Source organism: Hippocampus zosterae, chromosome 17 (assembly GCF_025434085.1).
Source record: "Hippocampus zosterae strain Florida chromosome 17, ASM2543408v3, whole genome shotgun sequence".
In the NCBI taxonomy this organism is placed as follows: Eukaryota; Metazoa; Chordata; class Actinopteri; order Syngnathiformes; family Syngnathidae; genus Hippocampus; species Hippocampus zosterae.
In genome coordinates this window covers 13,910,511-14,032,406 of record NC_067467.1, presented here as the reverse complement: position 1 = coordinate 14,032,406, position 121,896 = coordinate 13,910,511, and the positions used below count along the sequence as shown (strand labels likewise).

Here is a 121,896-nt window from a genome sequence, read left to right as displayed (position 1 = left end):
CATACGTAGGCGCAGACATTCGCTTGGACGCACACACGCAGAGAAATTTAAGAGCACCGTCAACATGTATTTTGCTTTTTTTTTTTTGTTGCAAATTTTAATATTGTGATTTGTATCTTGAATATTAACAATACCACCAACATGTTCCAATACATTAGATTTGCTTTTACAACCTTTATATTTGTTTGAATGTAGACAAATGGCTCATTTCAGGTTAGTACTTTGGCACAGATTAAAATTCCAATTCTCAACCAAAAAAAAAGCATACTCACACGTTAGAAGCTCATCTTGCAGGCATTGTGGTCAGCAAAGTAATTAACGAGTCTATTTCCGTGGGGGGGCTGGGGGGGTTTCCCTCTGGAGAATGGTCCCGTAGGCCTACAGTACACAGTACACAAGCAAGTTGCAATTTTGAATTGGCGTCTGGATGCATGATAAAATCGCAGAGTCCTTGATGTATAGAGAGAATAGTTCCTGCAACCAGTTCAAAGGTGGGCACAGACTAATGAGTCAAATTATTCTTCTGTGGCGGCAGTGGTGGGGATGTCTCCTTTTGACCGCCTGGAGTAGCAAGATATGGCAGTAGGGTCAATGCCGCTTCAGTGATGTAACTAGATGGAAAGTTACTTGACTCGGGCGGGATGCTAGCTTCTGCCTGGATTTGATACAAAAAACAAGTCTATTGTACTCATTTTAGCATTCACTTCTTCTTGCCTCTTTTTTGCCCTTCCTTTTTTGCACACTCCATGTATGTGACATTACTTAGTTGGTGAGAAACGTAATGTTTCTGTAAATTGTCATGTTACTCCTAAGACTGCCGGCAAAACACAAATGGCCTGAATAAAAGTGTTGTTATGGCCACATAATGTGAGAGAAGTGATTTGAAGGCAGCACAACACTTAGGGAATTATATCGCCAATGTGACATGCCATAATATATTTTAACACCAACACAACGTGGAAACATTTCTCAATTTATAAGTGACAGTGACTAGAAAGTTATTTTGTCGGGCTGATCCCATGTTCTGTTGTTGCATTAGTTCCTCTGTACACTAGTTAGCTTATTGCAATTCTGTCTGTTCCCTCTATTTCAAGATATTGACAAAATAAATGTGTTCAAGAATGGTACAATTTTAGTCCAACCTTTATATCCATCTGTATCTTTTTATCAAAAAAATCGTGAAGAGTTGAACAGAGGTTTACAACCGCATTTACTCCTTCCATGTTTGAAAGTGAACTTGTTAGCGCTTTCAAGTGCCCCCACACACACAACGTTCAAGCCTCGAAATTCCATTCGAGCTGTTCAACAAGTCACAAAGTGCACCTGTCGTTTTGTCACTAAAGGCTGAAAGCATTTGAAACAATGCCTGGAAGCTTTAAGGTGTACAGTTAGGCATACACCTTTGTACTAGCATTGACAACTTTAACTCCCGTTCATTTGGTAGCATTTTTTTATACTCGAGTCTCACGCATGAGCAAGTCCCTCCCCCTTCCCATTTGGGTTAGAGTAGGGAGGGGGAGGTTCACTCGCCTCAGCATCCACTGCTGATGTCACATTCAAGTCATGTCGACCCTTCCTCAGCACAATCAGCGCCACCACCTCCATTGCTTTTGGCACCATACGTAAGTAAACAAGCTCGAATGCGTGTACGTCCTTGCTCGAATTTTCACAAGTGTCTGTGTCCACATTCATAATTTAATGGATGTATCAATCGAAACACCGCTGTGATGAAGTGGGCATGGTTGAGAGAATTTTGTTGCGCAGCGGTCCATGGCGTGAAATCCAGCTCTGTCGGAGGCGAGACAAGTAGCATCGAGGGGGGAAGAAAAAAAAGCAAAGCAAAAATTGGGATATTTAGAAACCATCGACGGATTAAATGAGAAACTTGGATTACAACGATAATAATTGTGATGATGTTGTTCGTTATTCATTTACAACCCTGACTCAGTCGGTCGTGTTGCGTTCACGTGTTGTCGGCCATCTGACCAAATGCGAGGCAACTCAGAATCTGGTGATGTTTTTGCAAGGACTGCAACAAACTCGCCTCTACTTGATGCATGAGAGCACATGCTTCAAATATTCAATTTGTTAGTTGTTTTCCCCTCTTAAATCTTAACACCACACATGTGAAATACACTGAAATCTAGAATAACCATTATAGCACATTGGAAGAACTGCGCAAATAATAAAGTTCAAATGAAGCTTCTATTTAAAAAGATTCTTCAAGCCTAACACGAAGAAGGACAATTGTTTTTGTTTTGTTTTGTTTTGGACGAAGTGCAATCGTATTGTAGCTTGAAATTAATGTATCTCAAAATCCAAATTGTATGTAAATGCGAATGGATGTGTTACTTTAGCTAGAACAGCATTACAGTTGAATCTTGGAATTTATGATTGAAGTGGAAGTTTTCAAGCCTGATCACCTTTAATCCAAAACAACCTTCAACAAGCAATTGGCATGCTGTGAATGTACAGTCAGTATCAATTTTGAAATCACATTGCCCTGCATGTGCATATAAAAGTCAAGTGTCAAAAAGAAAAAATAATAAATATGCATAGAAAAAGGCGAGCCCAACAGGTAACAACAGGAGGTCATGAGAGAGATTTGGTTATCAAGTCCCAGGTGCAGATCTAAAGGGCCATTGCAACCTGCTCTGTCTATTTCTGACAGGTTGAACTGCATCCTACTATACGTGATTACAGTATATGCATCTAACGTTGACTTCCACGGGCAGATGATGTAATGTTTGCAATAGTTGAGATCACTGATCTGTGAAGTTGGCACTTGGAGACGGCATTCCGACCTGATCTTACGTGTCTGTGTGTGCCCTCTGTGCTCCCCACTCCGCCCTTTAGACCTGTGCCACGGCCCATGGAATTATTTCAAAATAGGTAATTATAATACTACTACTACTACGAATAATAATACATCTTTCTTTAGATTGCGCTTTCACAACAGCTGCAGCTGTAACAAGCTGCAGCTGTTGTGACAGTGCTATATAAATAATAATGATAATTATAATAATTATTATTATTATTATTGTTATAATCGGCGGCCTGGCGGTGGTTAGCCAGGGGTTAGCACGTCGACCTCACAGTGCAGAGATCGTGGTTTCAATGCCCGCATGTTCTCCCCGGGCCTGCATGGGTTTCCTCCGGGTACTACGGTTTCCTCCCACATTAAAAAAAACATGCATGGCAGGCTGATTGAATCCTCTAAATTGTCCCCAGGTGTGAATGTGAACGCGGATGGTTGTTCGTGTCTGTGTGGCCTGCGATTGGTTGGCAACCGGTTCAGGGTATCCCCCGCCAAGACGGCTGGGATAGGCTGCAGCAGCCCCCGCGACCCTTATGATGATAAAGCAGTTCGTAAAATTAATGAATTAAGATATCCTTTATTTGTCCCGCAATGGGGAAATTACAAAAGAATGAATGAATAATAAGAATAATCCATCCATCAATTTTCTAATCCGTTTATCCTCACCCTTGCTATGCTGGACGCACAGCAGATCACAGAAATAAGATAAGCAAACCTTTATTTGTCTCACAATGGATAAATTCCCAATTTACATCAGCAAAAATTATGAAAGGGAGAACTAGAAGAACAAAAAGTATAGAAGTAAATATAAATTATAAAATTTAAATATAAGCATATTCAGAATGGATGAGTGGGGGTGAGTCCGAAGATGAACCAAATTGCCAAAGAAGCGTATTGAGGCTTGAGAATGAAGATATGCCGGTGTTAATGCTGTCTATGAATATGAAGCCCATAGTGTTGCTGAGCTAAAAATGGCCCTCGAAATAGCAGTAATACAGAAGGTTAAGAATTTTGTACTTAGCAGGCTTGTATTTTTATTTGCCAGAAATTGATACAACTGTCCTCATCGGGGTCACAAACTGAAACTGAGTATTTCATCATTCAAATCCTGGCTCAACCCTTTCTGCGTGGAGTGAAGTGCTGTGGATTTTAGCCAGGCACTCGTATATGGCAGTTCCAAAAAAGACTGTTAATTGACAATGAGTGCGACTCACCATTTTTCTGTGCCCTGTGATTTACTCCTGACCGATTGGGGCATACCCTTCGTCTCACCCAAAGTCAGCATGAATTGGCGGCAGCTCACCCATGTCAGTGCACAGGATCTGATTAACTGCTGGTAATTCAGACCAAAGTCTGACAGGGACCGAACAGCCTGTATTAGGGATTCCGGTAACCATACTCCTGGAGCACCCTTCACACGACTGAATCCTTGAGGGACGGGCCTCTTCTCCAAGTCCAGAAGCATATGTAGACTGCTTGGGCGAACACCTGTGCATCCTCGAGGACCTTTTTGAGGGTGTAGAACTGGTCCATTGTTCAATGCGCAGAATGAAAACCAAACTGCTTCTCCTGAATCTGAGGTTCAATTTTAATCAGTTTCATTGTACCCCAAAAAATATCAGCTGCTGTGTCTTGTTATTGACAAGAGACCTAAGATTCTATTTGATTTGTCTCACTAAATAATTAGCAATGATAAATGGAGACTTTTATTTTCAAATCCAACATCTCTGCCCTGCTCACAAATAAAACCACCAAACTTGAGGTGGGTGGTTTACTCCATCTTCTGTAGGTTACACAAGTTGGATGACATCCAAGATTATTGAAGAATAACACAGCGCTTGGCTTTCTTGTGGGTGTTTTATTTTTTGGCTCTGTGTTGTGTTTGGAGAATATCAAAGGACGGATGTTTTAAATGTTTTTTGGTTTTACAGGTGTGGGAGGACAAGAATGAGGGTGATGGGGAAAAAAGAGTGCATGGCCACAAATCCACGCATGAAAGACATAAAAAAAAACCATGGCTGTGCTAAATTTCTTTGAGTGATGAAATTTTGGTCTGGCCAGACAGAGGTGGGGAAAAAAGCCTAACGCAAGCTTCCACATCACTGATTAATAGCGCCACATCTAACCTGAATAATTCATAAAAATCTTGCATATACTTCCACCCTGGGTGAAAATGCAATTTCATTATGAACAAAATAATCATGAGCCAGTGCTGTTCAGAAATACAATTGCCCCTGCTAATGGCTTCTGTTGTTTGAGTAATTATCAGGCAATCATACCTTTGTCAGTCGTGTTATTTTTGCAGTGTGTCGCAATCTCAGTCCTGACTACAAATCGGTTTGTGTACAGTCTGTAGAGAGAAGTAAATGGCACTCTCATTTTATCAGGAAGGAGATCTTTTTCCAATTGAATGAGCTCATCTTATTAAATGTATCAAGGGCTGGATTCACATGATATTGTTTCAGACAAGTGACCCAGTTTTATTTTCTCCCATAGAGACATATTTGAATTTTCATTACGGTAGTGTAAGAAGGACAGACAAATGAAAGAAAATACAAAAGCTGTCAAGACTTGGACAAAAATAAGCAGACACAGCGTTGTTCGATGGTGCAGCTCTTAACAGTGTTAGCTTAGGCCTATTTGGTAGAAATAATTAGATCGGTGACTTGAGCTAGGCTGTTCTGTTGCTGTGATTTAAGATTTAAGATTTAAGATATCCTTTATTTGTCCCGCAATGGGGAAATTACAATCAGAATTCAGAAAGGAAAAACGCTGGGTAGGCAGAGGGAAAAAAAAAACACGCTCGAACTATCCTCTTCCGAGGATAATTTAAGTCCAAGATAAAAAAAGACCCTAGCACATGAATAAGCATATGACAGTTACAACAAGTCACAAGACAGAAAATGACCAGCTGCACGGTCACCGTTGCACTCCGCATTATCGAACCACGTCACGGGGGATCTTTTCTCCCATCGTCTTGTCTATCTGCGCTCTGGCACACAAATATCGACTTGGAGCCGGTGAAGACCGTAGAGTCACACACAGTCACATGGGCTAGGCAGTTGCAGAGGAAGCATTTGGGATGGCTTAAACCACAGGTGTCAAACTCAAGGCACGGGGGCCAGATCTGGCTCGCCATATCATTTTATGTGGCCCGCGAAAGCCAATTGAACATGTCAACTCCACCATGATTGCGAAAATCTGCACCAAAATTTCAACTTCTCCAATGTAATATATAAGAGAGATATTGTAAACATTTTTTTTGTTACCAAACCTGTCATTACAGTAACTTAAACAATCGTTGAATCACCCATTATTCTTGACGTCTTTAAATGCTTTTACATCCATAACAGCCCTCCAAGGAAAAGGGTCACATCAATGTGGTCCGCAACAAAAATGAGTTTGACACCCCTGTCTTAAACCTTCAGCAATCTAGCAGAAAAAGGCTGCATGGCTGTGTCTCGATCTGTCTGGCATCCATTAAATCAGGGGTGTCAAACTTGTCGAGGGTCACTTTTGAGTTTCATATTCTCTCGGAGGAACGTTATGACAGTGAAACCACAAAAATGTAATTAAAGTTAGAATAGCAAGCATTGAAGATCAACAAACCGACAAAGGTTTCTTCCAAACCTTTTTCACACCTCAAAACTAAACAAATGCTACGTAAAATTAAGGTTTTAATGCAGAAACCGTGAACACCATACACAATTTAATCTGGCGTCAAGTCACTGACAAGCCCATTCGCATTTACGTCATCACAAACTTGACCATGGTCTATCAGTTATCCATTTATTCGTCAAATTTTCAAAATATAAGAGATGACTAAATTTTAAAAAAAGTCTTCAAGATTATTGCTTTAGAAGAAACATTGATAAATGCAGAGAGAGTGGATCAGAATCAGAATCATCTTTATTGGCCAAGTATGTAGAACACACAAGGAATTTGTCTCCGGTATAACACGCTGCATTAGTACTATCGTAAACAACGACATGACAAATAGGTATGCAAGGACATTTCGTAATGTAAGTGAACCGTAGTGCGGTGGTACCACCCAGTGACAACTGTGAGACAATGTGCAAATTTTCAACCAGAGCTAAAGTGATCAGTGGTAGAATACAATACGATGACAGTTTGTACAGTTGGTGCAGAAAATCATTGAACCGTTTTAGAGTGACCAGTAGCAGTATTTGTAGTACAAGAAGAGTGACTACGTCAGTGACTGTTTAGGGAGTTAATGGCTAGAGGGAAGAAGCTATTTAAGTGTCTACTGGATTTGGTGCGCATGGATCTGTAGCGCCTGTCTGAGGGGAGTAGCTGGAAAAGGTGGTGGGCAGGGTGCGGGGGATCCAGGAGGATTTTCCGTGCCCTTGTCTTCATTCTTGCAGTGTGCAAGTCCTCAAGAGTGGGTAGGGCCGTGCCAATGATTTTTTTTCCGCCGTCCCAACTGTCCGTTGAAGTCGGATTTTGTCCTCTTCTGTGACGGCCCAAAACCAAACCGTGATGGAAGAACACAGGATTGATTCGATGACTGCCGTGTAGAACTGTCATAGCGCCTCCTGTGGCAGGCCATGCTTCCTCAGCAAGTACATCCTCTGCTGGGCCTTTTCAGGATGGAGATGGTGTTGACTTCCCACTTCATGTCCTGGGAGACTGTGATTCCCAGGAACTTGAATGTCTCGACGGTTGACACAGGGCAGTTGGATAGTGTGAGGGGCAACTGTGGAGAAGGATGTCTCCTGAAGTCCACGATCATCTCTACAGTCTTGAGCGTGTTCAGCCCGAGGTTGTGTCGGCTGCACCAGAGCTCCAGCTGCTCCACTTGTTGGCGGTACGAGGACTCATCGCCGTCTTTGATTAGACCGATGACCGTGGTGGATCTGATTAGATTTATTTTGTATTACTTACATATCGTTGTCCACATGCCACGGTGGGCTTTCTCCAGGTACTCCAGTTTCCTCCCACATTCCAAAAACATGCATGTCAGGTTAATTCTGTACCCGGTGATAGGACGGCCATGGTGCCGATCTTCGACTGCCACCCTGTTCACTATGCACCTGATTCCTTTAGCCCTGACCACAGGCGGTGAGCCCCTGAAATTGAGGATCCACATTACCACTTCAGGGTAAGCCATGGGTGCAGCGTAAGCCACCAGGCGATTGCCATCGAGCCCCAATCTCGAGGCCCGGTGACCCATGTCTCGGCAAGGGGAAAAGCCTTTTTAAAAAAATGTTCATCCTATGGGGTTCTTATTTGCCCTGAGTGACCCTAGTCAGAGCCAAAAGCACTGGGCAAATAAACAAATGCAAAGCTTTAATTGACACTGTCATTAAGCATTAATTTAACACCATATTTAATACTGTCTTTAGAGATTGCTGCAGAACTGCACTGCATCACACTGAGAGCTGAGCCTAAAACGTTCACTCTTCCCCGGTAACTAAATGAGGTCATACGGATTAAGTTTTAATTATTCTCCCATCCATTCATTTTGTGTACAGCTTGTCCTCATCGGGGTCACAAGTTGGCAATTTAGAATCTTCATTGAACCTAACATGCATGTTTTGGGAATGTGGGAGGGGAGGGGAGGAGAGTACCTGAATAAAACCCACACAAGCAGGGAATGGACTTCACCCTGGAATCCTGGATTTTTGTGCAAGACTGAAGGGGATTATTATGTGCAATATAATATGTCGCCCCATTAATAAATGAAAAAAAAAACATGTGCGAAAAACATATGGTCATGTTCTAATCTGCCCTTGGCATGCATCAAGTATGTGTAGTGCAATAATGCTGACTGAAAGTGGAGCAGGAAATTTAAAAAGGAAGGAAGGAGGCAATGCACGTTTGCAGTGTGTGGGCTGGAAGTGGATATGTGAGAGAAAGACAGTGTGGGCTGCGGGAGTGGGAGTTCTGCACAAGCCACAAGCGTAGTTTGACCTCTTTCGCTCAATGGCTATTGTTGTTTTCGGCAGTGTGTACGCACACACGTGCTGTTGAATGGGTATCTTTTGGAAAAGTGGATATAGTTGTTCAAAGTCTAATCTGAAAATTATTTCATCCATCCATTTATTTTCTGATCTGCTTTTTCCTTACTCGGGTTGCGGGGGCTGCTGGAGCCTCTCCCAGCTGTCTTCGGGCATTAGGCGGGAGACACCCTGAACCGATTGCCAGCTAATCGCAGGGCACACATAGATGAACAACCATTTGCACTCACAATCACACCAAAGGACAATTTAGAGTGTCCCATTAACCTGCCATGCATGTTTTTGGAATGTGGGAGGAAACTGGAGTACTCGGAGAAAACCCACGCAGGCACGGAGAGAACATGCAAGCTCCACACATGAAGGCAGGAACCAGGATCGAACGCACGACCTCCGCACTGTGAGGTCAACACATCAACCACTGGACCATCAGCCCCCCCCCCCCTTTTGAAAGTTATTGAAGAATGGAATCGATCCATTCTTAAAAATAAGTGGTTCAAAACCAAAAACTGATTCTCAGATCGGATTAGATGATGCAATGTGATGTTGGTTTTGATCTGGCTCAAAACCTCAGTTTGTGTTGTTCAAAATTTTTTTGCCAGCAGTTAAGTGGATTGCATAACAAAACACAATTTAAATTCAATTCTTTCTAGTCAAATCAATAACCTTTATCATGCCCTAGATATACAATAACAGTATTTATATACATTTTATTCAAGTGATTTTCAAACCATACATTTCAAAATTATAATTTTTATACATTTATATAATAGACTATAAACGTTAAAGTTGAAATAAAATACTCCTTCAAAATCCTCTTAATTCTTCGTGCACCCTGTAACCTGATAACATGATAAGCTGTCCACTATAGTAACCGCTGCCCCTGAAAGGACTAATTACCTCCAATTGAAAACTTAATATATACAGACTGAAGATGAAAAATGGGGTGCTGAGCGGGAACTGAAAACATGTTACCTTCATGGAAGCCAGGCAGGTGAACCAGCACACACCCGTTTAAAATGTAACTGCATCTTTCGAATAGATTTTTAGCTTAATAGCCACAAAATGAAAATTCACTTTTCACTTAACAATTCACTGGGGTATGAGTAATTTTGGCCTTAACCGTATATCCTGGTTTTGTTTTTAAACTAAGGCGGGTGAACCATTTCATGCATCCTGTAACCTGATAATATGATAAGCTGTCCACTGTCGTGACCGCTGTCCCTGAAAGGGTTGAACATCAAAAGACTGACTTTATTGCCTGCCTATACATTGAGGCTCCACTGTGCGGTGAAGAATACAAAGATACAGCTACATGGCTTCTTCCCAGTTGTGTTACTATGAGTGAAACTGTGTGTGTGTTTTTATTTCCTTCTCTTACAGATAATTGTTGATGGAGGTATTTGGCACAGCAGAGCTCGGGCTTTTGGGAGGTGGCGAAGGGCTGCGAGATGATTTAGACATGTCAGCGATTAGCTGGTCAGCGGATCATCTCCAAGATGATATGTACCCAGCGTCGGGATTGGCCGTGGCCGCCGCATATCATGACATTAAGATCCGTCTTGCCAGTTTGGAGAGGGAGAACAGCAGCATCAAGAGAAAACTCAAACACTACGAAGTCAAGGTGTAGAACTTAATACAGTGGTACCTCTACCTATGAACATCTCTTTATATGACATTTTCAAGCTACGAAACGCCTCAAGAGGAAAATAGTGTCTCTTGTTAAGAAAGGAATTTCGTAACAAGAATATTATTTTCGTAATAATATTACGTAAAAAATATTACTGAGCATCATCCTAGCATCCCATTGGCTGAGAGGAACCTCTACCGTATATGTCCAATTGTGTAGATAGATAAATAGATTGATACGTGTCTATGCTGCGTCCTCGTTATTCACCCCTCGGGCCATGTGGTGTTCCAATAGTTTTACGTAAATGTGAATCACCCAGAAAAAGCATTCACCAGTCGGGCGATCGCTCACTATGCTGATGTTTGCCTGAGACATTTTCAAAGGATTGTTAAAGGCAGAAAAAGCAAACGTCGTCGGATCAGTTCTTTCCAAAACCCAGAAAAAAACACTTCTGAGCAAGAACATGGACTAAAGAGAGCAAAAAAAAAAAAAAATGATGGGGACGCAATTAAAAGTTAAATGACCATTTTTATTCTTTGTTTTTTTTTACATTATGCACAACTCTCATTTATTGTGCAACAATCTAATTGGAACATGTATTTGTTACATATTTTGATGCATTTTTATGCTTTAGAAAACATTTATGTCTCTCTGAATTTTTTGGAAGGAGGGGAGCTGGGGGGTCTTGGAACGGATTAGGGCATTTACATGGAAAATGCGTCCCTACTTACAAAAATTTCTAGTTCCGAAATTTCTTCCAGAACCAATTAATTTTGTAAGGGTACCACTGTTCACATACTGTACACGGAAACACACTGATATATTGAATGTATTACCTTTATGCCAATTCATTCAATCTTCTTGTTTTGTCTTCCCTCTTTCAATATGCTCTAATTGCATATAGTTTCCGATGATCAATACATTTGGAGAGGAGAGAGTGTACTTTTCCTGTCAACCCATCATTAAGGATAACAACATTGTCCAATCGGAGACATCCAACCTGCAGCACAGGATCAATTCTCTCACCCAAGAGGTACAGTTGGCTTACAATGTTATGACTGCCAACAAATACGATTTGAAATTCAATCTGAATTACACTGAGAATGTTTCACCGGGGGTAGTTGATACAAAATTCTTCCCATTACCCTCATTTCCCCACTGTGTTTTTTGCGTTGCTCTACATGTGTTAAATCTAAAAGAGAAATGATGATGTCAGCATTTCAGTAATATTTTTAAAAATCTGAATGCAGATGAGCAAGTGACAGTGTTGTGCTTCATCATAAGGACCCCTTTGCATTGGATCACTTCACACTCAGTTCTTCCTTTTCAAGTTTCTCTTTACACTGTGATTGATTAGTGAGCAGTCCAGACGTTGACGGCTGCCTGTTTTGCTTACGACTCACGGAAACACACCCTGCCTGTCTCATGTGTTTGTTCGCGGAGCTCAATACAAGCAGGGTTGCTTCTATTGACTATATATGGAAACCCTTTGCGCATCCTGAAGAGCAGATGACGATATACACCAAAGTGCTGTAATCCACCAATGAACCAAGAAGTTAGAAGATGGAGGACAAGTAGAAGATGACGACTAGCATTGAGTGACAGGAGTAGGAGTACAAGCGACTTGGATTGGATTTTACCCTTGGCTACAATGCGGAGTGGGATTCTGGTTGAGGCAAATCATTTTAAACTTTAAACAACAACTTTTTTTGCATTTTAGAAATTAAAAGAGCTGGAGGCAGCAACCAGCCTGTCCCCACTGTCCCGCAAAGAAGTGTATGTTAAATGTATGTGAGTGTATGTGTGTGTATAAAACTCTTTGGTCACAAACCGCATGATGTATAGACACTGATAGACTGCGCACTCCATTCATCGTTTTAAACGTATTCAATTTTTCATCTGTTGGACTATGTCATGTTTTGTTTTTGTTTTTTTGGTGGTAGGCGGGGTGGGGACTGACAATGGATAGACTGACAGACCGGTGAAATTCACTGACAGAAGTGACAGAGAGAAGTGACCCTGACAGTTATTATATTATTTTTTAAAAAATATTTAAAAAATAATATGGTTGGCCGCCAAGTTCATTAAACACATTACTAGATAAAATTCACATGTGTCAACTTTGGAATAGACTGCACAATGATATACCCGCACAGCTTCGTCGAATGGATAGAAGCCATATGGTTTTCAGCCAATGTCATAAAATAAGTCTACCGAGTGAGACTCTACTTTTAAAGTGAACGATGCAGTGCCGGATGGTTTTCTTGACGTCACAAAATACATTTTGGAGAACAAGTAGACCAGGAAGTACAGCAGACATGGTGCTTATTTGCCACGCATGGACAATGCTAGAATTAACACGTCTTACTACCTTACGATGAGCAGAGTGCTTCTTTGGTTGGGTATCTCAGCTGTGTAATTTACTTGTGTGGCTCTGCTCGCATTATGGGCATAACACCCCACAAGCTAGCGCTTTGAGGGTGTTGCAAAGGTTCGAGGCTGATTCACCCTTGTGCAGGTCAGCCTGCCTCTGGCTTGTTAAAAATACTCAGCACGGCTTTGGTTTTTAATGTCACTTGCGTGGCGTCTCTCGAACTTCTAAATGATTTCTCTTCGCCAATAAAACGTGCATAAATACACTTTGTAAGAATTGTGGAATAACGTGCCGATGTGCACCTGGATTGCTGTTTCTGATCGCCCCTTTGTATATTTATGCAATACATTATGGCATTGTTTTTCTTTGTGTCCTGCTCGTTGTTCGATTGTATGGATGTAACCGTATTTTGAAAATGTTCCCATAAAAGTGATATCAACATATAGTTTCATTTTTGAGCGAATAAATCACTACCAACCAGGCCACATGTAAAATTAATGAAGCCTTCCGTTAAGTGTTGACATTCATTTCATAAGTTGTTTCTTGTATCATTTTTTGAGGTATCAATGTTCATTTGATGTTTATTGTAGTATGATCACAGTGACTTTTTTTTTTCATCACTCCACCAAATGTTATGACGGAGCAAGATTTTTTGACTTGACTTATGACCAGTTTGAACCAAGTGATGACGTGACTTCCCTGAAATTTGTTGGCGACTCAACTCGACTTGCTTGATTTGTTTCCACAATGACTTAGGACTTGCTTGAGACGTCACGTTTACAACTTGAGGCAACTTGTGCAACTTCCACCTATGCGACTTACGCCCACTTCAAATATTTGCATCTAGGAAATTCCCACTTCGAGTTAAAACCTTCCAAGAGGTTGAAAAAAAAATCAAGTTTTGTAATGTTCTGAAGGGCCACACTGCCTTTGGTAATGTTCAGAGTGATGAAATCTGTGATTGCCTTCTACATTCTTGTCACACACAATACAATGTGAAAATATTCCTTGTCCCTTAAAAGAAAAAAAATGATGAGTTGGAAAATGTTTTAAATATAATCTCTTCATTTGAATTGGTCTACTTTACTTTTTCCTAAACAGCTCATGAATACTTTGGCAAAAATGTATTCCAAAAATAAATCATTCCGATGGCATTTAAGAGTACACTTGTTATCGGGATTATGACTGAGTACTTGAAAAAAAACACCCTCCTCCGTGTGGATCCTATTTCATTTTATTTATAAGCTAAAAGCTATGATGGACAGTCCCTCCCACCCCCTCCAGCCCGCCCTGACAGCACTAAGTAGCTCCTTCAGCCAGAGACTGTTACACACGTGCTGCAAGAAGGAGAGACCCCGCCGCTCGTTCCTACCAATTGCTGTCAGGCTGCTGAATTTAAAAAATATATAATTAAATGATGTGAAAAACAATTGTAAATAGCACTGCGACCATATCCATCTTTGTATTTATATTGCACTTAATTAAACGGTATTATTATTTCTTCTTTCTACCCACAATCTTTCTGCTGTAGACTGTAAATTTCCCCAGTGTGGGACAAATAAAGTATACCGGTATCTTATTTTGACAACCCCCCCCCCCTGTTTTTTTTTTAAGCGCTCAAATCTCTTTCTCTTGCTTTCTGTCTGTCGCCCTCAGCTCCAGAAGAGCAAAGACAGGGAGGAGGAGTTGGAGGATGTCATTCAAGCCTACGAGAAGATTCACCTCGAGAAAAGCAATGTTCAGAGAGATCTTGACAAGATGGTTAAACAAATACGCGCACAATGCAAACTCTGCCTTTTATTGTGGCTCTTATCAGTTGAAATACCATTTCAACCTATTTAACATTTTAGACCACTCTCGCTGAGCAGCATATGGAGCGAATCTGCAGTCTGGAGGCCGCGCTGAGACAACGAGAGACTTCCCTGCAAAAACTCAATGCTCAACTCCATAGCAAAGATGCACATCAAGGCCAACCGCCCGCAGGCCTGGTCGTACCTCGAGGTGAGTTTGGAGCAACTTCAATGGGCTCCCAACGTCCCATGCGGCATTGATGAAAAACTGTTCTGGTCTTTCAATCTATTGAATCAGTGACTTATTGATGCATCGATAAATGGACCAATTGTACCGCCGGTAATGTGGTTTGGATTGGAGGCCATTTTTTGAGCAATCTCAAGAGGCCCTTTACCTTTGCCGTAGCACAAACGACAATCTGGAATTCTGATTGAAGTAGGTAGATTCCATCCTCAGCGTTTTGTCTTTGTGCTGTTAAAAGAGGGCCGCTCGCCAACGCTGCAGAGCTCCCGCAGTCTGGATGCGCTCTCGGACCTCAAGCTGCAGCGTCTGGAGGCCGAGTTGGAGGGAGCGCTGCATCAGGCTGAGGGGGCGTGTCACAGAGAGAAGGAGTTGAGAACTGAACTTCAGAGACTGCAGAAGGAAGTAGTCCAACTACAAGAATCACACAGACACAAAGAGGTAGGCCATTTAGCACTTTTAAAACTGATCAGGTTGGTTTTTTTAAGAGACACAATGGGGTGTGACCTTAGCGGGGATGTGAATAAAAAGGAGCATGGAATGCTGTGAATGAATGTGAATGCTACAAATGAATTAAACATTTGCAGGAAGATGTACTGTATAAGTAAAAAATATATATAACCATACTCAACAGTACTCAGTCTGGGTTTTTTTTTCCTGTGTTCCATGTGTTCAAAAATCTTAAGAATAAGAATAATAAAAACTTTATTCGTCTCAAAATTGAGAAATTCCCAATTTACAGCAGTAAAGTTATGAAAGGAAGATAGAAGAACAAAAAAGTACAGGAGCTGCCATTGTTGCGGCACCATCCTGAAGTCATAAGAATATAATGACAAAATAATATAATACAACAAATAAAATAAAACAGTCATGCAATCCTAGCCACTTTTCGCTGCAGACGCTTTGTTGATTGAAGCAGTTATAAGTGAAAGAGGAGCGAATCAAAGTATCCTTTCACCAGTGGATCAGAGACGTCATGCTCAAAATGTGCACATGTCTGCTACAAGCTAAGTTTTGAAAGCAAACGAGAAGCTGTAGCGTCCATTGACAAAAAAAGAGATTGGATCACATCTCCTGTCCCATGTAAATCCGTTTCAATTCCAAGCCGCGGTTCCCAGTTCCACATACGCATCGGAAAAGTACGACCGTAGATTCTGCAACTTTTGAATGTCTTTGATTGGGCTTTGCTTTCCATGTTCTGGGTGCTAGCTTCATCTGAGGTTATGCCGCGCAGCGGTTGTTGATTGGCGGCCCATTGTTCCACTGGTGAAAATTCATCCATGTGATCTTAGCCCAGTCCATCGGCAAACACTGGGACCCAAAACGGATGGGGCTTATGTATGGATCTGAGAATAGGGGATGTGTCTCGAAATCATTCTGTTGCACCAGAGGTTTGCCTTTCAGTTTCTGCCCGTCTTTGTCTTGCCTGACTTCACACCCTTGTTTGACATAAATTAAACGGAAGGGAATGAAGAAAAGCCCCCCCAAAAAAGTGACTGCCACCAACTGCCTCTGTAGAATAGAATCTGTGGAGATAGTCAAGAGTGATCAAAGGTTGAAGTAAGAGGAAACTTCTCGGGTCAAGATTTTTAATATTTAGTCAAGTTGAAATTAGTTTGCTCCAAAACTGTGAACTACACCACCCATCAGATTGTGGATTATTTTTTTTAGAAAAAAAATGTTAAATCCAGAGTTCGCCCTGCCAAATGTCAGGTGAGATTGTGTATCTCAAGTGATGACTAACTCAAAAATCCTCTTGCTCACATCTCTCTGGAACAGGAGTTGGCTCCACACTGTGAGCACTGCGATGTAGAATGGATCAAGAAAGCTGGGGATGAACAGTAAGCTGTGTATTTTGAACCTCAACGTCGCGGTGCCTGAATATCGGGGCCATCGTCGTGCTGTGTTTCAGAGTTAACCTTGCATTGGCCTACACTGAGCTGACAGAGGAGTTGAGTCAAGTCCGAAAATTGACAGCGAAACAAAGCGACCTTCTGCGTCAGATCCCACAGGAACCTAGTAGGTGTCTACCACTGCTTACCGCACAAAAAGTATAGCTGATTTTCCAAAGTATTTTACAGGAAACATTTTGCATTATGGATGGAAATAATATAGGAATGGTGGGACAAACTCTAAAAAGTAGTCTTTTTTTTTTCTTTTTTTTTTTACAAGTGTCAGGAGGGTGTAAAGTCAGCGTTTCGCAACTCAAGAAGAGCAAGTTTTCCAGATTTGAATGAACCAAATGAGCATTCAAGCTTGAATAAATACAAATAACAAAAAGGAACAAAAGGTATAAAGTAAAACCGTGGGTGGAACGCCACGGGAAGAAGATACTAAACTAAACTATAATATATATATATATATATATATATATATGATGCTTGGATGTTTCATCCTGGACAGTGGCTCTCACACTCACTAGTCCCCGGCCTCCTTCCTTTCGGCTTGCGTACAGTCTCAGGGTGCTGGATTTGGGATGGAACCCTCCATGCATGGTTAGGAGCTTTCGGGTCTTAACGTCCGTGGTCTGAATCTCTTCCTTTGGCCACCTTATTATTCCTGCAGGGTATCTGATCACTGGCAGGGCATAGCTGTTTATTGCCCGGCTCTTATTCTTGCCATTGAGCTGGCTTTTTAGGACTTGCCTCACTCGCTGGAGGTATTTGGCCGTAGCCGCTTTCCTTTTTGCCAGTTCGAGGTTGCCATTGGCTTGTGGTATACCAAGGTACTTGTAGCTGTCCTCAATGTCTGCTATTGTTCCTTCAGGGAGTGAGACCCCTTCAGTGCGGACTACCTTTCCTCTCTGAGTCACCATCCGACTACATTTCTCAAGCCCGAATGACATCCCGATGTCGCTGCTGTAGATCCTGGTTGTGTGGATCAGGGAATCTATGTCCCTTTCGCTCTTAGCATACAGCTTTATGTCATCCATGTAGAGGAGGTGACTGATTGTAGCTCCATTTCTGAGGCGGTATCCATAGCCTGTCTTGGTGATTACTTGGCTTAGGGGGTTCAGTCCTATGCAGAACAGCAGTGGGGAGAGTGCATCACCTTGGTATATGCCACATTTGATGGGTAAGTGTCCATCAAATGGCTTCAAGTGTGGTTTTCCACATCCTCATCGAGTTCGCAACGAAGGCTCTTAGGGTCCTGTTCACCTTATACAACTCCAAGCATTCAGTGATCCATGTATGTGGCATCGAGTCATAGGCTTTCTTGTAATCAATCCAAGCTGTGCACAGGTTGGTACGTCGGGACCTGCAGTCTTGTGCGACTGTTCTGTCAACCAGGAGCTGATGTTTGGCTCCTCTGGTATCTCTTCCAATGCCCTTCTGTGCTTCGTTCATGTATTGATCCATGTGTCCACTTATCTTAGCCGCAATGATGCCTGACATGAGCTTCCATGTTGTGGAGAGACAGGTTATTGGCCGATAGTTGGATGGGGCTGCACCCTTTGAGGGATCCTTCATGATCAGGATCGTTCGCCCTTCGGTTAGCCATTCTGGGTGAGTCCCATCCCTCAGCAGCTGGTTCATTTGTACTGCTAGGCGCTCATGGAGTGCTGTGAGTTTCTTTAGCCAGTAAGTGTGGACCATGTCCGGGCCTGATGCTGTCCAGTTCTTCATATCTGAGACTCTTTCCTGTATGTCTGCCACTGTTATGGTAACCGGGTTCTGTTCAGGGAGGTTGCTGTGTTCCTCTCTCACCAGCCATTGTGCACTGCGGTTATGTGCACAATGCACGTCAATTGACTCACATCTTTCCGGGCCGCCTTGATCTTAGCCTCCAACCGTCTTTTCCATGGTGGGTTACGTATCTCATGGCTTCCATGGTTGCTCTTATAGCCCAGAGTCTCCAGGATCACTGATGCTGAAGCGTATATCAGCTCATTGGTTTCTGTGATCGTTACGGTAGAGATCGCCCTCAGTGCTGCATTCACACTCTATGAGACTTTCAGATGGTACTTCACATAGCCGTTGTAATCGGTTTCTAGGTTGCCCATTCTCGCCATGATCTTAGCTTTTATCAAGGTGCTCTGGTTCCCCAGCACCTGACGCAGTCCTTGTTTGGCCGGGCGACGTCTGAGCCGGCATGTCATTCTTTTTATTGTCTCTCATCATTGTATGAGGTAGGCATTAGCGTGAAGGATCTTGCCCAAGGACCCACACCGGATGGTGTTATGTGCTCATTTTTGCTCCAAGCGGGATTCGAACCACCGTCTCCCGTATGCCAAACCGACGCCTTACCAACTGAGCTATCCAGCCGCTATTATATATATTATTATATATATTATATATATATTTATTTATTTATTTATTTGTGATGTGCCATATGAACTGAAGCTTTGGGGGCGTCTTGAGCAAAAATGGGGATGCCAAATGAAGCCCCGATTCCGAGTGTGTCGTTTCCAAGAAAGTCCTTTGACCCATGGCAAACTGGGCCTCAACTTGTGCCGATGACGTCAATGGTTGGCAAATTAGGGAGTCACGCTGATGCACGCAATGCTTGGAGTGTAGAAGTACTTGTGTAAAACTAGTATTTTGCTTTCAATTAGTGTCTTAATAAGTTTGACTCATACTTATTTCGGGTTATTAATAATCACTTGACTCATTATATTACGTTATGTTATTTATTCCATATTTACATTTACACACCTGCTGCTCAATTGAACTGAAATTCTGCTACTTATAATCAACTCGTCACTGTTTAGCCAACAATCTTCATTGTGCGAACACGTATCTTACTGCTTAGTCTTCATTTCGACATGACTGCCACGTCAAGACAAAGCCAAAATCAAAAACAGAAAATAACACTTGAGTAATGCTTGGGAAACGGAAGATGAAATGTACTACAACAAGGATAATACGGGAACAAGCACAAGGTTAAACAAACTGCTGTGGCAGCGAAAAGCAACAATATCCCAACAATCTACCCTGCTGATTATGATTGCCACTCGGTGAGACACACGAAACTCCTCTCACCGTAAACACTCGGAACTGAAACAGAATGGAAAATGACCAGCAGAGGGCGGTAGAACAAGTAGTTGTTCTTTGATGTGTTTTTTCTTACCACCACATAAACCAATTTTAGGTATATTCACGCTGTATATTTTCCCACTTTCCAGCTGGTCGTCCCCCCTCTGCTCCCCAGCGTCTCTCTCCCACATCCCCCCAGTGTACTTCCCTCACCCCTGAGAGACTGTTGCCCTCTTCCCCACCCACCCTGCACAATGGCCCCGCCTCCTACTCCCTTCAGCCAACGAGCAGCAATCTTCGAGCAAAGTTTCAGGGACGCCGTAGTTACTCAGAGGTAAATTATTAGCACCTAACATCTCTGAAGTGTGCTGCACAAACCGTAATGATACTTTTTCATTGTTGTATCTGTGCAAGGTGTCTGACCCGTCAGCGATACAGAGGCTCCCACCTCGGCTCATGAGAGATCCAGTATCCACCCTCCCCAAGCCCAGGTCCCTGTATGGGGAAACACATACTTATGGACAATCCAAATCCCATCTTCAAACTCCTCTGGTGGGCCTGGTCAGACCCGCATCGGCTCATGGAGCTGGCGGGGACCGAAGAGTCAGATCAGAGAGAAATGGGGGGAGCAGTCTGAGCGGCAGTCCTCATCATTGTGCACTGGATCTGGGCTTCCCTTTGCCTACTGAGGTGTAGCTGAGAGCCTTAATTGAAGCGCAGGGCAGTCGTCGATACTCAAATCATGGTGTCCATCATTTATCATGTTCTTCTCTGATGCCTGTTATGTATAGGTACATCATTTCTGTCACCTGGATGATCGACTGGAGCCCACCCCGCTGGTGACACCCCCGCACTCCTCAGATGACGAAGAGGTGATTACCACTCCAAGTGAATCTTGGTGGCTCCTTATTGCTTTGAAAGCATGCAAGAATTAATATATGTGGTCTTTTCACAGGATGTAGGCACCTACGTTTCAGCAGCCACCAGTCCTCCTCCAACACTTGGACCCTTATCACTTAGGGAAAAAACACTTCACCACCCCTTGTTCTTGTCTCAGAGGAAAGCTGGCCAAATTCCATCATTCTCAGCCCCCGAGGGCCCCACCACACTCTCCCGCCATCTGCCTGCCTACATGAACACTGAGCATGCTCAGTCATGGCCCTCTATCAATGTGAGTACAAACCAGTATGAAGGGTCGCATGAATTCAAGTCGAAGTCCAATTTATTTATGTAGCGCTTACACGTGAGAATCTCACAGGGCTTCACATGCCCACAGTTGACAAATATTATTGATATCCCCTGATCTTAACACCCATGAGGGCAAAGAAAAAGTTAAAAAAAATAAAAACCATCAGGGGAAAAATATGAAACCTTGAGAAGGGGTCGCAGGTGGGGTAACCCCCTTTCTAGCATGACCATGTTATAACGGTTGCAGAATGAGCAGCAATTAATGCATCATGTGGTGCCATCCAGTGTTAACTAAAAGAGTCCATTTAATGAGGATTTTTCCATTTCTAAATAAACCAGTTTGTGAGTGCAGATGTTGGAATAATGGGGTGATGAGTCCAGCGAGATGCTTGGTGGATGTGAGTGCGACATGGGATGTGACTAATGTACAAGTGGAAGTGTAGCACCTGTGGTAGAGTTTTAGCCAGGTGAAAGGTAGTCAGACAAGTTCTTGGGTGGCATATTTGGAAGAGTCCTGACACAGGTCGGTGGATGGTCGACAATGAGACATCAGACACTGGACTAGAATCTCCTTGGAGCAATTCGGAAATATCAAATCTGTTCCAAGCTATTAAAAATGATGTCATCATAAAACTACCGTTAACCGTGGTGGCAATGCAACGATTAGCATTTTATCATAGTTATATACAGTAACAAAAGTGTTCATTACTCAGTGTTAATATCCCATCCAATAAAAAATAGTCATCCCTGCTAACATGGTCATGAAATTTGGCTGGGCTCCAAAAAAACTTGGAGAGGAATTGAAAATACCTCAATCGTCATGCAAACATTTAAAGAAACTTTAATATGAGTCAGGTTGAAGTCAAATTAAGTTTAGAATTGAAATCTTTGTACCCAAGTTGGGTGGTCTGGTGGTTGACCGGTTAACGCATTGGACTCACAGTGTGTCTCTCTGTGTGGAGTTTGCATGTTGCCCCCGTGCCTGCGTGGGTTCTCCGGGTATTCCAGTTTCCTCACACATTCCAAAAACATGTGTGGCAGGTTACTGGAGAACTTTAAATTCAGAATCAGAATCAGAATCATCTTTATTGGCCAAGTATGTAGAACACACAAGGAATTTGTCTCCGGTATAACACGCTGCACTAGTATCATCGTAAACAACAAAATCATTGAACCATTTTAGAGTAACCACTAGTTTTGAAGTACCATTTTGTGGTGCAAGAAGAGTGACTGTCAGTGACTGTTTAAGGAGTTAATGGCTAGAGGGAAGAAGCTGTTTAAGTGTCTACTGGATTTGGTGCGCATGGATCTGTAGCGTCTGCCTGAGGGGAGTGGCTGAAAAAGGTGGTGGGCAGGGTGCGGGGGGATCCAGGAGGATTTTCCGTGCCCTTGTCTTGATTCTTGCAGTGTGCAAGTCCTCAAGAGTGGGTAGGGCGGTGCCAACGATTTTTTCTGCCGTCCTAACTGTCCGTTGAAGTCGGATTTTGTCCTTTTTTGTGGCGGCCCCAAACCAAACCGTGATGGAAGAACACAGGATTGATTCGATGACTGCCGTGTAGAACTGTCGTAGCACCTCCTGTGGCAGGCCATGCTTCCTCAGCAGCCTCAGGAAGTACATCCGCTGCCGGGCCCTTTTCAGGATGGAGATGGTGTTGACTTCCCACTTCATGTCCTGGGAGACTGTGATTCCCAGGAACTTGAAGGTCTCGACGGTTGACACAGGGCAGTTGGATAGTGTGAGGGGCAACTGAGGAGAAGAATGTTTCCTGAAGTCCACGATCATCTCTACAGTTTTGAGCGTGTTCAGCCCGAGGTTGTGTCGGCCGCACCAAAGCTCCAGCTGCTCCACTTGTTGGCGGTACGCAGACTCGTCGCCGTCTTTGATGAGACCGATGACCGTGGTGTCGTCTGCGAACTTTATGAGTTTGACAGCTGGATCTGTTGAGGTGCAATCGTTTGTGTAGAGAGAGTGAAGAGCAGTGGCGAGAGGACACATCCCTGTGGGGCACCAGTGCTGGTAGTGCGTATTGATGATGTTGTTGCTCCCAGTCTCACCTGTTGTGTCCGTCCCGTCAGGAAGCTGAGGATCCACTGGCAGATCGTAGGTCCCTAGGTGTGAGTGTGAGCACGGATGGTTGTTCGTCTCTGTGTGCCCTGTGACTGGCTGGCAACCAGTTCAGGGTCTACTGCCCGACGACAGCTTGGATAGGCTCTATAACCACACCTTGTGAGGATAAGTGGACCAGAAAATGGATGGATTGGTATACCCGAATTTTAACCCAACTTTCGTTTATTATTATTTGGGTTTGGGGCTCAATGTTTTTCAAGTCCACGTCTTCCTCTGCCTGCAGTTATGGATGGAGTCTGACGAGAGTGCTGTGCGAAGCTGCCCTCTGTGTCAACTGACCTTCCCAACCGGTTACCCGGACGATGCCCTCATCAGACACATCGACTCGCACTTGGAGAACAGCAAGATCTGACTCTCCCAATGAACACCCTTTTCAATTCGACTTTTTGTGTCTGATAAGTTTTCAGACTGACAGCAATAGTTCATAGTCTTTATTGAGTTTACATACTTTGAACAGGGCTTATATCTTATTATCCAGACTGTAAAAAAAAAAAAAAAATCAAACCAGCACCCTTTTTACAGCAAACTCTCCACAGGTTGTTATTTTCTGGTTGTCAATCTTTTTTTTCCATCTTCTCTTGTCTGTTTTATTTTTATTTTTTTTGTACGCCAAGGTCATGCATATACATCAGCGGTGCCCGATTCCAGTCCTCCAGAGCCCCTATCCGGCCTGTTTTAGGTGTCACCTTCCTCCAACACACCTTATTCTCACTATCAGCTCATCAGCAAGCTTTGCAGAAGCCTGACAGTGATCCTGATCTTTTGACCAAGGCATGTTGGTAAAGGAAGACATCTGAAATAGGCCGGATCAGGGCTTTCGAAGACCGGACGTGGACACCCCTGATTTCCATTATGTCACCAAAACCGCATTATAATCCACCCATAAAGATTTATTTTACGGTGTGGAAAAATTTATCTTCCTTGATACATGAAGAGATGTCGAAAAGACGCAATTGCTTCAGGATTTTGAAATGAAGCTCCACTAGTAGTGTTGCAAGAGTATGAAGAAAACATTTTTGTCTCTCTAATCAGATTGTATGGGTTAAGAAAAGTGTGAAATAATGAAGCATTGTAAATATAACCAATGAACAGGTCTGGGCAATATTAACTTGTACATGGGACCAGTATCCATATGGCACCAATGCAAACTAGCTAACTATGTGCAATGCTTCATCAGCAATATTTGTTTGAAAGCAGTGGGGTGTGGGGGGGGGGGGAACAAACAAAAACTATAGCAAAAAAAATACTTGTAACTTCCACTTCCTTGTGTTGTTAATGAAAGTGCCTTGGTTTAAACTAAATTCATGTTTAGTTGGGAGAAGTAGTTGATATCACAGTGGTATTTGTGCCCATACTGTATATCCACCTCTGACCAAATGGGTGGCAAATCCGGGTCCAGAAATTAAAAACCTTACCACATTGTGGCTTTAGCCACACTTGCTTCAACTCAAATGGCAGGTATACAAGCTCCTGTCAGGTGAGTAGAAGCACCTGTTAGCTAAACCCGGACTGTGGCAGGGTTTTTCATTTCTAGACCTGGAATTGCCACCTCTGCATGAACAGATATTACATCCAAACCAATTGTATAATTACAAAAGGAGTTGAATTTGAACATGACTAACTTGTCTTTGTGCTGTGTTCAGTAAAATATTGAGAAGATATAAATCATTCCCTTCATGTTTTTAAGATTACGATTTACTAAATTGTAGACAAACTCCGTCAGTGCTAGAGTAGAGGAAACCTAATTGATTTTTTTTGTGCCAAATTGACGGATGCAACAACAATTATTTAAAAATTACATGTAGAAAAATTTAGTATGTACTTTCTCACAACAATGGAGACATCTGTGCTGAAACAATTAAAGCTTTTTGTTTGATTTATTACTGCATTTTGTGTTTGTCCTGCCCTTTGTAAGTACAAAAGAAATAAATATTAATTAGGTGTCCTGGACACATACATCTGCAGTTCTCGATATATTGCTGATTGAAATAATTGTAATTCAAAAAGACTGTCGGGGGACTTGTAGCCCTGTAAAACAATCTCCAATCATTTTCAACTCTGTGATGGCCACACAATTAATCTTGATTCATCCATTTATCTATTTTCCGAACCGCTTTATCCTCACAAGGGTCGCTGGGGGTGTTGGATTCCATCTGTCTTCAGGCAGTCGGCGGGGGAAACCCTGAACCGGTTGCCAGCCAATCGCAGGGCACACGGAGACGAACAACTATCCGCGCTCACATTCACACTTAGGGGCAATTTGGAGTGTTCAATCAGCCTGCCATGCATGTTTTTGGAATGTGGGAGGAAACCGCAGCACCCGGAGAAAACCCACGCAGGCCCGGGGAGAACATGCAAACTCCGCACAGGGAGGCCGGAGCTGGAATTGAACCTCTGCACCTCTGCGCTGTGAAGTCAACGTGCTAACTACTGGACCACCGAGCCGCCCCAAATCTTGATTCTTCATTCTGATATTTTTACACTGATTTTCAGTACCATAGTGGACAACGAAAAATAGTTCACTGTGCGTTAGATTAGTTTGTGGGAATACATCATTACCTCGATTCGTGCCCGACACACAACCTTATTTAATCTTTATTCAACCAGTTGTGAGTCAGTCATGTAAATGGCACACTAGAGGTCTTCCATTAAGAATGATTTCAATCATAATGAGTCATGTCTATTTTATGCATACGGCCCTTTATCACAGAAAAGTCTCAAAGGCCTTCACATGGCAACAGTTATATGGACATTAACATTGCCTGACCTTGACACCCAGGAGGATGAGGATAAACTCAAAAATTACCCCAAAAAGTCCATGTCAACCCAATTGATGCAATATCCGAATAGATAGCACACGCATCTGAAAATATAATACATTTTATTTATAAGCGCCTTTCAAGACACCCAAGCACACTTTACAATCAGACAAAAACAATAAAATATGACATTTAAAGACCTGAATGGAGACAGAACGGGTACTTCCCTATAGCAGGGGTCTCAAACTCAGTTCCTGAAGTTGAATCAGGTGTGTTGCAACAGGAAGACTTGGAAAACATGCAGGACAGCGGCCCTCCAGGAACGGAGTTTGAGACCCCTGCCCTAAATAGCCGCCTCAGTTGTAGTGCACCATTTTTACCAATAGAGGGCGCCGTTGGATAGTCATTTCCGCGTTCAGTGAGGGAGTGTGGAAGAGGTCCTTCGCTGCTCCAGTTCCAATGTCACCAATGGATTTGAATAAGACACATGCACATTCTGATATTTTAAATAATTCCAACATGGACAATATTGGACTAATAGAAAAAAAAGCATAAACCAGAGAAGCAAAATGGACAAGACTTTCATGTAACCCATTTTTTTCTGGCTTTGTGTCTGTATGTGCCTGTGCGTCAAGGAAAGTGCACTCCCTTTATTTCACTAGTATTCTTTCCTAAATTAGCGAGCAGAAATTATCAAAGTTTCCAAAAATGGCCATTATGCATTTAGAGTATTTAACAGTTTTACTTGTAGTGAACAGGAGCCCTCTATTAGTTTTATCTTCTTAATGTAATTTTACTGGGATCTTTTGTACTTGTTACCCAATGAAAATAATTAGTGCAATTGTTTATAGCCACAAATTAAAATTATACAATATTTAACTTCAACTTCCCTTACTAATTTTTGGCAAAAATATTTATAGTCAACAACAACAAAAAAGCATTGTAATTTTGACGCATGCATGAATAAAATTGCCGATACTGTCAGAAAGTGAGGAGATAATATAAAACAAACCAACGTAACGATCAGAAGGCTGAATGAATCGAATACAGAGCTTGAAATGGAGTAGAGATTCGTTTAATTCATTAAAACCAGGAAGTAAAACACCTGATTATCAAACACTTTATTACAAAGCTAAACAGTCGGAGGAAAATGTGACTGGGGTTCAACAGTATTTTCCTTCAAGTGAAAGTCAAAAGAGATGATACAGTATATTCTCCAATATATTGGGACAATCTTTGAAGTGAGCAAGAACATCAAGGAATAGTGCTACATTTACAAAGGACCTTTGTGACCACGTTAAAATACAGTGTGCACCTTGTAGGTAAAAAGTCCAAAAACCGGAAATCCCCAGTCCACGTGTAAAACTTCCCATGCCCTAGCCCACCTAAAATGACAGGAAATATGATTTTTGGCTTGGCTTATAAAATTAAATACATATTTTCAGTAACATATGAACATTTAGACCAATATTTATTTATTTATTTATTTATTTTACCCACACCCCTAAATGGTATGCAAGGTAAACCTTTAAATCAAGAGAATTTCAGTGCTCATAGAATTATCTAAAGGAGGTAGGCAATAAGGGGAGGTTAAAACATCAGACAGCGTTAAAAATGTCTTCAAATGTTCCACAGATGGCACCTCATCCCTGTGGTCCAAAAAACAAAAACAACAACAGAGGTTCATGGATGCTTTTAAAGTTCCTCAGCCTCTCCCGGCAGTAGCAGCATTCTGTATTATATATTCAGGTACGCTCTAGATGTGTGTGAAACTATTTTGACAAAAAGGGTGGTGAATTTCATTCCTTTTACATTTCCAGAGGTGACAACTAAGCCAATGGCAGATATCCTACCACAGGTCTAGGTTCTCAGTATTAGCAAAGCCCGGTTCTTTACGGAGATTCCAGTACGTTCCGTTGTATAGCCACACTTCTCGGTCATCCGAATCAACTTCTTTCCTGAAAACGCAGAAAGGACTCTTTAGTTCGCAATCACATACTTTTAACAACAAGTGTGTTGAAAGGAAACTAAAAGCCATCAACTAAGAATGGCTTTTTTTTTAGGGGGAGGGGGCAAATTTAAAAAAAAAAAGCTTAAAGTAGGAGTTCGATACATCAAAAATGTTTCGTCTCACCTGAAGAACCTCGGGATGTGCTGCTTCCCTTGCTTGGCCATCTCCTTTCTCCTCTCCCTTTGTTTCTGCTCCACTTCATCCTTCTTTTTATCCGCCTCTGCTACTTTTCCCTCCTCTAAGAGCCTGATAGAAAGATTGGGTTGATATGATAAAATACTTACATTTCAATGCAAATCTGCACGTTGAAGTACGGTACTTTTTGTTGCTTAATTTAAACAAAAACTAAAGTGAATTGTTTTCCTGCAGCCCCTGTCACCTTCCGCCTGCCACTCATGTGCACAGTGATTGGGTGAAATGTTCCATTCACTGAATAGTTCGGGCAGCACATACAAATTAATTTAAGACACATTCCAGCTCTCAGGACAGATGTGCAACAACAGTGCATATAACTGTGCGCATTGACATTTTTAACTAAACGAATGAACGACACTGTCAAGCGCGCATGGCTGGGTTTTTTTTCTTCCACTTCTTAATTTTTCCAAATGACGAAATTCCATTGTGGTGACGGAGATCTTTAAGCCCTGCAATTAACTGAGTCATTGGTACACAAAAAAGGCAACCATTCTTTCCCCCGCCACTACAGTCTTGAATGCGACTTTCATACACAACATACAGAAACAGGTTTAAATGTTTAATTAAAAAAAAAATGCTTGTGAGCTTTAGTTGGACGTCTTAAATGCGTTGGGATTTTGGTCCTTGATTGCATCCAAATGTAAAGTGGGAATCCACTACTTACCTCTGGTCTGGTCTAAAACGTGTGTCTGTTGGTGGAAGGACAGCTTTCATTTCAGGTGTAAGTTCATTTAGCTCTCTGGCATAGTGGGAGAAGCCATAGTATTGGAAGTGGTCATGAGGCTGCACATCTGAAAAAGGACATTTAAAAATGGAGCCGTCAGAGCACAAGACAATAAAAGGAAACATTGTGCTGGATGTGGATTAGACATTACTTGGCTTCCAAATACACTTTGGCGTCGGCAGCGTGTCGCAGAAGATGCCCTCGTGCCAGAAGCCTCCGAAACGATGGACAACCTCTCCAGCCCGGTCCAGAACCACACCCTGAACCCCATTTTTACTGCTGTCCGAAGTCCAGTACCGAGACTGCGTACAGAGAGGACGTAATGAGAACAGGAACAGCGGATTTACAGGAAGAAAAAAAAAATTAAAAGAAATTCTGACCTTGACAAAAGTAATCTTGCAGGTGCAGACATCACTCTCTTTGTTTCTGATGACCACCTCACCATAGTGCTCCAACAAACGCTGCTGACTCAGCACATTGTGAATGCAAGTAACTGCCTTGTTCCATTCATAGTGATCACCAAACCTAAACACATTTGATTTGGTTCAGTCACACATTTGGAGATATAGTAAACGAGCTTTCAAAAACTTCTGCGCTTTTTACAGTACATTTTAAGTGTTCAGAAGTTTCAAATATTTAGATTGCTTTATCACAAAGAGCTACAAAAAGTAAATGTAAATACAAAGGGCCATGAAAAAAAGTCATTATTTTGTGTAATGAGCCATTTTAGGGGCAGCAACTGTTGCAGGAGACATTGTCACCAGGTACTCGTTACCCGTGTCTTTTCTCCTCTACTTGAAGTAGTTGCTTAATGCGTGTTGATATTGTCAGCCCATTGTGAAATAATTGTGCCTAGTCTATACCCAGCCATCGAACTATCCATAACCCTCAAAAGGTTTCCAAATTTAACTTGGTTTTTCGATTCTCATTTTTTTCCACCCTAGCTGCGAGGGGAGCCTTTCACTATATTGCTCTGTCACATGCACGTGTCTCCCTCGCTCCAATTTGTGAAGTCACTGTGCTGCCCGTTAGTAACCCTCTCCTTCCCCCTTCTACTTCTTGCGGACACACCGACCTGCCATGCGACGAACAGGAAACACAACAAAACAAAATCCTAATTGGCTGTGGCTCCTGTCCTTCACAACAAAGATACAGCTCAAAGAATGGGATAATTTATGGCAGGCGCGTCACTACACAGCAAAGAGCACATTGACATTGGGGAATCTTAAATTGACACCAACGCACAGTGCATTCGATTTTTTGGGTGGATATTGTCCAATTAGCCCATCGTAAGGAAATATGAATTCTTCATAACTTTCAGCATGCGGGTCCAAAATAAGCACCACCTGACCTGGGCAAAGTAACATTGACAGGTCCACTGGAGATGATCTCTACCGACTTCCCCCAAAATTTGTTCTTCCATCTTTGATCTTGAGAAAACAAAAGCAAACTGATGACACAGCGCTACGGACAAGACAGAAATGTACACCGGCCACACACGTCAATACCTTGCCAGAAAGTGAAGTTTGCCGACTCTGCATGGCAGGCAGAGATGGGAGGGTGATGGCTAACCTGTAGACAACAGAGCATTCGATAAGTTCCAAAACCAATGAGTGGCATTATTCTTGCCAATCAGCGATAAAATAGGAAAGTTACCTGCTCACTAACATAGCGGAAACCTCTGTCTTCTCTGTGACTCTCATATGTTTCTCCAAGAACAGGATTGAAAGGTTTGTAGCGATTCCTCCAGGATGCCCACGCATAGCCAGAAATGGAAAATGCTGCAACATATACCTGGGAGCCCAGGGTAAGAAACAGTTTTAAAACTGAGTTGAATTCGATTTGGGGATTTCTGACTTACCATACGCTCATATGGATCATCGGTATGATTAGCAATGTCAAGCAGCTCAGAGTATTCCAGCTCTTCTGACACTCTCTGTAGCAAAGACAGAGGTTCGTTGAGAGCCACGGGCATGGAAACCCTCGAAAGGTCCTTGCCAATGTTGTTGTACAGGATGCTCATGATGCCAATGTGGCTGTTGTCCGTTCCTGGGGCAGGGATACAAGTGCGGCGACCTGGATCACAGGAACACACAATTAAATGTTGCTCCCCACCCCACCAACACTTTCATGCACCCTGTAATCTGATAACATAACCTGTCCATTGTCGTTACCGCTGTCCCTGAAAGGGTTAAATAGAAGCATTTGCAAAACACGGAACTGTGTATAAACCTATCCCAGAACGGGACAGCCCTCATCTTTTGAAAGCAACATTTCAAACAATTTAATCAACATACAACTAACATTTAACTGTAATGACACCCTCCTTTGCTTTAACTGCATTAAAACAGCAATTTACAGTGACTCAGACCAATTGTGTGTCTTTCCATAGATTGCTGCTATAATATGAATATTGGGGGGAAAAAAACGAGCGACAATGATACCTGTGTCAGCCATGGGGGAGGGTTTGTCAGTCGCATTCCTGAGACTGGCTCTGTATTTGAGGTTTGCGTTGGCTGTAGAAGACAAAAATGAAAGCCGCAAGTCTTAATTCTGTTTATTCAAATGATCTGGATTCTCCCAACTGCTCTCTTGAACCAAATAAGATGGTTCTCTGTATCTGTTGATGTGATGAGCAATGGAGAGGAAACGCTCACACTCCAAATGATTTTTTTAAAAAAACTGAACAAAAATTTCAAACTAAAGAAGGAAGTCTTCAGTCATACAGTTATTCCCTTCGGAAGGCTTGGAAACACTCACCCTGTCCTTCGTCGGGCTCCGACGTGCTTGTGGTGGTGATGTCACTCAGACCGGATTCATCTGAAGCCTCCGCTTCAGAGGAGGTCTCACACAAAATCACTTCACTGGCATCAAAATACTCTGCCATGGAATCAGCCACAGACGGTGCACGTTGACTATGACTAAAAGATGGTGTCCTCTGCCCAGACAAGAAAAACAAATGTCGTTTGAGACCGGTGGTTACAAATATCCAAATACAGGTACAATGTACTGCGCAAGTCAAAGGAAAAGTGCAAGGGCATGATGGTAGTGAAGTGTGTCACTGCGCATTTGAATCCAAAATATTTTGCGGGGAGCGAGTAGTTTTGTGTCGTTCGCAAAACACACATTCAAATGAAGGAATCTGATTGAAGAGAATCACATCATTCCTTGCTCAGTTTAGTTGAGCTGTGCTGTCCCTCAGAGGACCGCAAACTGGTTCTTACAGAGCAGCTTCATGAGGGGGAAACTGTCTCTTGTTGGAGACGGGAGTGGCTGGAAAATAAAAGAAGCATACCTCTTCTCTCACTCCACTTTGCACCAAATTACAGTTGACAATTTTCTGATGTAAAATTTTATTCTGAGTGTGATCCCTCTTTTTGTTCTTCATTTACCATTTCGCCAACAGTTGATATTAACATTTGGGAGTAACACTCATGAAATGTGACAACGAGATGGCAAAAGAACTACCGTTTTAAAGTGGATGTGACATGAAAACTCGCAAGATGGGGTTTTCACCAAAATGACATCAGTTGCTCCATTTGGTTTCGCCTCTTGTGAAAGACGTTTCTCTGCACCAGAACAACAACACTGGGCAACCACTGAGTAGCTTACAATACTAAATACTGAGTATTGTCAATCAGCCAATCTGAAGACAATAGTCACACAATTTACCACTTGGCATGGAAGCTATAGACACATGCTATTGTAAGTCATGCAGGTCCTCTAAGATCTATAAATATGAACAAAACTGCAACAATACTTTGTACTATTCAGAAACGTGACACTGATAGACAGCCCAGCTCCCTTCGTTGCAGCAAAGATACCACTACTTTAAAAATGGCATTAATTCTATTTTAGTACTGTACAACAAAGCCTGCCTTTGGTAACATCAGGGTTTGGAATTAATAGTTGAGGCCCAACAACTCTCCAGCTTCTTTGGACAGACAAATAAAGCTCTTTCTATTTTTTATGCATGTGGTGAGGCATAACTTTCTCTTCTTTAAGATATGGATTCACGAGCAACTATTCACTGTTAAATGGAGCCAAATTATTTATTGCAAATCAATTTGGACACCAGGAGTTGCTTTTGAAAGTAGCAATTCGTGTACATTCGATTTTGTACAAGTACGGTCTGAGCAGAAACCTTTACCAGTTCATGTTTATTTTGTTCGATGTATTTAATTAGGAAAGGTCCAAATTAACTTATGCAATGTGAACACATGTAAAGAACACTAAGATATTGCTATAGGCAGCTGGCTGTATCGATTTATAACGCAGTATTGGCCGCCTCTAAAAAGAAATTTTAGAATCCGTGAGCTTGGTGGGTCAGGAATTAAAAAATGAACACCAAGTAACAACCACTGGCGCTCCTTTGAGGTCCATTCATTCATTCATTTTCCGAACCGCTTGATCCTCGCTAGGGTGCTGGAGCCTATCCCAGCTGTCTCCAGGCAGTAGGCGGGGGGCACCCTGAATCGGTTGCCAGCCAATCGCAGGGCACACAGAGACGAACAACCATCCACGCTCACATTCACACCTAGAGTGTAATTTAGAGTGTTCAATCAGCCTGCCATACACGTTTTTGGAATGTGGGAGGAAACCGGAGTATCCGGAGAAACCCCACGCAGCCCCGGGGAGAACATGCAAACTCCACGCAGGGAGGCCGGAGCTGGAATTGAACCCGGTACCTCCGCACTGTGAAGTCGTTGTGCTAACCACTGGACTACCGGGGCCGCACTCTTTGAGGTCCAGAACAATATAAAAAAAAAAAAAAAGTAAATACTGATGTCGCGATGAGGACAAATGGTCGAAAGTTTAGACTCTTGTACTTTGTATACAAAAAGTAAAATGTTTCAAAGTCTGCTAGGAATTTTGGGAGAGAACACAACACTGTATTATTGACATGAATAGAGCAAAATCAATTACAAACCATCCTTCAGACACACGAGCAAGCGTACACACCTGGTCTGCTTGGACAGTGCAGAAGGATTCCTCAGTAGATTCCGAGGACAAGGAAAGCGAATGGACTTTGGTCAGATGAGACTGTATGTCAAACTAACACATGAGAAAGAGAGGATGAGCAACGGGAAAAAAAGTTAGTCGAGAGATGAAGAGAAATGTCTTACTGCAACATCCCTATTGTATGTTCTGAATGTAATGTGTATTCATCACCAACACTCTTCCCCAATTCACTTTACGAGGGCATTCGAGACCCATCTACAAAGTGGTAAATATGAAGGAATATTTCTTATTTAAAAAATAAATCAATAAAACAATTGTATATATTATATACATCATGCAAGTGCCATGAAAAATATTTGGCTTCTTGTCACCTTCCTATTTTTTGGACATTAATGCAGTGTTTCTCAAATAGTGGGGCGCACCCCCCGGGGGGGGGGGGCACAAGGCTCCATCAAGCGGGGCGCGTTTACCCTCGGGGAACATGCTTCTTTAATTTTTTTTAGTCCTAAAATAACGTGCAGTTGCACCTCCACTACGTTAGGGGGCAGTGGCGCTCGCATTGGCAGAGTTTGCGCAGGGAGCATTCTCAGGGAGGAAATAAATATGCTGAGCCGTTTGTAGCGCTCGGCTTCAACGCGGTGGCAGACGAGGAAAGATCGATGTGCTTACTGTGTCTAAAAAATGTGGTCGCGGAACGCATGAAGCCAAATAAATTGAGGCGTCACTTAAAGACATTACAACCCAATCACGCTGATAAACTTGCTTGAGTTTTTTAAAGCGAAAACGTGCCGAATATTGCCAACAATCATGCCCCTTTGTGACTGCTACTTCAGTAAACCAAAATACAGGTCCGGGCTACACATTGAGCAAGGAGCCAAGAGTTGCCGTGTCCTGCTTCAAACCTCGCTTCGAAAAGCTGTGCATTGCAAGACGTGCTCATTGTAGCCATTAATCCAGATGATATCTTTGATTTAAAAAAAACACACACACACACATACTTTTATATATTTTTGTTTTGCTGGTTAAAGTTTTTTTTTAAATATTGTTCTCCCGAGATAATGTTGGTGATTAGTTTGAATGCATTAGTTATTGATTTTATGTAATTTTATTTTTCAGTATCGTATGGTGTGACATGATCAGTCAAAAAATATTTGTTAAATTAAGGATTTAATGTAATTTTTAAATTTAAGATGCACTTTAAATCTTTTCTGTTCTAGTTACTAAAGCTATTCTTTGTGGTACATTTGTCCATATTTCTTTTTTATTCTCTTATACGTTAATAAGGATACAGTGTTATGCAAAGGTGTACTGATAATTTTATAGACAAATAGTATTTATAGTCGTCGGGGGTGGGGGGGGGTGTTTTCCTCTTCCTTGGGGGGATTACAGAAAATAATTGAGAACCACTGCATTAATGTTACAGATCATTAAACGTCAATATGGGATTAAGATGACCCAACATAAAATGCAATTTTCAAATGGTGATTTTATTCATTAAGGGAAAAAAAACCCTCCAAAGTATTCAAAACTACACGCCCTTGTGTAAAAACAAATAAATAAAAGCATGTTTGCCCTCGTCTTATTAGGAATTAACTGTGGCTCATTTTTTAAAATCTAAATGGAATGAACTTGGACATATCAGTGTCCTTAACAATATGTATAAATAGTAACATTGCGCAAAATCTGGATTTTTGGGGGGGGGGGGGGGCATGAAAAGAGTTGTGGATGTGCAGCATGCAGCTCACACTGAGAATGCAGAGGGTGTAACCGTGACATTAAATGATGGTAGGTTAAACATGAGCAGAGGTTAGGCTTGACTTTTTTCCTTCCAGGTAATTGGGCTGGCAAGCTTCATGGCTGCTAGCCACATTTGCCTTGCTGCTGGTCATATGACAAGCAGCATCACAACAATACTAAAATCAAATGACAATCTTGGAAGGAATGCTGGGTCTGAAAACAGCTCCGCATAAACTCTGCAAGACCGCTAGCAAGCCCAGAAGAACCACTGAGGAAAAGAGGAGGGGCGAAGAACAAACAACTGAAGAAAACCAGTGTGGAACTTTGTCATTAAAGAATTGAGTGCTCGACCAGGTTGTGTGAAAAGCCAACAACAGTGATGACTAGTATCTCCCCGCCACCCCAAAAAAACAAGTAACAGGCCAAACAGGCTTAACAGTTTCACACCGCACCTCAATGAACAGCTCCGACCAAGTGAGGGAAGGGCCCTGTTTTTCTTTTTTATCATCAACTTCCGAATGATATAGGCTTTCTTTTTTTCACATTTTGCTAACTTTGCTACATCGTCAGCATAGTAGTGTATAGCTTGTACAACAGTGAATTTACGGTCCTCTCAAAATAACAACACACAAATACCACTGGCAACAAAAATGAGTACACTCCCTCAAGTGAAAATATCCAAAATTTGTGTGGCACATTTTCCAGCCATACCTTAACTCTCTTTGCCTTGGAGTTGATATACACACTTTACAATGCAGCCAAGTGTAATTTCCAAGCGTTGTCCCAAAATAAGACAAAATATTTGCAAAAATGTGAGGGGTGTACTGATTTTGTCTAACTCAATCACGCAACTCCTTTGTTCATACACTATTTTGCCAGAGCGTGATGCTTGATGGTTTTTGGGGTGGCAAAACTGTTTGGGGTAAAGGTTTTGTCTTGTAGAAATCTTGAGGATGCACTGCAGGTGTTCAGTGAGGTGATTCCAATGGGATATTCTCATCTCAGAAAAAATCTGCTTTGATAAAAATACTCTTTATGTGCAACTTACGAGACAGCATTTGAGAACGCATGTACAGTAGGTGGAATAACAATGATCCAGGTAGCCCATCATTGCATAACATTTTGCTGATGCTAAATCTGGCGGCACTGGTCTTACAACATTTAGTCCAACATATTTCTTTTTGAAATTTTAAAAAAGTTGTCAAAGACATCATATGACTAAGGCCTAAAAAAGTTAACTGTTGGGTGTGATTGCAAATTTGCTGGGTGTGGCCCGTGCAGCAGGAGTTTAACATAGATGCTGTTTATGGTTGATAAACCGTTTAAACAGTGGTCCCCAACCACCGTTCCAGGGACCGGTACCAGGTCACAGCCTATTTGGTACCGGGCTGCAAAGAGACAGACCTGCGAGCAAATTTACTCCAGCAGTACAGAGAAACTAATAGTCACCAACTAACCAAACGTACTAGAGGAAAACAGCAATCAAATTGTGTCCCATTTACAAGTAGCAATGATGCTAACGCCGCATCGTAACTTCAAAAAGGATGATATTGATGTTATACGGTTAATTTTTTGTTCCTAATTGGTCTATTTCTTAGTTGTTCATTGTGCCATTTTATTATAGTCTCCATTTGTTGTGCAGTAGAATAACATTGTTTGAAATGAATGAAGGTTCATAAAATGTATTTTTTTTAAATGGAAATGGCTGCTGGTCCACAAACAGCTTGCATTTATCTCAACCGGTCCGTGACACAAAAAAAACGTTGGGGACCACTGTGTTAAAGAACTGTCATTCGTGCAAACTTGTACCGAAACGTTAAAAAGTTGGACATGTGCATTCAAAAGTTTGGAAAAGATCAAATTATGTGACTTTGTGCGAGTTGTGTAGATATGTCCACGTATATATGTGCATACACGAGTGTACACATAATGTACGTGTAAGTGTGTGTGCATGGACTGTATGCATACTTGAAACAACATTCAACTGGCTTGTATGGGTCACTATTACCTCTGAGAGTGTACTGCATAGTGTGGCGAGCTGTTCTGAGGTGTCCCGCCTCAGATCTGGGCCAGTCCAGGCCTGTCTAAGTCTTTCTCTCTCCAAGGTCAACACTTCATGAACAGACTTGAGAGAGGTAAAAACTGCAACACACAGAGCCTCTTCATCAACAAAATTGCACGAGTTAATAGTTTAAAAATAGCAGATATTGACTAATATTTTAATTCTTGAACTGCTGATTTAGAATGACAAATCAAGTTGAGAAACTGGTGTCAACAATGAGTATTGTTTCATTTGTTGCATCAACACCCATATAATTATTCTTTGCTAAACCTTCATGATTCAGGTTTAGGAAACAGCGCACAAATTTGAAATATATAAAAGTGTTTCAACTAATGAACAACACAGTGATGTGTGATTATTTAGCTAGTAATAAAAAAAAATTACCATTTTAATCATGTTTGATATTTCAATACAATTAAACAACAACAGACATGCACCTCTTTGCGAAACTATGCAGATGTCCTGTTGGAGTTTCTTGGCCTCTGGTGAGGTGCCTTGAGGATTAGACAGCTGCGAGTACACATAGTCCGGTATAGATTGGACAGAACTGAAGTTGGTACTAAGGTGGCTGGAAGTGAACTAGAGGAAACAGAGGCCAAGCCGGCAAAAACATATTACAACTGCATGCATCGCTTTCAATGGCACCGATTGTTCATTCCTTTCCTCGACACTTTGTTAAATGTAGAATTTATGACACCTGATCCACAGATTTTTGTACAGCAAATACAGAAAGTAAACTTTGTTTGAAAACTCACTCCTCCCATAGCTTCCACACGAGACAAAGTCCTGGAATGGCCATACGATTTGCCAGTCTTCTTGGGTTTCTCCAAGGAAAGATTCTGGGTGAATTATAAAAATAGATAAATAAAATACTCTTGCTTAAAATTATGTGTGCTACAACTTTGTTTTCACTCAAAAGGTCTAATAACAGGTGGAATAAGTACAGCTATGGTGGAACCTCACTTTACAGAGTAATGGACTCCCGATTTAACAGTGGTCAGTCCACTCAAAATGCCATTTTGTGCAGTATTTGTTCAAGTCTGTAAGATCCATCATTATATATCTATAGATCAGTCTCTGTACATGTGTAGACAAGCCAGCTGTCAAAATTAGCAGTTTCCATCTTGTTTGGTCAAAGTATAAAAATGATAAAAATGATTAGGGGAACAAGTAAACCAAGTAATTCCATTCAGAGTGAGGGGAGGATTTTTTTTGTTTGTTTTGGGGGTTTTTTTGCAGAGGCCTTCCGTGGCACAATCCAACTGTACAATATGGCACTCAACAAGTGCAAAGCGTTATTTACATGTGTCGAAATGAATAAAGTACAATATGTGAGTAAGGGCAAAAAGAGGATTCACCTGCATGCTAATGCGCATCTCCAAGTCTGTGTCTGTGACTGGATAGCCTCCTTCGAGCCAATGGAGTCGCTGGATGAGAAGGGCCAGTTCGGTCAGGTCTGCCTGACAACGAGTCAAGTCTGGAAGAAAAGAATCAATTTTATGAGATGAACTTTACTCCCTTTGAAAATATGTGCTTGTTTGGGAGTCAGTTTGAAAGCTTTTGCAGCATCCATTGGGCTATATGGAATCGCTTGATGGCATCCCAAGTTCACTTGCATTCATTGTCACTTTTTCTCCAGGGCTTAATGAATTTATAACAATATGCAACTTCAATGACTTAGAAAAACAATGTCGAATGTTCACTGATAAAATTACACAGACTAAAATACTTCCACTGTCCCTTTCACCTCAACAAGACTTTTGTATCAATCAACAAGCGCTTGCCAACATCCTGTTTTGAAAAGTATTCAGCCCTTCGCTTGTTTTTGCGAAGGCAGACCCGGCACCTTTGCTGCGGTGTGGCTTTTGTGTGAGGCACACGATGTTTGTGTACCCTCTTGATGGCTGCTTCTTCCTTTCGTAGTTGGAAGATTTTCTTCCCCAACGCAATTAAAAAGGGGTAATAGTCTTTCATTTGTACATCGCTACCGTCTTTGAACGCACTCTCTCCTAGATCCGCGCGACTGCCTCAGCTTTTCCTGCATCCCTCGCCCTCTCCTTCTGCAGCATGAACCTGGCTCATCCCTCATACTTGCTGCTGGACAGATATTAAATGATTTACAATGACTGTTCCTGAGTCAGAGGCTGCGTCAGACAATTCTACACACTATGATCAAGAAAACGCAAAAAACAAAAATATGTTATGGGTAGCCTGCCACCGTGGTGCCACGTGCAGTGAAGTATAAGGGGAACCCTGATATTTGCAGGGGATAAGGACCTGGCTGACTCGCGAATCGCAAAAATCCATGTACGATTTAAATCTAATGGGGTGAAAAATTGGAAAAATGAAAATTAGAAATGGTTGTAAACCCAAAATCTACACAAAAAATAATCCAACAATGTATTTCCACAAAAAATAAAATGCTGCTTTGCTGCCCAACGCCCCCAAAAACAGAAAAAAATATGGGGGACTAATGAATCAGGGAATGAGCAATTCAGTGGGTGCTGAACTGTTGTATGTGCATCAAATTGTGTCAAGCGCTCAGCCGTGTCTCACCATTGGAAGTTGCATCAATGTCATTGGTCTGCTGCAGCCAGGCTGATACCTTGTGGGTCACGCCTGGATGGGAGGCAACCGTTTGGGAAGGGCTTTCCATGTCTGTCTGGAACATTGATGCCGAGCTGGCATAGATGGGCAACTAAAAAAAAAAAAAAAAACCCAAAAAAAACGCAATAACAGGTGTGACATACTTTGTGCATCATATTTATCAAAATAAGAAAGTGGAACATGACTAACAGACGTGACTTGTCTAAAAGAAGAAAAAAGCGATTTACACTAAGTTTAATAGATTATTTTAGAGATTCGAAGCACATCCGTTCCTCGCAGCAATTTCAGAGTTTGTCGCAGCATTTCATAGTGCCCTACAATAACATGTGAACCGTGTCGGGCCACCCGAAGTTCACTGGCTACGTTTACATTCCGTCAATAGTTGTGTTGAGGTCAAAATTCAGATTTTTGGAAACAATCATAACCCGTTTGTTTACAATAAAGAGCAGCCAGAGCTATTCACATACACATGGCAATTGAGGATCAACCAGGAATATCCCATCTCAACCGTGATGCAAGGAACACGTCACAACGCAAATTGACGTCTTTCACCACACTAATGAAGTCGTCTGTTTTTTTCCTCGCTCCATAAGTTCGGTTCTGCCATGTTTATTTCTACTTGCTTATTTCCAGTGGGTTGCACGCCAGACGCTGCACATACCAGTAACTGGAGCACTTTAGATACAAGATACCTTGCAGATTGACCACAAGCTGAACCCAAACCAATGTTCCTTTCAATGGAGGTATTTTGATATGAATTTATATGAGCAAATATTTATGTTAGAAAAGGAGTAGCCAAAGGGTCTTTTTCAGGGTTTTGGGAACCGGAATATGAACATATTCTGGCACCTTTTTACCCCTTGGTGTTGTATAAAGCAAAAGTGAGAGCCATAACTACCGTATTTTCCGGATTATAAATCACGCCAGAGTATAAATCGAACCATCCATAAAATGTATAATTAAGAACATGTGTCTATGTATGTATGCATGTATATATATATATATATATATATATATATATATATATATATATATTAGAGCTGTCAAACGATTAAAATATTTAATCTAATTACAAATACAACTGTCATAATTAACTCAAATGGACTAAAAAAATAATTGTGATTACTCACACATTTTTTATTGTTTCTGAATTTCCTGAATGCCGACTTTTACTGTGTTTTCAATCTTCATATCCTCAACCGGCTTGTGATTTTTTTTTTGTGTGCGTGTGCTCACGCGCTGCACTTGCTCACGACCTTGGACTATCCCCCGTTGTCCATAAAACCGAGTGACGTCAGCGGCTGAAACGATCACAATGCTCTGACTGATTGACTCAGTACCTATGAATTGGGTATTTTATCATGACGTGCAGGATTCAAACCTGAAACTGAATCGTTGGAAGATGCCGGCAAATGGCAGCAACACAAAATTATTTCCGCCCCAAACAGAAACAACAAACTACAGAGCAGGATCACGAATCTGGTGTGATGAGGGCGTTTTACTGTGCACACAAGCACACATGCATATGCACACAAACTTGGGATTCAAGATTTTTACTCACCGAGGGTCTTTTTTTCTGGGCCAGATTGTTTAGAGATGGCAGGGAACTATGGCCAAGAGAGAGTGCGTGAAGCACTCCACGTTGGACGCTCATCGCTTCGTTCTTTCGAAATACACGATGGGCACACAGCTTTGTCAACCAGATGTAAAAGAGGTCATGGCTCTTGGCCTGAAGGAAGAGACAACATACGATGTAAAAATAAATAAAGGAGAGAAAAGTAGTGTAACAGAACCTTAAAGACGTGGTTTAGTCTTATTATTCATATGCATCTATTTACTGCGAATGATAATTATGTTTAATAATAGATGAATTGGACTAAGAAAAAGTTTTAATTTCCGTCCCTTTACTCAAAAACAGGACACCATCTCATATTGACAAACTGATTATGATTCAGTAAGTGGCTTTGTCAGTAATGTCAAAAAATAAAAATGTTCAAGTGAAGCAAATGTTGGTAAATCATTTTTGAACTAAAATTTTGATCCAACAGATTATCAGACCGCTATCTGACCATCTACTGTTAAGAGGCACAAATAAAGTTGAAATTAAATTGGTCTCTAAAGAAATTACCATACTGGCCTGAATATAAGACGGCCCTGACTATAAGACGACCCCCTTTTTCAAGTCTCAGTTTTGAAAAAAATACTTTAACACCAAATTATTTTTTTATACAGAAAATAATTACAGTACATCTGAAACAAATGATTATAACAATATATTTGAGAGAAAAAGCATCTTGAAGTTTACACATAACTTCTCAGCTGCCGGTTAACCTGGCCGATCTTTGACCCTCTTTTCTCCAGATTGTCACGAAGTTTCTCCATTTTCTGTTGTCTCTTCTATTATTGTCTTACCGCTATTTTTTATTTTTCTTCTTCGTGCTACCACTATTTTTATTTTTATTCTTCGTGACGGGTTCGCTTTGGCCTGGGGAGTCAAGTTCAGTATTCGCTTCAATGACATCTGGCGCCATCTAGCGTCGTGAATGGGTATAATGCATAGACCCCGAATATAAGACAACCAGCACTTTTCCAGTCTTATTTCAATGCAAAAAACGTATATCTTATATTCGGGCCAATATGGTACTTTATTCTCAAAAACTATCGATTCATTTGAAAACCGATTAATCGTTGCACCTCTACAAATCGACACTGACCTGTGAACAACACATATGTCCATTTAGATTAGTTTTTAAATGTTTTCCATTAATGGGATGTCCAAAACTTGGACACCTGTTTAACGTACCAATTTCAAAAGTGACAAAAATGGCCATACATCTTTTTCGCAGGTTAGCAACGAATTATTAGAAAGTCAAGAAAACAACTTCCTCTGATCTAAAGTGATGGCGTTTCCTTTGAATTCATGCAACAATCAGCTGCTCTATGAAAATTACCATCAGGTGATAGAGATTGTCTCCAGCATCCAAGTCTATACGTTTTGACTTTTTATTAACGGACATGACAGCCACACTGACATCCATCGAGCCGTGAAGTTTTCCTCTTTGAATCTATAAAACAAAATGGGGAACAAAATTAAGCATTGCACAAGCCATTAAACCAGGGATCACCCATATGGTCGATATTTGGAGCAAATTTGTTGTTTCAGAAGTATGTACGAAACTGCTCACCCGTCACATTAATCAGTGTCCAAGAAGCAGCCCTTAAAATATTGGAGAACCCGACATGAATCAACCAAACTGTGATGCCATCAATCATGTTTTCTGGCTGGAATGGAGCTGCACATGGATCGTCTTGACTATTGCCAATAGTAGTCAATATTAGCTTTCATGGTAGCCCTTTAGTCTGAAATGTGGTGTGCTTCGATCTGGCAAGTATGAGCATGAAACACTTCAGGTCCTTTTTATCGGAGATGGACATTCCGTCAGAACTGATGCGAGGTCCATCAGACAGTCAGTGACGGAGACAGTTTGCTGGCGAAAAACTAATGACAGGAAACTTCAAATAACTGAAAGACTGAGCACTGATGGAAGCAGTTTTTCATCAGTCATCGGAAAGCTCACTGACTGGATCAGTAATGAGGGTGTTTTGATGACGGAAACATTCAGTTGAATGTCATGCATGCGAGTGAAAACACGGAGGTGATTTCTCGCGGAGCAGAGAAGGGAGGGGCTCCTCGTCCTCTGACACATTAAAAAAAAAAGGTTGAACACCGAGTCAATCTAGTGACTTCCACCAGTCACCATATTGTGTGTGTGTGTGTGTGTTCCTGTTTTTTTAACTTTATTTGGCTGTGTGTCAGCTTGTACCTGGCACTCGTGTTACCTTCGAATGGTTTCCATTACAACATAAATTACAATGGTTTGAGTTTAATATTTTTGGTCGGTGTATTCATTAGCATACAAACCTTTAGGGTGATGGTTTTCTGTTAAATCTGTCTGAATTGATTCATTTGGAGAAGATGTTGAGAATAACTTTTTCTCATTTGTGTAACGTACGCCGGACAGTGCAAGGCGCATGAATGCCTCCCGTCTACCTCCCCTCATCATTCGACATATGCGTATTGCACATTGCGCAATGCACTTCCTCACTTTACCCACAATAGCCACAAGTGCCATCGTTTATGTTGTTTATATTGTCTATACTGTATACTGTTCACATTACATTAGCTGCCATTTTGTCTTAGCTGTGTGTTTAATGCACAGCATGTTTGCACCTGAAGAGGACAGAGAGGAAGAAATTTCATCTATGCAGCATGTAATACATGAAGCATATTTGACAATAAAGATGACCTTGAGAGTGAGAGAGCAACAAGAGCGTACTATTGTGTGATAGACGATCTCCGATTTATCTACAACTGGTTTACATGGATTTTGTTCATTGATGAATTGTTTCCTCTACTTACCACGGTGTTCCACAATGGACGTGCAATAAAACGATTGCGGGCATCAGCGCAAGATGTGGTTCTTTTATAGAGGAGAATAAATGTTTGTGCTCTGAATGCATGCAACGTAATAAGTCACCTGCATCAACTGAATATCGCTGATGTGAATAAAAGCAGAAAAAGAAGACAAAGAAGAAAAAGAAAATAGGATGATCTGACAGTCCTAAAGTGGTGGTGACAAACTGCAATCAAGCAATGACTGAAGCGCGGTCAAAATGACAATGGCGGAGGGGCGAACTGACGATGACAGATTTAGACGGCTGGAAATAACGATGACAGATGGGTGATCTGCCCGCTGGCGAATGACGGACCAGCAAAACCTACCTCATGTTCTTCATACTCACTTGCTTTCAAATTAGTTGGCTAAAAAAACGTTCAGAGTTAAGTCGAAAACTAGATGAATGGACTGCCAATGCTCACTCCTGGTCAAGTTTTTGATGGCTATCAAACAAATGACACAGGTCACTGGATACATGTTTGGCTTTACGCGGTCAGTTTCAGAAAAAGGGAATGGATGGAGACTCTTGAATTGCATTTACTGGAGGACTCATTCATTTTGTACAACATTTACAAAGAAACATGTGGGCTGATAAAAATCATCCAGGCTGCTGGTTACCAGATGTAGCTCGTGCACTAGGCCTAAACCCACAACCTGTAACTTAATACCCGACTAATTTATCACAAATCACCCACAGCTTTAACAATAACAAATCAATATGATCAATATCATCTGCTAAAGTTGTCACCCGAATAAAAAAATAATAATCATGGTTGATGTCCCGTACTACAATACAATACAATACATGCTGATTTATATAGCGCTTTCACAACAGCGGCAGCTGTAACAAAGCGCTTTACAAAACAGTTAAAGCTTTTTTTTTAACCACTCACTAGTGTCATAAAACACGGGTCATTTGGAAAGCTTTGAAAAATGGAATCAAGCTCACAAATCAAATTTTCCTCACAGAGCAGTTATTTATCCAGCCATTTAATCCAACTTTCTCAGGGATGAGCAAATGGCTGCCCATGACCACACCGAGTGGCCCCTTGATTAATTGTCTGAGTGTGTCACACTACACAGGCTATGATGCGTCAAGACGGCTCCAAATTTGTTACGAGACGGTCTAGCCGACAGCCTCTGTCGGCTAAAAATTGGGCTACAATCATGAAGGCTGACGCTGGTATTAACCACAATCATTTGCAAACCAATGTAAAGGCCAAGTCTGGAACGGAGCAAGTATTAAAAGTCCAGCCCCCACGTAAAAGTATGTCCAAGCAAAAAACCGAGGTATACCATACCTAGTCCAACAACACACAAGTTCCATAGTCCTTGGTGAAAAAGAGTTTACTCTTCATACAGAAAGTAACAGTATTCATTGCTTACATCTTGCTGCGTCTTTGAATACTTCAGAATTCCCTTCTCCAACATGAAGTATCTCTGAAATATAAGAGAGACAGTCGTCAAAACAAATCCACTCATTTTCAGTCAATGTTTACTTGGGCAAGTTTTATCGAGCTGTACAGACCTTGTGCCAGCCCTTGAGTGGGTATTTCCTCCTCTTCATCAAAAAGCCCTCGCATATCCCAGGAATACTGAGATCCAGAGAGGAGCCAGGAACATTATTCTGTTCTAGTTGTTGCAAGTCCTCCATCACTTCCCAGTTACGAGACTGCATCGAGGACATATACATTTTCATCAACTTATTCGGACAGGCACACAGAGACAGAAAGACAGAGACACAGAGAGAGAGAGAGAGAGAGAGAGAGACAGAGAGAGACACAGAGAGAGAGAGAGAGAGAGAGAGAGAGAGACAGAGAGAGAGACAGAGACTTACCACACCTTGAAAGTGTGCAGTGTTTTACTTGAAGAGTAAAATAAACTCCAGCAAGTAATCTTTTCACACATGCTTAAAAAGGTATAGCTGTCTGTTGGAAGTGTTATGGGATGTGGGACGGGGGGGGGGGGACAAAAAATAAATAAAAACGACTCAAATCATTTGACTAATTTCAACTGTGACATTTGAGTTGGAGGATTTCACTTTTTCCTACGACACTAAAAGCTGTTTGGAAATAATGTAACATGCACCCGAATTGAGGGCACATTAAAATACTTGATGAAAAGTTCTTTAAAAAAAAAAAAAAGGCATCAAAAAGTAATTCTAGACATCAGGTGTGTTACATCTCGATAAAAAATGAGCAACCAGATTTTGCACTTTAGTTACCTGCTTTGAATGTTTGGAGGAGCCAGTGCTGCTGCTCCTGGAGTGGCCAGGTTTGTATACACTGGCTGGGGATTTGTCAAGGACCGATATCAATGACTGGTTGCTACTAAGCGGGAGCGGGCACACCTGAGGGTCCATGGCTGTTATGTCTAGCGTGACAGGACTGAGGACTTGCTGTGTGTCACGGCACAGTAAAGGGCACTGTGGATGGTCAACAAAAGGCAACAGATGAGAGTTACAACTAGTAGCAAAAATGTCAGTTTCATTTCATTTACTGGATGCACTCAACAAGTATTTGTTCTGAAATGTTGATATATTTCACCCTTTCAGGGACAGCGGTTACACTACAGTGGACAGCTTATCATGTTATCGTGTTACAGGGTGCATGAAAGAATTGAATACCATAAATACTACACATGGTGATTTAATAAATTATCATTTCCAAAGAAGGTAACCGCAGTAAAAAAACGGATTATTGGTATGCCCTGGCAAAACTGTGATTTGAAAATAAGAAATCTTTTGACTAAACAGTGTTAACTATGAGATTGTATCAACATTGAATAAAAGACCAGAATTTTCTTTTCCAATGTTTTTGAGGGCTGTAGGCACTTCGGCGAGTCTCCATTCATATAGGTAAGACTCAAGGCTTTTGAAAGCTGTAAAATTTGGGCTGTGGTGGCATCCTAAGTTAGGTTCCTAAGCTATAAATTTGGACAAAGCCCCTTTTCTCCAAGTGCAATTGTTCATCCTAGAGCATGGTGGACTTGTAGAAATTTAATTCTGAGAACTTCAAAGGCTACCACCACATTTTCTTATTAGACAATGTACAGCAGCTCTAAATGGGCAGAAAAAAATGTAGTGGCATGATATCAACAACTCTATGAATAGAAGAAAAAAAACCAGACATCGTAACACCAAAACTACATTATTTTGTTGATGTGTAACCATTGTATAATTCTGTTGAAATGTGATTTCCCCATTGCAGGACAAATAAAGGATATCTTAAAATCATGCTGAAATAAAGTTGCAACATTTGAGCAAGCATCAACTAAAAGAGTACCCATAAATGTTTCAAACCACGTCGAGTGACAAAGCGCCAAAACAAAATGTCATACGTGAAACTGATCACAGTAATTACAGTACAAATACAGGCTTGTGGACCTTTCAAATTGAATACTTTGAAAGCAAGAAGCAGCATTTGTTAAATTAGCCTGCCCCAACTGATCTTCACTTCTCACCCACATTCCATATAACTGGACAGACCTGGTATGAAGTTGACAGCATTTTCACAAAATGTGGGGCAGATTTGTGCAAAGACAACAACAAAAACAAGTCTGCATAAGATCTAGAGATCTACAAAATTAGCCCTGACAAATGTCCATGGATGAATGCCACCCATGCAAAGAGTTCTTGGAAATTACAAATTTGCCTATAGCCAACTGACCATTACAGTAAGCCTCCACTCTTCGGAGGGGATTGGAGTCAAAGTGCGTCACAAATAGAGGATTGGGGGAGCGGGGCATATCTATATAACCAATTTAACACTTTCCTGCACCCCGTAACCTGATAACATCGTAAGCTGTCCACTGCGGTGACCGTTGTCCCTGAAAGGGTTAAAATCTAAATAGCAAAACTATGACTTCAAACTTGTCTTACATTTCCCTTAAAAAGAAACTGCTTACAAATGAGCTTTTCAACCGCAACTCAGCAAAGCCAGAACAAATGCTGCAAAGACTGCATGACTTGCACTAACAATTCAAGCCAAACTTGGCTCCTCCCTAACATGGAAGGATTTTCAGCAATCGAGCTGTATCGCTCCAACATATACTTCCTTTATACCAATTATTAATTCTTTATTGGCCGGGGCTTTGCCCTAAGAGTATAAAAATATACCTCAAAGACACATATAGGGTTTTTTTTAATTTTAAAAAAAAAACGGAGGATCAGTTCCAAAGAAAAAAACGACACACAAGTAAGTGTAAATAGTGAACAGTGACTCATGACCAGGTGGGGAGTTCACTGCGAGATTCATTCCTTACATCATATTATTATATACTGTATATGAAAAAGTATCAACTTTGGCTTCTTTTATAATTGCTTTCCGGTTTAGGATAGATAAAGAATAGATCCACACAATTAGAAAGCTGCTGTTAAATATCACAGATATGCTCCCACGACATACTGCTGATATATTTGTCGTCAAAGTTCAGATTCCTTAATGGTCAAACGGAAGCTACTACTGTTACACATAAAGCACATTTGGATTGGATAAACTATTGTCAAATGTACTGTATGTGAAACATACAGCACAGAAATGAAATTTGACAGTGAAGTTGTACTTGATTTTAAAAAATAAATGAATAGAAAAAACGGTTACATTACATGAGCAAGTAGCCTGTAAAATGTAACCATACAATGATCAAATTGTATTATTAAATATTTCATTCAAACGCACCTTTTTCACTCTGTGTGATGACCGCTCCTCCAGACAGTCCAAACAAAATGCCTTCAGCTTTCCCCCAGGATAAACGAAGAGTGGAAAAACAGAAAAACAAATGCCTCCATTAAGCTTTCGACAGCCTAGTCCTTCGACAACTCTGCCGAATGCAGCATGAAGAGCAAAGCCACACCTGAGTGGGTATGTGCTTGCCAGACAGGTGCATGTCACTGAGGAGCAAGTATCTGGGTGGGGCTGAAAGTGGATGACTTCTTCACCTCACCCAACAGGCCTGCCAGCTCTGCCATCGGGGAAACAAAATAAGTTAGCACTACAAGGTACAAATGAATTACGAATTAGTTCTAATTGGAATCTTGCAAAATCGGGTCAAAGTAATATGACAGTGTTTTAAATTACCAATCACATTTCATTGTGACACAAACCTGCTGACACTACATTGCGGCTAAAAGCAAAGTCCATGCAAGTACATGAGATTGCTCTCATCTCTTAATGGTTGCAAAAATATCAATACAGTAATATTTGTGCCGACAGTTAAGTGATATGTACAAGGTTTCAGGGTACCAGCTGACAGCCGAGTTAATTTTAAGGGGGTATCTCACAAAAAAAAAAATGAAATGAGAAAAGGCTAGGGTAGCTCATCTGTAAACTATATTGTAGTAGGTGGCAGTTCCTTTGAAACTTACAGTATTTCTATTCCGGGACCTGATCAAGGATACATTATGCAATTCAACCAGTTGCACACTTGCGGCTTTTCCACACAGCAGGAACTTCACCCCTTACCTTGCAAAAATGCAAAATGGTTCATTCCACCTGAGAAGTCATTGAATGCTTCAGTGGGGAATGCGTGTGTGTGGTGAGAAGCAGATAATACTAGAATTTGCTTGGGTAGTCAACAGCACCCTTTGCGCCCACCCCAACTGACGACCAGTTCCCAACAGGCAGCATCCCCACGAAGCAACATTGCTTCGCAAGTCACTGCTTTGTGCTTCACTTTGCTCATAAGACAGCATCCGTCCAATGCGGGGCTACTACAAGTACGTGGGTGTGAGAGAGTAAATGGAGACGGAGCAGTGAATCAGATCAATAACATGTTGAACGAATAAGTCGCAGCAGTAAGATTCAACAACACAAAAACTTTCCCCACACACCGCTTAGTTTCCACATCAGCCCAATCTCCTCCCCATTTCCAACCAACATGTCAAAACACATTCAAGTTGCACTTGAACGCAACCTGAACAAGATTAATCTCACACAGCAGACAAGACAGACATGTTATTGATGTTCATAATAGCAACGTAAGATGAATAAAAGGCATGTTTTCAAATTTTCAAAGAATCACTTTTGTTTCATATTTTCTAAAATTGTGATGATGACCTGACATCAGTAGATCATTAAATTCATCTATGGAAAAAAAAAGACTCAGCGGTGGCCAACCGTACAGGCTCGTGGCACAAAGCAACATTGATTCAAAAACTCGATTATAACTCTTCATGCTCAAAGAATTCTCTTATTGTGGAAGCTCGCAGAGAAGAGTCTTGTTGCCACACCATGTAGACCAGTTGACGTTTTTGAAAAAGAATTCGTCAGCCTTTGGCAAAATTGTTTACTTTTAAATCTATCCTTATGCAGAACAATCACAGCAGTAGGTTTATTTAATGTGAAAATATACAAGTTTAGTACTTGTGTTATTTTTTTTCTTCCACAAAAAGATGTTGAACACAGCTCATTTATATAAAGCATTTAATTGTATTTTTAATTATGTTTTTAATTCAAAACCAGAACCATCTTAGTCTGTTTAATTAATGGATAAAAAGAGAATTACCGGTAGCATGTTTTAATTGACTTCGTTTCATGCAATAATATTAAGAGAACAAGCTTATGCCAAAAGTATTTTTTTTTACATTTTGGAATCAGTAAAGCCGAGTTGGTTTGAAAACACAATCCAATGAAACGGCTTTAAATTATTTACAGAAATGCCCTTTTTACCATATCGAAATCGCCTTCATCGTATTGAATTGTATCATTCCAAAAAAAGCGAAATATTTCTTCATGTCGAATTGTTAGGCCTGACATCGATATGTATTGTATCGGTCAAAAAACATCGTTACACCCCGATATTGTGATATTGCTAATTTGATCAAGTGGTCCCTAACCACTGGGGAGTGGCAGGCTGCATAGATGAAAGAATAATAATTTTTTTTAAAAACTAATCCGAGGCTGAAACCGGATTCTCTGCGTTACACCCGTCATTGATGGACTCTTGACCCATGCCAAAATACTCACTGTCACTATTGTGTAACATCAATATTAGTGCACAAGGTACTATATATATTTGGGTTTTTTGTGCAACGGTGAAAAGGCCCAGTGATGAGACAAGGTGCATTTCACAGACAATACTGGAGGACCCATTTGAAATATGGATTTACTGTGACAGTTGATTTCCCCGCAACAAGCCTACTCTGCACAATATGCAGCGAGCGGCTCTTCATCTGGCATTATGGCGAGATATTTTCATGCACTTTATTTTTGTTCGGTGTTGGTGTATTTCAGGAGCATGCTGCTAATCCCATACCATACCGTTTTCTACCGCTTATCAGGGACCAGGCCACAGAGGCAGCAGCTTTAGCAGGGAAGCCCACACTTGCTAATATAATTTGCTAATTTTTATAACCGACGAAATACCCCGGTTTTGTGATTTTTCTATCATTCAGACTCTTTTTTTAATTGTTCTGTTGTGTCATCTGCATGTTTGAGCATTACCATAGTAACGATATCAAAGTGCTTTAATTACCCTTGTTATGGTGTTGGCGCTGCTAGAAAAAATTAGAGTGGATTAACATTTGGTGTTGCAGTACATTATCAGACAGCAACCAAACTCCAACCCCATGTCGTTTGGCAGTCCCCAAAAGGTATGGACTTTTATGAACCGGTCCATGGAGGAAAAATAGTTGGAGACCACCGACACAAAATGTCTTAAATAGAAAAAAATAATTACATTAAAAAATAAGCAGCCCTGCACACCTTTTGCTTTGCAATCGTAAACAGCAGCAACCAAAAGTAATTTTCACACAAGCAAGGCCCCCCAAGAAAATTGGATTCTCCCACATGGAGTTTTTCTATTCAGCCCAAATCAGTAGATGGACTTGTAAGTAACAGCAGTATCCCAACGGGTTTGGTTTGTTCTGTAAAAATTCCACAAGCAGTACCAAGTGTCACAAGAAATAATGCGGCATCTTTCACCTCTAATGGGTCACAGGACCAACTGGGTGACAACATCAAGATTATGAAGGCAGAGTCTTCAGTGTGGTGTTCAAATCCTGTTTGACTACATTTTTAGCACAGCGATTGCATCGACAGTCTAAGCATACCTGTATGTTTACGCAACGCGCAAGTGTACATGGAACACGGCAAGGCTCAAACTGTAAATTAGTGTTGTCATGATAGAAGTTTTCTTTTTTAAACTTCAATACTATACTTGGCCTGCAATTGTGTCTTTTTAAAAAAGTCCCCTTTTAAGGGGTTAATCTCTAAAAATAGTACATTGATGCTATACTGTATTTAAGTGCAGATTCTGATAGACAGGGCTGGAATACAGATACAGACCTGGAAGTTCTGTACCTTCCACAATAAAAAGATGAGGGCCTCCAAATATGGTCCGAAATTTAGTGTGCAATTTCTGGATCCCAAAAGTGGGAAGTGCCACCCAAATTTAAGGGCCATAACATGTTTGAGTTCAACAAAATAATTGACCCGTTTTGTCAGCAACTGCTTTTTGCAGACAAAACAGTCATTGCAGTAAAACATATCTTCAGTCAGTGTCAATCTTTACATCATACAAAACCAGACACTTTTTTTTTCTTACCGAGCAATGAATTGATACAATTATTATGACAGGCCTAATCACGTCCTCAAACATGTCAGTCAGTCGGCCTATTTAAGGGTGATAAGTAGCCACTGCACTGTTTGGTGACATGGTGTGTACCACACTAAACATGGACTGGAGAAGTGACGTTGTCTGATGAGATTAGAAAGAAAATTATAGACAAACACAAAAAAGATAAAGACCGAGCAGCTTGACGTTCTTGTGACAACAGTTGCACAAAATCTGACACCTGTGCACTTCTGCGAGCGCGTTTTTGGAGAGAAAGAACGCACACCCCTCCCATTAATAAAATGTTCGAAATCAATTGCCTAGAATGCGAACCAGACACTCCATTTTGGTGCATTCTGAATAACCAAATAGCACATTTTAACAACACAGTTTCCAAATGGTCAAAGTGAAGCAGTGTGTCTTTTTAGCATATTTCCAAATGCGCCCTGAATACTACATAGTTCTCAGTGTTGTGCGTCTTCAGTGGTTATCGTCAAACATCCATATTGTATTTGGAAACAAATTTCTGAATTAACTTTACACAATCTGTAATGTCAAATGTTACAAAAATAATCACAGTAATCAATACTAATAATTTAATTCGCCACGTCCAACTCAAAGCGGGAATGTTTTTTTTTCTTTTAAAATGTTGCACTGCTTGGCATACAGATATGAACATAGGTAGATACTGTACAACTTCCCTTTTGAGCAGCATGCCTACAATGACGAAGTAGAGGCATTCCGTGTGGATTGAAACTGAAAGAACTAGGATGCTGGACGCTTTGTTTCTTGCTATACATGCAATACTAAAATTGGCACATTGTCTTCACATTTAAAACCACTCGTATATTGAAAGCATTTTGGTTATCAATCGTCTGTTTAAAATGAATGTACAAATACTGTATTTCAACAAACAGATTTTCCTGGCCTTGAATTTCACAACTAGTCATCAATTTGCTGAACTGGATAAACTGTGTAGAAAATAGATTCATACGTAAATGTATTTGGCTTTACAGTCACAAGGGCCCTCACAAGGAGTTTGAACACCTCGATGTTGTCAAACACACCCGATTTTGTAAACCTGAATTAAAGGAAATGGGACAAGAAAAATATCCTCTAATCTCTAATCACACAAAGCAGAGTTCGCACAGAAGTCATGCCTGACGTTACATAAGACAGTCGCACATTATAAAACTTTACTTTAGTGAGAACCATTAATGCAAACTACCGAAATACTGCTTATCTACACAATAGAGAGAGATTATTTATCAACTGGGTCAATACTTTAACAGACTGTCAATTTCCACTATGTTAACAAGGGTCAAAAAATGTCCTTATCATTTGTTTTCCCCAAACAGAAGACTTGAGGTTTTGTGCCAAAATTCATCAGCATTTGTCAATTTGTAATTCCCTCAACCTTGACTGAAGTCCCTGATCCAGCTGAGGAAACATCCTTAAAGCCGGGCACTGCCACCAAAATACTACTCTGCGAATTTGGTGGGGTGGATTTTATGTCCTCGAGTTGTTGTGCATATACTGTTTGGAGCTGACCAAGTCAAGTCAAGTCAACAGTATTTATAGAGCACTTTCAAACAGCCATCGCTGCATACAAAGTGCTGTACATGGAGCGATTTAACATACACAATAAACAGTAAGACGTAATGGTAATAAAGGCGGTAGAAAGCACCAAGCAGTAAAATCATGCCGAGTCGAACGCCAAAGAATACAAGTGGGTTTTGAGGAGGGCTTTAAAGATGGGCAGCGAAGAGGCTTGCCGAATGTTCAGTGGGAGGTCATTCCAGAGAGAGGGACCAGCAACAGAAAAGGCTCGATCCCCTCTGAGCCTCAGTTTACTTCTAACAAAGACTGGTCCACAGACCTGAGGCGCCGGGCAGGTGTGTAGGGGCGGATGAGCTCAGAGAGGTAAGGTGGCGCGAGATTATTTAGAGATTTGAAAAAAAAGGGGAGACAATTTCACCTTGTTTTCAACAGCCCATAAAATATTCACCGCCGCTTCATATAGTTGGTACGACAATACACAACTTTAAGACTGTAAGTCTTGAAGACAGTAATATTCTACGAGGTCAGGTCGAACTACTTAAGAGAAAGTAAAGCAGAAAACTGTTTTACAAATATCTCCAACATTGCCACAAACAACATCCCCAGTTTGCTGATAAATCTGGGGCAGTAAAGGAAACTTAAATATTAATGCCAAATAACACAAAAAAAGAGCTTGTCTTTGTTTCAAGTGAAGTGATAAGGCACCATCCAACCTCACTCACTACAGCCAGAGAAGATGGCGTCTATCCCAGTTTGGCCGGGCAGATAAACACCGAAATTATCCACAAGCTATCTATGATTAGTCAGGTAGCTAGCAAGCTAGCTAGCGACAAGCGAGCTAGCTAGCTTGATATTCAGATGCACACATTTTTAAATAAGTACAAATTAAAGTTCTCAACGCTACATCTTAAAATTCCTTTTGAGTGACAATTAAAAATATGCCACCGATGCAGGACGGGAAGTCTGGATGCCGCAACGTCAATTAAAAATGGCACATTCTTCACATCTTGTTTGGTGTGCACGTCACCTCAGAAATTCAATGAATGATTTTCAGAAACCGGTTCCCGAATAGGTGTCTGAAACTACCTCAACTTTTTTAGTCATTTATAGAACACAATAAAAAAAACTTTCAAGGAACATTTACATGAATCATTTAATGACAACTTTTAATTGGGCCTATTTAGGAGAACGTGCGGCCTATAGTTGCAATGACAACATGGATGGGGTAGCGGGGTTGGTTACAAACATACATTCATGGGTATAAAAATGCTATCCAGCAACTGTAATTGTTGTGCTATTAGATTGCTTACCGAAAAGGACGAATAAAACGCAGCTGATGAGACTCTCGATGGAGACGTTGACAAACACCTGAAACACAGCGCGTAAGAAAATACTCAGAATCACTTAAGTAATGGAACGTGCGCGCACACACACACACAAATGAATCGTGAAGACTAGGTAGGGTATGGCACTGGAAAGTTGGAATTGGCACTTTGAGTCACCAGTTCATGAATGCAGTAACGTGGTTGGATTCCTGACCAAAATTATCAATCCTATTTCAAATGGCTGAAAACTCCGTAACACTATTTACCTGAAAAGCGGCAGTCGGCTGAAGCAATTTCACCTCCAACAAGAGCGGAGCTGTTTGAGACTGTGCCGTGAAGGAATATTGGATTGGAGTTTACTCGCACGTGCAAAAGCAGGCAGGTGCAAAATGGGATCAAAAGAAAGGGGGGCGGGGGGGAGTGATTCTGGGACTAAGAATTTTGTCTTCAAAGACTAAGATACAAACGCATACAAATAAATATAATAAATAGAGAATTATTTATTTATATAGACAAATTACCACACGATCAGATGTCTCGACATTAATTGGTCATTTTGAATATTTCTTATAAGTCACGCACATACAGTATTTTAAATAAATGCATTAACATACATTGTGCAAATTCACTTTTTGTATGGTTTATGTAGTTTTGTCCACATTAAGCTTTTATGACCTACAGATATTTTGACATTTTTTGAAAGATTTTTGGAATTCTATTTTTTGTTTGGGTTGTTCTCATGAAGCTGCTATGACTTGTAGCCATTTTGATATAATGTGTGTGTGTGTGTGTGTGTGTATATATATATATATATATATATATATATATATATATATATATATATATATATATATATATATATATATAAAAAACGTTCTTACACAATATGTGAAAGAACAATATGTGTTACACAATATGTGTAAGAACCCTATATATATATATATATCTTCCGTACCGCTTGATCCTCACTAGGGTCGCGGGGGGTGCTGGAGCCCATCCCAGCCGTCTCCGGGCAGTAGGCGGGGGACACCCTGAATCGGTTGCCAGCCAATCGCAGGGCACACAGAAACAAACAACCATTCGCACTCACACTCACACCTAGGGACAATTTAGAGTGTTCAATCAGCCTGCCATATATATATATATATATATATATATATATATATATATATTTATAGACCAAGTCAAGTCAACAGTATTTATAGAGCACTTTCAAACAGCCATCGCTGCATACAAAGTGCTGTACATGGAGCGATTTAACATATATATATATATATATATATATATATATACACACACACACACATATTGTGTAAGAACGTTTTTTTTTTTTTTTTTTGACGTGAGACATTTTTTGGAGGAACACATGTCTCAGTTTAGTCGAGTTGCCAAATATATTAAGTAGTCCTGCAAGTGTATTGGGCTGCCTATTTTGCTCATGTTCCCTCCAAAGATAGATCCATCGATTTACGAATAAAAATAAGTACTTAAAACGAGGGCGGCCTGGTAGTCCAGTGGTTAGCACGTCGGCTTCACAGTGCAGAGGAACCGGGTTCGATTCCAGCTCCGGCCTCCCTTTGTGGAGTATGCATGTTCTCCCCGGGCCTGCGTGGGTTTTCTCCGGGTGCTCCGGTTTCTTCCCACATTCCAAAAACATGCATGGCAGGCTGATTGGACACACTAAATTGTCCCTCGGTGTGAGTGTGGGCGTGGATGGTTGTTCATCTCTGTGTGCCCTGCAATTGGCTGGCAACTGATTCAGGGTGTCCCCCGCCTACTGTCCAAAGACGGCTGAGATAGGCTCCAGCGACCCTAGTGAGGATCAAGCGGTTCAGAAAATGGATGGATGGATGGATACTTAAACCGAGCATTAAGTGGGATATGTAATTAGACTTGTAAATCAAGAGGCAATTACACCCAAAACTCCTTACATGTTGCCATCGTCAAGGTAGCAGCAACATTCCTGTTCATGTTTATAAATAGTGGAGTTAGGAGTAATTTTATCCAACAATCAGTAAGTTCGAGACAGATAAACCACAAACTACAACTGTGTTGCAAAAAACACTTTGATCCAAACCTGCAAGAGCGCAACACACGTGTATGCGTAGAAGAGCAATTCATTTGTATAAAAGTGCTGCTCTTGCTCATCTATGTGCCAGGGGCGAACAGCCATTTGACGCGGACTCATTTAATCGAAATCCACTTCAGAACACATCTGATGCCAAGGGTATTTTCAAACATGATTTAAAACACATATCCAAGACAATAAAGTTTATTCTATAATTTTACAGAACATGGTAACACAAACATCCCAAATGACTTGAAAATTATCGCTGATAGCTCGAGGGAATAGCTCTTCTTTAATCAGTGGGCCTTGTGTTGAGAAATCAGTTTTTGTTATTCATATTTGCTGTGCAATAAAGCCTTGGATAACAAAATTAAATGCCCCAAGTAAACATAGTAAGAGAGTGCACTGCACTGATACAAAGGTCCCTCTTAACCTAAACATGGCCATCAAATCCAAAGCAGGGATATACTGGAGGCCAATGGTTGGCATATAAGACTAAAATGTTCACAGGTAAAATGATTAGTTCCATTTCAAAACAATGCTGATCATTTGGAAAAATGTGGTGTGTGAGTGTGTGTGTGTGTGTGGGGGGGGGGGGGGTAATAGGGGTACTCAAATGGCCAAAAATATTACACCCTTTAATCATGCGGATCATTGCGTCATAAAGACATTTGAGCTCAACTGAAAGACACCAACAGAGGAAAACAATTTGGCATTCTCATGTGCTGTAACCGCCAGCTACAAAATACCTACAGACCTATGGAAGACGCAGGACAAGATATTAGCTGGACTTCAATTATTGAGGGTTGCAACTGGGGTGGGTGGGATGTGTGTGGGGTGGGATCTTGCTGGAGGTTTCACTTCAAGGACACAACACTCACCATTCGGACATTGCAATAATCCACATCATGTCTTATCTGGTCATGATGGGACTATCATTTGAAATATCTTTATATGCATTTTATTTATTCATCATCTTAGTTAAATATAACTATGCAGCAAACAGGAAGAGCATCAACATTTGCAGTGTGTTATGAAGTCTACAGAACTTCTTGGGAGGAACTCTCGAAGTTTGACAAATATTGGAAATGTTCGAGAGCCGATCATGAACTGTGCCACCTTTACCAATCCCTACTCACTATAAACTTATGTAATACCCAAATCTAATTACCGCAAAGTATCAAGTGCTCTCCATCTCCCTCAGCGGAGTTGAAAATAAAAACGTACATAGGAAGGATGTCATGAAATGACAGCCTGTTATTTATTTGACCAATTTCAAATGCTGTTTTTAAAAGTCATTTTCATTTCATGTTTTTTTTTTTTTTTTTTTACAAGTACAAGGGAATGTTTAATCTCAATGTACTACATATCTTCACAGCCTCTTCCAGTCCAAACATGAATTCAAACAGCTGGTTAGCTACATAGGTAGCCCAATTCCACAGCTACATTGTAAATCTGCCAGTGTTTGACTCCTGAATAGTGTTGAGTTCTCTTGCTGCAGCATAGTCACTTTCTGGAGAGCAACACCATCGCTTTTTTTTCCCCTCAAAATAAAATGTAAAAAAAACATGGGATATGAAATATTTCATTCAACATTTTTTTTGTTTCTTGAAGCAAAAAAAAAAACAACAACAACAAAAAGTCCTCTCTACTCGGCCTGTCGAACGGAGTCATGGCTGAATGCTACCCTGGCTGTCAGGGTCCGTTTCAGAGGAGCTGGTTTCAGAGTTAGAGTCGTCGTCATTGGGATCACTCATCACACGTTTCTCTCGTATTCGTCGGTGGATCGCGCTGAGTCGAGCCTGCAGGCGCTGATAGTCAAAACGACCACGCTTTTCTCCAAATGGGTCCTGGAAAAGGATTGTAGTCGACAGTCAATCTGGATGTTTCAGCCAGCCAGCAAATTCTTTCGCTGTAACCCCAGTTTAATGAAACAAATTCAAACTGTAGTATATTTTATTTTTTGCCTGTATCAAACCTGTATCAAAGTATAAGAGTGCACCGATCGTGTGTGAGCCTCTCCACCAAATTGAGGCATGTTATATTACTGAAAGACGAATTAAGTCTCTATGGAAAACGTGTTCACCTTAATTCTCGCGGCTGCTAGCTGCCTTTTTCATGAATACCGCAGCCGTGAAGAATGCTTTGGGAGTGTCAGCCGGCTTTCAGTGGCTTTGGTTCAGCCCAAGGCCATAGCTTGGGGCCCACAGACAACAGTTAGTTACCATGGTGCTAGTTTTGGTTGTAGTAATGTTTTGTGTTGAAAGAAAGAAAAAAACCAACAACAACAAAAAAAACCTTGTTGCCATCCCTGTTTGCTCCAGAGAAGAGCGGTTTGGGATGTCAAGAGCTTGAGGTAATTAATGGTCACTTACTTTTAATACTGCTAGCAATTCAGCAATGTTAACGTTATGTCCCTAGCTAGCTTGGTAGCTAGCTCACAAATGTTTGTACAAAAACATGAGGACCGTATTTCTTCAATTTTTGGGCTAAAGTTTTGGCAAACATTGTTTTCTGTGCACAAACACATGTGGAAAGCGTCAAGGAACAAAGGTTAGTCACCTTTGCAAACCTCAATCTTTTTGGTCAATGTCACGGGCCTATGTTGTTGAGTTCTCATTAGGGCTGACAAAAATGTTTACAGACCATTGCTTCATTTATTGTTTGCATTATTGTTGTAATGTGATTGTACAGACTTGTGTTGACACAACACTTGTTTGGTAGAATTTTGTGAAGTTGTAAAGCTTTAAAAGTCCAAGTGTTTAATGTGTTAAATAAATTTAATGTGTTAAATAAATTAATTGAAGGAGACAAATTAACAGTCTTTCACATTAATTTATGGTTCATCAGAATCTGAATCTTATATATTTACTAGCTGGTTCGCCGCCCTCTGGGCGGCTCATCAGCTAGTTCCTGCGGAAGGCTGGTAAGGTGGTGGTTCGCCGCCCTACGGGCGGCTCATCAGCTAGTTCCTGCGGAAGGCTGGTAAGGTGGGCCTTAGGCCCACAAGTGTTGTTGCTTGGTTCAACTTTTTGTTCATCTTCATTGCTTATCACGAAAATAAAGAGATGTTTAGCTCTACTAAATAACTAACAATTTCATTGCAATGCTTGTGGGTAGACAACATTTTTTCGCTAAGATGCCCGCGCGGTCGTAGTGAGCCACTGCCTGAGCGACGCAGTGGCGGCGCGCAGCGGCGCGGTGAAGTAGGTACGTTTTGAAAAGGGACAGACGGAAGGACAGACCGCGTGCGGGACAACGTGTAATATATATATATATAGATTGGCCAAGTTTGTAAAGAAACACACAAGAAATTTGTCTCCGGTAGTTCAAGCCACCTCAGTATTAAAGCACACAAGCAACTACACAAAATGAATGTTTTGTGTGTCCCACTAATCCTACGAACTAAGTCGCTGGGGGCTTTATGCACCTGGCAGTGTCACCCATGGCAAATAGATCCTGGGTGAGGGACCAGACAAAGCACGGCTCACAGTCCTCTTGTGATGAAAAGCACATATGGATCCAGTGTAACCTTGCCGAGACACGGGTCATAAGTGAGCACCTCTCTGGTGCCAGGCCTGGAAGTGGGGCTGGCTGTACCCAGTGGGACCCAGCGGGGCTCAGCCCGAAGCGGCAACTGTTCGGTGCTTTCTATCGTCTTTGTTACTGATTTGTTGCTTTGCTGTTGTACATGTTAGTTGCTCCATGTACAGCACTTTGTGTGCGGTGATGGCTGTTTGAAAGTGCTCCATAAATACAGTTGAGTTGAGTAGTCACCTTCATGTTTTGTCCCTGTAGATGCAGCCTCGCTTTACAAACTCCCTCATAGAAATCAAAGAAATCTAGGAATGACTTCTCCATTACGCTCCTGAAAATGCACACACAAATTAAATGATCTGCACGGGTCAGAGGAGAAGGTGAGTAAACGATAGAAAAGAGGCATTTAAGAGATGGAAATGTAAATAGTCTTGCCACAAAGCTTCAGGACAGTTAACTTTGCCCTCCAGCATGTCACACACAGCTACCCTCATTGTTTCATGGCGGATACACTCGTTATAGTTCTTACTATCCCCTGGATGTCGCTCCTGAAAGTCACACAGATACATCAAATTAAAATAAGGAACTTCAGGAACCCTGATCAAGAGACAATCAAAACACCAGTTTTAAATGGCTTGCAGAAGACAGGATTTTTGAGAGAAAAAAGCCTCAGAACGTCATCATTTTTGTAACCTGTAAAAATAACAAATACTACCTTTCAGATATGTTATTGTGTTGTTTCATATATCTTTATGCAAATACCATTAAATAAAAGCAATATTCTGAATTTTTCTCGTACTCATCTTTTGGTCTGAAATCTAAATGTCTTTCAATATAGAATAAAAAAATAAAATAAGGATTTGACTATGCCTCTCCAATACCTTTTGGAGGGGAATGTACGTATCACAAATGGCTCAATAATTTAACATGGCATTTTCTGTACCATACTCTCAGCAGCTAGCCATCTGATCAGCTAATATCCACTAACATTGTGCCATAAAAGAACATAGCATTTGTGCGGCATTCGAGCAGTTGCAGAAAGGACACAAAAACATGCCAATAGACGGTGTGTTTTAGTTTTTTAAATGCTTTTTAAGAAGATTTCACCAATATGTCAGTTTGCAAATGGCAATTCAGGAATCTGTGAGAAAAAAAAACAGCAGCAGAGTTTTTCACAAGAGATAGGGGTGTACCTGTTCAAATCCAGGTTCATTGTGATAAGGTTTCTCCGTCATCAGAGACTGAATTGAAAGGAGGACAGAGGAGATGCTCTGCGCCGGACTCCATGCTGGTCCTGTCCATGTTCTGTACAATAATCCACATGGATGTAAAGAGTAAGAGAGCGTCTTTATTGTCATTTTTACATGCACATTGTAATTGGAGGAACATTCTATGAAGATTCCATTATACAGTACAGTGATCCCTCATTTATCGGTTAATGGGGACCAGCACCCTGCCGCCCTAAGTGAAAAACTGCGAAGGAGGGTTTGCTACCCCCTAGGAATTTTTGTGAACGTGTATGTAGGTACCAGCATGTTTAAAATATGTAAACAGTATTTGGATTGGATTAAACTTTGTCAAATATACTGTATGTAAAATATACAGCACAGATGAAATTTCTTCCCTCTCAACACAAGAGGATTTATACTTGACATATTTGAGACGAGGCGGCCCGGTAGTCCAGTGGTTAGCGCGTCGACTTCACAGTGCAGAGGTACCGGATTCACTTCCAGCTGCGGCCTCCCTGTGTGGAGTTTGCATGTTCTCCCCAGGCCTGTGTGGGTTTTCTCCAGGTACTCCGGTTTCCTCCCACATTCCAAAATCATGCGTGGCAGGCTGATTGAACACCCTAAATTGTCCCTAGGTGTGAATGTTAGTGTGGATGGTTGTTCGCCTCTGTGTGCCCTGTGATTGGCTGGCAACTGATTCAGGGTGGATGGATATTTGAGACAAAGACTACAACAGTACATGTATTTTACATCCATTTTTCGAACCGCTCAATCCGCACTAGGGTCGAAGGGGGTGCTGGAGCCTATCCCAGCCGTCTGCGGGCAGAAGGGGGGGGACGGCCTGAACCAGTTGCCAGCCAATCGCAGGACACACAGAGACGAACAACCATGAACGCTCACACTCACACCTTTTAGTGTGTTCAATCAGCCTGCCATGCAAGTTTTCGGAATGTGGGAGGAAACCAGAGCACCCGGAGAAAACCCACGCAGGCCCGGGGGAGAACATGCAAACTCCACACAGGGAGGCCGGACCTGGAATTGAACCCGGCACCTCTGCGCTGTGAAGTCGACGTGCAAACCACTGGACTACCGGGCCGCCATTATAAAGTAATAAACATTCATCAGCACTGCCTTCTGAGAGGCGAAGAGACAAGTGTTTGTGGCATAGAAGGCTCTCACTTTACGCTGTCGGTGTAGCTGCCATTAGCCTCTGGCTAGCTCCTGGACAGCTATCCCCGCGAAGCTGACGTGTTTATGAGACAATTAATGGGTATTGATGAGGAGGAGACATAGAGAAACGTGCTGCTGCTGCTACAAGCCCAATCACCCCGCCCCCCCATATGTCTTCTGCCCTGCACGAGAATCAACAGACACAAGGCTTCCCGAGTGTCTCGTGATGGTGGGCGCAGCTGCGAAGATGCGCAGCCAATCAGCTAGTGTTATCATTGGTCGATGTCGCGCCAGGAACCAATCATGCGCCTTGAATGAGTGCCTGTTGCCTATACCAGGGGTCCCCAACCGCCGGTCCGCAGGGCATGTACTGATGCGTACTGATGTACTGAAGCGCCGATAAATGAAGTGCAATATAGCGAGGGATCACTGTACATCACTTATAATTAAAGCTAAAACGAGCTCTCAATTGCAATACCTTGGATCAAAATAATGCTTGAGGCATTTTTTTTCTACCTCGAGTAACGGCTTATTTACATATACATTGCCAGAAAGCACTGAAGTCACCTGCAGCCACTATTGTTAATGCTACACGGCGCTATGTGAAAAAAAAACTCAAAATAAATCATACCTCACCAAATAATTTATGGACATCAACACCTTGGTAGGTTTTCATTTCAGAGTTGTACCTGGCAGCGTGTTGCAGCATAACACGCGCACACGCACGCGCGCGCCTGCATGTGTGCGTACGTATGTGTGTGTGCAGTTATGCAGGGTTTACCCCAGAAAACTTGCAAAGCCTGTTGATGGAGAAGCTGACCGGCTTCAGAATAGACATTTTAATTTAGTCACTAGAATGTATTTACATTGTCATGGAAAAGTATTTGTCCCTTCCTGATGTCTGTGATCATTGCATATTTACCACATACAAAGGAATCAGTTCAAACCAATTTTAACAACAAACAGACAACCGTAGGAAATACAAAATGCAGCTTCTAAATGCAAATTTAATTTATTAAGACATAAAAAACTACCTGTCTCTATGGGAAAAAGTAATTGCTTAATAATGTGTTGTGCCTTCTTTGGTAGCAATTACTGAAATCAAGCATTTGCAAGAATTGATGAGTCTTTGACATCACGGTGGAGGAATTTTGGCCCACTCTTCTGTGCAGAATTAGTTCATCTCTGTCTTATTGGAAGGTTTTCTAGCATGAACTGCGCGTTTAAGGTCACACCACAGTATCACAATTGGATTCAAATCCAGACTTTGACTTGGCCACTCCAAAATTCCTGGTGTGTTTTATCTACTGCATGACCCAAGAGCGCTTGCGTTTGAGGGCACAAACTGATGATTGGACATTCTCCTTCAGGATTTTCTGTTATACAGCAGAATTCATTGTCCAATTAATCACGGCAAGTTATCTTGGTCCTGAGTTTGCAAAACAAAAATCAAAATGCCACCACGATGCTTCACTGTTGGCATCATGTTTTTGGTTTATTTTCTTTTAATCAAATGCTGTCCAATTTCTACACTGCATATAACCGGTTGCACATCTTCCAAAAAGTTCACTTTTTGACTCATTGACTCATCAATCCACAGAATGTTTCCAAATGTCTTGAGCATCATCAAGATGTCTTTTGGAAAATGTGAGACAAGCCATAGTTTTCTTTTTGGATAGCGGTGGTTTTCACCTGGATGCCATGTTTGGCCAGTGTCTTTCTCATGGTAGAGTCATCGAACACTGACCTTAACTGTGGCCAGGGAGCCCTGGAGTTCTTTAAATGCTGTTTGAGGTTCTTTTGACCTCCTGCATAAGTCATCATCACACTCTTGAAATAATTTTAGCTGGGTGACCACGCCTGGGAATGTTTGCTACTGGTCCCATTTTTCTGCATTTGTGGAGAATGGCTCTGACAGTGGTTCGCTGGAGCCCCAGAGTCTTGTATACTGCTTTGAAGCCTTTTTAAAATGATAGATTTCAAAATCCATTTTTTCCTATTTCTTCTTGAATTTCTTTGGATCATGGCATGACGTTTGTTTCTTGACATCTTGTAGCCTACTTCATTTTGTCTGACACATTCTATTCATGTGATTTATTGATTGACCAAATGTGGCAGCAATCGGGTTTGGGTGTGGCATGTGAAATTGAACTTAGCTTTCCTTAACTGTCGTTAGTCACAGTTACTTTGAAATTTGACAACTTAGTTTTTCACAAAGAGCCAGATAGGTTTGCTTTTTTTCCCCCTTGGTAAATGAAATCATCCTCTAGAAACTGCATTTTATATTTCCTTGGGTTGTCTGTGTGTGATATTAACATCTGTTTGATTAAATTAAACATTTTTGTGTTGTAAATATGCAAAGAACACAGAAATCAAGATGACAGTGAGACCTGCAATGGCCTATTTGGGAGGAACGACCCCACTTTCTTGATCTGAACTCAAGTTCTTCTGTGACTGGACTGCTGTGGTCATCACAGATTGTCCATAACGAACACCAGGTTCAAACATAAGGGTGTCCATATGTGCACTTGGGACCAGCCCCCCCAGCCCGCAGTTTGATGATTTACTTTGTAGTCATGTCACTGGATTAAGGGAAGCATGTTTTGGACTGACGAACTGAACTGATCACCGCCTGGTGTGTTGGCTCCGTGGTGAAGGAAGAAGGCGGTCCGACCCGGCAGACGCATACGTATTGTGAGTTTGTCAGTGCCTGCTGTAATGGCCGTTCCCTGAACCCGGTGGCAAGGGATGCCGTCAAGCTGAAGGAAGAGTCCTATTGGGCCTTTGTCTCATGTGGGACTGCGGAGGCAACTGTCAGATACCGGCTGGCTACGTGGAATGCAGCTTTGGCAGTCACTGAGGAGAAAACTCAAACGTAGCAGAAGTTCAGCGAGTCCATGTAAAACAACTTCCAGATGTCTTTGAGGTCATTTGGTCCACCATCCGGCGTCTCGGAAGGGGGAAGCAGTGCACAATGAACACTGAATAGTGGAGATGGGGTGCTGCTGACCTCGATTGAGGTCGTAAAAAAGCTCCTCAGTGGCAAAGCCTTGGGGATGGATGAGATCCACCTGGTGTTCCGGCTCTGGATGTTGTGGGGCTGTCCTGGTTGACACGCCTCAAAGACATCACGTGGACATCGGGGACAGTGACTCTGGATTGGCAGACCAGGGAGGTCGTCCGTAAACTGTGTTCCAACGACAGAGAAATCACACTCTACAACCTCCCTGGTAAGGGCCTATATTAAGGGGTGATGGAGTGGAGGGTATGCTGGAAGGTCAAATTTCGGCTTCTGGGGGCGCAATGTCGTTTTCATCGGAGCATTGGAACAGTGGACCAGCTCAACTCTCTCGGCGATGTCTGCGAGTGTGAGTCTTGGTGGACTTGGAGAAGGTATTTGACCATGTCCCTCAGGGTGTTCTGGAGGGAGGTGCTCCGGGAGTATGGGATACCGAGCCCCTAAATATGAGATGTTCGTCCCTTTATCACTGATGTCAGAGTTTGGGCCGCATTGGCAGCAGTGGGACGGATTCGTTTCCTGTGAGGTTTAGACTCTGCGACAGATGCCCTTTGTCACAGATTATGTTCAAAATATATGGACAGATTTTCTAGGTGCAACCCAGGCGTTGAGGGAGTCCAGTTTGGTGGACTCAGTAATCCATCTGTGCTTTTTGCAGATGTGGTGATGCTGTTGGCTTCTTCAAGCTGTGATTTCCAATTCTTGGAGCAGTTCGCAGCCGAGTATGAAGCAGTTGGAATGTAAATCACCACCTTCAAATCTGAAACAATGGTCCTCAGTCAGAAAAGGGTGGAGTTCCCTCTCCAGGTCGGGGGCGGGGTTGAGATCTTCCCCGACGTGGAGGAGTTAAAGTACTTGAGGCGGCTAAGTGCATCATCTGCGTATTTGGAACAGAGAGTCGCCGCTTGGAATTGAAATGGATTTCCATGGGACAGGAGAAGTGAACCAATCTCTTTTTCGTCAATGGATGCTACAACTTCTTGTTGACTTTGAAACTTAGCTTGTAGCTGACGTGTGCACATTTTGAGCATGGCGTCTCTGATCCACTGTTTAAAGGACACTTTGATTCTCTCCTCTTTCATCTCAAACTGCTTCAAACAACAAAGCGTGTGACGGAAAAGTGGTTAGGCCTGCACGACTGTCCGTGTTTTATGTTATGTGTTGTGTTTATTATTTTACTTTATGTTCACGGCTTTGTTATAGCTGCCGCTGTTGTGAAAGCGCTATATAAATCAGCATGTATTGTATTGTATACATGTAATGTATTGTATGACCAAAAGAATGAGATCCCAGATACAAGTAGTCGAAATGAGTTTCCTCCGCAGGGTGTCCGGGCGCCCCCTTAGAGATAAGGTGTGAAGCTCAGGCATCCAAGAGGGACTGCTCGTCCACGTTTAGAGGAGCCCAATGAGGTGGCTCGGCACACTGGACACATTCCCGGTGAGGTGTTCACCTATGTCGTACCGGCAGGAGGCCCCAGGGACGACACTGGACACATTGAAGAGACTATGTCTCCTGGATGGCCTCGGAACACCTTGACGTCCCTCCGGAAGAGTTGGAAGAAGTGGCTAGGGAGAGGGAAGTCTAGGATTCCCAGCTGAAGCTGCTGCCTCTGTGACCCAAACCTGGCTACGTGGTAGATGGAAGGAAAACTTCATAGTTTGAAGTGAAAGCTTCAAATCCAAATCGTTCATGCCTGCATGCAAGTCCAAGCTCCAAGTTGCAAATGTGTTTTATTCACAGAACCAGCCAAACAGTGAAAAAAAGTGTCATTTTGTACTCCGAAAAATAGTGTCAGCATTTCTCATTATCATCGAGTTATGAGTATGGTTAATTATAATGCATCAAATGATGAAAATTAGATGCATACTAAATATTTAAATCAGTAACTTGCAACTCACCCAAGGATGCTGAGGCAGACTTTGCCATTGCGGTAAAAATTGGGATTGAACCGGACACTGTTCTGACCAGTGGTGATGAGCTTGACCCGTGGCGGGTGGATCGGGTAGTCCGGAGGGCATCGAAACAGGAATAGGAAGAAACCGCCCTCATATGGTGTATCAAATGGCCCTATGATTAGAGCATGGATCTTACAAAGAAAAGAGAATACACTTAATACACTGCATTTCAAGTAAGTATACTGCACATATCATCACAAGTTAAAAATAAACATTTGAATTTTTGTTTTTCTGAGACAGCTTTTGCATTTGCATGTTATTTCTCATGTCTATTTAGATCATTGCAAACTGGTTCCCTCAGATAAAGCCAGGCTCCTGTCAAGCAAATGCACAAAAAAACCCCAAAGCAAAACAAACAACAAAATTACACGCACAAAAGAACACTGATGAGGGAACAAGCAGGTATTTCAAGCTGCTGGTATATTTAGAATCCAAAGCTACGCAGTCATACTATAGGTTGATTTGCCCTCTAACCAATGTTGACAAGGTCAAAAACTTGTGCGGCATTCTTAAAGAGAAATTCTATTGGGCAAGAAGGCTGGATATCTCCAAACAGCACTTCTGGGAGCTAATAATTGCATTCAACTTAACGAGTTTGCATGGAGCCTTGTATTCCAATTAGATTAAAACTGTATGACCAAACAAAATGAAAACACTCCAAAATAACACCTCAAGCTGAATAAACAGACAGAATCCCAATTTAATTTCGTTCTTATTCACAGGCGTGGTATATTCCTTTCGCTAATCCAAACAGATGTCATCAATGCGTTCATTTGGAATAGCAGTGCTGCGTGCGGTCTGCGCTTTCTGTCTTCACGTAAATCATGGGTTATGCATTTGAAAATGGCACCTTCCTACCAGAGGGTGTCTGAGGCAGGAGAAAATAAAAAAGCAGACAGAGTAAAAAATTAAAACTTACCGTGTTAAACTGACAAATGAACTCCTTGATAAATCACATGATGTTTACCCGCGAGTAATTTGTAAAATAGATGACTCAACGCCACCCTGATAAAACACGCAATGTTTACATCAAGCTGCATGTCACAGTCCAGCTCAAAGCCTGTGGCAAAAAATGAGGGGACACAAACAACCAACGAATACTTTACTGTAAATAATAAGTTCACTTTTAACAATAAAAAAGTTTAAGGGATGTGAGTGTGTAAATATCTGAAGAGTGTGCAAAGTATATGTATGAATGTAGGTACATGGGCGGTAACGTGTGAATAAAACAGTGGTGGGCAAACGACGGCCCGTGGGCCGAATCCGGCCCGTTGGTCTTTTTAATCCGGCCCGCCGAAGGTTGGTCCACAATTAAGTTTCGAAGTGAATGATTGCATTCATTTCAATTGGACTTGTAATGACAGGCATTTCACCGCCAGGTGGCGCATTGACTTGAAGTTGCAGAACACGGGGGTGGGGGGGCGGCAATCTTTTCGACTCTACTTCTACTGGTCTGATCATAACCCAACTGCAGCGATCCACAGGCTAAAATAGGTCATCAACAACACTTTTGTCATTTAAAAAAATTATATGAAGACCGTACTTTCATGTTTTTGTTCTGTTGATGTTTGATATGGACTGTCAACAAATGCCGTGTTTTTTATTTATTTTTTTTTTAAATGTACAACAGCTCGTGCTGACCTGGCCCTTTTGTCAAATTTTAAAAGTCAATGCGGCCCCCGAGCCAAAAGGTTTGCCCACACCTGGAATAAAACAACCAAATAACACAATAAACAAAAGGAGTGTTACCTAAGGGCAGAGAGCAAGCACGATTATGGAGCACACCTATATACAGTAATGGGTGAGCCAGGTGGCTCCAATCGAGAGGACTCGCCCCTGCCTGCCCAAGGAACCGCACCAGCTGGATAGGGGCGGTGCTGTGACACCCCCCTCCAACCATCCTCCACCTCAACAATCATATATCTAAGAAGTTATTTAAGAGGAGGAAGAACATCTCTCAATCAATCAATCAATCAAATTCACTTTATTCATCCGTTAGGAAATTCATGAGAGATATCAGAGAGGCCTACAAAACAAGTCATGACCAATCGCACATAATTCATCATAACAGAAAACATACATCCATTCATCCATTCTTTTTCTGATCCACCTTATACTCACAAGGGTCGCGGGGGGGTCCTGGAGCCAATTTCAGACGACTTCAGGCAGTAGGCGGGGACACCCTTAACTGATTGCCAGCCAATCGCAGAGCACACACAGACCAACAACCAGTTTTCTCCGGGTCCTTCGGTTTCCTCCCACATTCCAAAAACATGCATGGCAGGTTGATTGAACACTCCAAACTGTCCCTAGGCGTGAGTGTGAGTGTGGATGGTTGTTGGTCTGTGTGTGCCCTGCAATTGGCTGGCAACCAGTTTGGGGTGAAGTCGGCCGAGATAGGCTCCAGGACCCCCCACAACCCTAGTGAGGATTAAAGCGGTTCGGAAAATGGATGAATGAATGAATAAACAAATCCATGGAATTAAAAGCCGGCCCGGTGGTCCAGTGGTTAGCGTGTGTCTGAGCATGGATCATTGTTCGCCTCTGTGTACCCTGCAATTGGATGCCGACCGGTCCAGGGTGTTCAAGGTGCATTGAGATGGGGAGAAAGGTAGAGATGACCCTCTTAGTCCTGAGAGAGAGAGAGAGAGAAAGAGAGAGAGAGAGAGACAGAGAGAGAGAGAGACAGAGAGAGACAGAGAGAGAGACAGAGAGAGACAGAGAGAGAGAGAGAGAAACAGAGACCTAAGAGACCTAGACTTATGCGCTGATGGTAACAGGATGTACTGAGAGTGCTTTGTGGAAGAAAGAGAGAGAGAGAGAGAGTGGGAACTGTCGTTTGCTATCCAGGTGCCTTTTTAATGACAATTATTTTAATTTCTTTAATGTTATTGTAAATGCTTGCCTCTCTACTGTCTTCCATCACATCAAAGACCTTGGGGCACTGAAAAGCCTTTCCGTCCTGTCTCCCGCTGTTGGTCATTGTTTTTCATGTTTCATAAGACAAATGGTGCCTTTTGTTGCTTGGGCATGGGCAATGACAAAGACCCATTCCAGTCCTTATCTTAGCAAAAATAATCAAAACACCATTAAAAATCTCCCAAACGTATGGAGGTAAATTCGTATGCTGCTCATCACCAAAATAACAATGGCAGATCATGGTTGAGGGCCGTTTTTCTTCAGCTTGAACTTCGGCCTTACTCAAGGTGTAGGCAATTACAAACAGTCGTGTTAATTTTAATATGCCATTTCTAAATTTAGTCAACATTTTCATCACACTTGTTAGTTTTTAATCACATTGAGTCAACCTCGTCCCATTTCTGTTTGGTCAGGTTTTGGCCGACTCAAGGTTAAGCATTTTAGTCCAAGATGACAATTGGATTCATCTAGTTTGAGTAACAAAAACTGGGAACATTTTAGGCAAGTTTTAGTCCGGACAATCATTTTAAGTCTTTGGGGGGTTTTGGTCAGCAAATATTGAACATTTCCATCCGATTTAAAATTAATTCACAAAACTTCTTCTCTCATCAAAACACAATTCAATGAATACAACGAGACATAGGATATGTTCTGATAAAATGTGCACATTTTTTATTTACTTTCTCCATTTCAAATTCGTACTAAAAACAAAACTATCCTATTTTATGGAGAAATATTGCAGCCATCTTTATGCGTGCATGCATTCATTTCATACATTAATATTGATGGCAATTCAAATCAAATTTCCTTGTGATGGTTCTGTGAAGAAAAGCATTGTATGTCACCGAATACATTAGGATGCAAACTCCTCGAACAGTAGTTCCCAACCTTTTAATATCACAAAACTCAGGCAAACCCAAACAGTCAAAACAGACAATTTGAGTTGCTTTATACATTTACAGCACATTCATGAAAACGTAGGCTAATTTTGTTCTTAATTAAGTATGGCATATTATTTTATTTTATTGAGATGACTTGTTTTAGTTTTTAATTTGCATCTGTGTGTGGCTGGCTGCCCAGGTGATTTGTGTTAATGATTCACCTGCATCTCCTTTTCGCTTATACTTCTGTCTGCTTAAACTAAACTTGCAATCCAACTGAAGCCGTAGTTGCTTAACCAGTATATCTTATCTTTTAGTACACATTCGACTTCACACACAATTACATCAACAAGTGGCTACTATCCCAACATGCTATGAAATATTAACTTAGCCAGCACTAGTTTGAGATCGGTTTAACGCTCCTTTTGGAACATGAGAGGCGCTGCTTTAATGTTCCGTGACAAATAACCACCACTAAACTTTTTTGTGAACTTACCACATTGCCTTTGTGGTGAACTGTGGGGCGTGTCTTCAATAACAGTTCTTGCAGCAATGTAGTTCCCCTGAAAAAATGTGGATCCCCTGCCTCCGCAACTTGAGTTAACACGCAGCTGTTCTGATGTTGGTGCGTCAAATCAGTGATAAAATATTTCCTGCCATGTGCTTGCGCACTGGTTATTGCTGTTTGGTTGCATTGAATGAGTACCGTATTTTCACGACCAATTGACGCACTGTACGGTTGAGCGCAGTCTCATTAATGGGTGCCATTTCTGCACATAAACAAACCGCACTTTATTATTGGCCGCAGTTTTAAAGTGGTAAAACATACGCCAGCTTATAAACATACGGCATGCATGCGCGCACGCTACAAACACGTTAGCTTGAAGCATACGGTAGCATGACAAGACATACAGATACAAGCTAAAAACACGTTTTTAAAAAGGCAATGAAAGCAGAACTGAGTTCGGGTGTATTTTATTTAGCCATCGTACAATGTTCTCACGTTTTTCGATCAATCATCACCCAAAAATCCATCAAAGTCCTCATCCTCTGTATCAGAAGCAGAGAACTGCACATCGCAGTTGTCATTGAACGCATCACATGCTAAAGTGTGAGTTGCTACACATTGCCGAGCGGAAAGAAGGAGTAGCAACAGCAAAGTCAACATTTCTCTCGTGTGAAGCTTTCCCACATTTGAAAGTAAAGAACAGAGCGAAACATGTGTGTGTGTAGAAAGAATTGAACAATTGTGCAAGTACCGGAATACATCAAAAACGCCGCGTTTCCTCTCGTTGTCAGAGTCACTCTCATTGCCATGTGGCTCCACAGAAATGATGCCGGCTTTGCCAAAAACTCGAACAACAGTGCAAGCAGACACGTTCGTCCAAGCAGCCACAATCCATTTGCAAATTGTGGCGTAACTCGCCCAGCGCTGCCTCTCACTCTTTGTAAAGTTGTGTTTGCCATCGATCATCCATTGTTCCCTTGCCGTTTGCAACTTTACTTTGAACGCCCGGTTGATGCCAATGTCCAGCGGTTGGAGTTCTTTAGTCAAGCCTCCGGGAATAACGGCAAGCTCAGGAGTTCATTTGCTTGACTTGGTTTTTCACCGCTGCTGTGAGATGGGCACGCATGCCAAAAGCATAACCGATGGCTTGAAGTTTGAACTGAGCTTCGTAGGCGTGTCTCTTTGTCGAATTTATTTTCGAGGGTTCTTAGAAACCAAAACCGGAGTTGTTTTGCAACAATGCACATTGCCACACTCTATACAGGTATTGGTACCTGCTTGCGGCGTCCCTTTAGCATCCACTTACACGCCCACCCTTCACCCATTGGCGGACTGCTCCCCAGCATGCCTGTCCTCTCTCACGCCTGCCTTCTCTCTCTCTCTCCCTCTCTCTCCCTCCATATATGTATATATACACGCCCACCCTTCCCTGATTGGCCGACCTCTTTCCCGCATGCCCGGCCGCAGTCACTTCCGCCTTTTCTCTATATAAACAGCGTGTCGGCTGTCAGTCAGATTTTGGAACTCAACGCATACAAAAGACGCTCCGCACCATAAGGCGTCCTGTCCATTTTGGAGAAAATTTAAGACTTTTAATGGCGCCTTATAGTCGTGAAAATATGGTATTCTATAGATTTTTTTAGATCTTCTGTGTGTGGAATGCACCTCAAGTCAACTGCCAAACAGCAGTACAGTGAAACTCCTCAACAACGAAACCTACATGGGTGAAAATACCCCCTAGTGTGAAAAAAATCTTCATGCATTAACACCATTCCCACTTTCCTGCCCTTCATACAATGAAAAAAAACCCTGTTGTATTACACGAAATGTTTTTTCTCTGCTCTACCCTCCATAGAGATTCACTACAACAAAATATAATCCAACAGCGACCTCTACTGCTTCGTACGGCAACAGCAACCACCACACTGGTTTATAGTAAATATTCCCATCTACGGTGTTCTTTCAAAAGGAAATTCCTTCACCCGGACTAAAAACCTATGCATTTGTAAATTTCCCCAGTGTGGGACAAATAAATTGTATCTTTAATCTTTAATTAAAATTTCGACAACGATGTTACATTAACGATCAATTCATAACACTGGAATTTCCACTACCAGGAACCCGGACGCCATACAGAAGCACGCAGTGGCGCAAACACAAACAAGTCCGGCTCGATACTACGGATTAACTCTGTCCGCACCGCTATTTACTCTGGTGGTGTTTACTGGTGGTGGTGTGTTTATTTATTGAACATAAAACATATACAGTAATAATTTGACAGAAAATAAGGTAGATAAAAAAGTAAAAAGAAAGAAATCAGTCTTCATTCAACACAGTTATGTTCAAGGGAGTAGGATGAAGTAAAAAAAACTTATCTAGTCCTACCCCGTTATGTGTTTATATCTACTAAATCATTCTTATATCAATCAGAAAAGAAAAAGTAAGAAGAAGTCTCCATTAAGGCTCATACTTTACCCTTGTAGCAACCACAAATGCCCTCTGAGAACTCTGACATTGAATTTCGCGCCGCGAGACTGATCAGCCAATCGGCGGCCCCCGCTGCCGCTCGCTACCAACCAATCACAGCCCCCGGGTGGGCTGGACGTTTGTTTACACTAACGTCCGCTTTGCTGGTATATAAATGATCGTACGTGTGCTGAATAAAAACAGTGTACCACCGCTCTTCGAGTACTTCACTTCACTTCGCCGGGCCGTCGCTCCTTACAACTGGTGACCCTTCGCCGTTCTCAACACGCAACCTTCGAGACTCAAGATGTCGACAACTCCACCCCCGCAGACGCCGTCCGACAACAACCTCGCAATCCACGCCGTCTCGGTGAAACTGCCGCCTTTCAGCACTCAGGAACCCGTTTCCTGGTTTCGCCGGGCCGAAGTACAATTCCGCCTCCGGAAAGTCACAGATCCGAGAACAAAAGCGGACTACGTCTTAGAAGCCGTCCCCGACGGCGTTTTCCAGCACGTTTCGGCATGGTTGGACCAACAAGACGACGAAATCACGTACGACTCGTTGAAAGATCACCTGCTGAAAGAGTATACTCTTACCGTCAGCGCCCGCGCCAAACGACTGCTCGCCATGCCCAGTCAGGATCTAGGCGACCGCACAGCTCTCAGTTTGTGGAACGAGATGCAGTCACTCGCCCGACTACCCGGCGCCGATCCGTCTACTGGCCAGCCTCGCAAAGTCGACCTCATGCGCGAGCTATGGCTACAGTCCATCCCGCCTTCAGTTCGCGCCGCCCTCCACGACGCCAATACACTGTCAATGTCCGCGCTAGTCGCCAAAGCCGATGACCTGATTACCGCAGCCAGAGCCGCCGAGAAATCGACGCCGGTCGCCGCCGCCTGCAGCGCACTAGCCCCGCCCATTGTGGACGCAGACATCAATGCCGTGCGCCACCGTCCAGGCCCACCGCATGATCGCCGTCAAGCTCCGCCCCAGAACCAGTGGTCCCGCGGCTACATGCTACCGTCTGGTATTTGCAGCTACCATGACAAGTTCGGCAGAGACGCGAGAAACTGCCTCCCGAACTGCAAGTTCTCAAAAAACGCCACGGCCACCCGCCGACAGTAACGCCGGCGGCGTGGCGCCCTCATCACAGTTACGTTTGCACGATCGCCAACCCGAACCAGGGGTTCTACGTCACCGATGCCATCTCCAATCGCGAATTCCTGGTCGACACCGGAGCATGCCGCTCCATCTACCCCGCCACAGACCAAAACCGACGTCACAACCAGCCATGCCAAGTCAAACTCGTGGCCGCCAATGGTACGCCCATCGCCACGTATGGATGCCGCCGCATCCACATCAAGATCGCCAACCGCCGATACGCCTGGGACTTCATTATCGCTGACGTGAGGACACCACTGCTCGGAGCCGATTTCCTCGGGCACCATAACCTACTGGTCGATGTCGGCAACCGAAGAATGCTGAATCTCCAATCGTTCCAGTCCACCGACCTCGTCGCCCGGGTCCAAGAAAACGTCAACGCCTGTGCATTCACAACCAACCCATACGAGCACCTACTAACCGAGTACGCCGACGTCTTCAAACCCGAACTTCACCAGACGCCGGGGAAAGCAGCGAAACACGGAATCTTCCACCATATCGAGACAAAAGGACCACCCGTCTATTCCAAGTTCCGACGCCTCTCGCCCGACAAACTCAAGGCCGCCAAACAAGCTTTCGCCGAAATGGAAAGGATGGGACTCTGCAAGAAAGCATCCAGTCCATGGGCATCACCGCTGCACATGGTAAAAAAGACTGACGGTTCATGGCGGCCGTGTGGAGACTACCGCCTGCTGAATGTGAAGACGGAACCGGATCACTATCCCCTACCCAACATCGCGGACATCACCAACGAGTTGGACGGCGCCAGATACTTCACGAAACTGGACCTCTTGAAAGGTTATTTTCAAGTTCCCGTCCACGAGCCCGACGTCCCCAAAACAGCGATCATCACGCCGTTCGGCTCCTACGTCTTCTACTACTCAACGTTCGGTCTTCGCAACTCCGGCGCCACCTTTCAACGCCTCATGGACAGCATCCTCGGCGAACTGTCGTACTGTGTATGTTACGTCGACGACATCCTCATCCATTCGAAGACGAAGGCAGAACATCACGACCACGTCCGAAACGTCCTCCAACTGCTCCGCGACAACGGCTTGGTAGTACGACGAGACAAGTGCGTTTTCGGCGTGTCGAAAGTAGAGTTCCTCGGTTACGAGATCGACGTTTCCGGAGTCCGCCCCCTGCCCGCTAAAGTCAACGCCATCCACAAGTTCCCTACGCCGAGAACGATCAAGACTCTCCAAGAGTTCACTGGGATGGTGAACTATTACCATCGTTTCCTGCCTCGCCTCGCCCACGTCATGGCCCCGCTATACGATGCGCTCAGCGGCAACCCGAAACACCTGGAATGGACCCCCGCCCAGAGCAAATCGTTCGAAGCTACGAAAGCCGCCCTCGCCAAGGCCGCGACATTGACGTTCCCGAAGCCGGCGGCTCCGCTTCAACTGACGACCGACGCAAGTAACGTTGCTGTAGGAGGTGTGGTGGAGCAGGTCATCAACGGTATCCCGCAGCCTCTGGGATTCTTCAGTCAGAAGTTACGCCAACCTGAAACCCGATACAGTACGTTCGACCGCGAACTTCTCGCCGTATACCTGGCTGTGCGACATTTCCGCCACCTGCTGGAAGGAACGCCGTTCAAGATCCGTACCGACCACCGCCCCCTCGTACACGCCTTCACCAAAGCTGGGGACCCGTGGTCCGCCCGTCAGCAGCGTCATCTCTCCGCCATCGCAGAATTCAGATGCGAGATAGAGTACGTCCCTGGTGAAAAGAATCCAGTAGCCGACGCCCTGTCTCGAGTGGAAATCAACGCCGTCCATCTTGGCGTCGACTACGGAGCCATCGCCGACGCCCAAGTGGCTGATCAGAAGGGCACCGCTGACTATCGTCAGTCCGTCACAGGCCTGAGATGGGAAGACGTACCGTTTGGCGACGACGGACGCACCTTACTCTGCGATGTGAGCAGGCAACGCCCTCGGCCACTCATCCCGAAAACGCTCCGACGTCAAATGTTCGATATTATCCATGGTTTATCACACCCGTCTGGAAGATCAACCGCCAAACTGATGACCGAGAAGTTTGTATGGCATGGAATCAACAAAGACGTACGAGCCTGGGCTCGCAACTGCCTCCAATGCCAAGCCAGTAAGATCGGCCAACATACAGAATCCGGTATCGGCCAGTTTCCACAACCCCGACGTCGCTTCGGCCATCTTCACGTCGACATAGTTGGACCGCTGCCACCTTCAGACGGCTACCAGTATCTCTTCACGTCCACCGAGCGGTCGACTCGATGGCCTGAGGCGATCCCAATGAAAGGAGCCACTGCACAAGACTGCGCCGCCGCCCTTCTCCAAGGCTGGGTCAGCAGATTCGGAGTCCCTGACGATATCACCTCCGACAGAGGTTCTTCATTCACGTCACAGCTCTGGACCGCCCTTGGTCAGCTCATGGGAACGACTGTGCATCATACGACTGCTTTCAACCCCGCCGCCAACGGAATGGCCGAGCGCACTCACCGCACGTTGAAGGCAGCGCTCATGGCCCGCTGCACCGGACCAGACTGGAGTGCCCAATTGCCCTGGGTACTCCTCGGAATGCGGACGACTCCGAAAGAAGGTCTCGGTGTCTCCTCAGCCGAGATGGTATTCGGTGAAACCATCGCCGTTCCCGGGGAGTTCTTCCCGTCCAGCCAAGACGCCGCCGACTCCACGGCCTATCTCGCCGATCTCCGACGCACCGTCGGAAAGTACCGACCCGTACTCCAGACCTACCAAGACCAGCGCAGCAGACGAGTACCGAAGTCGCTGTTAACCTGCACTCACGTTTTCGTAAGGAACGACGCCCACCGCCCGCCTCTAACTCGACCATACCGCGGCCCGTACGCCGTGGAGCAACGTAACGACAAGGCCTACCGCCTCAACATCCATGGTCGACAGGATTGGGTCTCAATCGACCGCCTGAAACCGGCCTACCACGACGACGACGAACCCGCGCCGCTGACCATCACTCGAGCCGGACGCGCCGTCCGCCCGCCCGACCGCCTGCACGCCCAACCATGAACTTTCATCACTATCCTAATTCGGACTCAGCCTGCCAAGGACTTTCTAACAGGGGAGTATTTGTAGCAACCACAAATGCCCCCTGAGAACTCTGACATTTGAATTTCGCGCCGCGAGACTGATCAGCCAATCGGCGGCCCCCGCTGCCGCTCGCTACCAACCAATCACAGCCCCCGGGTGGGCTGGACGTTTGTTTACACTAACGTCCGCTTTGCTGGTATATAAATGATCGTACGTGTGCTGAATAAAAACAGTGTACCACCGCTCTTCGAGTACTTCACTTCACTTCGCCGGGCCGTCGCTCCTTACACCCTTAACCGTGATATTTTCACAACTTTTGGTTTGTATCGGGATTATATACATCCTCACCCTGGCACTCTTGTGTCAATTTTCTCTTGTATTCATAATGGATATTTCAATACCTTTCTCTATTTATCAACTTGGTTCTGATTTATCATTATATTTAACTAGCTGGTTCGCCGCCCTCCGGGCGGCTCATCAGCTAGTTCCTGCGGAAGGCTGGTAAGGTGGTGGTTCGCCGCCCTCCGGGCGGCTCGTCAGCTAGTTCCTGCGTAAGGCTGGTAAGGTGGGCCTTCGGCCCACAAAAGTGTTGTTGCTTGTTTCAACTTTTTGTTCATCTTCATTGCTTATCGCGAAAATAAAGAGATGTTTAGCTCTACTAAATAACTAACAATTTCATTGCAATGCTTGTGGGTAGACAACATTTTTTCACTAAGATGCCCGCGCGATCGTAGTGAGCCACTGCCTGAGCGGCGCAGTGGCGGCGCAGTGGCGGCGCGCAGTGGCGGCGCGCAGCGGCGCGGTGAAGTAGGTACGTTTTGAAAAGGGACAGACGGAAGGACAGATCGCGTGCGGGACGACGCGCAATATATATATAGATGTTTAGAATTTATCATTTTAACTCTGATTGATGTAGGTTGTTTGTACTATTTTTTTGAATTTGTTTTTTAAATCAGCAAGCGATTTATTCATTTTTAGGTCCGTTTCGAGATTATTCACACCTTTGCTAGATACACTTCTTTGCTTGATGTTTGTTCTTGTTTTGAGTTTTTTGAATAAGTTGGTACCTCTTAATTCATAGTTGCTTTCTCAAATTTCAAAAAACTTCTGAATGTTTTGGCAGAGCAGGTTATTGTGTGCTTTGTACATTAATTGGGTGATTTTAAAGTCAACCAGGTCATAAAATTTCATCGTATTTAATTTGATAAATAGTGGATTTGTGGGTTCCGTATATTTTGATCTATTAATAATTCGAATTGCTTTTTTTTGTAGTTTGAGAATAGGGAGTGTGTTTGTTTTGCAGGCATTTCCCCATATTTCCACACAGTAGGTCATGTATGGTAATAATAATGAAGTGTATAATGTGTACAAAGATCTCTTATTTAGCACTTCCTTGGTTTTGTAGAGGATCCCTACGGTCTTGGCTATTTTTCTTTTTACGTTATCGATATGTGGTTTCCAACATAGTTTTGAGTCTATTACTAATCCGAGAAACTTGGTTTCATACGCTCTTTCTATTTCAATTGAGTTTACCATAATTTTAGCTTGGTGTTTGATTGGTCTTGTGCCAAAAACAATTGACATCGATTTTTTTCAGGTTAAGTGACAATTTATTTCTGTCGAACCAGTTTTTTAATTTGTTTAATTCGTTTTCTACGGTTGTAGCCATATTGATTCTCACTTAACAGCGCATGCTTTTGTATAAAACTATCAAGTCTGCGAGAAAATAGTTTTTCTAATATTTTTGAAAATTGTGGTAGTAGTGACATTGGTCTATAATTTGTAAACAGATGTTTTTCTCCACTTTTATAGATTGGAATAACTTTAGCAATTTTCATTTTTGATGGAAAGATACCAGCTTTGAATGACAGGTTGCATATGTGCGTGAAAGGTCGCACTACATATTCTATAATCTGCTTGATTATTGCCATATCAATATTAAAGCAATCAGTTGACTTTTTATTTTTAAAAGTTTTTATAATATTTGATACTTCTTGTTTTACTGCAGTAAGGAACATCATGGAGGAGTTTTTTTCTACGTATCTATCTATTTCAAACAGGTTTGTTGGATCAGGAATTTGTTTTGCTAGGTTACTGCCGATGTTGACAAAATACGCATTAAATTCAGTTGCTATTTCTGCAGTTTTTTCCAAAATAGTATTTTTGCCTTTGATAAAATACTCTGGATAATCCATTTTTTAGGACTATTTCTGATTACTTGGTTAAGTAATTTCCATATTTCTTGTGTGTTACCTTTATTCTGCTCTAATAGTGCATGATAATGATCTCTTTTACTGGTTCTTATAATATTTACTAGTTTATTTTTATAGGTCTTATATTTTTTTTCTGCTTCTTCAGTTCTGAATTTTAAAAACAATTTATATAAATTGTTTCTCTTTTTACATGCGTTTTCTATGCCTTTCGTTATCCATGGCTTACTTGGGTCTTTATACTTTTTGGAGATTTTAGTTAACGGAAAATGTTTATCGTATAAGGAGATTATGGTAGACTGAAATACTTCAAATGCTGTATTTGGGTCTTCGTTTGAGTAGACCTCGGTCCAGTTTTGTTTTTCTAGGTCTTGCTTAAAGGCATCGATGGAACGTTGGGTTCTTAGTCTTATTTCTGTTATACGAGTTGTTGATTTAGCTTTTCTATTGAAATAATTATGAAAAACTGCAAAAACAGGCAGGTGGTCACTTATGTCATTAATGAGAAGTCCACTTTCCATTTTATGATCAATCTTATTTATAAATATGTTATCTATTAATGTGGCCGTGTCAACTCTTATTCTGCTAGGTTTCAGGATTACTGATACGAAACGGCAACGTGCAAGTGACTCTAATAGCATGAGTTTTTTTATTTCGTTCGTTTACAGCTCCGAGTTTCCTAAACGCAACATATCTGCCATTGGCTTACCAAGCATCATTCTGGCCTCCGATTGGCCAAGAGGGACCTCACTATCTATGTGTGTAGATACTGCAGCTAGATCCGTGGAATATGGAGTGGAACGCGTCAGATTAGCTGCTCAGAGTAAATTGCTTGTGGCTCGAAGGACAGTCAAATAAACGAGCGTTTCCTGGAAACGTGCTAAAAACCTTGCGCTAACTGGAGCGCTAATTAGAGAGAAGGCGAGTTCCATTGCGCTCACTATGGCCATCGAGGACTACGAAGCGTGGCTATCTTTAAAAGTTCATTGCATGACATCAGGTGAGCAACGCTGTCTTGGGTGGCGATTCAGGGGAGGTCGAGTTAGAGACAGAGAGATGGTGGAAAGAAAAGCCACCGGGTCTAGGAAGTATTTGTTATTGTTAGATTCAGACGCAGCATGAACGTTGCATTGCTAAACTGGCTACAATACGGACCTTTGGATGTCAAGCAGCTAAGACAAGAAGCGCTCTGACGCTAGAAGAGAGGGCAAAAGTGATCAAAATGAAAGATGGAGGAAGCAAAATAAAAGACGATATCCAAGAAATTTATGAAAGTGAAAGCTGATTGTAAATGTTGCAATTTCTTTCCCTTTTTTTCTTTCTACACTGACTATATGAAGTGTCAAATGAGTGTGTGCTCATACTTATGCACTATTGGGATAAAAATAAAGAGTACACATACGTGTGTGTGTGTGTGTGTGTGTTTACATCTGAAAACATATTTGATACAGTGAAAAACACGCTGTTGTGAAAAATGTTTTGCTGCAAACATGATTTAGTTACCGTATTTTCACGACTATAATGCGCCATTAAAAGTCTTAAATTTTCTCCAAAATGGACAGGACGCCTTATGGTGCGGAGCGTCCTTTATATGCGCCGATTTCCAAAATCTGACTGACAGCCGACACGCTGTTTATATAGAGAAAAGGCGGAAGTGACTGTGGCCAGGCATGCGGGAAAGAAGTCGGCCAATCAGGGAAGGGTGGGCGTGTATATATACATATATGGAGAGGGAGAGAGGGAGAGTGAGGACAGGCAAGCTAGTCCGCCAATGGTGAAGGATGGGCGTGTAAGTGGACGCCTCAAGCCAGTACCAACACTTGTATAGCGTGTGGCAATGTGCATTGTTGCAAAACAACTCCGGTTTTGGTTTCTAAGAACCCCTGAAAATAAATTCGACAAAAAGACACGCCTACGAAGCTCAGTTCAAACTTAAAGCCACCGGTTATGCTTTTGGCATGCGTGCCCATCTCACAGCAGCGGTGAAAAATCAAGTCAAGCAAATGAACTCTGAGCTTGCCGTTATTCCCGGAGGCTTGACTAAAGAACTCCAACCGCTGGACATTGGCATCAACCGGGCGTTCAAAGTAAAGTTGCAAACGGCATGGGAACAATGGATGATCGGTGGCAAACACAACTTTACAAAGAGTGAGAGGCAGCGCTTGGCGAGTTACGCCACAATGCGCAACAACGAGAGGGAACGCGGCGTTTTTGATGGATTACGGTACTTGCACAATTGTTCAATTCTTTCTACACACACACGCGCTGCCACCATGTTTCGCTCTGTTCTTTACTTTCAAATGTGGGAAAGCTTCACACGAGAGAAATGTTGACTTTGCTGTTGCTACTCCTTCTTTCCGCTCGGCAATGCGTAGCAACTCACACTAGCATGTGATGCATTCAATGACAACTGAGATGTGCAGTCCTCTGCTTCTGATACAGAGGATGAGGACTTTGATGGATTTCTAGGTGATGATTGATCGAAAAACGTGAGAACATTGTACGATGGCTAAATAAAATACACCCGAACTCAGTTCTGCTTTCGTTGCCTTTTTAAAAACGTGTTTTTATCTTATCTGTATGTCTTGGCATGCTACCGTATGCTTCAAGCTAACGTGTTAGAGTGCGCGCATGCATGCCGTATGTTTAAGCTGGCGTATGTTTTACCACTGTAAAACTGCGGCTATTCGTACGATGCGTCCTGTGTATGTGTAAAATACAGAAATGTCACGCATTAATGAGACTGCGGCCATTAGTACGATGCGTCGAATAGTCGTGAAAATACGGTAGTCTCGTTTTCATTTCGTGAAAAATGTGCGTTGACTGCAGTGACAAAAATATTTTGGTATAGTTTTCATTTACAAAATTAAAATTCACTAACAATTCCATATATCAGTTAGCATTAGCACAAAATATTACTGCTACTAAAAAATGCTGTTTCATCAATAACTGCTTCAAAAACCTGAGTATGCAGAAAAGTGGTTAAGATTGAATGACTGTGTGTCTTATGTGTTGTATTATTTTGTTTTTATGACTTCTAGTGGTGCTGCAAGAGTGGCTGCCTTTACAGCAGCTCCCATACTTTTTGTTCTAAAGAAATAAGATATCCTTTATTTGTCCCACACTGGGGAAATTTACAGCCTCCAGCAGCAACAATGTAGGTAGAAAGAAGAAAGAAGAAAAAAAACAAACACCCCCGTTCAATTAAGTGCAATATAAACACAAAATGGATAAATCGCAGTGCTATTTACAATTGTCTTTCACATCATTTATTCATTCATTCATCTTCTGTACCGCTTGATCCTCACTAGGGTCGCGGGGGGGTGCTGGAGCCCATCCCAGCCGTCTCCAGGCAGTAGGCGGGGGACACGCTGAATCGGTTGCCAGCCAATCGCAGGGCACACATAGACGAACAACCATCCACGCTCACACTCACACCTAGAGACAATTTAGAGTGTTCAATCAGCCTGGCATGCATATTTTTGGAATGTGGGAGGAAACCGGAGCACCCGGAGAAAACCCACGCAGGCCCGGGGAGAACATGCAAACTCCACACAGGGAGGCCGGAGCTGGAATCGAACCCGGTACCTCTGCACTGTGAAGCCGACGTGCTAATCACTGGACTACCGGGCCGCTCACATCATTTAATTATTATTATTATTATTGTTGTTATTTTTATTCAGCAGCCTGACAGCAGTCGGTAGGAACGAGCGTCGGTTTCTCTCCTTCTTGCAGCGCGGGTGTAACAGTCTCTTGCTGGAGGAGCTACCAAGTGCTGTCTGGGCGGGCTGGAGGGGGTGGGAGGGACTGGCCATCATAGCTTTTAGCTTAGTTAGCATCCTTCTGTTGCCCACCTCCTCCAGAGTGTCAAGGGAGCAACCCTGGACAGAACTGGCCTTCCTGACCAGTCGCTCCAGTCTCTTTCTGTCCCGGGCTGAGATGCTGCCTGACCAACAGACAATACCATAATGGATGGCCGAGGCCACCACTGAGTTACAGAAAGTCTTAAGGAGCTTCTACTTTCTTCCTTTCATGACGTTGCTGCTATAAATTGTGAATTTCTCCATCATGAGATGAATAAAAGAAATTATTATTATATTATATAATGAATTTATTATTATCATCATTATTATACATTTAAAAATGCCAGGAGAAGCCTTTTAGAACTGTTAAACTTTACTTGGGGTTAATCAGGGTGATTGCAAATAGTGGCAGGTGCGTGGGTGGACTCCCATTTAATTGAGTTTGGGTGATAATTGATATCAATATGTATTGCGAATAACCGGTAATCGATATCAGAACATGCCTTTGATAAAATGTTCAATAGAAAAAAATTAATACAAATCAGAACGCTAACCAGCATTTTGCGTCTTGTAGGCAGCGCGGTTGTCTAAAAACACGAAACAGCAGTTAAACCAACAAAGAAGCTGCTAAACCAATGAAGAAGAAACAACCAAACCAACATACTCACAAGGAAGGAGACAATTCCATAACTTTGTTCAAATAAATCACCAGTTGACTCAGTACAACTTTTGCAAAGGACCCCTTGCAAGTTCCCTGTCTGTAACGTGCAAGCTTAACAGTTCTAACAGCCCCAGTGTTAGCCATGTCAGACCTTTGTCATTGCACTGAAGTCAAAATCAGGCAAGTAAAATATGAATGGACTTGGAAATAATTGGTCCACTAAAAAGATGAAGTTGTCCTAAAATGGTTGGTCAATGGTAATGCATGAACTGCAAGACAGGATTAGTTCACAACACTTATATTTTATGAGCATTGAATGAAGGTTGATGTAATTCACAACGGAGCTGCTTTAGGGGAGCAACTAACTTTTCGAAAAGCATTTACAGTGAACTGGTGAAGGAGCAACTTGCACATTATAAAATAATGTTGAACTCCTGGTTTAAACATTTTTTTAATTGGAAGGAAAATGGGAGGTTTTGAGATTGCTTTTCATCACTCAGAATAATTCGATTTGTATTTGGGTCAGCATGCCTGAGCAGAAAAGGCAATATCTTGGCTCAAATTCACCTTACTGGTAGACACCCCTCAAGGCACCTCATACTGGGCTAAATGGGGATTTTTATTTATTTTTGTCTCGTATGCAGGAAGTCATAGATGTACTTTATAAACTATTCGGCAAATCATAAAGCAAATGTGGCTTGCTGAATATCTGGTCATTTACCTTGGTCATGTCTTGAGGATCTGGGACGACAAACATCCCTGGTGGAGGTTCCTTGTAGATAGACATAATGTCCCTAAAAAATAAAATAAAAAGCAAGTCACTCTTTCAACGTGCCAATATTTGTTCTGAGATCTCAAACGTCCTGTGTGATTTCAATGGTATTCAATGATATTTAAATTTGTCAGGAAACATAATCAAGTCTGATTACCAATGCTTTAACAAGACACGTTTTCAAACGACTTTGGAAGGTCATATTCTCAGTTCTCCTGTAGTTTAAAACTTCCCAAGAAGGCGGCATTTCTCATAAGTTTTCAATTTCGGTTTCATTGCTGCAAAGTTGAAAAGTTACCTCTTGATCCTTAAAATAGCTGGCTGCGAGGTTTTTTCGTTGTCCCAGTCAGTACTACGGGTCGGGTCCCAGGAAGCGGCGTAGACCTGTGTTAGGGGACCTGGTCCGGCCACTCCGGCCACTCCGGCGACGGCTTGCCCAACACTCTGAGCGGGTGAAGAGGTGTGCATGTTCGGTGATACGGACACGACCGGTTGAGATAAAACAAACGCGTTCCAAAAGTCCGTCTGGGTAGCCTGGAGACCATCATTTGGTGATCCATCGGGGCTGAGGCCACTCTGGTCACCCTCAGAAGACGAACCCGTATTGGCGCTGAGGGGTGCACCCGTCACGGAGTTTGCCAAAGTCTGCAGGGGTGAAGATCCACCACTTTGTCCGGTAACACCAGGGCCATGTGTATCACCGGTTGACGTATCTCCAATGCTGTCCGCCATGCCTCGCAAGCTATCAAGCTGGAGCTAAAATGCTGGTGTTCAATAATGTATACAAATTGTTCGAAGCATTGACAAGTGAGCGACAAATTGAAAGTCTCTTCACCTGTGTGGTGCTTTAGTGGTATCAGAGAAACGACGACCCGGGTCTAGATGACACCAGAAAACGAGAGATTTCTTCTCCTGGCATAGTAGCTATTTATCGTTAGCTTAACTGTGTTTTCAGCAGGCCTAAAAGTAGAAAACCGCCAGCAAACTCACACTTTCCGCGTGTGACAGTCTTTGACAGACTGTACCAGCAGGTTACGTCGATTTATAAGAATGCGGGTTCTAAATAAAAAGTTATTCTCACCCCCGGTACCCTGGTCAGAACCACAAAAAGGCTAAACTTTTACATCAGATTTCGATTCAAGCCAAGAGTCACTCGTATGGCATTTGGGAACTTCCGGTATGACTTCAAAGTTAAGTACGCTTAAAAATAGACGTACGTGTCGTAGAATACCATGTGTTTCCTTACTTCAAACTCTTGTGCAGTCGTCATAAGGCTGCATGATAAAAGTGATACTCTCAATTGTAACATTAACAAAAGAATCTACATCTAGTGCAAGAGCTCTGTCAGTCCTTTGAATAACACAATCTGTCGTGTACAATGATGTAACGGTACTGTTTTCACCCTAAAAGTGTTTCAGATGTTTTGGTTACCTTGGAGCAGAGATGTAAGCAAGTCACACGATCACACGAAGTCCTAATGAGAAATCTCGAAGCCAAGTGATAATCATATTCGTGTCTTACGTGCAGGTTGTGGTTTAAAAGCAGATCAACATGATGAAATATCATTCATTGGCCAATTAATGTAACCTGAACATTGTGTCCTTCACTTTAAAACAATGCATTCCAATTAAAGGGCACTTCCAAGTATGTGAAAATAATTGGCACTTAATTTCATCTTTTTATTTTTATCCCCAACAGCAACAACAACTGTCAAAGACACAAAACATGTATGCTTGTTGAATATCTCAATCCAAGGCCATGTCACAGACACATGGGTAAAATTGTATGTAAATAAGTTGAATTCTCTCTCAGAGACCACTTTTGACTTTTTTTGATGGGGGGGGGGGGGCACCAGGAGTTCCCAGGCCTCTCCACTGGACATGCCCAGAACACCGCACCAGGAAGGCATCCAAGAAGCATTCTAACCAGATGTCCGAGTCACCTCATCTGGCTCCTTGCGATGCGGAAGAGCGGCGGCTGCACTTTTTTTCATGCGGATCAATGCCTGAATGTCAGCAAACTATGAAATTCACATCAAGCTTACATGAAGGCCATAGCTCACTGAGCGGCGCAGGTTTGCAAAAGGGATGTGAATCTCAGCACTGAGGACGATTCGATACACATCTCGATGCACTGCCAGCGATGCGATACTTAAACGATTCATGGAATTTTCTGGCGATACGATGCGATACGTTTCACCGTCGTCACGATGCGATACGATGCGATACACATTAAGTTCAAATCAATGCGATACGATACGATACAATGCAATTTGTTACGATATTGTGCAATTAAACATGATGCAAATAAGCAAAGAAAAAAAGCTTTTAAAAAGATGGAATTCAGTATGGTATTACAAAAAGGATACCACTTTATTCCTTATAAACAGTAGAACTTCTAAAACAACTTATTTAGCCCTTTCACAATTGGGTTTTGTGCAAAGAAAATGTAAACAATTTGGCACCTGAGACTCTCAGCTGTTGCTATAGTGTAAACACAAACAGACTATTCTCACCCTATATATATATATATATATATATATATATATATATATATATATCTCCATCCATCCATCCATCCATCCATTTTCCGAACCGCTTAATCCTCACAAGGGTCGCAGGGGGTGCTGGAGCCTATCCCAGCCATCTTCGGGCAGTAGGCGGGGGACACCCTGGATCAGTTGCCAGCCAATCGCAGGGCACACAGAGACGAACAATCATCCACGCTCACATTCACACCTGGGGACAATTTAGAGCATCCAATCAGCCTGCCATGCATGTTTTTGGAATGTGGGAGGAAACCGGAGCACCCGGAGAAAACCCACGCAGGCCCGGGGAGAACATGCAAACTCCACACAGGGAGGCCGGAGCTTATATATATATATATATATATATGAATCTAATGAATCTATAGCGCAAGATGTCCACCCATCCACTGTAAGTGCAACTCTTTGTGCACTGTTCAGCGACACAGTAATCTCACTTCTTACTTTGTTGTACACATCGGGAATATGTAAGTGAACACAGACCGGTCTGATATTTTATACCTGGGTTCCAAAACGTGCACGAGCTGTCTGAAACCCTCGTTGTCCACCACGCTAAGGCTGGAGGTCTTTGCATATGAAATAAGCAGTGACCTTAGTTATAGCCATTGCGCGGTCACAGTGAGTTGCAAGGGGACTCCCAAAATAAGAGGCAATTTTTTTCTGATCCTGACCTGGTTTACCAAGAGTTTCTCCGGTGTCCGACGAGGAACTGGGCGTGGGAGCGGGGGGGGGGGGAAACTTGTCGGTGATCTGGTGCCATCGTTTTAAGTGGGTCTGCATATTTGTGGTTCTGCCGTTGTATGGCTTCTTAGTGCGACATTCCTTGCAAATTACGGAGGTTTTATCAAGCTTTCCGTCTTTCTTTTCGATTTGAATGTTGCGGCTCCAATAAATAAAGTAGTTTCCTCGCCTCCCCTTGCGCTAACTTCCATAATGTTTCGCTAGTTGTGTACTGGACTGTATGTGACGCACGGCTACCGTCCGTATTCAACACAAAACGCAAAGCAATGATGGTGCATTCATTGCGCCTAGGAAAGGGCAGATAGGTGACGTTTAACATGAATAAAACGCCGCTTAAATCGGATTTTACCGATACCCATCAATGCATCGTGATGAATCGCGATTTCACCCGTCAATCGCGTCGTACCCAGTGAATGAGCCGATGCACTCGAATCGAGCACGTGCGCATCGATGTATCGATTAATATCGATTATTTACCACACCCTTAGTTTGCAAGCGTTTGCGCATAGCAAATGTTGCATTTTTCTTTATGATTCATTAAAGATCACATAATGCAAAGATCAATCATTTTAATGGTCTCAAACCGTTTTTCTTGCCACAAATAAACGTTCAAAATTTGATGACGCCAAAAATATATCTATATATTTGCAATCATTAAAAATGTTTTGGAATATATTTGCAACTGTTTGCAACAATTAATGAACCTTGAAAAAATGTTTGCATGTGCACACACTTGCAAACCTTCGCCAATCAACGAGACACGGGGTGAAGCCTGGTGAACAAAGATAAAGAAGTCGATAGAATAAGTCCATCAATTGCATTCAGTATGAACTTTAACATTGATTGCACACAATTAAGATGGGGTGAACTGAATTATCTTCCTCTCTCGAAGATTTTTTTTTTTCGTGTGCAATGTACAAGGACTGGTAGGTTAGAAAGAACGGCTGGTGCTGTATAGTGAAACAATTAAGAACTATACTGAAATATTTACTAAAATTTGAGTGATATACTCATGCGTTATACAGTGTCCTTGAATGTGAATGATCAGGTTTGGTGGTATGCAATTTGGAAGCATCCGAGCGGAGTTTCCCTTTCAAAAGAAAAAATTACATCAAGAGGCCATCTCATTGGATGATGGATAGCATCATCCTAATTAAGAACATATTATTGTAGAATTAGACTACCATCCAAATAAAGATACAACATGAAGGATGGAAACGTTACAATAAAAGGTTTCTCAACAAAAGGCAAACTTTAGAAAGTTTGTTCCAACCATTTATTTAAGATATTTTTCAACTGAAATGGTCTTCAAGAAAAATGTGTACAGAACATAAAAATGTATACTGAGGTGTGAGCCTCAACTCTAACTTCTGTTGATTGGAATGGCCCATCAGCGCCTTTAGAGTTCCTGTTCTGGAACATTCAAACTCCCTCTGTTGAATAGAGGGAGGGTAACTTCGATGGAGAGGCGATGGGAGAGGGGTGAAAGGACGCTGAAGGTATGAGTGTTTCCAGATTTACATGGCAAACAGGATAAGGAATGCCACCATCAGACAGAAGAGACCCATAGCCTCAGATAGAGCAAAGCCCAAGATGGCGTAGGAGAAAAGTTGTTGCTTTAGGGAGGGGTTCCTGCGGAGAAGAGGGGAGATTTCAGTGCCAGGTGTCAAGCAAATTACATTTATGCTAATATTCATATACTGTATCATATAATAGAACAGGAATATTAATCACAATTTTAATCGGGATTTAGATTTTGGCTTCTTTCAATCTTGAAAATGTTCTCATTAAAGAAAAAAAGATTGATGTGCAGAACGGAATGATGCGCTGAGAAGTTCCAGACGCTGCGAAAGTACCCTGAATGCACAATGTTGCTTGCGAGTGTGTAGCGTATGTCATTCTGCAGTTCCCGAGCGTGCTTTGAGCCGTTTAACAACACCAAGTTGGAGTTGAATATAACACTGAATGCACAACAAAAAGAATTACACACATTGTATATTTAAATACAATAAACAGCTCATTTTAAAAACATGACCACTAATGCTAAAGTCAATGTAAAATCTAAGTGACGTGCCAACGGGAAATAAGCATCAACTTCGGGAGTGATATTCCTTCAAATACCAAATATTCACATACAAATGCTGTGGAAACACATACAGGAGGTAAGCTACGGCTCAAAGGCACAAAATTTTCCCAAGCTGTGGAAAAAACAGTTATCTTCATGAAATTCAAAAGATCACAGCAGACGCTGCACCGATCTGGCTGTCGATCTCTCGCTCACTCCTGCCCTCACTCGTGAACAAGACCAAGATACTTAAACTCCTCCACTTGGGGCAAGATCTCTTCCCCTATCCGGAGGGGGCACTCCACCCTTTTCCGACTGAAGACCATTGTTTCAGATTTGGAAGTGCTGACCGGGCCCCGGATAAGTGGTAGAAGATGGATGGATGGATGGAAGTTCAAAAGATGTTATTGTATTGTTCGCATTCTAAGTGTGGACACCATCCATGCGTGTCAGCACACTGCCCCCATTAGGCCAAAATGTGTTGTGACAGCTGCTATCTTTGTTTTATTTTGATGTTCTCTTATTAATAATTAATTATTTTTTGTTCTTTGCAGTTATGTTTAAAGTCAAGTCTTTAAGATTCAAAGATGTTTTCCCTCAAAATTCAAGGACAGAAAGAGACACAGATTTTTTTTAAATGACATTCCCACCACACATTTCCACGACGTGGCAGAAAATACAATCGCAGAGGTCCTCCGTTAGCCCAGTAAGTATCAAGACTTATGAAAACAACACAGGATTAAATATGATAAAGAGGGACGAGCATTCAAGAATTCAATGTGTATATACAGGCATCAAGAATGCAAAGGCAAAAGCCTTGAATTTCACTTATTTACGAGGTCACTTAACAAAAAAAAAACAAAAAAAAGAAGAGTTTAAGACAAAATTTTAACGTGCCATGATGAAAGGGCATGGCCACCTTTCCTTCTTCTGATGGATTACGTCATCTGGTCAATGAGGGCATTGGAAAGGTACCGTATTTTCACGACTATTCGACGCATCGTACTAATGGCCGCAGTCTCATTAATGCGTGACATTTCTGTATTTTACACATACACAGGACGCATCGTACGAATAGCCGCAGTTTTACAGTGGTAAAACATACGCCAGCTTAAACATACGGCATGCATGCACGCACTCTAACACGTTAGCTTGAAGCATACGGTAGCATGCCAAAACATACAAATAAGATAAAAACACGTTTTTAAAAAGGCAACGAAAGCAGAACTGAGTTCGGGTGTATTTTATTTGGCCATCGTACAATGTTCTCACGTTTTTCGATCAATCATCACCTAGAAATCCATCAAAGTCCTCATCCTCTGTATCAGAAGCAGAGGACTGCACATCTCAGTTGTCATTGAATGCATCACATGCTAGTGTGAGTTGCTACGCATTGCCGAGCGGAAAGAAGGAGTAGCAACAGCAAAGTCAACATTTCTCTCGTGTGAAGCTTTCCCACATTTGAAAGTAAAGAACAGAGCGAAACATGGTGGCAGCGCGTGTGTGTGTAGAAAGAATTGAACAATTGTGCAAGTACCGTAATCCATCAAAAACGCCGCGTTCCCTCTCGTTGTTGCGTATTGTGGCGTAACTCGCCAAGCGCTGCCTCTCACTCTTTGTAAAGTTGTGTTTGCCACCGATCATCCATTGTTCCCATGCCGTTTGCAACTTTACTTTGAACGCCCGGTTGATGCCAATGTCCAGCGGTTGGAGTTCTTTAGTCAAGCCTCCGGGAATAACGGCAAGCTCAGAGTTCATTTGCTTGACTTGATTTTTCACCGCTGCTGTGAGATGGTCACGCATGCCAAAAGCATAACCGGTGGCTTTAAGTTTTAACTGAGCTTCGTAGGCATGTCTCTTTGTCGAATTTATTTTCAGGGGTTCTTAGAAACCAAAACCGGAGTTGTTTTGCAACAAAGCACATTGCCACACTCTATACAAGTGTTGGTACTGGCTTGAGGCGTCCACTTACACGCCCACCCTTCACCATTGGCGGACTAGCTTGTCTGTCCTCTCTCTCCCTCTCTCTCTCTCTCTCTCTCCCTCTCCATATATGTATATATACACGCCCACCTTTCCCTGATTGGCCGACTTCTTTCACAGTCACTTCCGCCTTTTCTCTATATAAACAGCGTGTCGGCAGTCAGTCAGATTTTGGAACTCAGCGCATATAAAGGACGCTCCGCACCATAAGGCGTACTGTCCATTTTGGAGAAAATTTAAGACTTTTAATGGCGCCTTATAGTCGTGAAAATACGGTAATCACTGCTGCGAAACCAATTCAGCTTTGTGCTTCCAAACTGACATCATCGTACCACAGCAAGTATTACGGCATTAGACTCTAGCTTGTGGATTTTACCTGTAAAATAGCGTAATAAAATGAATACGATAAATACTAATTGTTTTTGTGAAGGGTCACTGATGTTTTCCATTTATTTTGAAATTGCCCATTCACGAATATATTTCGAACCGGTGTTTATCCTGTTATTTCTGTTTGTGTGGAAACACACCTTTCCTTTTGCTTGGAACAGGTATTTCTTGGCCTCATTTACTACCCACATGTGACAAAAAGTCTTGAGTGTGAAACTTGAGCGTCTTCACGTAGTCTATCAACTATGCTGGCGTCCTGTTGCTTTCAAAGTTGCTGCCGTAAACAATTGCGGGTTAGGGTTGGTCAGGAGTAACATATCATATACTTGAGGGGCCTTAAAGGTTACATACAGGTCGCCTTTCTTAAGCCTTTGAACAATCTTATCCGACAAGTACTTCCAGGTCATCTTGCTTGGATAGGATAGCAAAGGAATCCTCGGCAATTTGAATTTGAATATGCTCCAGCTCAATGGACAAGTATACAGATAACGTGGCAACCATTGTTACTCCGCCGAACTCAGACAAAAGTCTTGTCTGTCCGTCCTAAAAATGAAGTCGCTCCTTAAGTCATAGCTTTTTGGTATATTGTTTTTTTGTTTGTTTGTTTATTTATTGAACATAAAACGTACAGTAATAATTTGACAGATAATAAGGTAGATAAAAAAAGTAAAAAGAAAGAAATCAGTCTTCATTCAACACAGTTATTATGTTCAAGGGAGTAGGAAGAAGTAAAAAAAAACTTATCTAGTCCTACCCCGTTATACGTTTATATCTAATACATCATTTTTATATCAATCAGAAAAGAAAAAAGTAAGAAGAAAAGTCTCCATTAAGGCTCATACTTTACCCTTAACCGTGATATTTTTATAACTTTTGGTTTGTATCGGGATGATATACATCCACACCCTGGCACTCGTGTCAATTTTCTCTTGTATTCATAATGGATATTTCAATACCTTTATTTATCAACTTAGTTCTGATTTATCATTATATTTCATGTTTAGAATTTATCATTTTAACTCTGATTGATGTAAGTTGTTTGTACTATTTTTTTGAATTTGTTTTTGAACTCAGCAAGCGATTTATGAATTTTCAGGTCCGTTTCGAGATTATTCCACAGATTAACACCTTTGCTAGATACACTTCTTTGCTTGATGTTTGTTCTTGTTTTGAGTTTTTTGAACAAGTTGGTACCTCTTAATGCATAGTTGCTTTCTCGAATTTCGAAGAACTTCTGAATGTTTTGGCAGAGCAGGTTATTGTGTGCTTTGTACATTAATTGGGCGATTTTAAAGTCAACCAGGTCATAAAAGTTCATCGTATTTAATTTGATAAATAGTGGATTTGTGGGTTCCGTATATTTTGATCTATTAATAATTCGAAATGCTTTTTTTTTGTAGTTTGAGAATAGGGAGTGTGTTTGTTTTGCAGGCATTTCCCCATATTTCTACACAGTAGGTCATATATGGTAATAATAATGAAGTGTATAATGTGTACAAAGATCTCTTATTTAGCACTTCCTTGGTTTTGTAGAGGATCCCTACGGTCTTGGCTATTTTGCTTTTTACGTTATCGATATGTGGTTTCCAACATAGTTTTGAGTCTATTACTAATCCGAGAAACTTGGGTTTCATATGCTCTTTCTATTTCAATTGAGTTTACCATAATTTTAGCTTGGTGTTTGATTGGTCTTGTGCCAAAAACGATTAACTTCGATTTTTTCAGGTTAAGTGACAGAATGTCGAACCAGTTTTTTAATTTGTTTAATTCGTTTTCTACGGTTGTCAGGAGGATGTTTCAGATTTATTCCAGAACAGTAGAAAGTTGTATCATCAGCAAATAGGACACATTTAAATTGTTTTGAGACCTTGCAGATATCATTTATATATAAGATGAATAGTTTTGGACCAAGCACTGACCCCTGAGGAACTCCGTGAGTGATTTTCAGTTGATTCGTTTGTTTATTGTTGAGTTGTACATACTGATATCTGTTTTCTAAATAACTTTCTATCCATTTATAAGCTACACCTCCAATGCCATATCTTTCTAGTTTTTTTAATAATATACTGTGATCTATTGTGTCAAAAGCTTTTGTTAGATCTAGGAAAACCCCAACAGTAAATTCTTTGTTGTCTATTAGTGGCTATTGTTTCCACAAACTCCACAACTCCCATTGAGGTGGTCCGTTTTTCCCTGAAGCCATATTGATTCTCACTTAACAGTGCATGCTTTTGTATAAAGCTATCAAGTCTGCGAGAAAATAGTTTTTCTATTATTTTTGAAAATTGTGGTAGTAGTGATATTGGTCTATAATTTGTAAACAGATGTCTTTCTCCACTTTTATAGATTGGAATAACTTTAGCAATTTTCATTTTTGATGGAAAGATACCAGCTTTGAATGACAGGTTGCATATGTGCGTGAAAGGTCGCACTATATATTCTATAATCTGCTTGATTATTGTCATATCAATATTAAAGCAATCAGTTGACTTTTTATTTTTAAATGTTTTTATAATATTTGATACTTCTTGTTTTACAGCAGTAAGGAACATCGTGGAGGAGTTTTTTCTACGCATCTATCTATTTCAAACAAGTTTGAGGGATCAGGAATATGTTTAACCATTGTGGATTACAATTATCACCTGACCTGGAACCTATAATAAGGTTCTAGAACCAATAATAAATAAAGTGGACTTGTGAAAAAAAAAATATAATAATTACCTAGCATAGCCAATGATGAGGCTACCAAAAACTGTTCCAATTCCAGCTCCAGAACCAGCAACTCCCACTGTGGCAGCACCGGCACCAATGAACTTTGCAGCAGTGTCAATGTCCCGAGAGACCGCACTGGTCTGGAATGCGCGGGTCAGGACTGATGACCGACTTATCGGCAACAGGGCCTGAAAAGGACAAGTACAACACCCCCACCCCAACATTTTTTTTTTGTTACCAACACAAAAGAGAAAGATTTTACGTGCAGACCTGGCTGGACGATCACCATTTAATCACAGGTCGCAGAAACAACAATTAACACTTATTTAATGAGTGAACCACCACACTTGTCTTTCCCAACTTTTATTCAGCCAAGTTACAGTAGCCATTTTGCTGTACAGGTCACAGACCCCCAACAAATGAATGTCACTAAAATCCTGAATATTGAAATAAGATAAGATAAGATATCCTTTATTCGTCCCACACTGGTGAAATTTACAATGTTGATCCCATCTCACAAGGGTCGTGGGGGGTGCTGGAGCCTATCCCAGCTGTCTTCAGGCAGTAGGTGGAGGACACCCTGAATCGGTTGCCAGCCAATCGCAGGGCACACAAAGACAAACAACCATCCTCGCTCATACTCACACCCAGGGACAATTTAGAGCAGGCATGTCCAAAGTCCGGCCCGGGGGCCAAATCCGGCCCGCGGTCGAATTTCATCCGGCCCTCGGTCCCTGTCATAAAATCAGTGCCGTCTGGCCCGCAGGTTGGGCGCAATGGAACACGTGTTGCATTGACTGAGGTCTCGTAGACTGGTGAGTGATGTTTCATCGAGTACTGCTTCCCTCTAGTGGCTAAATGATTAATAGCATTCACTAAATGAGTAATAGCATTTAGACACTAGAGGGCATCACTCACGAGTTAACAAGACATCACTCCGTGTTTATATTGACTGATATGTCATATTTCAAACGATCCTTGCAGTTGTGGATATGTGTATTGCTTGTTCATTTCCCTGTTGTTCGAGTCAAAGGTTTTGTGACTATTGAAAAGTCATGGTGATACATTTTATGTTTCAAATCAATCAATTTGCACTCCGGAGACTTCTGTTTAAGAAAAAGTCAAGTGAATAAGCAGTTGCATGTGATATACCCGTTTCAAATGGACCAAAATAAATTCTTAAGATTGTTGAAATTAAAATAAAAATGGAAATGTGAAACAGACTGGCTTACTAAAATTTGTTGAACAATATTGTTGTTCAATGTAAAGAATGTCAGCCAAGGTCGGCCCCCCGACATTTTACCACATAAAATCTGTCCCCCTTGGCAAAAAGTTTGGACACCCCTGATTCAATCAGCCTGCCATGCACTTTTTTTGGAATGTGGGAGGAAACCGGAGTGCCCAGAGAAAACCCACGCAGGCCCAAGGAGAACATGCAAACTCCACACAGGGAGGCCGAAGCTGGCATTGAACCAGATACCTTTGCACTGTGAGGTCGATGCACTAACCACTGGCCCGCCCTGTTGATCCCATCTCTATTTAAATGAAATTGCACAAGGACCTGAAAGAAAGCCTTTACTTAGTCAGGTGTATGATTGGCAATATGCGGATATACTGTGCAGTTTTATTTTGTTTTGTAATCTAATGGAAGTGCATTTAATTGTTCTGACAATTTCTGTACGTCGCTGGCAGAGAAAGATGAACATATACAGGTATATTTTTTATTCATCCTTTTTAGACTCAAGCGAAACGCAAAATCTCCCACGGCACATTAGTTTGCCTCGGCAGGCTGTGTCGTGGGTCTGGGTTTGGACTTGGGCGAGAAGAAGCTCTCAGATGAGGGCCATCCTTTCCAATAAGAACCACCCACCCAATGTACGCCCATCTTCTCCCTTCTGAGGAGCTACATGAGCTCCAGGTTCTGCTAACTGGGGTGTCTCTACGGAGAGACTTTGGATCTCGTTTGTCCCTCGGGCCATCAGGCTGTATAAGGCAGCAACTTCCGGAAGGAGCAGGAGAGCATGCGATCCTCGCATTGTTGAATAGAGCTCTGATTCTTGTTTCATGTTAAACAATGTTTGCATTTTATTCTATTAATAATGTGACACTTTTTGTTCACGTCTAAGTGACAGAGCAATGTGTAATTTCCCTTGGGATTTCTAATCTATTTAAAGTTATTTGGGGGCAGTAGTAATCAGTATTACAGGCGTAATGAGGTAGCATTAGATGATTTCCCAAACAAGATTCAGATGATCTCTAACAGTTGGCAACTCCAGAAAACAAAGGTAACTGAAGACTATTTAAAAAAAAGAAAAAAAAGCGATCACAAATGGCAGGGAAAATAAGGGGTAGAAAAGAGGAGCAGAGCAACAAGCGTCCACCCTCTGTAAGAGGCGAATGGAAAGATTTATGATTTCGACATCATCACTTCGGTAGTACTTGCTCAAATAATCCAACAGGATTGTTGCGTAGCCAATTTTTGTGGACTTCCCTTGCACAATGGCTTCTTCTCATTTGGGTGATACCGTCACAACTGGTGGTGAGGAATTTCTCATCAGAATAGGGAGGATCATGTCAAATTGTGGCCGCCCTCCACTGTCCATTTATCTCCACATTTGGTCTTTACTTCTTACTCTTGTTTACTTTTTAAACTTGCAAATGGAAGTAGAGCAGGAAAAGGTCAAGTGATTAGCTGCTTTTTTACACATCACTGCCAGGCTGAAAGTAAATGCTTAAAACTGGTTATATTATTCTGGTACATAAAAGCCACCCAATCCCTTTGGAAGGCTAATCAATGGGTCGTGGAGGAGTGGGGTTGTGACTGATGTTGACATACTGTATAGACTCCCCAATTTGTCTACATGCATCTGCGGGCCTGTGGTTGGGGACCACTACTGTAAAAAGGGATGAGAGTGGCTAGTGATGAAAAAAGGCCGGGAAGGGGCGAGGCCGGGACGGGGGCGAGGCCGGGACGGGGCCGGGGCCATTTACAAAAGTGGCACTAAACGTGCTGAAGATGAAGTGTATTCAATGTACACACTATTTGAAACTATTAGGAAAAAAAAAAATCAAGATTGTTCACCATTCTTTCAAGTGAAATTTAGTGCAATTTTGCTTATGCATTCGTGGTGAGCATGAATATGTAACTTCAAATTTGCTGCTCAAAATCAAAACTAAAACAGGAAACACATTTTTACACATGCTCCAGGCTGTCGAAAAGCGCTTGAGATTGAGTAGTTACTTTTTAGTAGAAATGTCTGGTTTTGGCGTTTCACCGAGGTTGCGTGACTCTGTGAAGCTTTCCATCATCTCGATCATATAGAATGACATCGTCACACACTGTACACAGAGCTTTACAGACGACATTGAGCCATTTCACGAACAAGCACAGACAATGGTTCCTCTTTAATGTTTCCTACTGGGGACACCGTCAGCTTTCTATTCAACCAGTCCCATCGAAACACGTTTTTCAGATCCGCATCTATCTGACGCACTTTAGCTTCGTCACAAGTCTCGATAACATTTGGCATTCGCGAGAAAGGGGTTTAGGAAGGCACACACAAATTGGTTGCGACTCTGCATTTGCCGATATAGCGACCAATTACAACAAGTAAGACATTGGTTTTAGCCCATATAGGAAGAAACGACAAACAAGCGCTTCACGATAAGAAACGGGATTCAAAATGGATGCGTGCAAACGTAAACATTTCAAGCCCCGAATCTGTCGAAGACAAGTCCGGACCCACATACCCCCCCCCCCCCCCCACCCGCGCAGAATTTTTTATGGATTACAACAATATAAAATAGGTCCATTTTGACTGCAAAAAAACCCGAAATTCCTCCAAAAAGCGTTAAAATCTCATCCCTGTGTAAAGTGCCTGGCCACCCATCAAGACTAAATTTAAACAACCAAGTAAATCCTTAGGTCAGGCCTGTGCTCCAGCGGTTAGTGGAGAGGTGCACAGGTCGTGGGTTCAATTCCGGCTGTGGCCTTCCTGTGTGGAGTTTGCATGTTCTCCCTGGGCCTGTTCAGGGTGTCCCCCGCCTACTGCCTGAAGACAGCTGGGATAGTCTCCAGCATCCCCCGCAACCCATGTGAGGATAAAGCCGAACGGAAAATGGATGGATGAAAGCAAATCTTTATTCATCTGCCCGGTTCTCGATTCTAATAATGTACAGCTCATTTCTGTATGAGTGTGTGTAAATGTGTAATTCAGTGGCTCTGTAATTTAATCTTTCAATCCCTAGTGATAACGCAATTGAATCACTATGTGAGGTCTTTTTTAGTCCAATAACAGCTTCTTTCAAAGGTGTACTTGATTCCTCTGTAAGGTTGTTCGCAGGGGGGAGGGTGTTTGTCCTCACTGAGGCGGGAAAGGAGATTGTTATAATCCAGTCAATGGTTGCCATTTGAACAACAAGATGGATTCACTGTTGCCCCAGCAATGTGTGGGATGGGAGTTGGTACACAGCACAAGAGTTTCAACAAGACAATTAACCACACAACAAGAAACACTATGGAAAAAAATTACACTTCTTGATCCTTGGGTCTTTAGGCAAAACAAGTCTGTGTGCTGACATACCATATAAATGTGATAAATTAAGATTGAGTAACTGTGTGGGAATGATTACTAGTTCTTACCTGCTGCTGCTCCACTGTAGCTTCGGGTCTGTTAAAAACGGAGACAGCGACTGGCCGGGCAAGGACTCTGGACCCCCCACGCAGCTACATCACATTTGACGGACAGGAGTCACACAGTCAGAAATAATGCCTGTTTCATTCATATTTAAATGCAATAATCTTCCTTAATAAAGATATCAAATTATTTGAAATAATACCTAGCATTCTCCTTGATTTGGGACAAAAAGTAAGCCTTAAGTGACTAGAAGTCACACAGTTCAGTCACTTTAAAATGTCAACGTTATGACAGAATATATATACAGCACATTTACAAAAAACGAATCCACAACCTGTCAGCAACCATGTGGGGGCACTATTAAGTAGGATCCAAAAGATTTGCAGTCTTCAAAATGCGCCAAAATAGAAATAAAAAATAGACGGCCTTAAAAAAAAATTTAATAATAATAATAATAAATAACGGTGGTGCATTTTAAAAAATGTCGCATTATGGCATTTTAGTTTGTTATAAACTTTTGTTTCAAGGTCAGTGTCATATTGACAAAAATAATCCTTCCTTGGAGGAGTTGGAATGGCTTGAATTATGCTCATCTTTCCATGTCCGGGGCTCTATGATGCAGCCAAACTTCATGCGTTTGCTGAAAAAAATAATTATATGTTGTACACGTGCAACCAGCTAAAAAACTAATATTGAAACGAGGGGGGGGGGGGGGGAGATTGAGAGCACATGCACCACTGGCTGGGTCCCATTCATTTAAATGAGTGCCAGAGCTGGAGCCTTGGTGGTCACCCCCTTGACGGTCATGGCCCCCGCCTCAAAGGTGGTGGCTAATGGAGAGTAATAACAAGCCATGCCTTTTTCTTTTTAACTGTACTTTTTACCTCGGTTGCTCTATACGACAATCAAGTGGATTTTTTCGAAATTGGGTACAGTGCAAATTGAAGAGGTCTAGCACTTGCAAATCTCAGATGGGAGAGAACGAAAAGCATCTGTGGATTGTTGTCAGGTTTGGAGTGGCCGAAGGCAGCACAGTAAACATTGGGGGAAGGGGGAGCTGCCAAGCTAATGGCTAATATGGATAGCCACTCAGATTTCCACTGCCAAGCCTCTCTACCTCCAACACCAGATCCATAACACACAGGACGGGTAAAATGAAACTACAAGTAGAAGGGAAAACACTGTGCATTTTATCAATCATGGAGAACTACTCAGATTTCTGACACCTCAGTGCAACTGTATTTGAGGGCAACCAGAGCACAAAGCGAAATTTCATTGCCAACATCTAAGTCATGGAGACTGTGTCATGGACAAAGTTCCATATATTTACACGAGAGTCACTTCTACATCAAGAATTGCATACGAGTAACCCGTATGCTAAAAAAAGTTGATTCTTGTTGCAAATATTAATGTATCCACAAAAATGAAGTGACTCACTCAGTGGGACTTTAACTGCATGTGACTCAGGCTTAAACAGTATTTTGAATACAATCAGGCACAATAGCTTTTTTTGTGTGTGCGTGTGCAGGGGTTAAATTTATTAAGTACTTTTTCTAAAATCTTAGAAACTTTGTATCTGCCTTCGTGTACCTACTTATGGGAGCTGCCATTTTCATATCTTTTCATCATCGCAAGAATGCCAATTTAAAATAATGTGGCACAATTTCACCCATTCATGTCTGCTTTAATGACCAAGAAAGACAGTTAGTAAAATATTCGGCGATGAGAAGCTTCAGAATTCATTTCATAACATTTACAAAAGATACAGATACGATCATAAACATCATCTACAAGTACCAAATAAGTTGTGAGCCAATGTGGATACGATTTTTTTTAAACGGATATCATTCAAATCAAGTTGATGTAAGCTACAACACTTAACGCTGACAACCTCTGAATGTTTTTCGTCTTGTTCATGGTCTACACAGGGTTGAATAAGGAAATCAATCACTGTCTGTTCTTAAACTTGCTTCATAAAACGTAATATTAAAACAGTAGTGTTGTGTTGCTACATACAATCTATTCTTGTTCTAAAATTTTGGGTGCTTATTTCGCTTTTAAAGCTCCTGTGATATTATACTTGAATTTTTCGAGCGAACTCGCCGGAAACATTCAGCAAAAAGGGTCATGCAAACTTACCACAGCAGGAGAAGTGACAAACTTTGCACAGGAATACATGGCTAGAACCTAAGAAAATGAGACAATTTGCAATTTGAGTCATTGTTACACGCAGGGTCCCAGAATGGAACTTCAACATTGAGTTATAAAGTGTTATAATCATATTTTGGAGCATGCTACATCAACATGAATTAGTTTGTGATTGCAGTTATGGGTTGGGTTTGCACGTTCGGGGACATTCTGATAAAACACCTAAAGGACATTTTCGGAGGTATATTGACGCTAATACTGCCTACTAAACAGGACTGAAATACGTGTGGAATATTGTGCGTTGCCGGACAGCTCATCCATGAGGCTAATCCAATTGTCAACAACTGACTGCTGGGATCAACTAGAGATTTTAAATTCACCGATGAAGGGGGGTGAAAAGGCTACAGCTCCCCTTGCTCAAAGGCGCCATTTCCTGAAGCCTGGAGGACACTTCAGCCCAAGCTTTCATCTGGCTTTTTGATTGGCAAACAAGCCGTAAAACATTTTTACTGTAATCAAAACACTGACCTCATTACTGATCTACATCTCAAATGGTTGTCCTGGCACATTAGTGTGACACACGGCCGGAGCTAGCCAGTCCCAATATCAAGTTGCTAAGCTAACCACCGTAGCTGAAGGTCAAAATGTAATACTAAGGACCAGACACAGCCGATAGACGGTTGAGAGCGCAAACCTATCAAACCAGTATTTTCCGCACAATACAGTGCGTGCAAGGATGATGATGAATTAGTATTTTAACTTCGAACTGCAGGGTCCTTGCAGGAGGTGCCTGAATGAAACACGAAAGGCCCGAAGACGGAATCTGACATCTTACCATCTATCTAGTCCATGAGTAGTCAAAGCAAATCAGCCGCGCAATGGCGTGTGACCGAAAATATCGTGGAGAGACAGAAAACAATATTTTGCATGGATGCACAATAGGGAACTAATGATAAAACGTTATACACATTGACACAAAGAAATTCGAATCAGCTGACACCCATTGGCGGACATAGCTATGATGCTCCACAGTGCAGTTAGAAGCTTTTCCTGACAGCTCACGCAGAACTAATAATGTTATAGACGGATGCATTAAAAAGGTGACGAGTCAACGTGTAGAATGAAAGACCATATACAGCATATATTACCGGTTAGTTACGTTTTCGGGAGGGTCCGGAATTAGCTTCTCTGGTACCCAGCGGTAGTCAATGAACGTAGACCGCAAAAGACCGTCACCTTGTCATTTATAAGAGATGTGTGTACGTCCTAATCACCCATTGGATAGAGAATCTCAGCGACTCATGTAACATCTGACGTCTTCGGGCAACTTCCGTTATTGTAGCCTATTGGAAAGGGGTTTGTTGCTTTAGTAAGTATTTAATTGGTTAAACTCTGTGTAGGTGGAACTATTGAATCGAGAGCACGAACAATGATTGGACAACTTTGCCGGGTGACGAGGGTGACCTTTCAAACACATCCGGTGTCCTATTTGGCTATTGGATAATCGATAGGAAGTCCCGGCCTACAAAGCCCCGGTGCCATAGATATCACAATTGACTAGATACCACAAGACCACCGATAGAAATAGAGATAGATATACCCAGGTGCCGATTGACGGAAACTCTCTCTCTCTCTCTCTCTCTCTCTCTCTCTCTCTCTCTCTCTCTGTCTCTCGCTCTCTCTCTCTCTCTCTCTCTCAATCAAAGCCGGATTTTGACTTCGTCACTCCAAAATCTTAATTTTGATAGAAAATATTAAAAAAAACAAATTTGTAGAAAAGCTTTGAACAAAACTACTATTAAATTCACTTTAAAGACAAACAATATGGACAGAAATATTTTTTGCAAAATTACTTGTGAAAGTTAATTTTTAGTGGTTTGATCTTGGCATTGCACTAATTTTTGCAGCCATAACCTACACAATACAAAAGTGTCTTCGTACTTCGAAGGCTGTCTTTCTCAACCTTTATTGAGCCAAGGCACGTATTTCACATCAAAATTAATCTCACGGCACACCATTGAGCAAAAAGTCACAAAAAGTGGATACACAGGTTAATTAAATCGAGTGGAAGAGCATTTAATTGTTCCTCCTCTTTTATATATATATATATATATATATATATATATATATATATATATATATATATATATATATATATATATATATATATATATATATATATATATATATATATATATATATATATATATATATATATATATATATATATATATATATATATATATATATATATATATAAGTGTTTGGCATATTACATTAAAAGGTTAAGTTAAAATATTTTTCACACAAACTGAATTCCAATCAAGTTGGGACATTCTGTTAAAACAAATAAAAATGTAACACAATTATGTGCAAATCATGTTAAACCTATTGTATATTTGATTGAATACACTACAGAGACAATATATTTAATGTTCAAACTGATAAACTTCACTGTTCTCACCAGATAATCGTCAACTTAGATTTTTATGACTGCAACACATTCCAAAGAAATCTGGGACACGAGGCAAAGAAGTGAAACGTATTTGCTCCCATCCCTGATTCAATTTGTACCTCATAATTCTGCTCTCCTCATTGTTTGTTTGTTTGTTTTATTGAACATACAAAACACAATACAACAATAAATTGACAAAGGTGAAAGCAAGCAAAAATTGTAAAAGGGAAAGAAAAAAACAGTCATCATCACAATTCTATGTTCAAGGGAGTTGGTGGAAGTAAGAAACTTATCTAGTCCTACCCCTTGTTCTGTAGCAACATATGAGTTGATCCTTTTTCAATACAAAAAGAAAAATCAACATATCATCAATACTTTTATCCTTATGTGTGCTGTATTGTACTGTATTGCTATAATTCATGCAGTAATTTACTGCACTTATTCTCATACATAATCAACCATCTTTACCTAACAGGAAAGAAATATTAACGTAACTGCTATTTGTAGTCTGCATCCCTGATTTTTTTAAAGACATACCGGTAGATACAAAAAAAACGGTAACACAAAATGAATAACCCAATGTTAAGTCACTAATCTAATAATTAAATAACTAATCATCACATTGTGATTATCACACACCCATTCCTGTATGTATAGAAAGTCAGATTTTTTCCCCCCTCATGCAACAGAAAAGCTGAGGGCAAGAAGCAGAGAGTAGGGTCACATCACATGCAACATGATAAAATATCACGCAGCTCTCACACTCAGACATAATTTGGAACAGAACAAAATCTTTGCCAACGCTCCCTTGGCCTCCAACAGAAAAAGATCTGACACTTAAGAATGCAATAAATATGGTGCTGGACTAACTGTTTAACTTTGTGGCATGCACATGTGGAATTTCAGTGGAACCCTCAGTGAGCATTTTCAGGTTACGTTGCACGACAGCAGAACGGTTGTCTCTAACTTCCAGAACATCATTAATGACTTTGCGCAGTAAAGCATGAAGGCTCCTGGCAAAACAGTGTTCTTTGACGATGGCAGTTCAGCACGACTGTCGCCCCGCAACTCATAGGACTCCCGAATGGTCTTGGCCACTTCTTATTCACTTCTCAAATCCTTGAGCGCGACACTGATCTTGTTCATCTATGAAGTGAAAGAATCAGGTTTTAAAATGCGTTAAAACAGGACACAACCACACCCTCTACAAATGTAGGCTACTTGCAGGTCATTGATGCCAGTCCAGAAGATCTCAACACAGTTCAAACAATATTGAGTCACTTAATGGTTGCAGTGGACATCCATCCATGCATCCATCCATTTTCTAATCCGCTAATGCCCACAAGGGGTGCGGGTGTGCTGGACATTATCCCAGTTGACTTCGGGCAGTAGGCGGGGTACACCCTGAACTGGTTGCCAGCCAATCGCAGGGACACATAAACAGCCTTGGAAAAAAAGAAGAAAAAGTTATAGTCATGAATGAAGTCATTTATGCCAAAGTCCGAGAGATCTGCTGGCAGACCAGTTCTTAATGAACAGCCTTGTCATTAAGACATAAAGAGAATTTCACATACAGTACTCATGGTATACCTTTCCTGTATTGGTTCAATTAACAGAAAATGTATTAGAATAAAATAAACTGACCAGCGCTGTATGTTTTGAGCATCACTTTCCATGTCAAATTAGAACGGCTACCTCTGTGAAAATTATTCTCTGACATTTCACAGGTAATTTTGACCCTCTGCCCAACTTTGCTGACAGCAACGGCACGTCCAGTTAAAAATGTATATAATATAATTTGCAAGTTAAGAGTTTGGGGTGGCCCAGTGGTTACGCGTCAACCTCACAATGCAGAGGTTGTGGTTTCGATCCCCGGCTCCATCCTTCCTGTGTGGAATTTGTATATTCTCCCTGGGCCTGTGTGGGTTTTCTCCAGGTATTCCACTTTCCTCCCACATTGTAAAAACATGCATGACAGGCTGATTGAACACTCAAAATTGTCCCTCGATATGAGTGTGAGCGTGGATGGTTGTTCATCTCGGTGTGCCCTGCTGGCAACCGGTTCATGGTGTCCCCCGCCTAATGCCCGAAGACAGCTGGGATAGGCTCCAGCACCCCCTGTGACCCTTTTGAGGATAAAGCAGATCGCAAACTGGATGGATAGATGTTAACACACAAAAACATATTCTGTCACTTTAACTCATTTTTTAAGTAGCATCTTCTGCACCAAATTTTTTGGTCTTCGGACATCATGTATGTTTTTACTCAGCTGCTGAATATTGCTGGATTCTGTTTGGATGTGTGTATGTACGCGTACTTGTAGTTTGTGTTTTTCCAGTTCCTCAGCATGCACATGTAAATTTCACAAGCGATCTCATAATGGCTTTTTGTGGTGCAACAGCTTTTACAAGCCTTCCACAGTATAGGAAATAAGCAGAATTCATGCTCACTCATACTGCCCCAGTAAGAAGGAACGAAGGATATGGTCTCAGGAATCTGCAATTTCGGCCATTACCCCTATTTGAAAAAACAAATCCAAAAAAAATCACATTTTGTTAATCCGTAATTAGACCAGTCTGGGACACACTAGACCAGGGGTGCCCATTAGGTAGATCCTGATCTACCGGTAGATCTAAGACAGGTCCCAATTAGATCCGAGGAGTGTAGAGGAGAAAAAAAACAAACAACCATTTGTGTGTCTTTGACCATGTTAGTAATATATTTTGTGTGTTAATATACACTGCACACTAATCATCAGTCTCATTTCCACAAAAAAAATATAAAAAAAATAAAATAAAGGAGGTAAATCTTAAATTTACGGTGGTGCGTGATTACGTCACCGGAAGTTGTTTGCGCTCAGCAGTTTGCAATTGCAGCTTGTGATCAGAGCTGTTGCACTCTATCTTTTATCGTCATGATTCTCAGAGTTTGCTTCGTGTACAATTCACCGAGGGCACGAGCAAAGAATAGGAATCTTGGAGGCCCCAGGAAAGCACTTTAAAACGGTGTGTGTGAGTTACGATAGTTAACAGGCTGCAAAAGTGCGTGGCATGCCTCCGTTTCAGGCTGTTTCTCATCATGGCGTGCGCGCGTGTGTGCGTGTGTGCGTGTGTGCGTGTGTGCGCGTGCCGGTAAGGGTAGATCCCGGGATGTTAGTTGATCGAAAAGTACATCTTCGGTCCAAAAGGTTTGGGCACCCCTGCACAAGACAAACCATCTGATGTTGCATTTCAAAATTAAAATCACTCTGAATTTTGCAAATGAATGTATTATTGCCTCATAGTGTATTAACACACCCACACACGCACACACGCACACGCGCACACGTGCGCACGCACACGCACGTGCGCACACACAAAAAGATGATTACCTCGTTTGGAAATCAGAGTCCAAGCCTGTTTGTTCCAGGATTACAACATTTATTTGAAACGGGGGATAGGTAACCAAAATACATGCAATAGCTCAGTGTTTTTAAAAGTGAAGACAATTTGTAGTTTTGGTATTTTAGCCCGAAACACAAACTCGATACACATAATTTGCTGTGGCGGGCCACATAAAATGATGTGGGAGGCCGGATCAAGCCCTCGGGCCTTGTGTTTGACACTGTGTTCTTCACTATGCATGCATCTCACTTGTCCTTCTCCCCAAATCTTTGCAATTCACTGTTGTTGCACTGACATATTTTTCTGTTGACATCTTTTAGAATCATTATTTTAAAGACTAAATTAATAATGTCCATGCAATTCTCTCTCTCTCTCTCTCTCTTTTGCTCTCTCTGTCTTTTTTAATACACCAGCTTTTACCAGTCCTGGAAGGCTGCACTTTTAAAATGTCAGATGGCAGCCTTTATAAGGCCTCGCCTCACATTCTTTCTCTTTCATAAATGACCCTCGGGTAGTTGACAGAAAGCTGGGCACATTTACTGCGTATTAAATTTGCTATTTTGGACTTTTGGGCCTCAGCTCAGATGCTGAGCAATGCTAAAACGGTCACTACTTAAGTTTTCTTGCTGATTTTTTAACTACAAGGGCAGAGAAAATGTAAGGCAAAGTCAGTCTCAATTTTACCTGCACTTCAACATGCTTTTAGGCTTCGAATGAGTTAAATAGCAGTTCTGGTAGGGATTCACTCTTTACTCAGGGTTATGTAAAACCATTGAAACTACACTCACGTACAAATTCAGGCTGTGGTTGATCGCAAGCATGGATACTTTATTTGAGGAGCGACATTACTTTTTTTTATGATTATGACAATCCCTATACTATGAGAGAAATACTTTAACTTCTGCATATACAGTACCTGTATGGCACCCAGTTCTGCACTATAACTATAAGCATTATTTTTATTGGAGAACTGTTGTTTTTGTAATTATTTTAAACATCAGTTAATGACTCTCATTCACGTTTATCCAACTGAAGATGAGATCAAGTCATTATAACAAACAGTAACGCTGAATGGGCAATTTAGTAATGGCAATGGAGAATGGCACCTTAACGACCTTAACCAAGGCTTGAAAAAAGTTGATGCATTCTTAGTTATTTTAACTGCTGATTAACCCCAAACAACCGGTTCAATTTTTAACACGCCGTTAGTTGACCGACCGTGAAATATGCGTCGTTGAAAACATGGTTAGTTAACGGCACCGTCAAAGTTAACCATGCGGTTAACGTCATAATGTCCCACAATTCCTTACTTGTTTACTTCCTTTTTTGCCCCCCAAAAAAGATAGCCAATAAATTATACCACAAATAAACAAATGTAAAAGAATGCATATCGCAAAATCATCCGTTTTCTGGAGACCCCCCCCCCCCAAAACCTCATGTTTTTTCAACCATTAACATTGCATCATCAAAGACAGCAAGCCATTTTCAACAACCTATACTGTCTAATAGTTTGTCCATCCATCCATTTTCCGATCCACTTATCCTCACAAGGATCGCGGGGGTGCCTTCCTGTGTGGAGTTTGCATGTTGTCCCCATGCCTGTGATGGGCTTCCTTCCACATTCCAAAAGCATGAATCAAGTTAATGGAACACTCTTGTCCCTAGTAGTGAGTGTGAGCGCGGATGGTTGCTCGTCTCCGTGTGCCCTACGAGTGCGGCAACCAGTTCATGGTATCCCCTGCCTACTCCCCCAAGTCAGCTGGGATAGGCTCCAGCATTCCCCCGCGATCCTTATGAGGATAAGCGGATCAGAAAGTGGATGGATGAATGGATGGGTGTCTACAACACTTTTTGGACACTCAAAGGACACTTTACAATGGAAAACATTACTCATGCAGTCACACATTCACACTCTGGCCCTCAGGCAGGCTGACAGAAGCGTGGCTGCCAGGGTACGCATACAGCCCCTCCGACCACCACAAACATTTGCACCCATTGGTACACCGGTGTGATTGGCACTGAGGCAAAGTGGGTGAAGTGTCTTGCCCACGAACACACAATATAACTCGAACAGAGCAGGAATCGAACAACCGACCCTTGAGTTACCGAACGACCCGCTCTACCTCCTCAGCCGTTAAGAAAAGTAAGACCCACACGTGTACTGACCAAGAATAAAAATTGTGAATTTTTTTTATTAAATTTACTAAATTGTGAAGGTTGCCCAACTCCAGCAATATTCATAAACGCTCTATTGTGAGAGCCTACCACTCACTAGTGGTATAATCGTGTGCTATAGTGGAGCACATAAGCGAAACAAACGGGTATACAAATATGTCATTTGGCACATCCATCCATCCATTTTCCGAACCGCTTATCCTCACAAAGGCCGTGGAGGGTGCTAGAGCCTATCCCAGCCGTATTTGGGCAGTAGGCGGGGGACACCCTGAACTCGTTGCCAGCCAATCGCAGGGCACACAGAGACGAACAACGATCCACGCTCACACTCACACTTAGGGACAATTTAGAGTGTTCAATCAGAATGCCATGCGTGTTTTTGGAATGTGGGAGGAAACCGGAGTGCCCGGAGAAAACCCACGCAGGCCCGGGGAGAACATGCAATCTCCACACAGGGAGGCCGGCACTGGAATTGAACCCGGTACCTCTGCACTTTGAGGTTGACACGCAATGCACTGGACCACCACGCTGTCACATTTGGCACATTTCCTCTCGAAATCCCACTCTTTTCAAAAATACCATCGGCCAGGCAAAATTCCAAGATGGCAGCCCCGAAATTGGATCAACATCTTTGATTTGGGACTCACAATCTTGGAGTTTTGCATGGACAGTGGTATTTTTTCTAATTATCTGCTCCACTTATCGTAGCGGAAACTGGATACTAGTTTTGCAATCCAGCTTGTCTGTGTGAACGTGTAACTATTCTTGTGAGGCAAATCAAACACATACATGCTACATATTTGTGAATACTGCCTTCTCATCTGAATATTGTATGTTCCTGTGCCTGTTTGAATTGAGTGAACAGAAGTCATTTTTGCATTGTGCTTACCCGTTTTGAACTATTCTCCGTTTTGAGCCATGACATTCGATGGTGGCAATTTTTGTTGTTGTGTGCACCTGTGAATCAGCAGCTCAATTACAACAGCTCTGTTAAAATGTTCCCTTTTTTGCATCATACTAAACCCTTTGGACTGTTGCAGCTTTGAGCTTGTTTTTATCAAGGTTGGCACTGTTGGACATTGTGTTATATTTTTGACGTATGAAAAACGTTTTATACAAAGTTACACAGGTTAAAAAAAAAAGCCTGACTGCGATAAATTGGCCAAGAAATGGTGGTAATTTACACTACAACACGAATTTACAGTATATGAACGTATAGTTACCTTACCCCAATTCACAAGAATCATTTCAGCAATTTCAATGTCAGAATAAGGTTACAATAACACTGAGGGATGTGTGCGCATATATATGTAAGACAGCTGCAATCAATTAAAGATTTTTAACAAATTGTATTAATCAATGTATTAATTTGTTGATTAATTGACGAAGTGTTTTTTTAAACATTGTTTATTTATTTATGTTAAGATTCAGCTACTAGCTTGGTGTCACAAAAAGGTTGATCATTGTTTTCCAAAGTAAATGCAGATGTCTGCAAATGTCTCAACACAATGTTAGTCAGTCTCCTTAGAGGACTGAAAAAAGATTATACTATTCATTGTCAAGAGGGTGAAATTCTGTTCAATAAGCAATTAATTTATCGTCAAAAATAATGATTTATTCATTTGATAATCCATTCATTGTTGATTAATTGATTGTGGCACCTGTGTATCTGTGTGTGTGTGTGTGTGTGTGTGTGTACATCTTTATTTCTTTATCTCTATAGCGTTTTCATACATACATTATAAATCAGAACTAAGTTGATAAATAGAGAAAGGTATTGAAATATCCATTATGAATACAAGAGAAAATTGACACAAGAGTGCCAGGGTGTGGATGTATAAAATCCCGATACAAACCAAAGGTTGTAAAAATATCACAGTTAAGGGTAAAGTATGATATATATATATATATATATATATATATATATATATATATATATATATATATATATATATATATATATATATATAGCGGCCTGGTAGTCCAGTGGTTAACACGTCGGCTTCAGAGTGCAGAGGTACCGGGTTCGATTCCAGCTCCGGTCTCCCTGTGTGGAGTTTGCATGTTCTCCCCGGGCCTGCGTGGGTTTTCTCCGGGTGCTCCGGTTTCCTCCCACATTCCAAAAACATGCGTGGCAGGCTGATTGAACACTCTATATTGTCCCTAGGTGTAAGTGTGAGCGTGGTTGGTTGTTCGTCTCTGTGTGCCCTGCGATTGGCTGGCAACCGATTCAGGGTGTCCCCCGCCTACAGCCCGGAGACAGCTGGGATAGGCTCCAGCACCCCCCGCGACCCTAGTAAGGATCAAGCGGTTCGGACGATGAATGAATGAATATATATATATATATATATATATATATATATATATATATATATATATATATATATATATATATATATATATATATATATATCATAATCCCGTTAAAATTTATTTACATTAATGCCAATAAAAATGCGCTACACTGACAGTTCTAATATATAAACATACATAAAATAGAAAAATATCATGCTTCAGACAGGACAGTATTAAAAGTAATATTTTACAAATCTGAAAAGGGGATCAAAAAGATAGGTAGGTTTCAATGTGACACCACTCTCCACTGGTAGGTATACAACGCAATTCAGATAACATGCATTGTAAAGTGAAAATATGGTTGGACTACAGACTACAGAGAGTAAGGTGGACTAATACGGGTTAACATCTGGATCTGGATTTGATTGTGTGCAACCACTTATCAACACAAAAATTGAGTAAATTCAACATGCCTTTTTTTTCAGTGTTCCTGCTCTCTGCTTCAACTTCTCTGTAGCATTAACCGAAAGGCAGATAACCAAGCAATGAGTTTAATATCCAATCAGACATAAACTGATGGATTGATCCAAATTGCATAATCAAAGAAGGGAAATCTTATACCTTAAATCAGGGATCCCCAAACTTTTTGACCAAAGATCTACTTTTCGATCAACCAACCTCCCGCGATCGACCTGTTAACGCGCACACGAGGCACATACAACAGCCTGATGTGGAGGCATGCGAGGCTCTTTGGCAGCCTGTTCACTCTCGTAGCTCACGCGTACCGTTTGAAAATGTTTCTTTCTGCTCCCCACATTCCTATTCTTTGCCTGTGCACTCACTGAATTGTACCCAAAATTAACTCTGAATGAGAATAATGATAACTCAACAACTGTATTTATAGAGCACTTATAAACATTGCTGCATACAAAGTGCTGTACATGGAGCAACTAACATATATACAACGATAAAGGAATAAATCAGTCACAAAATGGTCAAAGGCACCAAACATCAAAAACTAAGATCACAATCTGAGTTATGCTGAATGATAAAGGATATAGGGCAACAGCTCCGATCATAAGCTGCAATTGCAGACTGTAGAGCGCTAACAACTTCACGCGCCACCGTAGGTTAAAGATTTCCCTGCTTAATTTTATTTTTTAATACTTTTTGTCAAAATGAGACTGATAGGATGATTAGGGTGCAGTGCACATTAATACAAAAAATATATTACTAACATGCACAAAGACACACAAATGTTTGTTTGTTTTTCCTCCTCCACACCCCTCGCGATCAACTTGGGACCAGACCGCGAACTACCGGTCGACGTAACGGGCACCGCTGCCTTAAATTACAGCACTTGTTTTCCAAACAAACAAACAAACAAAAAAACAACAACAACATCAACAAAAAAATCATATATCCATGAGGCTACCTGTCTGCCTCTCTTTACACACACACACACATTGGCAGGTGCACACAATCGCACTCACACATCACTTTGCTAGACAATAGTAGCACATTTTTCTTTAATATTAACACATTGTATTAACTTGTTTCTCTTATTCCAATCAAAAATGTCAAGCAGTGTCAAATGAAAAAAAAGCCTACCGTTTGAACTCTTATCACGATTCGGAGTTCAACATTTTTTTTTTAAATTAAATTAACTCATACAGTGCAGAGCAAACTAAAAGCAGCCTAGCAATAGTGACAGTGTGTTGGTATTGAGAAATGTGTCATGTAAAGCATGGTACACTTACACATTCCCTCTTCAAGACCAGACTGGGACCACCTACGACTGGTGCTCGCCATCCATACCAGAGGAGGGACGGTGTGAGGTGGATCAAACCATTTTTTTCACAAAAGGGTGTGTACTGTATTTTGTTGTGAAAATGTTTCACTTGAACTTTGTACTCTATGTTTTTTTACAACTTTCTAGCTTGTTAAAAACAACACACTGTTGAAAAAAACAACAACAAAGAGATCTAAAAATATTCAGGCTTTCATTCTCTTGAAGGAAGCACCCCCCCTCCAAATGGGATAGACACGCCCATGGTTTTAAGTCTTATATCTGGCCAAAAACCTTTTTTCAGTAAAACTGCTTTTGAGCTCAAAACTTGTGTCTTCTTCTTTGAGACACAAGTCCACACTTGGGATGCATGCTTACGTGGCAAAAGAAGGGGAGGGGTGGTGCAGTTATCATGACGTTGTGGGTGCGCCCCCCTCCACCACATACCATCGGAACCCATGTGTGAATGACATAAATGCCAGACCTCTAAAGCAGGGTTGCTGTTTGTTTTTCACACAATTTAATTATAGTCAAAACCAGGGAAAGGCACAAATATGTTTAAAATTCAAAATATACGAAATAGGCTCAGTAGGCGTGCACAAGAGCTGTGCAGCCTGTAGCTGGATAAATCCACGAATCGTGTGCAACTTTTTTTTTCATCAGCACCTTTGGACAATGACGATCTCTGGCCAAAAAACTTGAACTCTTATCAACGGGATAAGTGCTACTGATATTTTTTAAAGTTAATTTTATTTTGTTTTTCACAATTTTGCAAAAGATCTCAATTACATCTAATGTTAAACCTGTCATTTCTCTCCCACAATGCGCGAGTTATGTCACGGTAGCAAAAACAGTATCGTGTATGGTGTCATACCGAAACATAATTGTTATGACGAAAATTAATCCTTTAGTCACTTTGATCATTGTCTGTGTTTAAAATGATTAATTTCCACCTAGTCGCTGATAGTGTAGTGGTACACTCGCCTGACTTGTGAGCGGGCATTGTGGGATCGCTTCACTCGCTGACAGCGTACCTGTGGTGGTTGTTCGGTTTATGTGGCCTGCGAGTATATGGCGAGCAGTAGGGTGTAGTCCACCTTTTGCCCGAAAGTGGGATAAGCTTCAGAAGCTCCCGCGGCCCTGTTCAGGATAAGCGTTGGTGAAAATGGATGGATGGATGCATAATTTCCACCTATTAGCTCCATCAGTCCATCAGTTTTCCTCTTGAACTGTTTTTTGCATGGATTTCGCTTAACCAAAAAGGAAATGGATTGAGGAAAGCTCTCCATTGTGGATATAAAACAAACAAAAACAATGTCATTTTACAAATCAAAAGTTTTAAAGTTATTTATTAAATAGGCCTATATAGCTTGACAAAGTCGAAACAATGGTAAACAAAATGCGAAAAAGGGGCAATAGGGGATATTTTTGTCATATAGGCTGCAGTGTGCAGACCTATGTGTGAACGCTAGTCCTGCGTGGATTTTTAATCGGTTTGCTTCTGAATAAATGTGGATTGAATAAATGTTCATTTAATAACCGAGTTATTTTCTGCTCGCATTTTACGTAGAGCAATTCACAACGCTTTCCACAAAAAAGAGCCCATATCACGTACTAATCGAAGGCATTTGACGCAGTCCAATATTCAGATCCGTATATAACAAAGAAAGTCGTGTGCTTAAATTGATGACAATCAATAGTTGCCCATTTTATTTCATAATGATCCCAAATGTACGAGTCGATGTACACATACTCAAGTCTTCATTATTGAAAATAATTATAGACGGTAAAGCTAAGTTTGTGTGAATACAAACGATGCGCTCATAATCGGTTAATAAGATAAGATAAGAAAACCTCTAGTCTAAACTATAGTCTCACAATGGAGAAATTTGCAATGTACAGCAGGAAAGTTCGGAGGGAAGTATAAAAAAGTAGAAAACAATTATTTGCATGCACAAAATACTTTTTAAAAACGAACTGTACACAATACACAATGGAAGAAATAGTGGGAACTTCCGTTTCGATGTTTGTCTTCATACTGGCTATAATATACGGGTTATATTAGGCCGCGTGATGACGATCATTGAGACAGCGAGGCGTCTTCCTGGTCACTTGGAAGCACGCGCACGTACACAAACACGCGCACGCACACATTAAGCTTTGAGCTGGCGGCGGCCTTGAACTTGAGCTCAAGTACATCCGTCTGCAGCACCCCTTCCCCCCACCCCCTTGCGTCAAACTTGACCTTGAACCTCTGAAGCCCGCCTGAGTGCAGACCACACTGCAGGAGAGCTCGACGTGGCTTCTGTGTGTGGCCTCTGTTGAGCTCTACGTGATTGTACGAACGGCAAATTACGGTGTTTGCATTCAAGGATCGCAAGAATGATATGTAATTTATTATCTTTTTTGTCTTTGAAAATTACAATTTAAACCAAAGAAAACCTAACCCTTTTTTGTCTTCATGAAAATACCAACATCCGTGTAATGTATTAATTACCTTGATGAAATATTTTCTTCTGCACAAGTGAACCAGTAAAGTCGAAATACACGTAATATGCGACAGGTAAAAAGACATGAGGAAAAGCAACAGACTAATACGTTATACGTCCTCATAATTCTAGAAAGACACATATTGGGATAGTGTGAAAAGTATTCTCTACAGGATGTTTTTATTTGCTTTATTTTTTGTACCCAATCATGTGAGAAAATGTTTATTTATACATTTGACAAATCTGCAAACGGAAAACGGAATACCGAGATTGCTATTTTTCTGTTTTAAAATAACCATAGAAATGTTTTCAAAGGAGGATATGAAATACTGTATATGTGCAATTACATTCATCCAGTTGCCATATTGCTATTATTTTATTCTCAGCAGTTTTGGGGTGAGCTGCAGCTTCCAGCTGACTTTGGGCGATAAGCAGAGGGTATACATGTACGATGCATGCTGGTCGCCAGAACATCGCAGACAATTATTGTAAATGTTTTAATACATTATTTGGTAATGATTTACCCAGTAATACTTGACTGAATCTATCTATCTATCTATCTATCTATCTATCTATCTATCTATCTATCTATCTATCTATCTATCTATCTATCTATCTATCTATCTATCTATCTATCTATCTATCTATCTATCTATCTATCTATCTATCTATCTATCTATCTATCTATCTATCTATCTATCTATCTATCTATCTATCTATCTATCTAATGACCAACATTATTTTCATTTTATTATGGCATCGTGCGTGGGTCAAAAATATTTTCCGACCATTAGATTGCGTCTAACGGAAGCGCACATATAGGTGCTAGATGATACCGTAGTGGCGCGTTTCTTCTTTTAAAAATGATCTTAAACCTGGTATGATACTTGATACCATTTTGTTCATTTGGGCGGGTTACATTGGATGCATAATTCACACCATCATCACTTTTATTTTTTCCCCTGACATAAATAATTAAACATGGCAAGGTTTGCAAACATGATGTGAGAATCTGTTCTCAGTTGCCGTATACTTGAGAAGTAAAGATTGACTAATATCGATGCAATCCTGTACCTGTTGTCATTTTGGGAGTTTGTTAATAGTACATGCGCGAGAACATGTCCAACTGCTTCATATTTTTCGACGTACTATTACAAACGGTCATAATTTTCTTTGCCTAAAACCACTGCAGTTCGTAGTTTGGCACACTGCATTGCGCATTCTTTACGCACGGCGCAAAACCTACCAGTCGCTGTATAATTTTGATTGGCTGTTATCGAAACATATGTGTATTACATGAGGCAAAGACAGCCCAGACCGACAAACTCTTGCCACTTCAAGTAAGCTCCCGACATATAGAGTTTATATTTTTCCCGTTCCAACTCAAGCGCCACTCAACAATATTTTCCTTGAGTGACAATTTCGACACACGGCGTCTTCTCCTTTTTTTGTAGTTCTTCCTATCACGTGATCTCTCTGGCTCATCCAATGGACACGCGACCATCCCCATCTTTTCATCTCAAGGCGGTTTGCGTCAAGATATGAAACCGGATGACTGGTTGGTTACGGACGGTCTTTTTCCTCAGAGTCTGCTAGCAATACTCGTCACGCATGCGATGACTACCTTAGTTCTGCGTGTACAGCAGTCGGAGCACATGCGCCCTTCGCTGATGTGCGCGCGAGCGAACCAAAGCAGAGCGTGATCGTGGGGGAAAAAAGAGTTCATATGACAACCTCCTTAGTCCTTAACCCTCGCTGGTCGGCGGAAACGGTAATGTTTGTTTATGACAATAATCTGGACGAGTTCAACAAGAACATGGAGGGGCTGGTGGGCAGCGGGAACTTTGCCACCCCCAGCGCGGTGAACCAGTGTCGCAACATAATGGCTCACTCGGCGGCCGCGGCTGCACTAGGCGGCCACCCCCCGGGTTTGATGCATTCTTCAGCGAGCTACTCCAACGTGGACGTGTCGGTGTCGGGCCCCGGTGATGCGTCCGCGTCGGTGAAAACGTGCGCGGCGGGACCGTGTTCGGCAGCGACCGTGCCCCACCAGAGCACTTCTGCAGCCCCCGCTTTACCTTACGGCTACTTTGGTAACGGCTACTATCCGTGTAGGATGGGGCGTGGTCCGGTCAAATCGTGCACGCAGGCTGCCGGAGCCGCACTCAGCTCTCAATACATGGACACCACCGTGAGCTCCGATGAATACCCCAACCACAGGCCAAAGGAGTTCGCCTTTTACCACGGCTACCCCAGTCCTTACCAGTCCATGGCAAGCTACCTGGATGTGTCCGTGGTCCAAACGTTGGGGACTGGTGAGCCGCGCCATGACACCCTCCTCCCCATGGAAGGCTATCAGCCATGGGCTCTCACCAACGGCTGGGGGGGACAGATGTACTGTTCCAAAGATCAGGGGCAGGGTCACCTCTGGAAGTCCGCGTTGGCTGGTAATGATGAATTAATTGCCGTACTCACCAATTAGGCTATATTTAAATGATCGCATTCAGATATTTTTTTCCCACCGACTGTACAAAACAAACTATACAACAAAAATGCTATGCAAGGGTGCATATGCATGTCTCATGTTACCAAGAGCGTTTTGTTAAC

General features: G+C 41.9%; 5 protein-coding genes and 1 long non-coding RNA gene across 9 annotated transcripts in view; 3 read left to right on the top strand and 3 right to left on the bottom strand.

Annotated features, from left to right (window-relative positions):
• Positions 1-1,475: 1,475 nt before the first annotated feature.
• On the top strand, positions 1,476-25,003 carry LOC127590191 (TANK-binding kinase 1-binding protein 1-like). The gene is made up of 13 exons (XM_052049658.1): positions 1,476-1,622; positions 10,180-10,420; positions 11,331-11,459; positions 14,457-14,561; positions 14,651-14,801; positions 15,073-15,272; positions 16,611-16,672; positions 16,744-16,850; positions 19,957-20,141; positions 20,222-20,497; positions 20,599-20,679; positions 20,763-20,978; positions 23,347-25,003. Exons 2-13 carry the CDS (start codon positions 10,190-10,192, stop codon positions 23,473-23,475), a joined length of 1,872 nt encoding a protein of 623 aa, XP_051905618.1. The 5' UTR covers positions 1,476-1,622; positions 10,180-10,189; the 3' UTR covers positions 23,476-25,003.
• A 1,938-nt stretch (positions 25,004-26,941) lies between these two features.
• On the bottom strand, positions 26,942-56,463 carry LOC127590180 (oxysterol-binding protein-related protein 6-like). Of its 3 annotated transcripts, XM_052049639.1 has the most exons (25): positions 56,342-56,463; positions 56,061-56,118; positions 49,317-49,599; positions 46,862-47,062; positions 46,166-46,309; positions 46,024-46,077; positions 43,132-43,245; positions 41,742-41,909; positions 40,130-40,271; positions 38,932-39,050; positions 38,329-38,412; positions 38,011-38,152; positions 37,520-37,653; positions 33,775-33,867; positions 31,573-31,750; positions 31,257-31,328; positions 30,674-30,888; positions 30,469-30,606; positions 30,321-30,384; positions 30,164-30,242; positions 29,193-29,337; positions 28,964-29,114; positions 28,753-28,879; positions 28,017-28,139; positions 26,942-27,840 (listed from the first exon to the last, which is right to left on the bottom strand). In XM_052049639.1, exons 4-25 carry the CDS (start codon positions 46,997-46,999, stop codon positions 27,732-27,734), a joined length of 2,733 nt encoding a protein of 910 aa, XP_051905599.1. In that variant the 5' UTR covers positions 47,000-47,062; positions 49,317-49,599; positions 56,061-56,118; positions 56,342-56,463; the 3' UTR covers positions 26,942-27,731. The 3 variants fall into 3 exon arrangements, with proteins under 3 accessions (XP_051905599.1, XP_051905601.1, XP_051905600.1); XM_052049641.1 differs by lacking the exon at positions 46,862-47,062; XM_052049640.1 differs by lacking the exon at positions 33,775-33,867 and having other exon boundaries at positions 56,342-56,462.
• Positions 56,464-58,376: 1,913 nt separating this feature from the next.
• LOC127590300 (uncharacterized) lies at positions 58,377-58,955 on the top strand. The gene is made up of 2 exons (XR_007959584.1): positions 58,377-58,717; positions 58,750-58,955. It is a non-coding gene; the product is annotated as an uncharacterized LOC127590300 (long non-coding RNA).
• Positions 58,956-59,371: 416 nt separating this feature from the next.
• Positions 59,372-88,820, bottom strand: ube2z (ubiquitin-conjugating enzyme E2Z). Its single transcript, XM_052049739.1, has 7 exons — positions 87,784-88,820; positions 87,435-87,507; positions 69,000-69,187; positions 62,874-62,985; positions 62,116-62,228; positions 61,921-62,011; positions 59,372-59,993 (listed from the first exon to the last, which is right to left on the bottom strand). The coding sequence occupies exons 1-7, from the start codon at positions 88,215-88,217 to the stop codon at positions 59,814-59,816; spliced, it is 1,191 nt and encodes a 396-aa protein (XP_051905699.1). The 5' UTR covers positions 88,218-88,820; the 3' UTR covers positions 59,372-59,813.
• Positions 88,821-92,033: 3,213 nt separating this feature from the next.
• On the bottom strand, positions 92,034-106,021 carry atp5mc1 (ATP synthase membrane subunit c locus 1). 2 transcript variants are annotated; one of them, XM_052049811.1, is made up of 5 exons: positions 105,852-106,021; positions 104,695-104,742; positions 102,561-102,644; positions 97,928-98,106; positions 92,034-92,403 (listed from the first exon to the last, which is right to left on the bottom strand). In XM_052049811.1, the coding sequence occupies exons 2-5, from the start codon at positions 104,731-104,733 to the stop codon at positions 92,289-92,291; spliced, it is 417 nt and encodes a 138-aa protein (XP_051905771.1). In that variant the 5' UTR covers positions 104,734-104,742; positions 105,852-106,021; the 3' UTR covers positions 92,034-92,288. The 2 variants fall into 2 exon arrangements, with proteins under 2 accessions (XP_051905771.1, XP_051905772.1); XM_052049812.1 differs by having other exon boundaries at positions 105,863-106,006.
• Positions 106,022-120,855: 14,834 nt separating this feature from the next.
• Positions 120,856-121,896, top strand: part of hoxb13a (homeobox B13a) — a 2,697-nt gene continuing 1,656 nt past the window's right edge. Inside the window, exon 1 of the mRNA XM_052049754.1 lies at positions 120,856-121,736. Coding sequence (XP_051905714.1) covers positions 121,016-121,736 — 721 coding nt within the window. The 5' untranslated portion in view covers positions 120,856-121,015. The remainder of the gene's footprint in view (positions 121,737-121,896) is intronic.

What these genes read in the sequence shown, in the direction of transcription:
- ube2z (XM_052049739.1), bottom strand. Translation starts at nt 88,217, where the DNA reads ATGGCGGACAGCATTGGAGATACGTCAACCGGTGATACACATGGCCCT. An exon ending in GCTATTTTAAGGATCAAGAG is followed by an intron (nt 87,508 to 87,783) that starts GTAACTTTTCAA and finishes TTTATTTTTTAG; the next exon opens with GGACATTATGTCTATCTACA. An exon ending in TACAGGGACAAAACATGAAG is followed by an intron (nt 59,994 to 61,920) that starts GTGACTACTCAA and finishes ATCCTTTTCCAG; the next exon opens with GACCCATTTGGAGAAAAGCG.
- LOC127590191 (XM_052049658.1), top strand. Translation starts at nt 10,190, where the DNA reads ATGGAGGTATTTGGCACAGCAGAGCTCGGGCTTTTGGGAGGTGGCGAA. An exon ending in TCAATTCTCTCACCCAAGAG is followed by an intron (nt 11,460 to 14,456) that starts GTACAGTTGGCT and finishes TGTCGCCCTCAG; the next exon opens with CTCCAGAAGAGCAAAGACAG. An exon ending in TCAGATCCCACAGGAACCTA is followed by an intron (nt 16,851 to 19,956) that starts GTAGGTGTCTAC and finishes CCCACTTTCCAG; the next exon opens with CTGGTCGTCCCCCCTCTGCT.
- LOC127590180 (XM_052049639.1), bottom strand. Translation starts at nt 46,999, where the DNA reads ATGGACCCTCAGGTGTGCCCGCTCCCGCTTAGTAGCAACCAGTCATTG. An exon ending in AGATGCGCATTAGCATGCAG is followed by an intron (nt 38,413 to 38,931) that starts GTGAATCCTCTT and finishes TAATTCACCCAG; the next exon opens with AATCTTTCCTTGGAGAAACC. An exon ending in ATGATCCATATGAGCGTATG is followed by an intron (nt 30,607 to 30,673) that starts GTAAGTCAGAAA and finishes CTGGGCTCCCAG; the next exon opens with GTATATGTTGCAGCATTTTC.
- atp5mc1 (XM_052049811.1), bottom strand. Translation starts at nt 104,733, where the DNA reads ATGTATTCCTGTGCAAAGTTTGTCACTTCTCCTGCTGTG. An exon ending in TTGTCACTTCTCCTGCTGTG is followed by an intron (nt 102,645 to 104,694) that starts GTAAGTTTGCAT and finishes AATGTGATGTAG; the next exon opens with CTGCGTGGGGGGTCCAGAGT. An exon ending in CTCATCATTGGCTATGCTAG is followed by an intron (nt 92,404 to 97,927) that starts GTAATTATTATA and finishes TCTTCTCCGCAG; the next exon opens with GAACCCCTCCCTAAAGCAAC.